Source organism: Sorex fumeus, unplaced genomic scaffold (assembly GCF_029834395.1).
Source record: "Sorex fumeus unplaced genomic scaffold, SorFum_2.1 ptg000047l, whole genome shotgun sequence".
Lineage (NCBI taxonomy): Eukaryota > Metazoa > Chordata > Mammalia > Eulipotyphla > Soricidae > Sorex > Sorex fumeus.
The window spans coordinates 34242046-34344924 of record NW_026606104.1 but is presented as its reverse complement, the minus strand read 5'-3'; the positions used below and the strand labels follow the sequence as shown (position 1 = coordinate 34344924).

Below are 102879 nucleotides of genomic sequence, written 5' to 3'. Positions count from 1 at the left end.
CTTTGGGGGATCAGAGAGATAGTTAAGAAATTAAGGTGATTGCTGCCCTTGCACTGGATCACCTGGGTTAGATTCACTGCAGGGCATATGGTTCCCCCAAGCACAGCCAGAAACCCTGAACACAGCCAGGTATGACCCAAAAACAAAATAAAAAATATCACTGAAGTTCAACTGACAGGGTTGGGAGGAGGCCCAGAGGTAGAGTACTTGCCTTGCATGTATGGCGTCCTGGCTTCCATCCCTGGCACCAAAGGAAAAAATGTTTAACTTTGAATGCTTTCAACTTGAACAAGCTATATGAACTTCCAAAAGATTTCTGTGTATGGTTAAAGTGATAGTACATCAGGTAGAGCACTTGCTTTGCACATGACCAACCCGGGTTTGATACCTGGAACCCCCCGATGGCCCTCAATACTCACTACAAGTGATACCTAAGTGCAGAGCCAAGAGTAAGTCCTGAGTATCACCAGGTGTGGCCCCCAAACAAAACAAAATAAAAAATTTAAAAGGACAAAATGATGATAATGTATAATACTCATATAGTTGTTGGGTCTGAGTGATAGTACACGGAGTACCATTAACTGACATGGGGCTTACTGGTGGGTTTTGTTTCTATTTTGTTTTTGTTTTTGGTGAACTCTGAGGACAGAACCAGGAGTAAGCCCTGAGAATCACCTGATGTGACCCCAAAAGAGAACAAAACAAAATAATGATATAGCTGCTTCAAAGGTGGGTAATAATGATTAAATGACTTATTAAACTTAGAATAGTTCTTGATGCATAGTAAATTCTAAGGGTTAGCTATTATTCGGGGGGATCTTGTATATCTTAGGTTTCATAATTGGAGGGAGAAATATAGCTCAGTGGCAGATCCTGGATTTGATCTGTGACATTTAAAAAATTATGCATACATAAAAAAAATTTTTCACATAATTTATCTCGAAAACAAAAAAAGTGGGAAAAACAAACACGGTGTTTTTATTCTCAACAACTATTTCAGTAGATTTCTTAGCATTAGGAATGTCATTAAATAGTATAGTACTTTGGGTCAGAGAAATAATATAGCATGTAGGGCTTTGCCTTGCATGTGTCTGACCCAGGGTCAATCCCGAGCACCCCATATGGTCCTCTGAGCCCCACCAAGAGTGAGCACAGAGCCAGGAGTAAGCCCTCAATACTGCTGAGTGTGTCCCAAAAAACAAACAAAAAAACGTAGAGTTGACTATGTAGGGGACAGAGTGACAATTCAGCAGGTAGGGGGTGCTTGCTTTGCATGTGACCGACCATATGGTTCCTTGAGCACTGCCAGAAGGAACTCCTTAGTGCAGAGCCAGGAGAAACCCCTGAGCATTGCCAAGTATGTCCTGAAAAACAAAATCAACAACAAAACATGTAACTGGTGCAGAGACAGCTCAAAGGTCTAGAGCGTATGATCTGCTTGCAGGAGCCCAACACAGTAAGTAAGATCTGAGTAATTCTGGGTGCGAACCCCAACAGCAAGCTGGGAGTAGCCTCTGAGAATCTACAGGGGATGTGGCCCAGAAGCAAACAAACAAAAAAAATTTCAAGTGACATGCTTACTAATTTTCTAAATTCACAATTTCCTGTCTCTTAAATATTGATCACCTCCCAGTCTGTCCATAGTCCACTGCTACCTACTTGCTTGTGGTGCAAACCACCCTTTGTACAATAAAGACTGCTTTGTTTCAGACAGGGCTGGAGCGATTATACAGTGGGCAGGGCAAGCGGCCCACCCAGATTCCATCCCTAGCACCCCATATGGTCCCATGAACTTGCTAGGAATGATCCTCCAGCACAGACCCAGAGTAAGTCCTGAGCATTGCTGGGTGTGGTTCCAAAAATTATTCTGACTGAGCCTTGGCAAAAACAAGGTGGAAGGGAACAAGGTGGAAGAGCTTGTTTACTCCTCCAAAATTTATTTCTTTTTCAGGCGGGATAGGGGGTAATGGCCACACCCTGCTGTGCTGAGAACTTACTCTTGACTGTGTCAGAGAGTGAATCCAGGCTGCAAGGCAAGTGCCCTCCTTCTGCACTCTCCAGCCCTACATTTACTTTTTTTTTTTGAGGGGGGGTTCACACCTGGCTCTGCACATTCCTGGCGGTGCTCAGAGGATTATATGGGATGCTGGGAATTGAACCCGGGTCAGCCACGTGCAAGGCAAAAGCCCTACCCGCTGTACTATCACTCCAGCCCCTACATTTACTTCTTGAATTTACTTGAATTTACTTCTTGAATTTACTTCTTGAATTTACTTCTTGAAGTGTAATTTTCATCGAGTCCCTGTATTTTCAAAGCTTTGTAATTATAATATATTGCCAGCAGAGGGAGCACGTCTCTTATAATTTGATTTTGTTTGGCAACGAGCCTTAACAAAAGAATTAATTTGGCATCCCTACGACTGAATTTTCTAGATCAGAAAGATCTTGTAGACCATTAGAGAACACTGCAAAATAAATGGCTTTTGGGGTCAGGGAGATGACTCAATGGGCTGAGCTCATGCTTTGCATACAGGAGATCCAAGTTTTATTCCTGGCACCACAGGGTCAGTGTCACATCACCAGGACTGACCACTGAACACAAAGCAGGAGTAGCCTCCACGCACCCCTGGGTGTGGCCCCCAAGAAACAAAATAAAGAAAAGAGAAAACAGCAAAGGAATAGACTTTGTTCCCTTAAATAGTCAATTCGGAGTCAGTCCTCAATAGACCGTTGGTGAATTGGGCAAGTCCTCTCTTGTGTAAAATGAGAGAATAGAATGAAGTAAATTCTAAAATTGAGGCAGTGATGGTAATATCTTACTCCTTGGAAAAAGCCCAAATAGTTGAAGAAATGGCATGTTTAAGTATTATTTTGGGGTCTTGCAGATTTTTTTTTTTTTTTTTTTTTTTTTGCTTTTTGGGTCACACCTGGCAACGCACAGGGGTTACTCCTGGCTCTGCACTCAGGAGTTACTCCTGGCAATGCTCAGGGGACCATATGGGATGCTGGGAATCGAACCCGGGTCTGCCGCCTGCAAGGCAAACTCCTTACCCGCTGTGCTATCTCTCCAGCCCTGGTCTTGCAGATCTTAAGATCCATAATGAGAGAGGTATAGCTCAGTGCTGGAGCACGCACACTTCGCATGTACCCCAATGAATCATTGACGGAGAACCTGAAGGGCCAACTTCTTTTTTCCTGTGAGCTGTTTGAGACACCAATCTTGTTTGGGGCTTAGAGACTTGCACTCGGGACTTCAGCACACCCTAGATTCTTTTTGTTGTTGTTGTTTTGGGGCTACCCCTGACAATCACGATCACGATCACATTCATCCTGTTGTTTGTGGATTGCCTCGAGCAGGCCCCAGTAACGTCTCCTTCTTCGTCCTAGCTCTGAGATTTTTTAAAAGTGCCATATATCAAGGCTCTTTCAGGGCTAGGAGAATGAGGCCCATCATTGTTACTGGTATTTGGCATATTGGGTATGCCACGAGGAGTTTCCAGACTCTGCCGTGTGGGCAGGTTACATTTAGTAGCCTGCCAGCAGAACTCTGGCAGCCGAAGACCTCCAGAACCAGTCACCACACCTGACAATGCTCAGGGCTTACACCTGATTCTACACAATGACCACTTCTTACCCAAGGACCACATCTGGCTAGATTTGGGGGGACCATATGGGGTGCTGAGATCAAACCCAGGTTGGCAGTATGCAAAGCAAGCACCTTAACTGCTGTACTATCACTCTGCCCCCATACCCTAGCTTCTTAAACTGGGGTGTGACCCCATAAATGTATTTAATTTTTTTTTTTGCCTTTTGGGTCACACCCAGTGATGCTCAGGGGTCACTCCTGGCTCTGCACTCACTTAGCGGTGCTTGGGGGACCATGTGGGATGCTGGGGATTGAACCCAGATAGCTGTGTGCAAGGCAAATGCCCTACCCGCTGTAGTATCACTCCAGTCCTAGGTATGTAACTTTGAAATTATTTTAAAATAATTTCTCTATGAATTAATACCAGTGAACGTTTGACATACCCAGGGTGGCATGAAAAAAGTTATTAAGCTAAGGGTCATAAAGTGAAAAAAGTTTAAAAAGCCCTATGAAGCACTACATAAATCACTCTGATATCTGATATCAGGTGGGGGAGATAGTACAGGGGTTAAGATGTTTCAATCCCCCGCAAACCCACAATTTATATGCCTTAGTTTTCCTATGGATTAACAAAAAAAGGGATAATGGTAATGACAGTGTATACTAATAGTATAGCTATTGGGCTGGAGTGATAGCACAGAGGACAAGGCCTTACACACACCTTATAATCCCCAGTACCATATATGATCCTTAAAGCACTGCCAGGACTGATCCCTGAGCACAGAGCCAGGAGTAAGTCCTGAGCACTGGTGGGTGAGGCCCCAAATCCAAAGATATTTTAATTTCTTTTTTTTTTTTTTGACATTTTAGCACAGCAGGTAGGGCGTTCGCCTTACAAGCGGCCAACATGGCCGACCCGAGTTCGATTCCTCCACCCCTCTCGGAGAGCCCGGCAAGCTACTGAGAGTATTCGATATGCCAGACACAGTAACAACAAAGTCTCCAATGGAGACGTTACTGGGCCCGCTCGAGCAAATCGACGATCAACGGGAGGGCCTTTACCTTTACCTTTACCTTATTTATTCCCATTACAGGACTGGAGCGATAGCACAGCGGTAGGGCGTTTGCCTTGCATGCAGCCAACATGGCCGACCCAGGTTCGATTCCTCCACTCCTTTTGGAGGGCCCGGCAAGCTACCGAGAGTATCTCGCCTGCACGGCAGAGCCTGGCAAGCTCCCCGTGACGTATTCGATATGCCAAACACAGTAACAACAAAGTCTCCAATGGAGACGTTACTGGGCCCGCTCGAGCAAATCGATGAACAACGGGAGGACAGTGACAGTCATTTATTCCCATTAGAGAGGTAACAACCACCCCTCATATCTGGGTCTCCTCTTTTGTCTCTTTGTCTCCACTTTTTATCTCAATCGGACATCACATCACAGAGAGATTGTTCTATAACACTATTTGCATCACGTATTCTGCCCATTTTCAAATCTCCATGAGCAATGGTAATGTCGAACATTCCTGATACTCTAGTTCATTTGCAAACTTGGCTCAATCTTAGCCCCTCCTATTTGTCAGGAGTACAATTTACAGCTTTCAAGAGTATAGACTCTGGTCCAGAGTAGTAATATAGCAGGTAAGCACTTGCTTTGCTTTTAGCTAATCATAGTTTGATCCCTGGCACCATAATTGGCCCTGTGAGCACCACCAGGAATAGTCTATGCACAGAGCCACAAGTAAACCCTGAGCACTGCTGGTATGACCCAACACCTACTATCTCTTCACCCAAAAGAAAAAAAGAACATTTGAGTTCAAATCCTGCTTATGACCAGGGGCTAGATACTTAATTCCTTTGTATCTGTTTTATTATCTATAAAATAAAGTATTGGGTACAAAATAAAGAATACAGGGGCTAGAGTGATAGTACAGTGGGTAGGGTACTTGGCTTGCATTTAGCTGACCTGGGTTTGATCCCTGGCATCCCATGTGGTGCCTGAGCCCTGCCAGGAGTGATCCCTGAGCTCAGGTCAAGTCTTAAGTAAGTCTTGAGCACCACTGGGTGTGATCCCCAAGAAAAAAAAATACATAACTGGGCTGGAGTGACATTATGGTGGATAAGGTGCTTGCCTTGCATGTGGCTGACCCAGGTTTGATACCTGGTGCAACATATAGCCCTGAGTACAGCCAGGTGGGATTTCTCCCTCTCCCCCCAAAAAATTAGTACATAATGTCAACTGTGGGCACAGAGAGACAGTAACAGCTGATATAGTGTTTGTCTTGGACACGACTGGCCTGTTTCGATCCCCAGAATCCCATATGGTTCCCTTAGCACCACCAGGACTAGTTCCTGAGTGAAGAGCCAGGAAACCCTCTGAGCATTGCCAGGCATGGCCCAAAAACAAAACAAAATAAACATCAACTGTAATTGTGATGAACAATTTTGCTTTAATAATAGCATATTTGTGCACATTAGCACTTACTATTTTATTTTATTTGTTTACAGGTCCTATCAGGTGGTACTTGGGAGACATTTCCAGCACAGTGCTTGAGAGTTCTTTCCAATGGTGCTCAGAAGACCGTGTGGTGCCAGGATCAAATCTGAGCTCCAGCATACAAAGCTTGTGCTGGGAACAATGGGTTAGGACAGTAAGAGGAGAGGGGCTGGAGGGATAGCACAGTGGGTAGGGCATTTGCCTTGCATGCAGCTGACCTGGGTTCGATTCCCAGCATCCCATATGGTCTCCTGAGCATCGCCAGGAGTGATTCCTGAGTGTAAAGCCAGGAGTAACCCCTGAGCATCACCGGGTGTGACCCAAAAAGAAAAAAAATAGATAGTAGGAGGAGAAAGGCAGAATGGGCAGAAAACAGGAACCTGATATCTGGAAAGCTGGTGCCAATGTGGAAAGCCACTGAGTCAAGGGTCCTGTGACTGCTCTGTCTCTGTTCTTTCTCCCAAGGGGGAACAATCCCTTGAGATAACCTCACTAGAAAGATGTCTGTCCCGATATACTTGAGGTCCTTAGATGTGTAAAAGTTTAGCCTGGATGGTTTGAATAATCAGGTCCCTGAAATAACATTTTTAATGAAACAACTTTAATTTTTTTTTCTGGGAGGAGACTTTGAGCCACACCCAGCGGTGCTCAGAGATTGAGCTTTGCACTAAGGGGTCCCTCCTGATGGGGCTCAGGAGATGATATGGGGTGCTGGGGATCGAACCCAGCTCCAGCTACATGCTTGCAGGCAAGGGCTGTGCTATCATTCCAGCCCCCAAATCTTGACAATTCTTAAATCTAGAGTACTTGCTCCTAATCTTCCTGAGGTACTTTCTCATTTAATGGGGAAAGCTGTTACTGTTTTTGTTTGTTTCTTTTCTAGTTTTTGGTTTGTTTGTTTTGAGACTACACCTGGCAGTGCTCAGGGCTGACTCCTGGCACTGCACTCAGGGATCATGTCTGGTGGGGCTTAGGGGGACCATATGGGGTATGAGGGATCAAACTTAAGCTGTTAGTGATTCCTGAGAGCAGAACCAGGTGCACCTGAGCACCGCTGGGCATGAAACCACTCCCCACTCCCCAAAAAAACAAAACAAAACAACAAAAATTAGGAGTTCTCAAGATTTTCTTACGTGTCACAGAATGTGTGATGCCATATGAGTCTCTCCGGGAACACACCAATCTGTCAGGCTCCAGTCTGTTGGTCTGCTCCTTCACCCAGTGTGTTGCTTTTCAGTCACGTAGGGAAGCTGCTCCCATAAAGCAGAGTTGACCGACACAGGCCCGCCCACAAGGCATCATGCAACCTAGGATGATGACAGACAACGAAGAATAATCTAGTATGAGGGGGCCAGCGGAGTAGTACAGGGGTTAAGGCACTTGCCTGGCATGTCACCAACTCTGTTCAACCCCAGCACCTCATATGGTCATCTGAGCAGTGCCAGGAATGATCTCTGAGCACAGAGCCGGGGTAAGCCCTGAGCACAATCATGTGTGGACTCAAACCAAAACAATCAAACAAAATCTACGGGGTCTGGGAGATAGTGCAAAAGGCATGCCAGAGCCCCAGATTTGATCCCCAGCACAGGTTGATTCCCTGACCACCTCCAGGAGCAACCCCCAAGTTCTGAGTTTGCGGTACCCCTGAGCACCACAAGTAGGATAGCACAAAATAAAAATCAATCTAATGCTTTTATTACAGGGCTGGTTCAAACCAGAGAGAACTTGGGCTCCAATTCAGTTCTAATGGCTAAAGAGATAGTACAGGGCTGGAGTGATAGTACAGCAGGTAGGGCGTTTGCCTTGCATGCGGCTGACCTGGGTTCAATTCCCTGCATCCCATATGGTCCCCTGAGCACCACCAAGATTAATTCCTGAGAGCAAAGCCAGAAGTAACCCCTGAGCATTGCCAGATGTGGCCCCAAAAATAATAAAAAAAAAACAAAGAAAAGGAAAAAGAGATAGTACAGCAGGCAGGGAGGTTGCCTTATATGTGGTGGACCTGGGTTTAATCTCCCACTTCCCACTTCCCCAAGCACCTCCAGGAGGGATTCCTGAGTGAAGAGCCAGGAGTAACCCCTGAGTATCACCAGGTGTGTTTCCCACCCCCCCAAAAAAGGCAACTAAATCATATACCCTAATGAATATCCAGGAGCTTCACTTAATTTTTAAATTTTATTTTGTAGAGGGTCTGGAGTGATAGCACAGCAGGTAGGGCGTTTGCCTTGCACATGGCTGACCCAGGTTTGATTCCCAGCATCCCATATGATCCCCTGAGTACCACCAGGAGTAACTCCTGAGTGCATGAGCCAGGAGTAATCCCTGTGCGTCACTGGGTGTGACCCAAAAAGAAAAAAAATATTCGGTGGAATGGGGTTATAACTGGCTCTATGCTCAGGAGTGAGCCCTGGTGATGCTTTGGGAACTATATGTTTTATCAGGGATTTCAACTGAGATCTTCAGAATCCAAGATGCAAGGCCAGGGCTTTAAGTCCTGTACTATTTCTCTGGCCCCCAGGAGGTCCACTTTATTCCAGGGTGGGCTCCTGACAGCTCAAGTGTGCTTCATATTTAAGAGAAGGAGTCAGAGAGATGATACTGGGATAAATACTTGCTTCAGATCCCAGTGATCCAACATATGGGTCTCTGGTCCCCACATATGGTCCCTGGAGCATAAAAGTTCTTTCCTGAGCACAGAGTCAGGCCAGAAAGACAGTATGGTGTCTGCTGCTTTTGATTGACACAGTTTTTTTAAAAACTTATTTTTTGGTTACACCTAGCAGTGCTCAGGGGTTACTCCTGGTTCTTTGCTCAGGGATCACTCACAGTGGGGCTCAGAGGGTGGGAGAGATCAAGCCCTTGTTTGCCAAGTGCAAGGCAAGCACCTTACCTGCTGTACTATCTATCTGGTCCCTCAAGTCAGCTTATATTGGTGACACCACATATGGTCCTTTAAGCAACAGCAGGAGTGAACCCTGAGCACAGCAGCTGGAGTAAATCCTGAGCACAGCCAGTTGTGGCCCCCAAACTAATCAACCAAACCATACAGCTTTAGGAACAAGAGATGAAGACTGAAGCTCTTAGGGCTTGCATCTCAGAAATTTCCTTACACTGTATTCTGTGAAAGGGGATCGAGGAGTCTCATCTTGTTAGCAGGTTACTCCCTTGGAAGGGAGATTTTTGCTATCACCCACCATTTGGCTAAAAGTTGGTAGTGATATTGGGACGCTCAGGAGCTTGGCCAGCCTATGACTTTAGTTCCTGCACTGCCCGCCTGGCCTCTCCTGCTTAGTTGTATGGCTCTGGATAAATGACTGAGGCTTCTCAGCACTTACCTTCTCATCTGACAAGGGAACTGGTAACAATTTGTCCAGTGGTGGCTGCAGGAAAGAGAGGCTTGGGAGAGGGATAGAGGGGTGTGTGTGTGTGTGTGTGTGTGTGTGTGTGTGTGAAACATTCTGCGATAGCATGTGGTATTGGCACTTTATATGCACAAAACTTTATTATTAACAGTATGTAAATTACATTCCCCCCCCCTTTTTTTTAAGAGGGAGAGAAGAGATGTGTCTGGCTGCAGAGAGAATATAGAGGAACTAAGGCAGTTGTCTTGCATGTCGTAAATTTGGGTTGATCCTGATTAGATCTGGGCACCATTACAAGGTCTCCTGAGCACCACTGGGTGTGTTCCAAACTCCTGCACCCCAAAAGAAAGGTTTCCCAGGACCAGGACCCTGCTATTCTTGCAGGAGATCTGGATTTAATTCTGGCATAACATGGTCATCCTAGAGTCAGGAGTGATAGTACAATATGTCGGGCGTTTGCCTTGCATGCAGCAGACCTGGGTTGGACCCTTGCATCCCATATGGTCCGTCTACACTGCCAGGAGTAGTTCCTGAATGCAGAGCCTTGAGCACAGTCGGTTGTGGCCCCCAAACTAAAACCAAAACCAAACCAACCAACAAAAAAATCATGGTCCTCATAGTTCCCAGCCAGGGATAGCCCCCTAGCACTACCACTCCAAAACAAAGAGATAGTCTTCACATGCAACGCTAGAGTACTGTTTCCTCCCTTTAACAGCTCAGAGCACTACTATCTACCACCTTTCACTCAAGAGCTCATAGATTTCCCAGGAGGTTTATGTGCCACAGATGAGATAATTCCAGGCCGAAAGTCCATGGTATTCTCTAGCCTTGGGGACGGCGTGGCGGGGGGGGGGGGGAGTGCCTGAGGCGGCAGTGCGGAGTAGCGTGAACGCACTACCAGAAAAGGCGCTAGGGACCCAAAGAACCAAACGTGTAGCCCCGAGCCGGGATCCAGCCTCACTCCCCTACACCGGCCCCCCCCCCAGCCCCGCGGAGGCGCAGCCGCGGCCACGCCCCTTCCTGGCGAGGCCCCGCCCCCGGCCCGGCCGCGTGACGCGTGTGCGCGCGCGGCGCCTGCGCGCTGGGCGCTGTCTTCCCCCGGCCCGAGCGGCGGCGGCGGCGGTGTTTGAGTGCGGGAAGATGGCGGCTCGGGGCGGCTCGGGGCTGCCCCGGCTCTGAGCGCCCCGAGTGCGGCGAGCGCGGCCGGAGGCGCGGCCAGGCTCCGCCGGCCCTGTCCGCGGCTCCGTCCCCGCCGAGCGAACCCGAGAGCGTGGCGCGGGCCGGGCCAGGTGAGGCCTCCCCCGCCCCGTCCCGGCGCCTCCTGCCCCTTTCTGCCCCCCAGACCCGCCGGTGGGGGGGGGGACAAGTGGGCGCCCGCGCTGCCCACCCCCCCACCGCGCCCCGGGGGCGGGCACGGGTCGCGGGCCGGCCCCGAGGTGGTGGGGGGCTTGCTGTCGTCACGCCCGGCCTCGCTGGTTTCGGCCGCGGAGGGGGAGCGCTCCTTCCCAGCCAGCCCCGGGCAGGGGTGGGGACCCCGGGGGTCCCTCTTGTCGCTCCCTCTTGCCCTGCCGAGCGGCTTCCCCGGGAGCGGGGGGGACACGGGGGGCCGCGGCCGGGGCGGCGGCGCTCGGCGTGCCAGCCAGCTCTGCACCCCGCCCCCGAGTCTGGACCGCCTTTGGAGAGGAGACGGAGTCGGGGGGCGCCCCGAGGCCGGGGGTCGCGGCGGAGCCGGTGGGCACCTGCGAGGCTGCGGCTGCAGAGCGGGGAGACCCGGGGCTGCGCCCAGCCGCACACTCCACGGAGCGCCTCGCGTGTGCCCACCGGCGAGTGGGCACTGCGGACCTCTGGGTGGAGACGACGGCACAGCCACGTTGGGACCGTGGGAAGGCGGTTGTCGGGGTGTGTTGGGGCGGGGGCGGGCGCGGGGGGCCCCCCGCGGGGAGGGTGGGGACCGGTTTGGAGGCGCAGGAGTGACCATTGTACGCTGCAGGTACAGTCTGCGGCGCTGCCCGGGTGCGCGTCATGCCCTCGCCGGGCAGAGCTTTGTGTTAGTAAGATTCGGAGTAGTCCATTGTTTCTGTCTGTCGGTTCAAAAATCGCCCGAGTTTCGTTGGGAAAATAAAAGCTTCATTTCTCAATAGCCAAAGCCTATGGACTTTTCTCTGTGCGGTGGAATTCTGATTTCTCGGGATTCAGGCTCGGTACCCGTTCTCACTTGTTGGCAGGAACCTTCTTGGACTGTTATTCTTTTTAAAGATCAACTTTTTTTTTTTTTTTTTTTGGTGTTCAGGTGCTAATTTGGAGACCTTGATTTAGGGAAGCTGATTTGAAGTTGGGGTTGTGATATGGGGAATTCATGTCAAAAAAAAATCTTAACGTGTGTTGGTTTTAGGTTAGGCACAAAATACCTTTTTTAATTTAGATTCCTATGTGCTTTAGAATGATGACATCATGGACTTAAAGGGACAAGGAGGATTTAAGAGGAAATGCTAGAGAGTTGACCATTTAAAATTAATTCTTTTACAGTTGAGTAGTGATGTTGTGTCAAATTCCTGAGTGTTTCCATGTGTACAATGTCATTGGCTATTCCTTCTAGTCATTTTATAACCGGTAACTGTTTCTAACAAGTCAAGAGATTATTCAGTCTACATTGACCATGGTTGTTTTGTTTACTTAAAAAATCATTAAAATGAAGCTGTTTGGTTCAATATCAGCTAATTCTTTGACTTTTTCTTCTTTCCCTAAAATGTTTTCTCTAAAGATTTATGAATTTTCCTAGTGTCTTTGCTAGGAATATAAACCTGAACCAACTTTTCTGTTATGGAAAATGGAGAACCACTCTATATACAGTTAGTTTGCTGATAAGGTAATGAAATTTATGAAACAATACATTCTGGTGGTGACTTTGGGATAATGCTTTTTGGTATAATGTGTTGTATTGTGCTAAATCATCATCAGGTCTTGATGCAGTTTCATGACACCCATGACATCATGCACACCAGCAATATTTGCAGTTCCTTCTCAGTGTCACAAAGAGAACAAATCAGGAAAAATCACTTAAGAGTATTTCTTAATACCTGATTTCTGGAAGAACCATTATTTAGCGCTGCCTTTTTTTTTTTCCCTCTCAGAAGAGTTTATTGGTTTTTGGGCCACACCTGGAGCTGCCAGGTACTCCTGGCTCTACACTCAGGGATCATTCCTGGCAGTGCTCAGGGGTCCATATGGGCTGCTGCATGCAAGCAAGTGCCGTACTGCTGTACTTCTCTCTGGTCCCTAAAACTGCTTTTTGTACTTAAAACCCTTCTGTAAAATTAGGTGTGTGATTTTTGCCTTTTTTGGCACGGAGGGGTTGTGGGGTGGAAGGAACCCACACCTAGCGATGGTCGGAGCTTACTCTGAGTTCCGCACTCAGAATGACTCCTTGGTGGTGCTTGGGGGACTATATCGGATGCCAGAATTGAGCCCGGGTCAGCTGCGTGCAGGACAAGGGCCCTGCCGCTCTCGCTCCATCCCCAATTTTGGCTTATTATGAAGAACAAACCCAGAAAATGCTAACAAAGCCTGGTCAAAGACGTTACCTCAAAGAGGAAGAAATGATAGATTATTTTTGTGGATTCAGGTTTTTTTTTTTTTAGCTTACTAAAATGAACAGGGTTTTATGTTTGTTTTTGTTCTGTTTTGGTGCTATACTCGCCACTGCCACTGAATGCTTGGGGTTGCTCCTGGTGGTGCTACGTGGGTTCAGGATAGAGGTGGGGTGGAAATGACTACAACATGCTAAACGGGGCCTTGAACTCAGGGCCTCCTGGATGCAGATCATGCATGCACTGTAGTCTTTGAGCTCATTCTCTGGGCCTGAATTAACAACACTTTATAAAATTTGAAGCCGTTTTGTTAAATAAGTCCCTTCCCACTTCACAAGATTATGTGCCTCAAAGGAGGTTGTGTTTGTAAAAGTGGTTTGCAATATAAAAGGCAAATGAGATTATTTAAAAATTAATTCTATGAAAACACCTTCTGATGGTCCCCTGTGTACTGGGCATTTTGGAAAGTAGGTACTAATTGTGAAATTACGTCTCTTTGTCTCGAAATTGTCCATAATCTAGTTGAGGAGTCAAGTCAGACAAGGAAATCAGTTAATTATCGTGTTTTGAAAGTAGTGCAATGAATCCAGCCAGGGAATGCTTCTCAGAGCAAGCGTGGCTTTCCCCAGCTATTGCTGTTCTGCACAAAAGTCTGCCTTTTGTGAGAGATTTTTGCTTTTATTTATTTATTGGGCATGGAGTGTGGCTTGGGCCACACCTGATAATGCCTCGGGCTTACTCCTGATTCTGCACTGAGGAATTACTTCTGGTGGGGCTCAGGGAGCCCGATGGGATGCCAGGGATCAAACCACCCTATCCACTATACTGTCACCTCAGCCCAGAGATTTGTTATTTTATAAAAACTTCCTTTTTTTTTTTTTTTTTTTTTTGCTTTTTGGGTCACACCTGGTGATGCACAGGGGTTACTCCTGGCTCTGCACTCAGGAATTACCTCTGGTGGTGCTCGGGGACCATATGGGATGCTGGGAATCGAACCCTGGTTGGCCGCTTGCAAGGCAAATGTCCTACCCGCTGTGCTATTGCTCCAGCCCCTATTTTATAAAAAACTTCTTGAAAATTATATCTTTGTTTTGGGGGGAGTGGCCACACCTGAGTGCTCAGGACTTGCTCCGGGCTCTGGACTTAGGGGATTTTATCTCGAGGGTCTGGAGAAGTGGCTCAAAGGGCTCTAATGTATGCTTTTTATGTGGGGACCTGGGTTCAATTCCTGATGTTACATGGTCCCCCCAACACTGCTGAGTGTGTTCCCCAAACCAACAAAAATTAAAAAAAATTATATCATGAGTTAATTTCCCCTTTTATTCATTCATTGCTATGACACTTCCCACACAGCAAGGCCCTGTTATGGTTTCTGCATTCTCAGAAATCCAGCAGTCTTGGAAGAACCTTTCTGAGAGTGAGTCATACAACACAGGCAGCAAATACAAACATTGTAGCTGCAATTAAAATATCTCAGATTACTAAGTGGTGACAACTTCAGAGTGGTGATGTTTTCTGTTTTTGTTTCATAAATTTGGCATAAGAAACACTGCATGGTTTAAATTTGATCATTTTTTGGTTATTGTTTAGTTGCCAGTACTTTAGACCCTTGTTGATTGCAGATTGTTTCTTACTACTCTGCCCTTTCTCCCAATAAATATATAAAATAAGAAGATTCTCTTTTTAGGTAAAGCCGACAGTTAAACTAGAGCCATACTAAACTATTTTACAAAAGCAAGGCCAGAGAGACAGCACAGTGGGTAAATGCCACCAATCCAGATTCGATCCCTGGCATCCTAGATGGTCCCTCTAGCGACTGCAGAGCCAGGAGTAACCCCCTGTGCATCACCAGGTGGGCGTCAAACCACACACACACACACACAAAAGCCACGTAGGTGACTGAGAAAACATAACAGCTTAGATGTTGAACTTTATATCCCGAGTTCTTCATCTTAGTGTTTGATTATTTTATAATTAATTGATTTGAGGGGCACTGGCGGTGCTTACTCCTGGATCTTCACTCAGGGATAACTCCTGGCAGAGATTGGAAGACAATATGGGATGCCAGGAATCCAAACTAGCACAGAGCAAGTGCTGTACTATCTCTCTAGCTCCTTGTTTATTTTGCCTGCATTGCAAACATTTTATGAATTTTGGCTTGAGTTGAATCTTTTTCTTTGGGGGGGGGGTTGGGCCACACATAATGATGCTCAGGGATTACTCCTGGCTCTGTACTCAGGAGTTAGTCCTGGCGGTGCTCTGGGGACCATTTGTGATGCGGGTGATTGAACCCGGTTTGGTCACATGCAAGACAAGCACCCTATCTGCTGTACTCTCTCCAGCCACCTGAATTGAGTCTTTTAAGTGGTGCTATATTATTTGAACCTGTACAGTCTTTATCTTAATTTTTAATGATTCAAAGTTGTGGTTGGTAGAAAAGTGAAGATATGTATCTATTCCTTTTCTGATAAGATAACAGTTGGTTACACACTGAAGAATATGGCTTGCAGTCATTTTGAAATTACCAGTACTGTAGGGCAAAGCTGGAGAACTGGAGCCCAGTGCTTTGCACACAAGAGTCCAGGCTTCTATTTCTAGCACTACCTGTTCCACACGCATTTCAAGAGCAACCCCTGAACACTGCTGGGTGTGGCACAAAGACCTAAATAAATAGTATATGGGCCAGAGATAGTGCAGGGTTAAGGAGATTCCCTTATGTGGCTGACTCTGGTTTGATTACTGACACTGTATGTAGTCCCCTGAGCACTGCTGGATGTGGCCCAACCCTTCCTCCAAAACAAAACAAAAAAATGACACAGTTCTCTTTGGAGATCACACTATGAAACCCAGTTTTCAGTTTCATTGTGGGTATTATTCAATAACCGGTTGCTTTTTGTTGTGTGGGTGTCAGGGATCAAATATAGGGCTGGGCACTCATCACTGATCTCTGATCTACAGTCTCACTTCTTCAGCTGTCATTTTTGGGGTTGGGGACTTGGGACCCTACCAATTGGTGTTCAGGACTTATTCCTGGTGAGATCCTTGGGGACCATATGTGGTGCCGAGTATCAACAGAGGTTGGCTGTGTGCAAGGTAAGCCCTCCTTAAATTTTCTGATCTTCATGAATAGCGTGCACTCCCAATACTTTCATCAGCAATTTCTCCAGTTACCTTATATTGTTTCTAGTAAAGCATTGAAACTGAGGCAAGGGATACTTCTCTCTCTCTTTCTCTCTCTCTTTCTCTCTCTCTCTCCCCCTCCCTCCCTCCCTCTCTCCCTTTTTTTGGGGGGGTCACACCTGAAGGTGCTCTGGGTTGCTCCTGGCTCTGCACTTGACAGTTATTCCTGGCAGTGCTTGGGGGAATATATGAAATGCTGGGGATCAGACCCAAGTCGGCTATGTGCAATGCAAGCGCCCTACCTGCTATACTATCTCTCTGGCCCCCTGGGAGTTTATTTTCTAGTTTTTTTTATAATGTGATTCTACAGGCATGTAGCAGAATACATGTTGACCTTTCCTTTGTTTCTCTTTCTGTCCTTTATTGGAGAACACAGCTTATTAATGGTTTTATTTGGCACCATCACCATGAAATCTCTTGAATCATTTTCAGATGTTCCCTCCCGCCCCCCCCCCCCCGACTTTTTGTTTTTGTTTTATTTTTGCTTTTAGGCCACACCTGGCAGTATTCCGCACTATCACATATGGCTTGGTGTTTGGGGCTTGCTCCTGCTCCTGGCAGTTCTTAGGGAACTTTGTTTGGGGGCCACAGTGGTGGTCCTCTGGGCTTATGCCTGGCTCTGTGCTTAGAGATCATTCCTGGTAGGGGCTCATTGGGTCATATGGAGTGCTGGGGATTGAACTCGGGTCAGCCGCGTGCAAGGCAAATGCCTTACCCTCTGTACCCTCCCTCTGGCCTGGGACTATTTGATGTGAAGGATCAAACTTGGGTCTCCCACATGCAAAATATACACTCTACCCCTAAAGCTTCACTTTGGCTCAATTGTGCTTTTTTTCTTACATGCTTTTTTGTTTTCTAAGGACTCTAAAAACTTAGTTGTCCAGGTTTTCACAGTGAGTTCATTATATTTCATTTCTGCCCCCGAGATGCATAAGTTTACCAGTCAGCTTCTCATTGTGTCCACTTCTAGAGGTAGTATAGTTTAATTCTGGTGTGAGGTGGAAATACATATTTTTTCATTACTCTTCTCCTGTATCATGCCACATAGTTCTGTATTCTCTTACCCAGTATCCCGTGGACTTCCCTGTTCCTAATCCTGTTTGCTGCCCTGACTTTAGACTGGACTTGCATGAGATGAAGGTCTATTGAATTGGTGCTGTAACTCTTGCTTGGTCTTACTGCCACGGCTCTGTCATTTGCGGGTTCTATGTTCTCAGTCTTCGGTATGGGAATTACAAATCCTATCCTTCAACGTGTGTAGAATACTTAGAACTTTCCTAACAAATGATAATAACTTAACAGCATCTCCCAGATTTTTTGTTTTTGAGGCACAACTAGCAGTGCTGAGGGCTTACTCCTGCTCTGTGTTTAGGGAGTACTTCTGGCAGGGCGCAGGAACCCCAGTGGTGCTGGGGATCAAACCTGGGTCAGCTGCATGCAAGGCAAGCACTTTACCCATTGTAATAGCTATTTGAGTTATTATTCTTGGTAATCTTTGGAAATGCTTTTTTGTTTCTTTTGTGTGTTTGTGTGTGCATGCGCGCATATGCGTGCGTGCATGCCCACCTGGCAGTGCTCAAGGCTTACTCGTGGCTGGACTCAGGGAACCATATGGGGTGCTGGGGATCAAACCTGGGTCAACCACGTGCAAAGCAAACACCCCCTTTTTAGTATCATTCCAGGCCCTTAACCTTAATGCTTAAGATTGAGATGATAGTATTATGACAGACCAATCTTTTAAAAATTTGGTTTTTTTGGTCTTGATTTTGGACCATACCGTGGATTGTTCAGAGGTCATTTTCTGACTAACTTCACTCAGCCTTGATATCCTCAAGTTCCATCCATGGTGTGGAAATTGCATGATTTTGTCTTTTCTTAGAGCTGCAGAGTATTCCACTGCTTTCCACAGTGGCTGAAGCAGATGACATCTCCACCAACAGTGGATGAAGGTTCCTTTCTCAACACAACCCTGTGGGCACTGGCTGTTTCCAGACTTTTATATATGTACTATTTTCCTTGGGGTGGGGTAATTTCCCACTATTGTTTTGATCTGCATTTTCCTAGTCATGAGTGATGATGAGCACTTTTATGACAGAACAATAATTTGAATGCTGCTTCTTTGAACTAGAAGTTGGGGTAAGGTGCTAGGTGCTAAGGTCACTGCCTAGCACCGTTACTTTTTGCGGGGGAGGGAGGCCTTCCTAGCAGTGCTTGGGAGTTGGGTGCCACTTCTGCTGATACTCAACTGAACTTTACATGTGGCTTAATACTGGGGCCCAGTGATATAGGCCTGGGGACTACCAGACTTGTACCCAGAGGTGCTGGAGGGGGCATATGATTCCTGGGATCAAACTGGCGTCCCGTGCATGCAAACATATGCCCTTGATACCTGTGCCGTCTCCTGGGCCTCCTCACACTCTTTTTTTAGTCTTTGAAATTCTCCATAATGCTCTTCATTGTAACTTTTTAGCCTATTCTCTATGACATATCATCTGGTAAACTTTCACTTCAGCTAATCTCACTTCCTCTTGCATATACCATTTTTATTTATACATCTGGGTCATTTCAGCTCTTTAGAGTATTGCCTGTATACATTTAACCATAGTTGCCCCTGCACAATTATGTTAAAGTATTAAGGGGGCTAGCGAGACAGTATAGAGGGTAGGATGCTTATTTTTGCATGCTTGAGCCCTACCAGGTAATCATTGAGCACAAGAGCATAGCTGGTGTGGCCTTCCACCTGCCCCCCACAAAAAAAGAGAAAATTACTGTGCTAAAAGTGAAAATTACTGTGCTAATTTCTGTCAGATAACTAAAAAAATATGTATCATGCAATGTAATTTTTTATATTTTAGTGCCTTCCAGGTGCATTTGCTGCTTACGTATTATGCACTTAAATATTCATTTAGTTTGTGCATTTTGTGTGTGTGTGAAGCAAAAATAGTTTTGTTTAAAGAAATTAGAGAAATGTGTGAGAGGTGTGGGCTTCACCAGAAGGGGCGTTTCAGTTTGAGGTACGGGCCAGTCGCCAAATTGGAGAATGAACCATGAAGTAAAAGGAAAGTATTACATGTACAGTCACTCTGGCTCCCCAAATCAGTTTTTTTAAGGCATCATGATTTACAAAATTATTCATAGTTGAATTTCAAGCAGACATTGTTCCAATACCAATTCCACGACCGGTGTCGGCTCCCTACCCCCACCCACACCCCCCAGTATCCCCAGGTTCCTGGCAGGGATGAGTCTCTCTGCTAGCCCTGTGCTCTGCTATTTGAGCTCTTTCCCTGACCCTCCAGTTGGTTCATGTGGGTGACAATAAGAAGCATCTTAGGGAGGGGGATAGCAAAGGGAAGGGCCTTTTGAAGAATGACTTCATGGGGACAGGTGATAGTTTGCATTCAGATCACCATGTAATGGAGGATGGTGTAGGGTTTTTTTTTTTTTTCTTTTTGAGTCACACCTCGTGATGCACAGGAGTTAACTCCTGGCTCTGCATTCAGGAATTACTCCTGGTGGTGCTCGGGGGACCATATGGGATGCTGGGGGTCGAACCCAGGTCGGCTGCATGCAAGGCAAACATCCTACCCGCTGTACTATAGCTCCAGTCCCAGTATAGCTTTTTTCAGAGTATGATTTTTTTTTTTTTTTTTTTTTTTTGCTTTTTGCTTTTTGGGTCACACCCGGCGATGCTCAGGGGTTACTCCTGGCTCATGCACTCAGGAATCACTCCTGGCGGTGCTTGGGGGACCATATGGGATGCTGGGAATCGAACCTGTGTTGGCCATGTTGGCTGTGTGCAAGGCAAATGCCCTACCCGCTGTGCTATCGCTCCAGCCTTAGAGTATGATTTTTAAGTTAACTTCAGCGACTAATTAATAATACTTCTTAAAATGGAGCAGTAGAATTGTATTCAAATTCTGGTTTCTCTTTTTACAAAGCTGGGTAATCGCGGACAAATTAATTTATCCAAGTCTCATTATTCTCATCTGTAAGACATTACTGATAATATATCGATCAGAATTGAGGTAAGGATTAAATGATGAAAGGCACCTGACACATGCTCTCAGTATCTATTGATTCCTTTCCCTTTATCAGCAAGTCTTTACACCAGCTGCATTTTTAATGGCTCCTTAAGATCTTGGTACTCAGAGTTCTTTGAGAGTATTGGAATCAGCAGGGTTAGAATGCAGAATGTCCGGCCGGACAGATAGTGCAGTGGGTAGGGTGCTACCTTGCATGTGGCTGGAACAGGTTTGATCTTTGGCACCCTGTATGGCACCCTGAGCCCGCCAGGAGTGATCCTTGACTACAGAGCCAGGGGTAACTAACTCCTGAGCACCATTGGGTGTGGCCCCAAAACAGCAGGATGTCAGGGCTGGAGAGATAGTAAAGGGGTTAAGGCACTTGCCTTGCATGCTGGCCTTTGTTCTATTTCTGGTACTGCATATGGTTCCTGGGCACTGCGGCTTGAAAAACAAAAGGCAGAATGTCAGATTCTACTCTAGATTACTGAACCTGTAGTGTTTTTGTTTTTGTTTTGGGTGGGGTCACATCCAGCATTGCTCAGGGGTTACTCCTGGCTCTGCACTCAGGAATTACTCCTGGCGGTGCTTGGAGAACCATGTGAGATGCCGGGTAATTGAACTTGGGTTGGCCGCGTTCAAAGCAAATGCCCTACCCGCTGTACTATTACTTCGGCCTCTGAATCTGTAGTTTAGTAAGATCCACATTATATTTTGAGAAGCACTGGAACTTTTGAACTTTTCAATAAGATTTCCTCCAAGTGATGATAATGATGATGATGATGATTTTTTATTTTTTTTTTGCCAGGGATGGGGCAGGATTTTGGGCCACATCTGGGTGGTGCTCAAGGCTTATATCCTGACTCTGTACTCAGGAATTCCTCCTAGTGGTGCTTGGGGTCCATATGGAATGCCAGGGATTGAACTTGGGCCGGCCTCGTGCATGGCTAGCACCTTACCCACTGTACTTTATTTATTTATTTATTTATTGAATCACTGTGGGAAAAGTTACAAAGCTTTCAGGTTTAAGTCTCGGTCATGCAAATATCAAACACATTTCCCTTTACCAATAATTATTTTTCACCACGAAGAACCCCAATAACCCCCCCAACCCTCCCAATGCATGTGAGGCAGATGAATTCTAGTTAACACTCTATCTACTTTGACTAGATTCATTGTTTCGACAAAAGATGCACCATTATTATTTAGAGTTCACACCCCCAAATCAGACATGCTGAAAAGGCAGTGTGAAATAATCTGTTTTCTACAGCTGGACACAAGAATCAAACAATGTCGCACGGCCGCAATAGCGGCCGCACGATTTTGGATTTCTGGTATTTTACTTATTAACCCTGGAAGAATTTCTGCTTAGAGTCAGATAGTTACGAGATTGGTTTCTGTGCTCTGGCGCAATGGCCGTGCCTGAGAGCCGCTCGTGGGGGGCAACTCGTGACCTCGGTAGGGTGTGAAGGACGAGCCAGGAATGCCCCCCTTCCCATGAGGTTTCAGTCGCCCCATCATGACCGGCTCATACCTGGCTTTCCACAAAGCTCCCAAGCGGCTGCCATCTTTCTTTCCAGAGGGAAAAAGGTGGAAGGGACCAACACCCTTTCCCCTCCGGGCAGGCATGGTGGTGACCCACTGTACTTTTAACCTTGCCCTGATTTTATTGTTCTCTTTGGCAAATAACCTGTACACTCCACTGGGGGGGGAAAATTTCTTTTTTTGTGGGGGGAGGGCCTTTTGGAGGACCACACGTGGTGGTCCTCAAGACTTGACTCTGTGCTCAGGAATCATTCCTGGTGAGGACTGGGGAGACCATATGTGGTGCAAGGTATCAAACCCAAGTTAACTGTGTATAAGACAAGTACCTCACCCACTGTACTGTCTCTCCAGTTCCTGAAATTATGGGTCAGAGAGATAGTTGAGGAGGTCAGTTGACCCCCATTCAAGTCTGGACATCACGTATAGTTCCTTGAGTACCACCAGGGGTCACCACTGAGCAGGACTAGGCATAACGCCTTAGTACCACTTGTGTAAATGCTGGGGTGGGGGGGGAGGGGGCAAACAGGATGCCAGGGACTGATCCCAGGCTGCCTACATGCAAGGCAAGCGCTCTACTCACTGTACTATCACTCCAGCCCCCTAGATTTAGTTTTTTTTTAATATTGTAAGGAATTAAGAAGAATGCATAATATATACAGCTTAAAGAATTGTGAGGTGGATGTGTAATCAGTGGAGCACTTGCAATGCATGTTTGGTTCTGGTACTATTTCAAAGTTATGGACTGGGAAGATAGCTCAAAGGGTTGCAGCCTGTGCTTAGAACACCTGCATACACACGTGTGGCCATGAGATTGAATCCCTGGTGTCCTATGTGCCATCATACCCACACTCCTAGCAGCTCAGGTATTTGGGTCTGGCTGCTCTGCTATCTTAGTCCCTGACACTGCAAATGCTATTTGGTCATATTGCAGCCTTGTGTGTGTAAGCACTGCAAAGGCGTGATGTAACCCCCATTGAGGACCAAAAGATATGCCAGTGCCGTGGCCTAGAAGTTTGAGCTCTGGTGAGCACAGCATGAGCAGTGATCCTTGGTGAAGCCCACTCTCAAAGCTTGTATGTCTCAGCTTACAGTGTAACTCAGGGCGAGCATATGTGCAGGCGCAACTTGACAAGGAGTTCCAGCCTGGGTGAAACATGGTCAAATGTGCAGCACCATGACCTGACACGTGATCTTAAAAATGTACCAGCCCCCGGCCAGAGTGGTAGGCCAGAGGAGAGCATACTTGCCTTTCTTGCGGCTTACAGACCTAGGTCTGATCCCTGGCACTCCATAGTGTCCCCTGAGTACTGCCAGGGGTCATCCCTGAGTGCAAAACCAAGAGTGACCTCTGAGCCCCTTGTGACCACAAAACAAAATGAAACAAAAAGGGTACCAGAACCATAGCCAAGTTTGTGTGGAACCTCGGGTCATTGCAAAAACAACTTCAGTGGGCCGGAAAGGTAGGTCAACAGGTGGGGAGCTCATGCTTTGCGTACCGGAAGCCCAGATTTGGTTCTGGACACCACATGATCCTTGAGCATTGCCAGAAATGAGCGCCGAGTACAGGGTTGGGAGTAGTCTATGACCAACATGGGTGTGATTCTAAAACAATAAACCAAAAGCCCTCACCAAAAACCAGCCTCAGCAGCAGTAAAGAGAATGGGAAATGAGATGAAAATAAAAATTTATAGCACCGCAGCACTGTCCTCCCGTTGTTCATCGATTTATCCAACCCCGGTCGGCCACGTGCAAGGCAAATGCCCAATCCGCTGTACTATTGTTCTAGCCCAAATAAAAATTTAAACAAACTTAAATAAAATTTAAAATAAAATTAACAAAACACCCGCAGTGGGTAGGGTGTTTACCTTGCATGTGGCCAACCTGGATTCAATTCCTGGCGTCTCATACCCAAGCACCACCAGGAATAATTTCTGAGCATCACCATAGGTATGGCCCCAAAACAACCAAAAATCAAAAACAAAAATTAAGAAAACTCAACTGCTTGTTGTAGCAGATCCGACTTGAAATTGAAAAGATTTCTTTTTACATACTGCCATAGGGAGTTATTTTCAAGTTTGGAGTAAAATTTTTCTGTGCTGCCAGATACATTCATTATCACATTTTAAGATGTCAGTGGCTTAAATCACTGTCACTGTCCTCCCGTTGTTCATTGATTTGCTCGAGCGGGCCCAGTAACATCTCCACTGTGGGACTTGTTACTGTGTTTGGCATATCCAGTACATCACGGGTAACTTGCCAGGCTTTGTTGTGTGGGCGAGATACTCTTGCTAGCTTGCTGGGCTCTCTGAGAGGAACAGAGCCATTGAATCTGGGTCGGTCAAGTTGGCCACGTGCAAGGCAAACACCCTACTGCTGTGCTGTTGCTCCAGCCCCGGTTTAAATATATATATATATATATATATATATATTTGAAGTAAAGCAGATTTTATTGTGAGGTTTTTCGAGGGAGGGAGAGGGAGAGGGAGAGAGAGAATGAGAGAGAAAGAGAGAGAGAGAGAGAGAGAGAGAGAGAGAGAGAGGTGCTCAAGAGAGAGGCTCGGGCTTCTCCGAGGGCGGAGAGCGCCCCTACACACATCCCAGCATTAGATATGGGAGCATGAAAGTACACATCTCAACAGTGAGATGCAGGTGACACGTGCTTGACCACATGGGCACAAGCAGCACATGGGCTCGGGCAGCATATGCACCTTTCCCTGCATGTTTTTTGAGGGTAGGGCTGGGCAGAGCTTGGGGGACCATATTGGATACTGGGGATCCAGATTAGCTGCCTGCAAGGCAAGCACCCTACCCTCTGTGCATCTCCAGCCCCATCTTGCAGAAATCTTTTGCCTGTATGCTTATATGGATACAGAAAACAGAATGAAACTCTACTCTGCCTTGAGGGGAAAGGACGAAGATAGAGAAATGCAGTATAGCAATGGCTAGTATGCAGTCAAGGACTTTTTATAACAGGAGTTTAGGGCAGAGGTCTGTGCTTTGAGCATTTTCTGTGTCCTGGTACAGTCAAATCTGAGTGTATACAGTTTCTACTGTTAATTGTATGGTTATTTGCCTCTTTGTATTCTAACTTTCCCAAATAACTATTTTTTTGGGGGGGGTCAACTTGGTGATTTTTAGGGGTGACTCCTGGCTCTGCACTCAGGAATTACTCCTGGCGGTGCTTGGAGGACCATATGGGATGCTGGGGATCAATCCCAGGTTAGCCGTGTGCAAGGCAAATGTCATTCATTTGTTTTGAATTTTTGGGGGGAGGGTCACACCTGGCAATGCACAGAGGACTCCTGGCTCTGCACTCAGGAATTACTTCTGGCGGTGCTCAAGGGACCAAATCGGATACTGGTAATTGAACCCGGGTCAGCTGCATGCAAGGCAAACGCCCTACCCACTGTGCCATCACTCCAGCCCCTGTTTTGAATTTTGAACCACACCCAGCAATGTTCTGGTCCTATTGGGGGTACATGTGGTATCGAGGAGGGAACACAGGCCAGGACTACCAAATGCAAAGCATGTGCTCCACCTTGGTGATTGATCTCTCTTGGCCTCAAAATAAAATGTGCCCTGTTTTGGAGGGAGGGGAGAGTCACACCTGGCTCATTCCTGGTGGTGCTCAGGGTGACCACATGGGGTGCTGGGGATGGAACCTGGGTTGGCCATATGCAGGGCAAGTGCCAGGTGCCTTCCCCACTGTACTATCTCTTCGGCCCTTCTCATGTTAGAATTTGGGACTCACATTCAGCCACAGGTGCTTGTTAAGTTTGAAGTTCTTCCCCATTTCAGCCCTTGCACATACGCTTTCCAGGGCCGGTCCTCTGAGTGGGACATGCATGTTATGTTTGTCGGAGCTCACCCACTTTGAACAGTGCTTCCACATGAACTTGCCAGTGGTTCGTTTCCTGGCCGTGGTGCTCCTGCGCCCTTAGCTATGGTTCTCATGGGGGCTGTTTTCCTTTGTGGGATACTCACATGCACCTGGCTGTGGGGGGGCCGGAAATCATCCTGGTTCGAGGGATCACAGATAGCAGAGCCGCCAAGACTGTGATTGGCACATGCAGAACACCTGGGATTTGAATTCAACTGTATACTTGGAACGCATGCTGTCGGAGCCACTGGGTCTCATTTCTGAAACCTTAAGGGGAATTAAGAAGTGGATAACACTTTGATGAGTTAGCTACTTTAAAGATTTACTGACAACTGCTGTTGTCATTAAATTTGGAATGCTTTATAGAAACAGCTCTCTGAATTTTCTTGTCAAAACAGCTAACAGTTTGCTAATAGCAACAATGGTTATGCCACATTTTTCTGTTTCTAGACTTTTTATCAAAACATCGACTGTCAGGAACTCAAGAGTCTCCAGACTATAGCCTCTGTTATTGTAGATAAGTTATTAAAGTACTATTTGATTGTGCTGCAAACCCATTGAGAAAAAAATGGTTCTTGCCCTTTTGTCCTACAAATACATTTGTGAGGAGCAAAGTATCAATTTAGAGTCTGGCAAAGTATCAATTTAGAGACTAGCAAAGTATCAATTTAGAGACTAGCAAAGTATCAATCTAGAAACTTTATTTTTGTATGAAGCGTCCACATCTGGAGGTGCTCAGGGTTTACTCTTGGTTTTGTGCTCAGAGATCATGCCTTACTGGGGTTCGAGGGATCATAGATGGTGGCAGGGATCAAGCCCAGTTTGAATGCGTTTGAATGCATGCAAAGCAAGCTAAACTATCACTCCAGCCAGACTTGAAAATTTCTTTTGCTTTCATGCCGCACTTGACAGTGCTCAGGGCTTACCCCTGGCTCTGTGCTCATGGATAACTTTTGGCTGGGTTGGGGGGTGGGAGATGCATAGGCATATAGTTTGCTAGGGAGCAAACCCGGATCTGCTGCCTTTAAGGCAAGCACCCTACCTGTTCTACTATCACTGTGGCCCCTGATTGAAGTTGTTAGCCAAGAGAATAAGCTTTCTTATATTTTATTCCTGAATTTATTAATCTACTCTGAATCGTGTGCTTGAGGATTAGGAGTAATCCTAATTAATCTACTCTGCCCATGGGACCAGGTGATACTGAGGATTGCACCTGGGCCTTCTGAATGCAAAATATGTGTTAAGCCCTCTGATCTATCTTTCCACCCAGCCTGCTTCTGTTTTAAATCTTCAGTTTATTTTTAGATCAGTGAAATGTATTCCAATAAAGTGACATTTATGCCAAGAGAATTGTCAGATAACCAGTTGCTAGAAGTTAAAGGCATTAGAGCTGGAATGATATAGTACAGCAAACAGGTAGGGAGCTTGCCTTGCATGCTGCTGGCCCAAGTTTGATCCCTGGCACCCCATGTAGTCCTCCGTGCACTGCCGGAAATAATTTCTGAGTTTAGAGCCAGAAATAATCCTTGAGCATTGCCAGGTATGGCCCAAAAGCCAAAAAAAAAAAAAAAAAAAAAAGAAGGAGAAGAAGAGAGAAATCAAAGGTAGTTACTCAGATATACTGAAGTTGGTGTTGCTGTTATGTAGATAACATAATTTCTGTGAATGGTTTTCTGTTTTCACAAGTGTAGCTCACTCTGCCAGGTAGTTCAGAAGAGTCTTTTACACAGGGGTGACTTGTGGCTCAGGTCAGTCTGACTCAGGTCAGTGGTGCTCAGGGGTCAGAAGGGCAGTTCAGGGACTGCCGTGTGTTAGAGGCCTTGTACATGCTAAGCTTGTGCTCTGTTGCTTGAACTATCTCTTTGGTCTGGCTTTCCTGTCTTATTCTGTAAGTTGCCCTGGGTCACAATTGCAGCTAGAAGCGGTAGTCTTATCTTAGTCTCAAAATCTTTTTCTTCCCCCCCCCCCCCCCCTTTTTGGATCATACCTGGCAATGCTCAGAGGTTACTCCTGGCTATGTACTCAGGAATTATTCCTGGCGGTGTTCTGGGAACCATATGAGATGCTGGGGATCGAACCTGGGTCAGCCGTGTGCAAGGCAAAAGCCCTACCCACTGTCCTTTCTCTTTGGCCCTGGTCTCAAAATCTTAACCTTGGTTTCTGTTGTGAAGGGCAGGGCTCCTGTGGATTCTAGAAATTTGATTTATATTTAGTTATAAATATAAAGAACAATATGTTTCCAAAAGCCAAAAATGCTGCTAAGACAAGAGTTTCATCAGTACCATCTCTCAGCTGAACCAGGCACCATTGGGTCTGGCCCGGGAGCCTGGTAACTCTAAGGTGGTAGTCAAAATTCAAGAACCAGAGAGTTAGATTAATTCTGAGAATGAAAGATCTTGGCAGGATCCAGTGACATGTGGTAGGGTCTACTATTTCCTGGATCTGCTAGTGATGTCATCTGTTATAAAATAACGTGATCTCAGCGCAATCCTGTTCTAAGTAGAAATGTCATTGCCCTCATTTGAATGTCAAGTGATGGGAAGAATTGGATGGCTATACAAGGCAAATAGTCTCTATTCATTAGGAGAGGGAGGAGCTCAGACTCAGCTTAGGGTTTCTCCCAAAGACTTGATAATTTTCAAGTAACACACAAATGCGATGAGGGTGGGGTGGGGGGAGACTTTTTGTTTTTGGTACCACTCCTGGCAAATTTAGGGCTTACTCCTTGATCTATACTCAGGGATCACTTCTGGAGGGGCTCAGGGGACCATCTGGGGTGTTGGGGTTGGTTGTGTGCAAGAGAAATGCCTGCCTGCTGTGCTACTGCTCTGGTCTGGGAAAGCTCCCCCCTATGCCCCCCTCCCCATTCCCCCCCTGAAGACTTTATGTGTGTGGTGCTGAGAATCAAACCCGGGGTGTTTGAAGCAAGTGCTCAAACACTAAACTATTCCTGGTGAGGAAGATTTCTTTTATTGTTTTGTTTTGGGGCCACACCTTGTGGTTCTCGTGGGTTATTCCTGGTTCTGCGCTCAGGAATCATTCCTGGCAGGCTTGGAGGAACCATCTGGGATGCTGAGGATCAAACCTGGGTTAGCCTTGTGCATTGCAAGCTGCCCTACACTCTGTGCTATTTCACTGGCTCCTGGTGAGCAGGATTTCTTAAAGCCTTTCATGAAAGCTCACATTTATTGTGTTAACATACTTACTGTGAAAAAAATTTTTATAGAATTTCTTTTGGCATAATAATACAAACTTTCAAAATGCCGATATTTTCTGGGATGATGAGTAGTGATTTCATTACTTAATCATGGAAGTGAAAATGAAGGGCTGCAAATTTGTTCTGTGCATGTAATTACAGAGAAATTGTTCTGTGCCCATCCCTCTGTGCTGCTGGCCAAGTTAACAGACTTCCCCTCAGGGGCATGGGACTTGAAATTTTGTAGACTACAAAATGGTTATATGGTGAGAATTGCTTAAAATTGGATATTTCAAAAGTGAGTGCCTTTATGGAGATTGCTAATTATACTTTGGGAAGATTTGAAAGGAAGTAACTAGTTGTTTTATTGGGCTAAATAGTTTGCTTGGGAGGGAAATAATATAATTAACCTTTCAGAGCCTTCATTGATTATGTTCTGAAGCTGACTCTAGGTTTATTATGGTCCATCAAGATGTTGTGTAAGGCTAGAGGGATAGTACTGCAGGCGGGACACTTGCCTTGCACACAGATAATCCAGGGCTCAGTCCTCAGCACTTTTATTCAAAGATTCAAGGAATCTATGGTGGAGAGAGATAGTATAGTGGGTAAGGCACTTGCCTTGCATGTGGCTGACCCAGGTTTAATCCCTGGCACCACCTTAGGGTTTGCGGAGCACTTCCAGGAGTGATTCCCAAGTGCAGAGCCAGGGGTAACCCCTGAGCATTTCCAGATGTGGCCCCAAAACAAACAAAATGTTTATTTAATTCTGGTGAATTGGGGTTAAAAACATGAGTAAATCAGTGAAGGTAGCCAATGGGAGGTGAAAAATGATAAACTTACTGGAGAGAGAATAAAAGATCATGGCAAGTTTTTTTTTTCAGTGGAGAAGGCACATTTTAATTTTTTTGGCTAGAAAAAAATGCAATCTTTGTTTCATGTTTTACATAAGTGCTGTTTGGTAAGAGTTAAAGAATGGAAATGAGAACACCTTCCTCTAACAAGTTAAGCACAGGGATAAATAGTTCCCTCTGGATAAGTGGGGCTGAGGGAGCTAACCCTATAGGGTCTTTTATCTAATACAGTTTTTAGCAAACCCGTTGCACTATTTCTGTTTGAGGGGTCATTAGGTTATCCCACTGCTTCCATTAGTCAGTAGTTGTTCACTCTCTGAGATTCTAGCAGCCACTCTTTTAGGATACACTCCAGTATCCTGAGCTAATTTTGTTTTGGTTTTCCCTTGGGCCACACCTGGGTGATGCTCAAGGGTTACTCCCTGCTCTGCCATATGGAATATCAGGGACCAAACTCAGGTCTTCTGCCTCATGCAAGAAATGCCCTGGTTGCTGTGCTTTCTCTTAGGCTCCCCATGAGATAGTTTGACTAATTTGGTTGATAAATTATCTCAGAAACAATGTCATTAGATTTTTTGGGTTTTTTTTTGTTTTGTTTTTGATTTTGTTTTGGGGGTCACACCCGGCGATGCACAGGGGTTACTCCTGGCTTTGCACTCAGGAATTACTCCTAGCGGTGCTCGGGGAACTATATGAGATGCTGGGAATCGAACCCGGGTCGGCTGCGTGCAAGGCAAACGCCCTACCCGCTGTGCTATCACTGCAGCCGCCAGTTTTTTTTTTTTTAAAGAAGGGATTAAACCCAGTGGTGCTCAGAAGGCATACTCATGGCTATGCTTGATGGGCTGTACGTGGTAGCACTGTAGCACTGTCCTTCTGTTCATTGATTTGTGCAAGCGGGTACCAGTAATATCTCCATTGTGAGACTTGTTACTGTTTTTGGTATATTCAATATGCCAGGAGGAGCTTGCCAGGCTCTGCCGTGCGGGCGGGATACTCTTGGTAGCTTGCTGGGCTCTCCGAGAGGGACAGAGGAATCGAACCTACCCAGGCTGCATGCAAGGCAAACACCTACCCGCTGTGCTGTCTAGCCCGGACTGTACGTGGTACCAGGAATAAAACCTGACTTGGATGCAGGAAAGGCTAGTGCTTTACGTGCTATACTCTCTCTCTGGCCCAATTTCATCAAGTTTTTGTTTTTTGTTTTAGATTTGGGTCTACACCTGGGGGTTCTCAGGGCTTATTCCTGGCTCTGTGCTTAGGGATAATTCTTGGCAGACTCAGGGATCATATATGGTGTCAGGGATTGGACCTGGGTCAGCCACATGCAAGACCAGCATTGTCTTGCCACATGCAAGACCAGCATTGTCTTGCATGCAGTGGACCTGGGTTCAGTCTCCCGCACCCAGTATGGTCCCCTGGAGACCCTGCCAGGAGTGATCCCTGAGGCACAGAATCAGAAGTCAGTCCTGGGCATAGCTGGGTGTGGTCTAAAAGGCAAAAAAAGGAAAAGAAAGGGGCTTAACCCCATACTGTTTCTCTCTGCCCCCATGCAAAGCATGTTCCCTTCCCACTGTACTATTGCTCAGGCCCTGCTTTCCTTTTCTTAATGCAAGTTCCTTTTTTTAAAAAAATTTTTATTTATTTTTAAATATTTATTTGTTTTTGCTTTTTTGGGTGCCTCACACCCGGTGATGCACAGGGATTACTCTTGGCTCTGCACTCAGGAATTACTCCTGGTGGTGCTCGGGGACCATATGGGATGCTGGGAATCAAACCTCCGTCAGCTGCGTGCAAGGCAAACGCCCTACCCGCTGTGCCGTTGCTCTAGCCCCAGCCACGAGTTCCTTTTTAAAGGTGTATAAAATCAGTATGAATACTAGAGTTGGGATGGTGTGAGCAGTTTCAGTTCTTGGCTCTCCTGCTCCCTCCCCTTTTGGAAACTGTTAGATCTGCTTCTCTCCTGTCCTCTCCTTTGTTGTGCCCAGGGCCTGCACACTTGGCTGTAGTGCTTTGAGGGTTACCCCTGTCGTGCAGGAATCATGCTTGGCATTTGGGGGGCAGTGATGGGAATCGCACTTGACCACTGAACCACATTTCCTGTACCCTAGATCTTCCTTTTGTGTGTGAGGAAGGCTCCACCTTTCTGCTTGGACCCAGGAGCCACTTGCCACTCCTGCTAATACTTGATTCGAGCCTGATGCTTTTTTCAGTGCTCACGCCCAGCAGTGCTGGGACTCACCAGGACCACACTTGGCGGTGCTGGGAAACGGGACACCCAGTGTCTGCCATCACCCCAGGGCCTTGCACATGTAGAACATGCTCCAGCCCTTTGAATATCTTTCTGCCTAGCTACAGCCCCCAATACCCCACTCCTGCCCCACATCTTTTTTTTCTCTCTTTGGCTTTTTTGGTCATGCCATTCGATACTCAGGGGTTATTCCTGGCTCTGCACTCAGGAATTACTCCTGGCAGTGTTTGTGGGACCATATGCCAGGGATGAAACCTGGGATGGCTGCATGCAAGGCAGATGCCCAGCCCGCTGTACTATCGCTTTGCCCCCCCACCCCCATCTTTCTTAAGATGTGCAGCTCAAGGCCTCTTTTCTCTTTCTGTTATTTCTAGTGTCATCAGTACTAAAGGTAATGTTATAAACTTGTAGGTAGCATAGGGAAAAGTCAGGATGGGTATGTATTGTCAAGGGGATAAATGCATCAGAAAAAGGAAATAAAATGAGTAGAAAGAGCTCAGAGGACTGGAGGATACGCTTGCATTGCGGAAACCCTGGCTGGATTCCCAGTGAAGAATGCTTCCCCACACACCGCTGAGAGTGGTCTGCCAACACCTCTGTGTATGGCCTGAAAACAAAACAAAATGAACTCTGAGGCCTCTTCAAGGAGGGACTCGCTGCTCACCTGTAAGAGTATTGCTAAAAATGTTAGTCCCTGAAGCTGGAGAGATGGTGCAGTCTGTAGAGTGCTTGCCTTGCATGCTACTGATGTGGGTTCGATACCTGTCACCCCATATGGTCCCCTGAGCACTGCCAGGATTCCTGAGTAAGGAGCCAGGAGTAAGCCCTGAGCATTGCCGGTTGTGCCTCCAAAACCAGAGTAAGATAAAGATGTTAGTCCCTTCAGCATCTGTCCCAATTTTAGAGCCAAGGTGATGTTCCTCTGGCTGAGCAGAGCACTGAGGTAAGAATCCCACCTTCTCACTCGGTACTAGCCTTCTAATGCCTGTCCTTCTGAGCTTTCTGTTGGACAGGCTGGGTCTGGTCTGCATCGCGGTCCAATGTTTCTTCCTTTCCTGCCCTCGTTCCTTCAACACTTACAAAAAGAGTTCTCCCTACTAAACCTTTCTTCCTCCTAAAGCTGGTTTGTTTTGGGGGGGATAGGAGGTCCATCTGTTGTTCCTCCAGAAACCACGTGAACTGAGTGCTAGGTATTAGACTGGTACCTCCAAATGCAAAGTGTTCTTTCCAGCCCTTTGAGCCATCTCCCTGCCCCCAGTGCTGTTTCAACTTTTGCTTCCTGGAGAATCTAACCTTTGACACACTTCTGACTTAAGTCACCCTATTTCCTTCATCTTACTGCTGTTTGCTTGAAATTTTGCATGAAACAGCAGGAATGGTGTGAATGAGTTTCATGTGCGTGTTTGGTTGTATGCCCATGTGTGTGTATGTGTGTGTGTGTGCCTGCGCGCGCGCACATGTGTGTATATGTCTGTGTACCTCTCTGTGTCTCAACTGTTGACTCTGCTGGGGAGTTGATGGGGCTCAGGGGACAGTGTGCTGGTTATTGAACTAGGTTTGGCTGTGTACAAGGCAACCAGCAGTGCTCAGGTAATGCTTCTGGCTCTGTTGCTCAGGGATCATTCCTAGCAGGTGTGAGGAAGCTTATAGGGTGCTGGAGTTTGAACCCGAGGAAGCTTATAGGGTGCTGGAGATTGAACCTGAGTCAGCTGCCTGCAAGGCAAGCCCCCTACCTGCTGTACTCTCTCTCCAGCCTCCTGGCTATAGAATTTGACAGTCATTCTGGTTTTCAGTGGACGGAAGTATGAGTATATCTTTAAGAATTTGTTAGACCTTTGGAATGAGCTTGGTCTTTGAGATGTACCTCTCAGTTTCCGGTCATTCACAACTCATATGGCAAAGTGCAAAAGAACTGATTTCCTATTGAGGGCATAACTGCTTCGGTGCTTGTGCTTGAGTTCCTGCAGGGCTTCTCACAGTACGTGCTGATATTTATTTCTTTCCCACTATAGCTAACGAGTGGAATGTCATGGCCAGCTCCTCAGACAGTGAAGATGACAGTTTCATGGCTGTGGACCAAGAAGAAGCAGTGCTGGAAGGGACAATGGAGCAAGATGAGGAGCCCCATCCAGTATTAGAGGTTGACGAGACCAGACATAATCGGGCCATGTCTGAGCTGCCTGAGGAGGTCTTAGAGTATATCCTGTCTTTTCTTTCACCATATCAAGAACACAAAACTGCAGCCCTTGTCTGCAAACAGTGGTATCGACTTATTAAAGGTACTGTGGAATGTAGAACAATTTATTAAAATTTGTTTGAATGGTTTACGTTATTTTGAGGTGCAGGGGATCAAGCTTAAGCCTTACACATACAAGACTGAATCACATTCTAGGCCTTAGGCCCTAAATGGCTTACTTGTTGTTGTTGTTTGTTTTGGGGACAAATCCAGTGATGCTCTCAGGACTTACTCCTGGCTCTGACTGAGCTCAGGAATCACTCTTTGTGGGATTCTGGGGATCATATAGAGTACTGGGAATTGAGCTGCCAATGCGTGATATACTCCTTGTTTTTGTCTCTTACCCCTTATTCTTCTGCCTTATACTTATTTCTCTGTTTCCCTGAATGGTTTGCTTCTTTTGGTTTGGTTTTTGTTTTTTTTTTGGACCACACCTGGAAGTACTTGGGGCTGAGTCCTGGCTTTGTGCTCAGAGATCATTCTGGGTGGGGCTCGGGGGATTGACTATATGTAGTGCTGGGGATCAAACTTGGGTTGGACATATGCAAGGCAAGTGCCCTGCTTGCTGTATTCTCTCTCCAGCGCCATGCATGGTTTACTTTTTTTTTTTCTTTTTTTGGCAATGCTCAGGTGTTACTCCTGGCTCTGCACTTAGGAATTACTCTTGGAGGACCATATGGGATGCCGGGGATTGAACCCTGGGTTGGCCACATGCAAGGCAGATGCCCTACCTGCTGTACTATCACTCTGGTCCCATGAATGGTTTACTTTTTTTTTTTTTGCCAGAGTTTGCTTTTTATTAGGCCCAAGGCCCACCCTTTTCATCAAGCTGGGGTGGCCTAAAAATATGGAATGCTTCATGAATTTGTGTGTCATCCTTGGCGCAGGGGCCATGCTAATCTTCTCTGTATTGTTCCAATTTTAGTATATGTGTTGCAGAAAGAAGCGAGCACATGAATGGTTTACTTTTAAGCTCCCAATTTTATTTTCTCTTTTCCTCCTTAACTCTCTGGTTCTAACGTTTAGGTTACTTTTCTTTCTTTCTTTCTTTCTTTCTTTCTTTCTTTATTTCTTTCTTTCTTTTTTCACTTTTATCCTAGTTGGATTTATGAATGTCTTGGACATTAGAGTATTTACTGAAGTTTAGTTTTAAAATTAGGATTCTGTTTCTGCATATTGTTTCTTAGGGTTGGAAATAGCACCCAGTGATGCTCAGGGCTTCTTTAGATTTGGTGCTCAGTGTTTACTCCCAGTGGTTCTCTGGGGACCGGTGGACAGGACTGAACCAGGGTTGGCCGCATGCAAGCACCTTCTCACTGTACCCTCTGATCTTGTGCCTGCATTCTCTTAGAGTTGGTATGCTAAATTGTATGATTTTGGGTAAGCAAAGGAGGCAAGGGTTAAAGGCTAGCGGTAATAGCTAGCAATATAGTGGGGTAGACGGATAGTATAGGGATGCCAGGTATCAAACCCACGTCAGCCATATGGAAGGCGTGTGTCCTACATCACTCTGATCCCATGCCCCTATTTCTGACTGAGGTTTCAGCTTTAGGGACTGGCATATGTCGTAGAGTACCTGCCTCACATACAGAAAGCCTTGGCTTTGATCCTCGATTCTACACAAATATCATATATACACATACTTTAGCCTTAGCTAAATGTTGAAGTTACTGTACTGTATGAAAAGATAGCAGCTGCTTAGCTCCATTTCATTTTTGGTAGTTTACTAATGTTTTTTGTGATCACATCTGGCAGTGCTCAGGGGAGCAGTGCTCATGGGAGCCATCTGAAGCTGGGTTCAAACCCAGCGGTCCTTCATGTAAAATTTGCACTTCAGCCCATCCAGCCTTTTCCTTGACCTTCTAGGTTCCTTTTCTTAAATGAAGAGGACCAGGCTAGTTGAATAATTTTGATTATTGGTTGATCAATAATAATTATCAGTGATTGGGGCTAGAGCAACAGCACAGTGGGTAGGGCGTTTGCCTTGCACGCGGCCTACCCAGGTTCAATTCCCAGCATCCAATATGGTCCCCTGAGCACTGCCAGGAGTAACCCCTGTGCATCACGGGGTGTGACCCAAAACACACACACACACAAAAAATTATCAGTGATTTCATTAGTCTGTTCTTTCCAAATGACTATAAGACAGACATATGTATATGAGAAAAACTTTTAGGTCTGAATTAGGTTTCAGGTTTCCTTGTTTCAGGGTGGTTCTCACTGGGTGGTGGGGGTGCTTGGTCAACTCCCCAAAGCCCAGACTGGAGGATAAGGGCCAACAGCATTGAAACTGTTTGCTGGATTATGCCCAGGCTCATTTGTTCATAACTGGTAAATCTAGTATGCCCAGCTGAACTTCTGTTTGCAGAGTTAATGGACCCTTCAGAAGAGACTGGCTTCCTGTAATGTGGATTTCATCTCTAAAATAGATGTTGAAGGGCTAGAGAAACAGTACAGTGGGTGGGGCACTTGCCTTGCTTGCGGCTGTCCCGGCTTCTATCCCTGGCGTCCCATACAGTCCCCCGAGCACTCCCAGGAGTGATTTCCTGAGTGCAGAACCAGGAGTGACTCCTGAGCACCATCAGGTGTGGCCCAAATAATAAGACAGAAAATTAAGTGGAAGAATCAACAGTAAAGAGTTGATTGCTGCATATAAAAATGTGTCAGGAGCCAAGGATATGGCTGAGCGCTAAAGCGCAGGCCTTGCATTCAGGACCCTGGGTTTAATCCCCGATACCACGAGGTCCCCTAAGCACTGTGGGAGTGACACTGACCACAGCTTCGTGTTTAAGATGAAAAATGTTCAGTTTCCCTGGTCCAGTCAGAGATGTTTACAGAACAGCTGTTACATTCCAGACATAATCATACTCTCTCTCACAGAGCTAAATTTCTCCTGCTTTGTTTGGTCCGAAGTAAATAATGTCAGTTTTTTTGTTGCCTCATGAAATGACAGGAAGGGGAGCAGTGTTGTGGTGTGGGCCAATTTTATTAACTTTGACAGACTTGATTAATTTTTCCTAAAACTTGGTAGATGAAAGAATAGGATCTGGCAGTTTGGAAATTACAGAATTTTTTCACTTTTTTGAGAGATGAAGGAAATTTGGAGTTCCTCAAAGAAATTTGCTTTATAAAAGTCCCGCCACACTTAATAGATGCAGCTTTAATAATTTGCTTTACCAGTGAAGTACCTAGGCTGAAGTGGTTCCTATTTCTGTCCTTAGGTGTGGCCCACCAGTGTTACCATGGCTTCATCAAAGCTGTTCAAGAAGGAAACATTCAGTGGGAGAGTCGGACTTACCCTTACCCTGGAACCCCTATCACTCAGCGGTTCTCACACAGTGAGTATTGACTGTGGAAGCAGGCCCCGCCCACCCGTGTTCATGCTTCCAAACCTGCTACAGAAGCATGTGTTTTATCTACCTTCTAAACGACAAGACTAGAAGTGACAGTTTAATATTATGCAATCAGAGATAGGGAGGAGAGTGAACTTAAATAATTGCAGGCATTTTGGTATTATTTATATTCTTCTTCCTGGGGATTATTTTTTTTCTGGATTATTTTTAAATTATGTTCCAGAGAAGTTTGTTTTGTGCTTCAGCAGTCTGAAACATGAGAGGAAAACAAAGGAAAGACATGCTTCAGGTATTTCTGATAACTACTTCAGTAGGAGTAGTCAGGGTTTAGCACTGAGTTTGATAATAACTGTTTTAGCATATATATTCAAATTCATTTGGGTGTGGGGGGGGTCACAGATATTTTTGCTTTTTGGATCATACCCGGCGATGCATAGGGGTTACTCCTGGCTCTGCACTCAGGAATTACCCCTGGCAGTGCTCAGGGGACCATATGGGATGCTCAGGGGACCATATGGGATGCTGGGAATCGAACCCGGGTCAATCGCGTGCAAGGCAAACGCCCTACCTGCTGTACTATCACTCCAGCCCCAATAGTTTATTTTCTTATACTCTGTTATTCTATTTCATTTACCAATGTACCTTGTAGGGAGGCCACCCTAAAGCATTGCCTGGGGGACCTGGGAGCCACTCCCAGCAATACTTGTCAAGCTCTATAGGCCGGAGCATTCAAGAATTAGACCCAGTGCTGCCACTAACGCTTCTGGGGCTAGCCTGGTGGTGGTCAGCAGAGTTTGAGATGCACGTTTTTGACCAGTAATGGAAATGGTGTTTAGACCAGTAATGGAAATGGTGTTTTGCAGAAAGAAAGATCATTATGGGAAAGGAAGGGCCTCTTAGAAAGTACTCCAGTACAAAGCCAGTAATGATTGGCTGGGGAATGTGGCTTTAGTGGCAAAAGCACGTCTTATATGTGGTTCTATTCCTGGCAACACACACACACACACACACACACACACACACACACACGCACGCGCGCGCACACACACGCATGAACACACACGCACAGAAGAACCTGAAAGATAGTTCAGTGGGTTTAGCACTTGCTTTACATTCTGGAGGCCTGATTTCCATCTCCACGTGATCGCCTGAGCACAAAGCCAGGAGCAAGGATCTGAGCGCTGTTGGTTGTGGCCCAAGACCTTCTTCACCCCTAAAAAAAAAAAAGGAAAGTTCTCATAATTTCTGCTATAATTGTATTATGTTCCCATTAAAAAACCTTCAGTATTTATCTATTGCCTACAAAATAACATCTAAACTTAGCCTTATATTCAGAACCTTCCATATTTGACCTGTGTCTAAATTTACTTCATCTCCCAACTTTTCCCGAGAGGTCTCTTCAAAAAAGTTGTCACTTAACCTTTGCCATACTATTTTCTTTCTCCCTGGAGCAGTTAGCAGAAACTCCCTCTTCTTGAAGACTTAGTTGAAGTTCTAGCTCTCATGAAACCTTTTCTCAACCTTTTAGTCCACAGAAAACATCCCTTTTCAGGCTTACCTAAATATTTATCTTGACTCTTAATTTGGCACTTAACTCACGTTGTGTTTTTATTTTTAGCATACATGTCTGTCTGTCTCACTTTCTCACCCAGGATGACTGGGTGAATGTACAACATCAAGGATTGACCTCAGGACCTCACACTTACCCTGCGTACTTTCTAAGTAACTGAGCCATTTTCCAGGCTTTTTCTTGCTGGGGATCCCAAAACCAGGACTGTCCTTATCACCATTTCAGCAACAGGGTTTGAACTCATGACCTTGTGCTTACCAGGCAAGCATCTTAAACTGTAGAGAAGGACCATCTGTTAGGTCTCTGTGTATCTTTAAACTGTATTTTCATCTCTGTTTTTGGTTGTTATTGTTGTTTGTTTTTTGTTCGGGATCTATACCCGGCAATGCTCAGGGGTTACGCCTAGCCCTTCACTCAGGAATTACTCGTGGAGGTGCTCAGGGGACCATATGGGATGCTGGGGATGGGATTGATTGATCCTTGACTGGCAATATATATTGCAAAGCCTACCGCTGTACTATTTCTACAGCCCCTATGTTTTGACCTCTCAAGAAAGAGACTATATTGGTTTTCATGCATAAAAATCACTTTACAACTCTAGCTCTAGCTTAAAACAACACATACTGTCTTACTGAGTTCTTGAGGGCTAGGAATTTGGGAGTGGTTTAGCTGGGAAAGTTTAGCTGGGAGGTTCTGCCTCAGGGTGTCTCCTGAGCTTGCAGTCAGCCAGGGCTATCATCATCATCTGAAGGTGGAACTGGATCAGGACCTCTGGGGGATTTGCTTCTAGGCTCATTCAAATGACGGTTAACTGGAGACTTAGACCTCATCACTTCTTCACTGTTTGGACCTTTCTGTCTAGCTGCTCACAGGCTATGGCTTAGATTCTGGCCTTCCACAAAATGGATGGATGATTTGAGAAACAGAGACAGATATAAAGACCCACTTGCCTCTCTTGCCTCCCTTCCCCTCCCATGCTCTGGCTCTGCACTCAGGAAGCACTCTTGGAGGTGCGTGTGGAACCATATGGGATGCTGGAGTCAAACCCTGGTCTGCCATGTACAAGTTAAGCATCCTACATACTGTACTATCATTTTGGGCCCTCCTTTTTTTATTTTTTCCTAAGGAGGGTGGTAGACGCAGGGCTTGGGGCACACCAGCCTTGCCCAGGGATCATTCCTATTGATGCTTTGGGGATCATATGTGGTGCTTGGAATTTGAACTGGTGTCAGCCTCATATAAGACAAGTGGCCCTTGCACTCTTTCTCCAGCCCGAGACACACCAAAACTAAAGCCATGACATCTTTTACAGCCTAATCTTTGACGCAAAAGCCATCTCATCTATTCCATTGGTTACACTTAATTGACCAACTGTGTAGATACAGGAAGTGAGGGTCACCGGAAGTTTGGCTACTGCAGACTAATATACTCTCTGTATTCCCATGCATTCGGAGGAGAGTTGATTGAATAATTAGGGCGCATTGTCATCTCTGAATTTTATCTAAATGGCTCCAGTTCAAAGGCACTCACCGAACAGTTGCTGTGTTTTCATTTCTTTCATGAAGCTATTTTTATTTGTGTTCGTGTAAACTCCTAGAGGAGTAGGTCTCAAGTGTGGTTCCTGGATCTCTGGTGGAGAGGGCAGGGCATCTGTGAGACCTTTTTGGAGGCTCTGAGAAGTTAGAACTGGTATGGTTTGTTTTAAATCGTGTGTGACCGAAAGGAACCTTGTTCCCTAGAGCATTTGAGTGTCCTTGACTCATGCCCGGGCTGCAGAAGTAGTCCCCCACATTGCTGTGCACTCGTGACACCTCAGTGGTGGGAGTGGTGGCAGCCCTAGCGTAGCAGTGGTGTGGTCGATATAAGGTAGGTAGTGGTGCCAGTGCCTGTGCGAGTAGTTATAGTGATGGAAGCAGTAATAGTATCATTGTTATGGAAATAGCTTTGAGAGACCGAAGTGATAATACAGAGCGTTGGGTGTTTGCCTTGTACTCGACTGACCGGGTTCAGTCGCTGGCACCCCAGAGGGCTTCCTGGGCCTGCCAGGAGTGATCCCTGAGCACAGAGCTAGTAGTAAGTCCTGAGCACTGCCAGGGGTGCTCCCCTGACCTCTCCAATATCTTTGAAAGGCTTTTGAGTGTTTTTCAGGCAAATCCAGAATTTGCTTTGATAACCTATGGTATAAATATTAAGGATGTTTAATGAAATTAATAGGAAAATCTGCATTGGATCCAGTATTTATTGTTGAATGGAAGGGATAGCTCTCACTACCTCTAGTTAACTGAAATGCCTCATTGTTGTTGAAAAACGATCGCAGAAACTATCTTTTAACCGAAACAGCATAAAATAAGAACAGATTCCCAATAATTCATAGTATTGGAGGGGATCCCCCCCCCATCATTATATAACCAAACAATATTGAGTGAAATGTTATTCATGGACTTTCTGTAGAACGTGGTGGCAGTGATGAAACCCGGGTAAATTGTGTGCAATGCACACATCCTATCTGTTAGGCTATCTCTCCAGACTCTCTTTTTCTTTTTTGGTTTTTTGGGCTATCCTTAGGGGCTACTCCTGTTTCTTGTGGGTTAGTCCCAGCAGTGCTCTAAGACCCCGCAGTGCCAGGGATTGAAGCCAAAGAACCTGGTGTGCAGAGCCTACACAGCAGATCTTTCAGCTCTCACCCCAGCCCAGGGTCCTTCCTTTAAACCTAGCTCAGGTTTGGGCAGATAGTGTAGGAGACATGGCACTTGCCTTGCATGCAGCTGTCTCCTGTTTGATTACCCCCATATATGAGTATATCCCAAGGTCACTACTGAGCACAAAGACAGAATAACCCCTTGGCATTGCTGATGTGACTCCAAAACCCCAAAATTTTTAAAAAGACCTACCTAGCTCAGAGACAAAGCCAGATGTCGTCTTTCTCATAGACTATTCTCAAATTCCCCACCATGAAGACTAAGGGCTTGTTTGTTTGTTTGATGGAAAGGTTTACTGGAAATTAAAAGGGAAAGAAAAACTCCACAGCTGGGGAAGAACTTAGTTTAGGACTAAGTTGAGGCTAAGTTCTTTTTACCTTCTTCTCTACTCCCTTAATACATTCTTCATACCTTCCCCTTATTGTTTTTTAATAATTATAATTATCTGTATAGGAGAGTCTGCATGCAAAAGAGCTTCGTATTTGGGAAGCAAGTTCCTTGGCTCTTCTAACCCACAATTTACTTATCTGTAAAGGGAGTATGGCAGATTCTATTTATACCACAGGGTTTCTGGAAAATTTAACCAGAATACTCTTGCAAAAAAAATTTTTTTTTCTTTTTGGGTCACACCCGGCGATGCACAGGGGTTACTCCTGGCTTTGCACTGAGGAATTACTCCTGGTGGTGCTCAGGGGACCATACAGGATGCTGGGAATTGAACCCAGGTTGGCCGCATGCAAGGCAAACGCCCTACCCACTATTGCTCCAGCCCCCAAAATTTGTTTTTAAAAGTGATAGGATGATGACAATGTCTCTTCCCAAAGATTATGTCTCCTTGAGGACTGATAGGTTCCATACCTTAGACTGTATCATGTCACTTTTCATGACATCTGTTTTATATCTGTGGAATTAAGTGTAACAAAGAGATAGAAATAGTGCAGCTTTCCTATGTAGAAGTGTAAGACAACAAAGGTCAGAGAATTAAAGCCAGTTCACCTAGAATTTTGCAGTGTTTACAAGACCAATCATGCAAGACTTGATTAATGTAGGAGGTGCTTTTCAGTTTGATACTGGGGTCTGTTGAATCCCTAGCATCATGCTTTGTAAAACATTATGCTATTTAGGCTCTGAATAGGGTCAGATCATTGCACACACATACTAATCCCTGTTCTTGCAGTAGCCAGCAGGCCCAGACTGGATAACTAACCTTGCTTGTTCCATCGTTATGTAATTAAAGGCCTTATCAAATATGTCCTAGCTTGTAGATGTGAGACATATGACAGCATAGTCTCTTTGAGCATGGGATAAAAGCCTCAGGACCTTTCCCTGGAGACAAGGAGGGAAACAAAAGAGTTAAACTTTGGAGAGTACAAAAATTAGAGCTCAGTAAACATTTATTGAGTGACTATCAGGTTTCGTGGAAAATATGAAACAACTGGAAGTTCTTGCCCTTGACGGGATTCTGATAGAATAGGAAAGGACTCAGAATGCTGACAAGTTTTCTTGCTACGTGTCTGATCATGAATACTTGAGTTGGCTGTTATAGGGAATCATTAGATATTAGTTAGATACTAGTCTCAGATATGTGTCTGGTTGTTGGTCATGGGACAGTCAAGTCAATTTGAGAACATTTGAAGAGATCTAGCAGTTGGAATAAACTCAGTGTTGTTTCTTAGGGGACTCCTAAAATATAGTAGGCTTTAGCTTTTGTAGAGTACGTTCCAGTGTTCTAGATATTCTGAAAGAAAAATGTTCTGGGGGCTGGAGAGGTAGGGTAGGTCTCCAACATCATATCTTGTCCTAGTGCCCTAAGCACAGCTGGGTGTGGTCCAAAAACAAAAAGGTAAAATGGTTGTTTTTAGAGTAGAGAATTTTGGTAAAAGGGGAATGACTACTTGAGCACTGGTATTTGCTCAGATTCTTAGTTTTTTCCTTAAAGACCTGTTGAGCTTGTCAGGCTTTCCTTATACTAACATGTAGTTTGTCTTAAATAAAAGTACACAATAAGGGGCCGAAGAGATGGTACAGGTTAAAGCTCATACCTCATATACATGCAACCCTGGTTGGATCTTTAATCACTAAATGGTACCCCAAACACTACCAGGGTCACTCAGATGATTCCTTGACCCAAGCAGCACTACACCCTTGGACCCTTGCATTGAACTCCTGGTTAACTGGCTTTCCTTAACATCATTGGGGAGCACCCCCTCCCCAAAATAGTTTTTTTTTTTTTTTAGTTTTATTGAATAACCGTGAGATAGTTACAAGCTTTCATGTTTGGGTTACAATTACAATGATCAAACACCCATCCCTCCACCAGTGCACATTCCCCACCACCAATATCCCTGGTATCGCTGTTTCAGCATGTCTGATTGTGGGGGGTGGGTCGTAAACTCTAAACAATAATTGTGCATCTTCTATCGAAATTATCTAGTCAAAGTAGATAGAGTATTAACTAGAACTCATCTGCCTCACAAGAATTGGGAGGGGTGGGAGGTGGGGGTCTATTGGGGTTCGGGGTTAAAAATGAGTATTGGTAAAGGAAAATGTGTTTGGTATCTACATGACTGAGACCTAAACCCGAAAGCTCTGTAACTTTTCCCACAGTGATTCAATAAATAAATAAATTATAAAAAAAAAATATCCCTGGTATACCCCCCTTTCCCATTCTCCCCCTGCCTTCATGGCAGACATGATTCCCCATAATCTCTCTCTACTTTTGGGCATTATGGTTTGCAATACAGACCCTGAGAGGTTATCATGTTTGGTCCTTTATCTACTTTCTGCACACATCTCCCATTCCGACTGATTCCTCCAGCCATCTTTTTCTTAGTGATCCCTTCTCTATTCCAGCTGCTTTCTCCCCTTTGTTCATGAGGCAGGCTTCCAGCTATGGAGCAATCTTTCTGTACTGTGTATCTACTATCCTTAGGTGTCAGCCTCATGGAGATCAAACAGAAGTTGGGTGCACGCAAAGCAAGTGCCTGAATCCCTGTACTATCTTTCTAGTTTAACCTACAGGACTTTTAATCAATCTATTCCTTGCCCCACTTGGGAATAGGCAATGTTTACAAAATATATTTATTTATTTATTTTTCTTTTTATTAGTGAAACACCATGAAGTACAGTTGTAGATTTACAATTTTTTGTGCTTGGGTTTCGATTATACAATGATCAAATACCCATCCCTCCATCAGTGCCCACTTTCCACCACCATGGATAATATCCCTCCCCCAAAATAGTTTAATAGAATGCTAAAATAATTGTGTGCATTTGGGAGGGGATTGGGGGGATGATGAGAGTCGTACCTGGCCAGGGCTTACACATGGCTTTGAGCTCAGGGATCACTCCTGGAGGGACTTGGGGTTAACCAAGTCCATATGGGGTTAACCATATGGGGTTAAACCTGGGATCAAACCTGGGTTCGCCATGTGCAAGGCAAGCACCAGACCAGCTGTATTCCAGCCCCTATTTGTGTGATGTTGATTTTTTTTCTTACTCCAGTATATCTGAGTTTTAAACAACTGCCTAAATACAGCTTTTTTAATGGATTGTGTGGACATTGGAATTACACTGTGTGGAACTTGACGTTTCAGTTCCATTAGATTTGTATAGTTAAGGGCCGTGCCTTGTCTTCCAGAAACTGTTGTTTGCTCAGAGCGAAGCAGGAAAAAGCTGCTTGCCTTATTTTTGTGTAGGATTCAAATGCATGTGGTAAGGACCCCATGGGGCACAGTTCTGGATGGATTTTCAGTCCAAGTAGAGCAGAGGAATGTTTACTGACTCTCTACTGTAAAGGCCCTAGCCTCTTTGCTGCATGAAGTAGCTGCCTGGAGGTAATCGTTGACGAATAGTGAGACACCACTGGGGCTTTACCTCTTTTAGTTGTAAATTCATGAATTTGTCTTACTAAATATTAATAATGGACTCTAAGGTTTCAGAAGTCATGGATTATCCAGAAGAAAAATAATACGTCTTTTTTTTTCCCCCTGGCACCAGTTGGTTTGGTTCAAAATTGCCTTATTTGTTGGAGTGGCTAATTCAAGAAAAGTATGAAAAAAACAGTATATTGTCTGAAAGTCAACTCCCTTAATGGAAATAAAATGTAGCTCAGTAATTCTCTTTTTATGTGATCTCATCTAACTTGAGCTTGCTTGCTTGCTTGCTTTCTTTCTTTCTTATTTTTTTTCTTTTTGAGTCACAGCCAGCGATGCACAAGGGTTACTCCTGGCTCTGCACTCAGGAATTACTCCTGGCGGTGCTCAGGGGACCATATGGGATGCCGGGAATCGAACCTGGGTCAGCCAAGACAAATGCCCTACCCTCTGTGCTATCCCTCCAGCCCCTCTTCAGCTTTCATTTTTTGCAGTTCTTAACAAAGCTGAAAACATGAGCATTGGGTTTTTGTTATTGTTGTTGTTAAGGTGTTTGTGGGTTGTTTTTTTTGTTTTGTTTTGTTTTGTTTTGCCATACCAAGCAATGTTCAGGGGCCACTACTCCTAGCTTTGCACTCAGGAATTACTCTTGACACTATTTGGGGGAACCATATGGGATTCCGGAAATTGAGCCCAGGTCAGCTGCATGCAAGGCAAATGCCTTTCCTGCTGTACCATCGCCCCAGCCCCAAGCAGTGGGATTTTATTGGATTTTTCTTCATAATAGACTTCCTTGTCTGTTAAGGATTGTGGTCATCTTTTCTAAAGGACAGAGACTAAGTGAGCTCTCTCGCAATGACAAGACTTAACCCTCTTGCTCCTTATCTATACTCTGGGGTATCGTTTCTCATAATCAGGCCACTTTTTGGAACTGTGCACCATCTTAAGGTACACATTGTAGTTTAAAAGCTCTTGGGGGATAAAAAGCACTCTTCGTTCAGAGCGATAGTACAATGGGTGGGGCTCTTGCCTTAAATCCTCTGAGCCCACCAGGAGTGATCCCTGAGCTCAGAGTCAGGAGTAAGCTCTTGGCACGGTCCCAAACCAAACAGTAAATAAGTAAATAAAAACAAAAACAAACGTTGGGCTCAAGAAATGGGACAGCAGGTAAGTCGCTTGCTTGCCTTGCTTATAGCCGGCCAGGGTTTGATCACTGGGCAGAGTCCACTGAGCCCCAGCAGCAGTGATCCCTGAGCACCTCCTGGTGTGGCCCAGATGCATAAAAGCTCTCTTCAGAAACTGCGGTGCTTTTTAAAACAGTTCGGCTCTTGGGGCAGAATAATAGTACAGTGGATTGGGCATTTGCCTTTCACACGGCTGACCCGGGTTCAATCTCTGGCACCCCATATTGTTCCCCTGAGCCCCATTAGGAGTGATCCCTGAGCATAGCCAGTTGTGGCCCAAAAACAAAAAAATAAAGTTCAGTTCTTTCTAAATTAATTTTTGTGGGGGTGTGGGGAGGAGGCCACAACCAGTTATGTTCAGTGACTGTTTCTGACCCTTAGTAGTGCTTTTGGGACCCTGGGCAGTGCTGGGGTTCAGACCGAACCAGCATCGGGAGAATACAAGGCCAGTAATCACCTTAACCCCTGTACTATCTCTCTGACCCTTAATTTAATTTATTATCTTTGTGTGTTTTTGCCACACCTGACTGTGCTCACTGCTTACTTCTATCTCTGTACTCAGGGATCACTCCTGGCAGTGCTCAGAGACCATTTGGAGTGCCAGGAATTGAACCCAGAAACACTGCATGCAGGGTTAAAATTCATTTCAGGGTTAATGAAATGAATACCTTACCCTCTATACTCTCTCTCTGGTCCCTATTTTAAATTTTGGTTTTTGCATCATAATGGCCGTGCTCAGGTCATACTTGTTCTGCACTCAGAGATTACTTCTATCTGGCTTGGAGAACTATATAGCGGGGTGCCCGGGATTGAACCTGAGTAGGCTGCCTGTGAGGCAAGTGCCCTCTACTATTGCTCTGGTCCCTAATTTAATTTTTTTTTAAATTTTTATCTTTTTGGGTCACACCCGGCAGTGCTCAGGGGTTACTCCTGGCTCATGCACTCAGGAATTAACTCCTGGCGGTGCTCGGGGGACTATATGGGATGCTGGGAATCGAACCTGTGTCGGCCATGTTGGCTGCGTGCAAGCAAACGCCCTACCTGCTGTGCTATCACTCCAGCCCCAATTTAATTTTTTAATATATTTAATTTTATTGTTGTGAGGACACCAAATAGTGTTTCTCAGAGACCATTAAGGTGACACGCAGTGGTTCCAGGAGGGGCATGTGATGCTGGGAATCAGATCTCTTGCCTCACACTTACAAAACCCGTGCTCTGCCACTTGAGCCCCCAGCCCCCATTTGTGCCTTTTAAACATTTCCTACTGCACTGATTTTCTATTCAGCACCCAACTGGGTAGCACCTGCTGAGGGGACTTTTGGATCCATTTAAAAGTTTAATAACGTCATGCTTTTTCTCTGTTGTTTTGCGACCACACTACTTCTGTGTTTCCAAAGCTAATCGGTCTTTTTGTATGTTTACTTTATGCCACTGATTAAAATTGTTTCCTGTCATTCTCTTTGCTGTAAAGATGTGTTTGTTGATTTGTGCTGTTGGTTTCATTTCAAAGCAAAACTGTTTAAGAGCAGGACTAAGAGGAGAAAAAAACGGGAGGCTAGCATGCATCTGTTAGCACTGACTAGCTTTGTCTACCCGAAAGGACAGTGGTGCAGATTTAGGTTAATCATGCAGCTGTGCTGAAATTTTATTCATTGAATGTCCTTAATCTAAATTCATGTGTGCTCGTGCTGGAGTTATGCTGTCTTATTTAATTACAGAGCCAATTTGTTGATGTGTTCAGAAGCAGTTTCCCTAGGTTCTCTGGCTCACGTTTAATTTTCTGTAGGAGAGCTGCCCCAGCAGTGCTGGGGTCCATCAGGACGACACCGGCAGTGCTCTGGGGGCCTTACCATTCCAGGAACTGAATCAGAGCCGTGCATGTCCAGCCCTCTGTGCTGTGTCCTGTCTGGGCCTTCGTTAACTGATTCATCAGTTGTTTTGGTTTACGGGCCTTGCCTGCTGGTGCTCAGGGTTTACTCCTGGCTCTGCACAGACAGGAATCTACTCTGGCACAACCATGTGCAAGGCTAGTGCCCTTCCTGACATCTCTGCTGTCCCTCTGACCTCTGGGCCTTATTTGATTTATTTTAGTTTTTTAAGAATTTATTAATTTTTTAAATGTAATTTGGTACGGGCATTCAGTATTGCAACACCAATCCTACCACCATTGCACCTTCCCTTCACCGTTGTTTTCAATTTCCCCAACCACCCCTTAAGCCTCAAAAATTTATTTGATACTGCTTATTCTCAATAATTTGCTAGCAGAATGATCAAAAATGCTTCCTTAGAAGAAAGTTAGTGAAGATTATTGTTTCTCACCTTGAAGCCATTAAGTCCTTATGTAAGAGATTACTAAGATGTTGTTACAGGTTGAGCGCTCTGTGTATATATTTGTTGGGCCTTATTTTAAATGTGTTACTGACTGGCATAAAGATTTGAAACTGAGCTGGAGCGATAGCACAGTGGGTAGGGCGTTTGCCTTGCATGCAGCTGACCCGGGTTCGATTGCCAGCATCCCATATGGTCCCTGAGCACCGCCAGGAGTAATTCCTGAGTGCAGAGCCAGGAGTGCATCGCTGCATCTGACTCAAAAAGCAAAAGAATAAAGATTTGAAACTGGTTATAGTTAGTTTCCTGGTTACTGTTTTTAAAGAGTCATCTTTGAAAGATTGGGACTTTTGGTGTGGTATTGGAAGGACTTCTAAGTTAGATGTTTTTATTATGTTTTCCCTTTCCAGGCGCATGCTACTATGATGCTAATCAGTCTATGTATGTGTTTGGAGGCTGCACCCAGAGTAGCTGCAATGCTGCCTTCAATGACCTATGGAGACTGGACCTGAATAGCAAAGAGTGGATCCGACCTTTGGCATCAGGTATGAGATAATATGCTGACCTCTGCCTTTTTAGGTGATAATTCTTTGTTATGTGGAATTCCTATTTGATGCTTCTTTGGTGTTGGACTCAAGAACAGATTCCTGGGACCCCCCAGTCTTTTTTCAAACATGCTGTATAAATGTTGAGTAATAATGCTACTGGAAAGTCTTTGAGCAGAAAAAAAAAATTGTATATGTATTAGGGATTCCTGCTTCAGAGACCCTCATCCTAGGTGCCTTCTTGCCCTTTTCTCTCCCTTCTGTCCTTTTAAATAGACTCTTCTGACTGCTGAGGGGATGAGGGACACCCACGCACACCCACACACACACACACGCACGAACGTATATGTAGTACTTTCTATTTAGTTTTGGTGCCCTTGCCAAAATTGCTACACTACTGTGTGAACTTACTTGCGTGGTTTTCTCAAGTACTTGTACAGGTGTGATAGGGTTTTTGGTCCCAAGTGAAGAAGAAACTTAAACACAGAGTCGTGAGAACTATCGGTTGACTGACAGAAGCTATTGTCCCAGGGCTAAGATCTCTGAGTATCTTTTGTTGTTTCCAGCTTAGATATTTGGGGAGTGTATAGAACATGCCTCTGCTAGTTACTTTTAATTCAGGAGTGTGGGAAGATTCCATGGTAGGTACATTCCTGTGCAGTTCCACTATGCCAAAACCGGCGGACAAAAACTAGATTATTCTTTCCCTTTTCACTGGTGTGATGGCGCAATTGAGTCCAACAAGTATAAAGTATTTTGCTAGATTTTGGGGGGGGCAGACTTTCCCCAAACATTCTTCATTTGACTTTTCAAGGTTGAAATTCACTCTCACACTAAGGAGACTTGTGTCTTTTGTGGGTAGATTCATTATTTATTTAGGTCTTGATTTACTACTCTGATTACTAAATAGAAGGCAACATGATATATTCAAAAGGGCACTGGGCGAAGGGTGAGGAAACAGGAGTTTCATTTCCTTGCATCATTACCTGTCCTCGGTGTAACTGAAAAAGTTACTACATTTCTCTGGGAGAAATAGGGATTAAAACTAGATACTGTTTTTAAATGGATTGGGAAGGCTAGTTTATGTTTTCTCCTATTCCTGTAACCACGGCTATGAATGTCTTATTCATATGAGAAGAAACTAAATTTTTGCTTCCCTAGTCTCTGACTCCCGGTTTCTTCCCCCTGTAGTAGGCAACCATAAGGCTTGTACTGACAGTGACTACTTACCGGTACTAGGTCATGTACCATGAATTTCTTTATTACAAATATTGGACAGATGATGAAATGTTAGTTTTTTTAAACTTTATTTAAAAAAATTTTTTTGAGGGTTTTTAGGTCTCAGAATTTTAGGACTTGAAGAGTTTCTTCTTTTGATCCTTTGTTCCAGGCTGTGCTTAATGCAATATTAATGTTTAGCATCCTGGATTCTAAACTGCAATCTGTTTTCTGGGTTTTAGAATGCAGTCCTGCTGTGCTTGGTATAAGCCCATTTTCAAGCAGTTTTCGATTGTTCCACTCACAAAGCACAGGTGCTGCCTCTCTCTGTCCTGGAACCACCATTTGTTTTGTTTTTGTTTTGGGGCCATACCTGGCAGTATTCAGGGCTTATCTGTATCTCTGCACTCAGAAATCACTCACTCCTGATGGGGCTGGACGGACCATATGGGATGCCAGGGACCAAACCTGGGTCAACTGTGGGCAAGGCAAGTGCGCTACCCACTGTGCTCTCTCTCCAGCCCTGTAACCAGTTATTACTCTTCGTTTGGAATGGCTCTGGTTCTTCCTTACAGAAATGGAATTTTGGTGTTTGGGACCTTTAAGACCTGTTGTCAACCTCTTTTCATGGTTTTGGGATTTTTGGGTTTGGTACCTCGTACCTCAGCCAGAGCCCATGAACTATTCCTGGGTCAGTGCTTAGGAGTCACTGCTGACTGCTTCGGGGACCAAAACCAGGTTGGCCGCATGGAAGACAAGTGCCTTCTCCTGTGTACTATCTTTCCAGCCCTGTTTTTATTGTCTTTAGTCATAAAGTTTAAAGACCTTTTTGAATCCCCCAGTGAAATAGAGAAATAAGTGGCTTGGAAATTAAGACTTACAGAAATTATTCTACAAAGTGCCTGAGTTTTCAAAAATACATTATTAATTTTTTTCCTTTTATGAAATAACAAATGAATGTTTAATTTCCTTACAAAGTGTCTCAAGAAATCAAGTTGCTGCTTCATCCTAATCCATAACTAACACTTAAGTTTTAGTGGAGGAAAACTGAGCCTTCTTAATGTGTCTTTTAAAAAATAAAAGTAAACAATCGTTTAATGGAGAATCCTGTGAGAGTCTCCTTTAGGCAGAAATCCCATGGGAAGATTGCCTGAGGAAACGTTTCTATATGCTGTCATGATCCCAACCAAAATTGCTTCCTAACTGAAACATCAGTGTGGTTTTCTGAATAGAACACAGTTGTTGATGTGTCTTGGTGCACCTGACTCACCCATTTTAGTCCATGGTGATGGGTAGGGAGGTTGGCCACGGGGACGGTGCTCTGTACTACCCATTCAGTGCCAGTTATGAGGTTTTCTTCCAGTGTTTGAGCCTCTGCAAGAGATGCTATTAGCTTTTAAGAGTTCTCAGTGTTTAAGTGTGATCCTTTGGAAAGCATGAAACAAACTGGACTAGTTAGGGGTGGGAATAGAGGATATCAGTCAAGAATGTCACTCCAGCATGCATCTTTTTAACTTATTTATTTGGATCTTCTCCCGATGAGTCTGGAACACTCAATTTGGTTGATGTCTTTATGAGATCATGCTGCCATGCCAAAGTACCATAGACGGAATTCTTTTTGTTTTTGGCTTTTTGGGTCACACCAGCTCGGGTTACTCCTGTCTCTGTACTCAGGAGTTACTCCCCCACTTCCTCTATTCCCCCCATATCCTCCGCCCACCCTAGAAAGAAGAGCATACTGTTCAGAGACTCAGTGGAAAGCTTCCAGAAAAGAGAAGCCTGTTTTTGGAGTGTTTTAGTACCTCCTTCATTTAAAGAATATCGTGAGTTTGAGGTTTCCTATGTTAGAAGTGTCGTGTGTTAAGGATTGTGCCATTAACCCGTACGTGAACGGAAGCCTGCTGCTCAAGTCACACGTGCTTGAGGCTTTGCTGCCGTCAGCTAACCGAATGGGAAACTTCTGCAAGTTAATTTTAGTTCATCTTGGAACAGTTCAGCTGACAGGGCCCAGAAGCTGCAGGAGTTTTCTTTGTGAAAATCTTTGTGAAAATTTCACAGGGCCTGAGCCAAGCCACGTTTGTCACTTGGGGGCTTGACCCTTCGTAATAGAGAACCTGAAAGCGAATTTCTTAGTGAATGTAGTAAGGAGTAGAGCGGCACTGATGAAGTTGAGGTAGAGACAGGAGCCAGCTCATTTACTCCTGGCTCTGGACTCAGGAATTACTCCTGGCAGTGCTGGGGGAACCATATGGGACGCTGGAGGTCCAACCCAGGTCGGTTGCATGCCGTGAAGCATTTTTTCCTAGGAGTCTCCCCAGGAGTGCTCCGGAGCCAGGGGGCCTCGAGGCGTTGCCAGTAACACTGTGGACTGTGGGCTTGGCGTCCTGCTGCCCTGCCCACTGGTGCTGGGGCACCACGTGGTGTCCAGGATCAGAGCGTGCACTCCAGCTCTTTGGACTCTCTCCCCCTTGCTGCCAGATCACATTTTAAATAACGTTTTATTGCTATAAGTCGAAGTAGACCCCCAGAATAAAACAGAATAGATAGTAGGTATCAAAGTAATATAAGTGAGTGAGAGACCAGTGGTGTGGGCTAGAGTCCTAGGAGTGGGGTGAAGAGTGATTTGAGTGATGAGCCTCTGCCCCTTTTTGTCTCCTAAGCTGCGCTGGGTTTGGAGTGAGGATGGTGCCAGTGGGCAATTCTTGGCACTTCTTGACCGCCTAAGAGTCTGTGACTCTGTGTAAGGGTCCAGCGGGGCCAGGGATGACCCAGGCCACCCTGATAGTGCTTGGGAGCCTCCAGGGATACACCCAGCAATGTTTGGGGAACATTCTGGTACCAAGGATCAAACTGGGTCTGACCATGTACAAGGTATGTGAGCTCCGGCCTCTGAGTAAATTTTATTTTAAAATATTGGGGCTGGGGGCTGGGGGCTGGAGCAATAGCACAGCAGGTAGGGCATTTGCCTGGCACACAGCCAACCCAGGTTCGATTCCCAGCATCCCATATGGTCCCCTGAGCAACCGCCAGGGGTGATTCCTGAGTGCAGAGCCAGGAGTAACCCCTCTGCATTGCCGGGTGTGACCCAAAAAGCAAAAAAAAAAAAAAGTTTGGACTGGAGAGTTAGTCCAGCAAGCAGATAGTCCAGCACGCAGGGCACTTTACTTGCATGCAGCCAACCCAGGTTCAGTCCCCAGCACTGCCAGGAGTAATTCCTGAGCTCAGAGCTAGGAGTAACCCCTGAGCATCACTGGGTATGGCCAAAGTAAACAAAACTAATGTATAGTATTTCTGATGAGTTGGATATTGAAGGCCAAGATTCATCCAAGGTGGACTTAGGTTTCAGGTTTGTACAGCCAGACACACAGCAGGGCAATTTGCTGAAACATGGAATCAGCTATTTGAAAGAACTTTAATTTTTCGTCTCTTTAGACATTTAAATGGTGATCTCATATATAATGAATCCTTGAGAGTTTGCTTTCAAAATAGACGGTTTCCCTTCTCTTACATGACAGCACAGGCCTTCCTTTTGTTCAGTTAAATTCCTCTTATACCCTGTATTTGTTCATGTTACAAATATTTATGAATTGCGTGTTCTGTATCTGGTATTGTTCTAGAGGGGAGGAATGTATGGATGGATAAAGTAGGTTAAAAATTCTACTTCTGATGGAGCTTAAATTCAAATGAAGGGAGACACATATTTAAACCGTCAGCTGTAGGGCCGAAGGACAGCACAGAGGTTAAGGTCCTTACTTGCCTTGCTTGCTTGTACCATCCCTTGTTCAGTCTCTGGAATTGCCTCTAGTCCCCTGAACACTGCCAGGTGTGGCCAAACACTCCCCTTCATCCCCTTCACCCCTCATCCCCACCCCCACCCCTGCCAAATGACAGATACAGTATGTTAGAAGGTGATTAAGACTATTGAAAGGATTGGAGAGAGAGTACAGTGGGTTGGGCACTTGCCTTGCACATGACTGACCTGGGTACAATCCCTGGCACCCCATATAGTCCTCCAAGCACTGCCAGGAGTGATCCCTGAGTGCAGAACCAGGAGTAACCCCTGAGCATTGCCAGGTGTGTCCCCAAACCAAAAACAAAGACTATAAAGCAAGACTATAGCATGATAAGATGACTCAGGAATAGGTGGGAGTAACTAGGAGTAGACCTCAAGAGAATGTGACCGCAGGCTCTTCAGTGAAGACCTGATGGCTGAGGAGGTGATAGCTAAGGAGAGAACATTTCAGAGAGAATAACCACTGCAAAGATCCAGAGATAGGGGTGTGCTTGGGACAGTCAAGAATAATGGGGAATTGAGTGGGACAGGAACAGAGTGAACAGGGAAAGGGACAGTGGAGGAGAAAGTTTTACATGTTTATGGTGTTTTAGCAGTTGTATGGACTTTGTCATCTTCTTTGACCGGTCTTTACTGGTTCTTTTCTGATTGCTTTATTACTCAGATAAAATAATTGAGGGTAGAACAGAAGCAGAGGCAATTCTGACCAGTAACAATGAATATGCAATTGTAAACATTGTTGTTTTGCTAGGAAGTGAAATGTTTCACCTTCTGGTATTACACTAAGGCAACAACTTGATTTTTTTTTTTTTAAGTGTGGTGGGGAGGTTGTTGTGGCATGCCTGACCATGCTCAGGGCTTACTCCTGCCTCTGTGCTTTCAGAAATCACTCCTGGGGACTGCTGCGTGCAAGTCCCACTGTGCTCTATCTGCCCTCCAGCAACAGCTTCATTCTTAATCAAATTCCTTTGATTCAGCCTGTGTTGAGTTCCCTAAACGTATAAAGCTCCTTGGGACCAAACAGTGAAGTGTAAACCACTGTTTCTAAAATGAATTACACTTTATTTAGGCTGAGGTTGATTTTAGCATCTGCTTAATATTTAATGTCATAAGAGGTCAGAGCTGTAGTACAGCGGGTACTTCCTTGTCTTACTCATGGCTGACCCAGATTTGATTCCCAGCACCACGTATTGTGTCCCATGCACTGCCTAAGCACAAAGCCAGGAGTAAGCCCTAAGCACCACCATGTGTGGCCCCAAAACGAAAAACTATATAAACAGAATTGGAGTGTTCTGACTTTTCAGAACTTCTTGATGATTAACCCAGCTCAGTTACAAAAGAAGCATAGTTTCTAGTTTTTAAACTTTGCACAAGAGAGTGTAAATGTTGGGAGTCCAGAAATGTTGGTAAAGTTTATTCAATTGAATTTATTTTTTGAGGTCTTCCTCCTAGTTTTTGGTTTCTTTTTTCTGTTTCTTTCTTGTGGGGGGAGGAGGGGCAGGTTCAGCAAGGAGAGCTCAGGGACCAGAGCTTAGATGCCCAGAGCGTAATTGAGGATCTCTCTGCTGTAAGGTGTGTGCTCTAGGGCCTTTCGGGCTGTCTGCATCCCCTCGGTAAAGATTTAGAGGCAGTTGACTTTTCCCACCCGCTTCTCCCTTGTGGGACTGAAGCACAAGCAGATAGGGTGCTTGCCTTGTGTACAGCTGACCCAGGTTTGATTCGCAGCACTGCGTATGGCCCCCCAAGCCTGTCAGGAGTAATTCCTGAGCACAGTCAGGATAACCCCTGAGCATTACTAGATGTGACCCAGTAACCTAAAAATAAATCAAAGAATTGAAAAAGAAGTCATGTTTTCCCCTTTCTAGCTTGCATCTCTGTGGAGAGCAAAAGACCAAACCACTATTCCTGAAAACCACATAAGAGATGACCTTTATCTGAATGTCTCAGAAGCTTACTTAGGTACAGGATTCTCCTTGTAGCACACCCACTCACCTAATCTCAAGGGATTGAGGAGAAGTTTGCGTTTTGGACAAATGTCCAGATGAGGGTGCCTAGTGTTCTACTATCCCTTGTAGTGCCAAAAGAAAATAACGCGTCTTGGTTTTAGAAAAGCTGCTGGTCTCGCACTCTTCGCTGCTTCTTTATGGCTGTAGCTACCCTTTACCCTTCTTAGTACAAGTAGCTCGTGTTCAGAGATTGCTGGTGGACCTTGAGAGGGTTTTAAGGACGGGCTGTTGTTTGTCCCATGTTCCTTATACATACTATCTCGCCTTCATACCAACCCAGTTAGGTTGGCACTACTCTTATGCCCATTTTACAGATGAGGAAACTGAAGTTCAGAGAATCACCTAGTAATTTACCTAAGATCATACAACCAGTAATGATAGAGCAGAGATTGAAACCTGAGATTTTGTCTGTAAAGTCTGTGTTCTTTCTACTATGTTTTGTGAGTAGTTTGACTTTTTCTGTAATTTATTTTACATTATCAATTAAAGAAAATGAAAATATACTTTAATGTTAGAACAGAATGGTTTTTAAACTTCATACCCAGTTTTCTATATCAACTCCTTGCGTTAGTGTAGTACAGTTTATGAGCCAGTATTGATATTAACTAAAGTCCCCACTTTATTCAGATTCCCCCCTTTTTGTTGAATCTAATAGCCTTCTATTCCAAGATCCCAACCAAGGTACATTATGTTTAGTCTTTAAGTCTCAAATTTCTTTCGACTGTGACAGCATCTGGCTTTCCTTGTTTGATGAGCTTGATGATTGTGTGTGTGTGCTTGCGCGCGTGCTTGCATGCACATGTGCGCAGTTTGTTTTTGTGTTGGAGTCACAGCCAGTGATGCTCAGGGGTTACTTCTGGCTCTGCACACAGGAATCATTCCCCGTGGTGCTCGGGGAACCATATGTTATGCTGGGGGTCAAACCTGAGTTAGCTGAGTGCACAGCAAGTGCTTTATCTGCTGAACTATCTTTCCGGCCCCCAGCTTGATGGTTTTGAAGAGTACTATCAAGTATTTTGTGGACTATATTCAGTTTAGATTTGCTGACATTTTTCTTATTTAAAAAAAATTAAGTTTTGTTTTTGGGTCACACCTGGTTATGCTTAGGGGTTACCCCTGGCTCTTCACTCTTCACTTCACTCAGTGGTCCATATGGGGTGTCAGGTATACAGCGAGGCCAGCTGTATGTAAGGCAAATACCCTCCCTACTCTCTCTCCGGCCCCCAAAGATGAGGTTTTATTTATTTTTTTAATGGATTTGTGTAGTTTTGATTTAGATTGCAGATTATATACAATTCTCAGGTGGTGCAGGAATGTAGAAATTAAGTTGACACCTGTATATATTGATGGTGTTCTGGAAGGAGTTGGGAATTATCTAAAGTGGTCTTAAGTTGTCCTTGAGTTCCCAAAACATGAAAAGTTACTGCACTTATTCCATTATTTATTCATTTTCTTGCCTCCATATATTTTATGTCCAGTGACTGTTGTTCTAGTTATTGCAGATACATGTATGAATAAGAATCAGGAAAGATGTGCTAAAAAATACAAAGAGTCTTAAGAAGTAAATAAATGGTGATGAAAGAAGTCTATAGGCCATTTTAAAAAGTTATGAAATGTGGGGCTGGAGCAATAGGGCATTTGAGTAGGGCATTTGCCTTGCACACGGCCGACCCGGGTTCGATTCCCAGCATCCCATATGGTCCCCTGAGCACCGCCAGGAGTAATTCCTGAGTGCATGAGCCAGGAGTAACCCTGTGCATTGCTGAATGTGACCCAAAAAGCAAAAAAAAAAAGATTGTGAAATGTATGGAAAAAGATTTATTTGAATGACTAGATTCTTTTTTTTAAGGAAATAAGTTCTTGTGGACAAAAGTAACAAGGAAATGAATTAAAATTCTTATGGAATTTGTTAAAATATGTAAGGCTGGTTGTTTGTTCTTCATTAAGATGAGGTGCTTTTCCCTTTTCTGGTTACCCTCAGCAGTGCTCAGGGTCTCACATATGCAAGGCATGTGCTCTTACCCCTCTGAGCTATCCCCTAGCACATGATGATGTGCTTTGATTAACATGACTGAAATATTTGAGTCTCCAGCTCCATATGGTGTTTTCCAGAAGATACCCAGTTCCAGATACTATTTGCATGTGGAAATCTCCGTAAGGATGGCAAAGATGTTACTTAAATGATGATTCCAAGTTACTTATTTCTTGATTTTTCAGCTACCCCTGATAGTGCTTAGGGTTTACTCCTGGCTGTCCATTCAGAAGACCATATGTGGTGCCACGAATCAAACTGGGTCGGCAATATATAGGGCAATCACTTAACCCCTACTCTATCCCTCCAGACAGACTGCTCTAAGATCTTTGTTGTATTAGCTCCTTTTCCAACCATGGGCCTTCCTGCCCTCAGCAATGCTCAGACCTTACTTCTCATCTGCCTTCAGGGATCACTCCTCGTGAGGCTCAGGGGACCATATGGGGTGCTGGGGATTTAAGCCCACTTGGCCTAGTGCAAGGCAAACACCCTACTGCTCTATTATCACTCCAGACCCCTTTTTGTTCATGCCTGTGTAGCTAATAAAATTCTCGTGCCCATTACAAAATTGTAGTTGTTTTGGATATTCTACAAGTGACCCAAGGAGTGAATTTTTTTCTTTTGTTTTTGGGCTGTATAGGATGTGCCTCATGGATATTCTTGCCTTGGTGCTCAGCACTGGCTCCCTGGTGGTGCTAGGGACACCATGCAGTGGCATTGCCAGGTTTCAAACCCCGGTCTCCCACAGTAAGTCAGGTGCTCCAGCCCTTTGAGCCATCTCCTGGCCAGAAGTGATGTTTTTAAAGATATGTGTATCATTGTAATGATGGGGAGGGGAGGGTGGGGGAAGTGCCTGAAACCCAGACCTATACAAGCTTTCTCTAATATTGTATCAGTGAATTGTTTGATGTCAACCAGTAACTTTATGGCCATGTTTGTTGGCAGCTAGCCAGTAAGTAAAAGAAAAGGAAAATTTGAGTGGGGGAAGGCTGAAAAACAAAAAAATACTTTTCTTCTTACCCTGACTGAAAGGTCCACAGATGCCACCAGTGTAGGTTGGGATTAACTGGTGCCAGATCCCATCCTATCTCGTGAAGGATCTGTAACTATCTGGCTTTTCTTTTTTCTTTTTTATTAATTTTTATTAGTGAAACACCATGAGGTACAGTTGTAGACTTACAAATTTTTGTGCTTGGGTTTCGATTATACAATGATCAAATACCCATCCCTCCACCAGTGCCCATTTTCCACTACCATGGATAATATCTCTCCCACCTCCATCCCCCCGATCCCACCCTACCTCTGTGGCAGGGCATTCCCTTTTGTTCTCTCTCTCGTTTTGGGTGTTGTGGTCTGCAAAAGAGGCATTGAGTGGCAAACATGTTCAGTCCATAGTCTACTTTCAATATGCATCTCCCATCCTGGGAGGATCCTCCAAACACCCTTTATTTGGTGCTCCCTTCTCTGTCTGAGCTGCCCTTTCCCCTAGAATGCCCGTCTGGCCTCTAAGCCATGGAGTAATCCTCCTGGTACTGATCTCGGCTATTCTTGGGTATTAATCTCCTATTTTGTTACTTTATGTCCCCCAGATGAATGCAATCTTTTTATGTCTATCCCTCTCTTTCTGACTCATTTCGCCTAGCATGATACTTTCCATGTAGTGCCACTTGTATGTAGATTTCATGACTTCATTTTTTCTAACAGCTACATAGTACTCCATTGTGTAGATGTACCAGAGTTTCTTTAACCAGTCATCTGTTCTTGGGCACTCAGGTTTTTTTCCAGATTCTGGCTATTGTAAAGAGTGCTGCAATGAACAAACAAGTGCAGACTATCTGGCTTTTCTGGTTGGATCTACAACCTTCTGACTTCCCTGCTTGGGTTCAGTTTAGTTCAGAGACGTGTGTACGTATGGTGTCCGAATTAAGTCCACTCTCATGCATGCGAGTCTTGTACTTTACCTCTGAGCCACATCTCTGGCTTATGAAATAGTTTTTCGCTAACATAGTGGGATCTGGGGCCAGAACAGTAATACAGTGGGTATGGTGCTTGTCTTGCATGCAACTGACCTAGGTTTGATCCCCCATATCCCTTAAGGTCCCCAGAGCACTGCCCGGAGTAGTTTTCTGATTGCAGGGCCAGGAGTAATCCTTGAGCATAGCTGGTGTGGACCAAAAACAAAAACGAAAACACATAGTAGAGTCTTAGAGGGAGCCTCGAGGATCATTTCTGCACCCTGTGCTCATTGCTTGGATTGAGGTGTATAAAAACTTACTCCCTTTCCTCCCCTTGGAGAGTCTTTTTTTTGGGGATCACACCCGGCAATGCACAGGGGTTGCTCCTGGCTTTGCATTCAGGAATTGCTCCTGGAGGTGCTCAGGGGACCATGTGTGATGCTGGGAACCGAACCCCGGTTGGCTGCGTGCAAGGCAAATGCCCTACCCGCTGTGCTATCGCGCCAGCCCCTCTCTTTGGAGAGTCTTGAACCCTGCAAGGGAAGGGACAATTCTGGCAGAGATGCTGAAGAAGGTCATGCCTATTTAGGCAAAAACATTTGTTCTAAACCAGTTCAATTCTCTTGTTTCAGACTAAGTTAAAGAGCATACTTAGCTGAAAACAAATCTTGGAAAGTGAGGATTTGGGAGTTTGTAATGACTTTGCTAAAGCTACTTTCTTTAAAATAAGCATTATTGGGGTCAGAGTGATACAGAGGGCAGGACATTTGCCTTGCAACCTGGGTTTCAATCCTGGCATCCCATATGATCCCCTGAGCTCCATCAGGAGTAATTCCTGAGTCCAGAGCCAGGAGTAACTCCTAAGCATCACCAGATGTGACCCAAAAAGACAAAAAAAAAAAAAAAGGTATTGTATTATATACCTTCTAGACATCCGCACTGTAGCACTGTCATCTCATTTTCTTGAGCAGGCACCAGTAACGTCTCCATTAGTCCCTGTCGTGTGCTAGTGTAGCCCAGTGATGTCTGCTCACTCCAGGAACATGAAGTGAGACTTGTTACTGTTTTTGACATATCAGTATGCCACAGGGAGCTTGTCAGGCTCTGCTGTGCAAGCGGGGTACTCTTGGAAGCTTATCGGGCTCTCCAAGAGGGACGGAGGAATCTGACCCGGGTTGGTCGCATGCAAAGCAAACACCCTACCCGCTGTGCTATTGCTCCAGCCCACTAGACATCTAGGTTTTAGAATTGCCTTCTGTAATTATTTGCCTTATTGATATTAAGGGGCTGGAGCGATAGCACAACGGGTAGGGCATTTGCCTTGCTTGCGGCCGACCCGGGTTCTATTCCTCCGCCCCGCATGGCAGAGCCTGGCAAGCTACCCGTGCTGTATTCGATATGCCAGACACAGTAACAACAAGTCTCACAATGGAGATGTAACTGGTCCTGCTCAAGCAAATCGATTGATATTAAGTTGAAGATACTTTCATTATTAGAAGAGTAATCACTCTGTTTCAAGTAGATTCCAAGTGATTACAGACTTTGGAGACCATTTTGGTGGAATTTTTGCCTAGTGCCAGGGTTGAACCCAGTACTTTATTCATGCAAATCAAGGGCTCTACTGCTGAAATGTATTCCCAGCTTCTCGAGGACATTTTGAATAATTATTTTTCTTTAAGATATTTACATCCCAGGACAGACTTTATACTCAAAAAGTCTGTATTCTTTTCAGATTTCCCTTTCACTCCCCAGTTTTAAAACCATAAAACTGTGAAACATGCTTTTCTTGTTCCTAATACAAAGTACCGTGTAGAAAATCAAAGCAGATCAAAGGAGTTAAATTTTAACTCCAGTGGTTTTTCTTTAAAGGGCCTCTGGTCTCCTGAGTTATAAGTGCCAGCCTGTCCTCTTTTGCTCTTAAGGTTTTCTGATTCAGATGTTAATGTCGTGTTCTGGGAAATGTCTCTCCAAATTATTCTTCTCCTGACCTCTGAACTCTTGCTATCAAGGTCAGTCACTTCACACACTGCCATAATGACAGCTCTATCCAGCCAAAGACTTGGTCAGTTTCCCAAGACCCAGCTTAGATCCTATCAGCAAAATTGCCTCTCTTGCCTCTGCCCCTCCCCCCTCCCTCCCCCACCACCACCAACTCAAAGCTCCTTACTATCGAGAAAGTACCCCATACAAAAGAAACTGAGGTGGGTTTGTGGGTCTCTGGTCTATCTGGTGGGATTTTGCCCTCAAGGCCAGTTTTGTGTGGGAAGGATATGCACATGTGCCTTCCATTGAGCTTACTTACCCTGAGAAAGTGCTGCCTGTGGGGTTGTTAATGGGGAATAGAATGTCTTGAAACCTCTGTGCCTTTATTCATTCTTCAATGCCCCCTTTGGCATCATAACTACAAAATAGGATAATTTGAAAGCATCTAGGGGAAAAGTTTTGACTAGTTTATTGCCAGTGAAGCAATTTAGACCATGCCCCTTTAAAAAGCAAATCATACACCAAAACATGGAATTCCATGAGCTAAGTAGAGTTTGTCAAATGCTTTTCAGCTGGATTCATTGGCATGCTAGTAATTACCATGGCTAAATTTTAAATGCTCATAGTTTTCTTGTTTTTTTTTTTTTTTTCACTTACTTTGGGAGGAGGGTAGGTTGTTGCATAGTACACTCAGCTGTGCTCAGGATTTACTCCTGATTTACTCCTGGACTCAGGGATTATTCCTGGCAGGGCTTGGAGGACCACATAGGGTGCCAGGAATCAAACCCAGATTGACTGTGTGCAAGGCAGGTGCCCTCCTCACTTTACTATCTCCAGCTCCCTAAATTTTACCACTTTCAAATTACTACTTACTAGTCTTAGATTTCTCTTAATTTTTAGTCATGAGAACGGTTTGCAAACCACTTGAGTTCCTGTTAAATCTTTCTGTTAATTTTTTTTCTGTTGTGCCTGGAATTGTACTTGGGGCTGCACACAAACAAGATAAATTCTTGGCTACTGAGCTGTATCCCCAGCTCCATTGTTATATTTCTTAAAGTGATTTTTTCCAAAGTCCAGAAAGTGGAACAACTTTTTTTCTTTTATTTATTTTTCAGCATGTGGGTTCCACGGCCTGTGTAGGTGAGAATAACTTGGGCATTGTTTGTATGTGCAAAATACTGAGTAGTACTTTTCAGGTCCTTGATTGAAGCATTGTCAAGGAAAACCCACTCTGAACCCTTGTTCTATCAGTAAAGGTTACAAATAGTCTTATAGGGGCTGGAAAGATAGTACAGTGGTTAACATGTTTGCCTTGCATGCAACTGACCCAGTTGGATTTGCAGAGTAACATGGCCCCCTGAGCACTACCGAAGTGAACCTTGAGCACAGAGCGAGAAATAAACTCTGAACCCTGCTGGGTGTGGCCTACTCCCAAAAAACTGAAAATAAAACAAATCACAAATAATCTTATACATAATCATACATAATCTTATACATCTCTTATACCAGAAATATAGTACAGTGAATAGGGAGGTTGCCTTGTACATGGCCAACCTGGGTTCAATCCCCAGTACCCGAGACGGTCCCCTGAACATCACTGGGTGTGGGCCCCCCAAAAAAAAAACAACAAGTTTTATACAGAATGTATGTATGCACAGGAAAAAGTCTGAATAGGGTTAGTGTTAAGAAAAATAAACTTGGAAATAAGAGTGACCAATGGCTGCATACCCTTTTGATGTCATATTGGAACATGCCCAACAGGATTGCTCAAAGATTTATTCCTTAGCTTTCTACAACATAGTTCTCAGAATCTAGTTCCCAAACCTCAGGTTCACCTGAAAACTTGTTAGAAATGCAACTTCTCAGAAATTACCCTTGTCCAGTAACTTGGAAACCACTTGTGTTGCTATTAAGTCTTTCTGTTAAATTTTTCCTGTTGTGGGGCTGGAGCGATAGCACAGCGGGTAGGGCATTTACCTTGCACGCGGCCGACCCGGGTTCGATTCCCAGCATCCCATATGGTCCCCTGAGCACTGCCAGGAGTAACTCCTGAGTGCAGAGCCAGGAGTATCCCCTGTGCATTGCCGGGTGTGACCCAAAAAGCAAAAAAATAAATTTCTCCTGTTGTTTGAATTGGAGCCTTGCATTGTGTTGTGACAAGTTCTCCAGCACCTGAGTTTGAGAACTACAGCTCTAGGAGAATAGTAGTAGTTGTTTGTGACACCTTACTAATGAATTAATAATACTCATTGCTACTGGTGACACTATGGCAATGTAAAAATAATTTTTACTCATACATAAAATACAGGCATTCCCCCTTAAAACAGGTGCTTGTTTTCTCTTCAATTAGTTGAGTTGCTCTTCTTGTCCTGGGTTCTGTGTGAATGGAAACTACAGTTGTGCGAATGGCATAAAAACAAACCAGAATTTGGAATTGCTTCACTCTTGTATCATTTATCTTCTTTGCAAAAACAAGATTGCCTTGTAATTCTGTCACTGTCTTTCACATGTGAAATTTGTAATTTCATAGAGACCTTGGGAAACATCTGAACCAGTTAGCAACGTTAGGGAATGTTAGTTCTGTGTGTAGGGTCCCTGTCTGATTATCCAGTTCCCCACAGCTGTCTTTTTGGCTTGTGCCTTGTTTTGAAATTTGCTCCATTGATCATATCTATTATATGATTAGGTGGCCTTTGATGTATTAGGGGAATGACTATATGATGATAGCGATTGAGTCTGGGAAATAGGCTTGAGGACTGTGTCCATATAATTGATTATTTTGGGAGAGAGAGAGAAAGAGAGTACAGTGGGTGCTTTCTTTGCACGTGGCCCACCCAGGTTTGATCCCTCGCATCCCATATGGTTCTCCAAGCACCGCCAGGAGTGATTCCTGAATGAAAGGCCAGGAGTAAGTCCAGAGCACCTCTGATTATGGCCCCAACACAACAACAGCATGATAGTTTTATCTGTTGGTTCTGTGGTGATTAATGAGAACTTAGATATGAGCATATTCTTTCTTCTTCCACCTTTGTGATTTAATGAAAAATAGATATTTTTAGAGATCCAGTGTGCCTCATTATTTTGAAGACAGGCAAAGAAATGTCCTCGTGTACATAAAATCTTCTCTTGTAAGTTTTCTTGAAGAAAAGGATATTTAGGGGGCTGGAGTGATAGCACAGCGGGTAGGGTATTTGCCTTGCACACGGCTGACCCGGGTTCGATTCCCAGCATTCCATATGGTCCGCTGAGCACCACCAGGAGTAATTCCTGAGTGCAGGACCAGGAGTAACCCCTGTGCATAGCCGGGTGTGACCCAAAAAGAAAAAAAAAAAAAAGGAAAAAAAAAAGAAAGAAAAGGATATTTAATTCCGTAGCATGTCACTGTGTACCTTTTAACTGTGGAGAATCTGCTGGTTCAGAGTGTACCAGCGTGCTAGAGTTCCCACGAATTGGACCTAATGTGGTAGGAGTTTTTAATAAAGATTTGATAAACTGTGTGAGGTCATTATAGTTACTGTATGGAATTCATTACATGTACCTAGTTGTGGTTCTTCAAATTTAGGATCCGACATTTTATCCATCACGAGTTTACATAGAATTTATTTTTTATAAAGGAACTTATATTCTGAGTCAGAGAGCTAGCTTACATGGCTGGAACACATGTTTTGCATGCAGGAGGCCCAGGTTTGACCCCCAGTACTGCATGGGCAGAGCGGGAAGAAGCCCCAGAGCAATGCCAAGGGCGGCTCAAAAACAAAAAAGGTAAAAGGCTGTTTCCCTAGTTAGTGGATAGTCATGGTTTAGCTGTTTCTTTTTTCTGTCCTCTCTAGTAATGTTTCTGGGTTTTTTTTTTCTTTTTTGCATGAGAAGCAGGATTTATAGGGGTGAGAAAGGAAGGGGAGCAAGGACTCAGAGGGACAGCCCCTGGGGTCCTGGGATTGTGAAAGCCACCATTTGTCCTGGCAGAGCTGAATCACTATGCCATATTCCCCGCCCATATTGATTCCTGAAGTAATAAAATATGTCCAAGTTGTAAAGCACAGTGCAAACATTTTATATAGGGGTCATAGAAAATTCAGTACCCAAGTATCATGACTTGTCATTGCTGAACTGGGTAGAAGTGATATGGAGAATTCTTTTGTTGTTGGTTTCTTTTGTGGGTGACGCATTTCGCCGTGCTCTGGGCTTACTCCTGGCTCTGTGCTCGGGGGGGCCAGATATTTAACTTGGTTCATGCACATTCAAGGCAGGTACTGTGCCTGCTGTACTCTCAGTCATACCCCATATGTCAAAATTCTGTACCTTTTTTTCCCTGCGTATAAATTGTCTTTTTAAATTTTTTTTCTCATCCTCTTAAAAGCCCTTGCTCTGCTTAAGTAATATAGCCCTCCTAAATGGAGAGGGAGATTTCTTATTTTTATTTTGTAAGAAGTGGGAAAAAAAGGTGGGCTGGAAAGATAGTACAGCAGGTAGGTTGCTTGCCTTGCACATAGCTGACTCAGATAGACCCCCGACATCCTATATGATCCCCCAAGAGAAAAGAAGTAGAAATAAAGTTGATTGAAAAGGACTGATCCCTAAGAGGGAGATTTCTGTGTCTTGCCAGTGCTTATAAATTTTTCTTTTTTACACTTTGCTTATAAATTAATGGAGGAGCACAATTAAGTTAACTTGTAGTGTAACACTATTATTTATCAAGAGAGTTAAATAAGGGACTGAAGTTGACATTTTCATTTGTGACTTAAACAACATTGGAATGTTATACAAAGGATTACTCTCATCCCCTCCCTCCCCCCCTTTTTTGGGTCACACCCGACAATGCACAGGGGTTATTCCTGACTCATGCACTCAGGAATTACTCCTGGAGGTGGTCGGGGGACCATATGGGATACTGGGAATCAAACCCAGGTTGGGTGCAAACTCCCTACCCACTGTGCTATCGCTCCAGCCCCAGTTACTCTCATTTCTTGGGATTACAAGTTAGAGGGAAAGATTTTGGCTTTCTAAATGGCCAACCTGTTTGAGAAGTCATTTCAGAAATCCCCTACCTAAAATAATCCTTCAGAATTAACGTAGCATTGTCACTGGTCCCAGTTTACCTTAGTTAGACCAGAGAGCCAGTAGTAATGGGTTGTGAATTTGGGATAATGTGTGACCCAGAGCCTTGTGGAAAGAAAGAGGGCCTAAGAATAGCCTTCTGTTCAATTTGCTTCTCTCTCTGTTTACTCCAGGTCTGTAGTTTACATCATTAAATTTTAGAAAGATTTAAATCTGGCACTCTCCGCACACATGAAGGTACTGGCAGAGGGACAAAGCCACACGGGTTCCGGGGCCGAGATCTCCAAGCCTACTCGGACTGGAGTCGAGCATCTGGGCCAGAGAGAGAACTTAATGATATGGCACGTGCTTTGCATGCAGGAGGCCTATGTTTTAATGCCGGACACCACACGATGATCACAAAACACAGATCCAGGACTAAGCCCTGAGCATCACACACACACACACACACACACACACACTACAGTTAATCTTCATTTTTTAAACACCGGAATTTTTTGCAGGGGGAGGTGGGGCAGGAGGTCATGCCCAGTAATGCTCAGGGCCTACTCCTGGATCTGTCCTCAGGGGTCACTCCTGGTAGTGCCATGGGACCATACGGGGTGCTGAGGATCACAGTAGGTTGGGCTTCATGCAAGGCAAGAGCCTACCCTCTGTACTCTTTCTCTTGCCCCTGCACCTCATTCTGTGTAGCCGTTTTTTTGTTTTGTTTTGTTTACAAATTATGTTCAATGTAATTGATTACCTTTTGGGGGCTTAGAGTGGCTTCCTTTTTTATAGAGATAGCTGTCAATCATATAAAAATAATATTTTTATAGTGTGACTTTTTGATGTTTTCTGTTGGGGTCACCCCTCGCAGTGCTCATTGCTTACTCCTGGCTCTGTAGTCAGGGATTGCTTCTGGCAGGGCTCCAGTGACAAATCATATGATTCGATTCTTTATAATTCTTAGAACTACTTTTTGAAGGCAAGCACTATTGTTATTTTATGTTACAGATAGGGAAGCTGAGGCAGGAGAGATGTGGTAAGTGGCCTGAGTTTTACTTGTTGTTTGGGAGGACTGGAATCTGACCCTTTGCAGATTGACTTCAAAGCCTGCAGTCTGTTTTGAGGGTGGGCAGAGGGGTGGCTCCTTTTGGTAGTACCTGGCTAAACTGGGGGAATGAAGTGAGAGGCTACTTCCAGCTCTGTGCTCAGGGCAGTGCTTAGGGACAGGTGGTGCCAGGCATCCATCAAGGGACTCCCAACAAAGCCTGTTGGGCTCTCTCGCTGGACCTGTTCAAGGTTTTTGAAGCTGGACATAACCTTTGGTAGAAAGGGGAGGCAACACAAAACTGAAACGGTTCATCGGGCTGGAGAGATAATAAAGCAGGTAGGACACTTGCTTTGCACACAGCCAACCCAGGTTTGATCCCAAGCCCAACAGCAGTGATCCCTAAGGATAGAGTCAGGAGTAAGTCCTGGACGCTGCTAGGTGTGGTCCAGAAAAAAAGAATAACTGGAGTAGTTCAACTGCTGTAGGTTATATATAGTATTCTTCGGGTTTCTTCTGCATAAGATTTTCTTTGAGAAATGGTATCCTGCAGCTTTAATAACAACAACAACAAATATTTCAGGGTCTGGAGCCACAGCGGGTAGGGCACTTGCCTTGCACATGCTTGACCTGGGTTTGTTCCCCAGCTCCCCATATGGTCCCCTGAGCTTGCCAGGAATGATCCCTGAGCAGAGATCCACGAATAAATCCTGAGCACCTCTAGGTGTGACCCCAAAACCAAAATACTAACTGTAATATTCCAGTGCTTACTGATGCCTAGATATTGAAACAGATTATTCTGGTCTTGAGAAAACTAAATGTAGCATATGGAATTAGGGATTGGAAGCAAATAACAATTGCTATTTCAGAGACAAAGCAGCTGTGAAGTATCATGTTCCCATGAGATATTTGTGATTCTATCTTTTTTTGTTGTTTCAAAATTTGGTCAACACAGCCCAAGGTCCCAACTGGGCGATTCTAGTTGTCACTCTTGGTATAAGGCCCTTGGTTTCATTGAAATGCCTTTGTATTGAGCCTTCAGAACCAAACAGATGCACTCATCTTATGCTAGAGAGGCCCATAGTTAGTGCCCAGAGACTACTAAGTTAACGTCTGAATCACAGAGCAAACAAAAATAGCATCTGCTTCCTTTTCACTTACGTTTGGCAATAGCTGTGTAAGTTGTGTCCAGGTGTTCAGCCCTTTTGAATCCCTAAATCCCTTATATTCTGTTCTCTGTCCTTTCTATTAAGCTTATGAAAGGGGTGGTCATGAGAGCCAGCATTCATGAAGCATCTGCTGTGTTGGGCTAGATTCTTGAAGTCATTATTTAATACTCACACTAGCTATAGGAGATAAGTACTGATTGTTAATTCCAGAGGAGCAAAGTAAGCCTGAGAGAGATTAAATAACTTTAACTCAGGTTTCTCTGTTGTAATTATAATAGAAGTATAAGTTGATGTGTTGGTCTCCCCCGCCCCCTCAGATATCAAACCGAGGTTACTTTTTTTCTCCTCCTTTCCTGTATCCTTTGTAGTATTGGTTTTGTGACTCTGGGAGGGAAAATTGATTTCTAGACTGCCTTCCTTATGGTGTGATGAGACCCTGAGTCCTAACCATTCTATTCATGACTCCTCTCAGGGTCCTATCCTTCCCCCAAAGCTGGAGCAACTCTGGTCGTATACAAGGACTTGCTGGTGCTGTTTGGTGGCTGGACGCGGCCAAGCCCATATCCCCTGCACCAACCAGAGAGATTCTTTGATGAAATACATACTTACTCTCCCTCGAAAAACTGGTAAGACATAAAGATAAGTTTCTTTACATTGGAAATAAAATTCATTGTATTTATTTTATTTGGGGTAGGTGGGGGCTTTAAGCGGTGCTCAGGAGGCCTGAGCCAGAGCCAGAGGCTGTGATGCTGCTCAGATCACTCCCAGAGGGACTTGGGGCCTCCAGGGCTGGGGCATAGACCCTGGGCTATGGGGAACCAGACCCACATGGCTAGACTATCACCTGGCCCCTGACGTGTTTTAAATGGATGGACTCGTTATTTTCTCTGTGTGTCCAGAAATCTCCGACAATTTGATTGATGAGAACTATGAACTTTTTTTCCCTAAGGAGAAATAATTACATATGCGCAGATTTTTACGTAGTGGTGTTTTTTTCCCCCCCTCTTTGGATCACACCCAGAGATGCACAGGGATTACTTCTGACTCATGAACTCAGGAATTACTCCTGGCAGTGCTCGGGGGCCATATGAATCAAACCTGGGTCAGCAGTGTGTAAGGCAAACGCCCTACCCGCTGTGCTATCGCTCTATCCCCTTTTGCCTACTTTTAAAGTGTTAGCTGGTGCAGTACCCTCAGAACCAGAAATTACCCTTAGTTTGAAGAAGACATTTTCATCTCTTCCTTGAAAAATGAGCGATCCAGATGAAGAACAAGGTTCTCTTTAGTTTGGCTTCTAATACCCCAGTTGTAAATTATCATGATTCCTTCCTTCCTACTGTTGTCCTTAACACTGCATATTTTTCAAACCCGTCATTTGTTTGCTAATCATTTTTTGATTGACACCAATGCTTGGACTAAATTGGGACTTTGAGCTGTACTAATCAGGATCATAGAAAAAAAGTGGAGGTGGTATGCCTTTAGCAAGCAAGGCCAGAGCCCACAGCAGCCACGATAGAAACCCTTTTTCGTCTTCTCAGCTCTCCACTCTACCTCCGCGCCAACACATACTTTGAGAATTTGCAAGCGAATGTGGCCTTTCTGTTGGTTAGTTTGTTTTGTAGTTTTGGGCCATACCTCACCCATTGTTCTGGAGGCTGCTGCGGCTCTCTGCTCTGAGGTCACCCCCTGTGGTGCATGGGAACGTATGATGCCAGAGATCCAACCAGGGTTGCCCGCATGGAGCACGAGTGCTTTCACCCCCGTACTATCTCTCTGGCCCTGGAAGTGAGTGTAGCTTGATCAGGATAATAGAAAAGTCGTGAATACCTTAAGTTGTCTCCCCCACCACTGCTTTTGAGCCTTACTGGAATGTGCTCAAGATTTATTTCTCTTCACTCAGGAATCATTCTTGGTTGGGGCATAGGAGACCATAAAAAGTTCTGGGAATAAAACCGGGGTTACAGCATGCAAGGCAAGAATCTTACTCGTGGTACCATTTCTCTCGCCCTTACCCTTCCTTTCCTAACCTGTCCTGTTATTAGCAGTTTGTCTGTATGGAAGATGATAAGATTATCACTTCAGATGGGTGCCTGGGCTGGAGAGAAAATAAGTAGTAAGGTGATAGTTTGCATGAGGCCAACACAGGTTTGAGCCTGAGTACAGAACCATGGGTAAGCTGCCCCAAATTTGAAGGAAAAAAACAAAAAATGGATACCTATTTTAGTTTTTCCACTTGAATATATAAATGGACCAGAGAGAGAGAGTACAATAGGTAAGACATTTGCCTTTTATGCAGTTGACCCCAATTTGACCTCCAAAGCTGCATATTGTCAGTACTGCCAGGAGTGATCCCTGAGTAAGCCAAGAGTAAGCCCTGAGAGTTGTCAGGTGTGACGTGTGTGTGTGTGTGTGTGTGTGTGTGTGTGTGTGTGTGTGTATTTTATTTGTGTATAAGTTGCTGACTTCTTGGCTTCCCCTTTTCTTTCAGGTGGAACTGTATTGTGACCACCCATGGGCCACCTCCCATGGCCGGCCATTCCTCCTGTGTGATCGATGATAAAATGATTGTCTTTGGAGGCTCCTTAGGATCTCGGCAAATGTAAGCAGATTTGGTTTACTCTGTCTGTGTCACCTTGAAGGTCGATATTTCTGAGAATAACAGATCATAAAATTGAGTGAGGGGTGGGGAGATAGCTCAAGGTACCTGGAGTTCAGTTCCTATTACTGCGTAGCCCCTGAGTATTGCCAAGTAATGGCCCTGGTGGCCCCCAGGTACCACCAGGCCTGAGCAGCACCGAGCCTCTGGACCTGAGCACCAAACCACCAGGCCTGAATTGCCGGGAATGGCCCTACTCACCCCCAACTCTGTTGGGTATGACTCTTCTCTATAATAATAATAATAATAATGAAAATAATCATTTTTAGGGTAGAGAGATAGCATACAGGACTCGAGTAGTTGCTGCATATGGGAGGCTGGGGCTGGCACCACATTGCTCTCCAAGCACTGCTATGTGAGAGCCCACTCTGCCAGGGTGGCCCTGGGACCCGAGGAGCAGTGCATCCTCAGGCCCCAGCGTTGAACCACTGGCCCAGTAGTCAAAGAGTTCCCAGGAGTGGTCCCCAGGCCCTAGTTCCTTGAGCACAGCTTGGGGCACCAGCTAAACAATGACCAAAAAAAAAAAAAAGTGGACTGGAGGATTGTACAGCAGGTAGGATGCTTGCCTGCCTGGGTTCAGCCACCATGCAACCCATGTGATCCTCTGAGCCCTCTGGGAATGATCCCTGAGCACAGAGCCAGAAGTAGGCTCTTTCTTAAGCACAGCCTAGTGTGCCCCTCACTTAAAAAAAAAAAGAAGAAGAAGAAAAAAGATGCTGAAGAGATAGGTAGTACAGAAGATTGGGCACTTTCCTTGCCTGCAATCACTTTAACAGTGGCCCTGATTCAATCCCTGGCACCGCACTTTGGTCCCCTGAACACCTTCAGGCATCACTCCTGACTACAGTGCCATGGGATATGCTCTAACTTCCTGCCCAACCTCCCCCCCCCACACTCCCCCCTCCCCTCCAAAAAAAAACTAAAAAAATGTAGCTATTTTTGAACATACTTTTTCTTTTTTTTTGTTTTTGGGGTCACACCCGGCGATGCTCAGGGGTTACTCCTGGCTCTGCACTCAGGAATTACTCCTGGCGGTGCTCGGGGGACCATGGGATGCCGGGGATTGAACCCAGGTTAGCCTCATGCAAGGCAAATGCCCTACCCACTGTGCTATCCTGAACATACTTTTAATTAATCCAGTTACCTCATCCTTGCATTCCATTTTCTGATCACCTAGAAAATTAAGCTGAAAGACTTTCTCCACAAAATTAGGACTGTGTGGAGAATCTTTTGGTCCCTGATTTTCAGTGGGATCAAATTCTGGTGGCACTTCCTATTTCTCCCTGAGTTTAAAAAGGCCACATTCTTTTTTTTCTTTCTTTTTTTTTTATTAGTGAAACACCATGAGGTACAGTTGTAGACTTACAAACTTTCGTGCTTGGGTTTCAGTTATACAATGATCAAGTACCCATCCCTCTACCAGTGTCCATTCTCCACCACCAATGATCCCAGTATCCCTCCCACCCCCCCACCCCCATCTCCCCCATCCCACCCCGCCTCTGTGGCAAGGCATTCCCATTTGTTCTCTCTCTCTTTTTGGGTGCTGTGGTTTAGAAAAGAGGCATTGAGTGGCAGTCATGTTCGGTCTACAGTACTTTCGGCATGCATCTCCCATCCTGGGAGGATCCTCCCAACAGCCTTTACTTGGTGCTCCCCTTCTCTGTCTGAGCTGCCTTTTTCCCTAGCATGTGTGGCTGGTCTTCAAGGCATGGAGTAAGCCTCCTGGTACTTATCTCACTATTCTTGGGTGTTAGTCTCCTATTTTGTTACTTTATATTCCCCAGATGAATTCACTCTTTCTATGTCTGTCCCTCTCTTTCTGACTCATTTCACTTAGCATGATACTTCCTATGTAGTACCACTCGTATGTAAATTTCATGACTTCATCTAAAAAGGCCACATGATCCAGTATGTGACCTTTGTCTTTTTCTTTTTGTTTTTGTTTTTGGGCCACACCCAGCAGTCTCAGGAATCACTCCTGGCGATGCTCAGGCGACCCTAGGGGATGCCAAAGATCAAACCCAGCTTGGCCGTGTGCAAGGCAAGCTCCCTCCCTGCTGTACTATCACCTCATCCCTCCAGCTTGTGCCCTTTAGAACTTTAGAGAAGGAGAGGGGTAAATTGACAGGATAAGGCCTATGGTTTACTCTCCAAGTGGGTTGAGGTGGGGGAATGAGCACTACACTGTCCTCCCGTTGTTCATCGATTTGCTCGAGCGGGCGCCAGTAGCATTTCACAACAAATTGTGAGACTTGTTACTGTTTTGGTCTTACTCAAACGTCACGGGGAGCTTGCCAGGCTTTACCGTGTGGGCGAGATACTCTCGGTAGTTTGCTGGGCTCTCGGAGAGGGACAGAGGAATCAAACCCGGGTCGGCCATATCAGCCGCGTGCAAGGCAAATGCCTTACCCACTGTGCTATCGCTCAAAGAGGTAATATATGTAAAAGAATTTTGAAAGCAACACTAAAAATTATTATGAATACTATTAAAATGATCATTTTAGATCGATATCGAAAGCTAAGTCAGGTATTATAGTCAAATCAATATGCAATGATTGCATCTTACTGTTTGTTGAACTTCTTGCAAAGCTCTTAACAACAAAACTGAAAGTATGCTCTTTGCCCCAAATCAAGTGTTCAGTGTTCTCAGTGCTTTTCATTTTTATAGTAAATATATCAGAAAATATTGAGAAAGCTTAACCTTTGCTTCTGCCTTTGTTACAAATATTTACTAGGGCAGAATTTCATCATAATAATATCTTTGCAGAAGATTTTTTTTAAAGTTTGAGGGTCTTAGTGTTTTATTTTTGGCATTTTTATTTTTGGGCCACACCCAGTAGTATTCAGAAGCAGTAGTATCCAGTAGTATTCAGAATGAGAAAAAGCAAAAATCCTGTTCTAATATGCTTCTGTGAGGGTTTTCTTCCATCCTCTGGCCACAGTTGACTAGATCGACCACAGTCCAGTGCCAGAGCAATTCTGTGAATGTCTGTCTCTTAGACTCAGTAAGAGTGGCCATGTCCTTGCAGTCTGAAGAAACCACTCACGGCCCAAATCCGTTTTCCTTTTTTCACTCTCCACCTGTCTCTTTGTACACTTTGTGGATAATCTCTTGAGTCATCCTCTATATGATAGGGTTTGGGATTTAAGGTGCTTGATGTGTGAATAAATGACCTTCAGGAGGTGACCCTGAAATAAGAGAAACTGCAATCTGGGGTCATCTTTGCTCTGCAGCTCCTAAAAAGGCTGAAAATGTCAATTTGTCCTTGATAAAACTATAGCTTTCATTAGCCTGATGAAATTACTTTCTGTGGCCAGAATTTTTATGTCCTGGATAATGCTAGAGGGTTTGTTTCTTTTTGGCTTTTTTTTTGGGAGGGGGGGATAATTTCCTCCCCACCCCCATAGTTTTTGCTCTTGAAAGACTTGATCTGCACCTATAGTCATTTCCTGCTGTCACCAATGACTTTTTTGTTTCTTTTTGAGGAGGGGGCATAGCCAATTGTGCTCAGGGACTGTCCTGCCTCTGTGCTCTGGGATGATCCCTGATATCCTGTAGTTTGGTACCATGGATTTAAACTTGGGATGGCAGCTTGCAATGCCTTATCTTCTGTACTATCTCTCTGTTTTTGTTGTTGTTGGTTTGGTTTTGGGGCCACACCCTGGCAGTGCTCAGGGGTCACTCCTGGAGGCCTTGTGGGACCATATGGAATGCTGGAGATTGAACCTGGGTTGGCTGCATGCAAGGCAAATGCCCAACCCATTGTACTGTTGCTGCAGCCCCCAAATGTAATTCGTTTGTTTTAGCTCTTAAGGTTTAAGTGGTGCTCCTAGCTTCATCCTAGCATCTTTGTCTTACAGGAGCAATGATGTCTGGGTTCTTGACCTTGAGCAGTGGGCCTGGTCCAAGCCGAACATTTCCGGCCCCAGTCCTCATCCTCGGGGCGGCCAATCTCAGGTGTGCAGTCATTAAGATAACTGTTCAGTACTCTGTAGCATCTCTCTGTTAGGACCTGAGAGGGAAGAGGGAGTCAGGTAAGATGCCATCATGCATAAATAAACCAGAGAATTTATTGTTCTTTTGTGCTGGTATTTCTTTTTCAACCTCTACTGGATTGTATTTACCTATAGTATATTTTATTATGCCTCTCCCAAAGCACTGCTGTTTCACTTCTCAGGAGAGCTCTGACCGGTGTGCATGTTGATAATTTGATGAACAAAAATCGCATCTGTTCAGGTGCATCAGTAATTCGTTCACAAGGCTCTGAATTGGCCTGGTTTGGGAGAATGGAGAGCGTGGGGTTACTTAAGTGCTCTCATTTGGGAGTTGGGCAGATTAGGCTATTTTCACATACCACTGGGGGCCGGGAGGTCAGGTACCTGTGTTTCTGTCAGCTTATTTTCTATTTCTTTCTCTCTCCAGATCGTCATAGATGATACAACTATTTTAATCCTCGGAGGTTGCGGCGGCCCCAATGCTGTGAGTAGGGGTGGCATACAGCCCCCTGCATGTGCTGATTACCGTTTTTACAAGACCATTTTTGTGATATTTCATTTAGAGAGTGCACTTCCCACCTTGGCGAAGATGTAGGGCAGTGGTTTGTTCTGAGTTCTTATTTTTACAGAGTTTGCTTTAAATCTGAGACATTTGTCTCTTAGTCTTTGTTCTTCTCCTACTCTCTTGATTTGCTGCCATTTCTCTTCTTTTTTCTTTCTTTCTTCCCTCCCTCCCTCCCTCCCTCACTCTCTCTTTCTTTTTTCTTTCTGCCTTCCTTCCTTCCTTCCTTCCTTCCTTCCTTCCTTCCTTCCTTCCTTCCTTCCTTCCTTCCTTCCTTCCCTGTCTTTCTTTCCCAAGGAGGGGTAAGGCTAAAAAAAGCAGTGCTACCTGCCAGAGTTCACCTGGAATTTTAAAATGCAGGATCAGAAAGTTACAGACACATATCATCTGCCCTCCTCTCCTCTTCCAATTGAGGCATGCCCCGCACACACACACCACAGGCAGAACTCAGAACCACTTAAAATTTGGAACCACTTGATTCTTGTCTCTCTCTCACACATACACATAGCACAGTTTCATGTGTCAGGCCATTGGCAATATATGAATAAATGAAGACATGAACAAATAAGCAAAGATTTTGCTTTTCTTTCTCAAAAGTCTGTAGACTCACCATCAGACAGCACAGCTTTGAGAGTTCAGGTCTTTGTGTGTCTTCTCACCTTCCTGACTTGTTACTGGTCCTTCTCTACAGCTGTTCAAGGATGCCTGGTTGCTGCACATGCATTCAGGTCCCTGGGCCTGGCAGCCTCTCAAGGTCGAAAATGAAGATCACGGGGCTCCAGAGCTCTGGTGCCACCCTGCTTGTCGGGTAAGCGGCCAGCGAAAGGCAGCAGGAGAGGTCCTGAAGGCCAGATCGGCTTAGATTTCTGATACAGCAAGTGTGTGTGGAAGTAGAAAATACTGCGGTATTTTTAGAAGTAGAAATTATCCCAAAAGAAGTCGACATTAAGGTTAAAGAGATAGAACAGCGGGGTTGGGCACTTGCCTTGCACGTGGCCGACCCAAGTTTGATCCCCAGCACCCCATATGTGTCTCTAGCCTGCCAGGTGCAAGCCCTGAGCGCTGAGCCAGCAACAGGCCTTGAGCACCATCAGTTGTGGGCCCCATTTCAAAAAAAAAAGAAAAATTGAACATTAACTGTAGCTTTTAGACTTCGCCCTTTCTCTTTATTGTGATACTGGGGTTGTGTGTGCCCACCTGTGTCACTAGCACATTTTTGGTTGTGGTGCCTCTGTATGTGCTCTCAGGGCCATGCTCTTAGTTGAGACTCTCAAGGTGGCTGTGTGTTCCTGGAAGGGGGGTCACTGTGGTGTTCACACAAGTGTGTACACAGCCGGGCCGTGCTGCTCATCGAGAGTCACACCCCTTTTTGTGATGTTTCTGTATGCCTGGCTACAGGGCAGCTGGAAATCACTTGCAGTGCCACATGAGGGAACCACAGACAGCTGAGCTGCCAGGGTCGTGCTCGGCACAGGTGGAACCCCAGGGACTTGAACTCAGGACCATAGGCTTGAAATGCAGGCTTTCCAACCTCTGATTCCTGTATGCCCTGACCATCATTTCTCACGTGTTTCCCGCTAGATAAGAAGACTTAACTTGGGCCAAACAAAAACTAGCTCCTTTCTCCACTGTAAGTGATAGCACGTATCACGTTACAGCAACTGATTGTTTCTGTGTATGCCCTGCTCCCAACCTACTGGCCAGAATATATTATGTCCATCTTCCTGTCTCAGTTACCCTCAAAATGCCTGGCACATCCAGACAGATGCTCATTATAAAATGTTTGAGGACTCGCGAGACAGTATGGGGGTTTCAAAGCTTTCCTCGCTCATGGCTGAGCTTGGTTAAATCCCCGGCACCCCATAGAGACCCCCTGAGCACTTCCAGGAGTGATCCCTGAGCACGGTCAGGAGTCAGCCCTGAGCACTGCCCGGTGAGGCCCCAAACACCTGGGTGTGGGTTCCCCCCCACCCCTAAGTAAATAAACAAAGTGCTCGGATGAGTGGTCAGAACTGAGCCCAGAACATTCTCTCTTCCAGGTGGGGCAGTGTGTTGTGGTCTTCAGCCAGGCTCCTAGTGGGAGAGCCCCACTCAGCCCAAGTTTGAACTCTCGCCCGTCACCCATCAGTGCCACTCCTCCGGCCCTGGTTCCTGAAACCCGAGAGTACCGCTCTCAGTCTCCAGTCCGGAGCCTGGAGGAAGCCCCCTGTGTTAACGGCCGCTGGGGAACGCTGCGGCCCAGGGCTCAGAGGCAGACCCCCTCGAGTTCCCGGGAAGGGAGTCTGTCCCCGGCCAGAGGCGACGGCTCCCCCGTCCTCAACGGTGGGAGTTTGTCTCCAGGAACAGCGGCTGTCGGTGGCTCTTCTCTGGACAGTCCTGTGCAGGCCATCTCTCCCAGCACCCCGTCTGCCACCGACGGCTATGAGCTGAAGATCGGCCTCTCTCTGGGCCCCCGGCGTGGCTCACTGCCAGATCAGAAAGATCTGAGGCTAGGCTCCATTGATCTGAATTGGGATCTGAAACCCACCTCCAGTAGCAATCACACGGACAGCGTGGACAGCAGGACAGGCGGGGGGAGTGTGAGACACCCTCCCGAGCAGACGAATGGTGTGCATACCCCGCCGCATGTGGCCAGCGCCCTGGCTGGAGCCGTCTCCCCAGGGGCCCTGCGCCGAAGCCTGGAAGCCATCAAGGCGATGCCCGCCAAAGGCCCCTCGGCCTCTGCGGCTCTCAGTCCTCCACTGGGGTCTTCTCCGGGCTCCCCCGGGAGCCAGAACCTGAGCAGTGGAGAGACCGTGCCCATTCCTCGCCCGGGGCCTGCCCAAGGAGATGGACATTCCTTACCTCCCATTGCCCGCCGCCTGGGCCACCACCCACCACAGTCGCTAAACGTTGGTAAACCCTTGTACCAGAGTATGAACTGCAAGCCCATGCAGATGTACGTGCTGGACATTAAAGATACTAAGGAAAAGGGGAGGGTCAAATGGAAAGTATTTAATAGCAGCTCTGTGGTCGGGCCGCCTGAAACCAGCCTGCACACAGTGGTACAAGGCAGGGGCGAGCTCATCATATTCGGAGGACTCATGGACAAGAAACAGAATGTGAAGTACTATCCAAAAACAAACGCCTTGTACTTTGTGCGAGCAAAGAGATAATGTGCTCTGAACCTGTTTCCCTTTTTTGTGGCTTTTAATTTGAAGTTTCCAGTGCATAAGCATTTGGACTGAGAATTGGGAAAAATGAAAGGACAGAATTACTCTCCCATAAACCAAAACCCCAATTCCCAGCTCACTCACTCTAGGCTGGGATCAAATCTCCATTAAGAAAGAAATTATATATAAATATATAAATATATATTATATAGCCAACTCTGTTTACAAAGAGGGAGAGATCTCCGTCCTGGTTCAGATAAAGGAAAAAAAATGTTGCTGTGTTTTAGCAGAGGCTGTGCTGCCTTTTTCTACTTTGCTGGTAACTAGACCAAGACTTTTCGGGAACAGATCGCTATCCGAACTTTCCTCAGTAAACTGAAGAGCCCTCTGTAAATCTCTGTGTGGCCTTCTCAGAGTTAGGAGAAGGAAAGGGCCTGAGTGTGTAGAGTGCACAAGTGGAGGATTCCGATTTCACAAGCTTTAGGTGCTGGCAGGGTAAAAGTCACTTTTAGGAAACTGTCCTTCCCTTTCTCTGCAAACTAGAGGACCTCTTTGCGGCCGTGCCCTCACCTGGCCCCGTTCTGCCGTTCCTGTCTGAGGAGCGACACACAGCTAGGGAGAGTGTCTGTGCCAGGATCATCGTGACACCTTGTTTCTGTAGCAGTGCCTGTCCACCTCATGTCTCTTGGTCTTTGGAATGCTCCCTCCATATGTCAGAAAATATTTTGTTGTCTACGTGTGGAATTTTTCTGAAAACTCTATTTTGGTTGCAAGTTGCCAAAATCCACATTTGTTTTCTTTTTTACTTCCTTTCAAACTTGAGTCTCAGAGGCTTTTTTCCATGTATTTCTTCCTTCCCCTTCTTTCCTGTCCCCTCCCCTCCTTAAAACCTTTCTCATTTCTTTTTTCTTTCACAGAATGCAGGTGCCCAGAGAAATCTCTTGGAAATACCTCTGGAACCCTTTTTCTAGTGTTACTATGGTGAGAAATCCTTGAAGCATCTAAAGATACTCTGCGGGCTGCTTTATACTTGGAAACGCGTTGGGCACATTCATTATGTTAGTAGAACGTAGAAATTGACCCAGAAAAAAAATTCCATCAACATTTCCTTCAGGAAATTATTTTTCTCCTTGTGACATCCATTTTTTGGGGAACCTGGCCCTTGACTGGTGATTGGGGTGAGAATTTTGTGTGCAGCCTCTTGGCTCCGAGGCTGCCCTCAGAAGCTGCACTTCCCCGTGTGTCTCCCAAACAAGGCTTGGGTTGTCGACTTTCACAACCTGTCAGAGAATTTCATGAGTCGATAGAGCGAGTAACAAGTTAACCAGCCTCTAAATCATGGCCCGGGCATAGGAGACCTCGAAAGAAGTCAAATGGTATCCCTCAAATGTGGATTTTGGCGATTACTCCTAAGTAGAAAGAGGTGGTGGTTTTCAGTTTTGATTTTGCCTCATGGATCTGAAGTTTAAAACATCAGTTTCCATCCCCATCTTCCTCTTTTTCCTGCTCGCCTTTCCCAAGCACAAGCTGGATGCAGCTGGCCCTGAGTCCTGGCCCTCGGCCAGCTCTTTGCCGGCTGTCTGATAAGCGTGTTTTCTCTTGTTACATCATGTTGAATCCTTTCCCCGAGTCGGTAGCTTTTCACAGTGCGGTCTTGGTGGGAAAGCCCCCCTGGTGCCAAGCACAGGAAAGGGCCGGCTCCCGGGGAGGGATCCGTGTTCCATAAGCGATTGTACGTGCTCCCTCAGCGGAGGAAACTGCCGCGTGCCTCTTCACGATCGTGTCCAGCCGCTTGTAGTTGAGCGCTGCGCTTTCCCGGTCCCTGTTCTGGGGGCCGTTGTGAGTCCTTTGGCAAAGACTGTTAGCTCACGTGGGGTCCGTTTTTATAAAGAGAAAGCTAGCCCAGAAGATTAGCGAAGTGGACCTCGCTGCTAACGCCGAACCCTGTTTGTGACGTTGCATTTGTGCATGGACCGTGCCTCCAAACTCACTTCCTGTTTGACTATAAAGTATTTGGAAGCCTGAGGAATCAGATGCGTAACTTCGTCTTGCCCTTTGCCCCGTGGTCTTCGTAAGCCAGCTGTTCCCTCGTGGATCCCTTCTGCTTTCCTCAAGGAGGCAGGCCAGAGAGATGCTGGTCCTCCTGGCAAGTTCCCAGCCGAGGCCTCAGAACCCCAGTATTGCCCACCCCTCTCAGAGACAGACTGTCCGTTGACAGCCTTGGAGGAAACTCTGCCCTGTGTGCAGCTGGCGGTGTCCGTCTTGGTGGCTCCCGGGGGCTATGGCCATGGCTCTTGGGAGCGCAGCAGACCACAATCCAGGTGACTGTTTCCTCAGCAGCCTCGGTTTGTCTTCTGAGGCGAGCGTTCCCCGGCAGAGCAGACTGCGCCCTGACTCCCGTTTTGACACGATGCCAATTTTGTCTTAAAATTCACTGGGGGGAAGAATTAGACAAAATGTTATTTTAAGCCCTCAGGAGCTCCTAAAGCAAATATATATATCAGTATTTAAGTATTCCGAATGCATTTTGTTTCTACTTGAAGCTTTAACCCCTTCCATTAGCCCCTGCAAGTGTGCCTTTGAGAGCCCCCCCATGTCATCCCGACCTCACCAGCCGCCTCGCTGACCTCCTGTGAGAACTGTAACCTCTCTCCCCTCCTCACTAGCACCTCTTGTTTCACTCCTTTTGCAGGCTGTGCAGCAGAAGGTTCGATGTTTCCCGTTTGTATTCTTTCCCTTCTACAGTTAGGTGGGGTGGGGCGCCTCTGCCACCCTCCCCCCACACTAAGCATTTAAGCGAGCTTAAACTTACATGTAAGGCAATATTGGACTTAACTCTTCCCAGTCCTCTGCGGATTGACATTGAGTTTTATATCGAGCGCTGAAATCGTGGCCTATCCTAGGAACCGTGTTGGGACTCTTAAGATATGAAAGAAGAAGAAAGGAAACCAGCTTTAGAAGTCTGGACTTTGGAAGACAGAAAGTCACCCACTGATGGAGAACAAAGGGACGCTTCCCTTTCCTTTCACTTGATCTTTCCGGATTTCCTTCTGCCTTGCTTCTTTCCTCCCCCTTCCCCCCCTCCCCCAAAAGTGATTGCTCCTGTTTGTTTTGTCTGTCAGTCCTTGTCCTTGTGGTGATCCTGGCATGGTGAAAACGCTCTGCTTTGCATTATCTGTGGTCTGGTACCAGTGCACAAGTCAGTGAGGGAGGATCTGGACATACCCAGGGGCAAGGACATGGAGTTCCAAGGCCTCCGTCCCCTGCAGCCTCCCCGGAACACCACAGAAGGCATGTTCTGCATGCTATCCTGGAAGTGGCTCATCTCCCCTCGATCATGGTCTGACAAGACTCGCCCTTAGGTGTTGGTTCCGTCTCTCCTCTCTCCTCACTCTCCCCTCCCGCCAACCAGGGGTCCTGTCAGCGCACGCCGTGTGCCCTGGCAAAGCTGGTGCTGTGAGTGATGTCCCCTCAACAACTCAGGAGTCCCGGGAGACGTACCCTGAGATGATCATTTTAGGCACATAACAGTGTAGGAATGAAAAGTGGATTTCACTGATATTTAAATCTGTTGGTTTTTTTTTTTTTTTGGTTAATGTTTTCCCCTCATGACTTTTTAGCAATTTAACAATAAAACAAAATGGACAGACTTGTCTGAGTTGTCTGATTAGTTGAAAAGAAAGCAAGCCGTGATAGCAGTTGGAATTGGAGGGGGCAAGGTAGTTGGGGAGGACTGGAGTGATAGGACAGCCCGTAGGACACTGTCTTTGCCTGTGGCAAACTCAAAACCAGGGTGTGAGTCTCTGAGACCCCACAGGGTCCCCCAGGCCCACCAGGAGTGGTCCCTGAGCACAGACAGAGCCAGGAATAAGCCCGGACTGCAGCCGGCTATGACCCCCAAATGAAAAAACAGTATTTGGGAAGAGAATCCTTCCTGTCTAGGAAGGCTGTGATTCCTGGTAGGGGCGTGGCAACTGCCCTTCCCAGCCACCAGTGCCATTCACTAGTGAAGATGCGCGAAGAACTGGGTGTTTCAGAACCTCAGCGCCACCTGCTGTGTAGACACGAGAGACACAAGGGACTTAGAGCAGAGGCCCCAGGGTCAGGATGACACCCATGCTCAGTGGACACGGCCCAGCATCTCGAAAGGACAGTCGCACGTGGCGGTTGGCAGCAGACCTGATGCCACAGAGAACCAGAACCATGCGTCTAACACTGCTTCTTCTGCATAGTACTTACCTTCGGGGGGCTGGGGAGATTGTTCAGCTGGTCAAGTGATTGCCTTGCCCTTGACCGACCTGGGTCCAGTCACAGGCATTGCATATGGTCCACCACCAGTAATCCCTGAGCTGGGTGTAGCCCCTCAGACAAAAAACCCAAAAACACCTAGTGCATATATTCTGCCTGGATTCAAGGGCAGCTTTAGTCTTTAGACTTCCAATCTGGGAGGGTCATTCGCAAATGGAGCTCATGAGTCTGCCTACCCTCCCACCCCCTCACCCCTCACCCCCGACATAAGAACCAGACTTCCCAGAGCCGGGGCGGGGGGGGGGGGGGGGTTGTTCCAGCCCTCAGTCCACTTTCTGAGTATCTTGCCAGTTTCCTATGCCCTGGTTATGTGTGTTCTGTCCCATTAACATATTTTCTATTAAGCCCCACTGAACCCCCCTACCCTGTTGCAGGCTCAGGTGCTGTGGACCTGCAGAATCGCATCTGCAAATTTGTATTCCCCAAGCTGCAGGGTGAAATGCAAGTGAAATTTACCGGTAAAATGCTATCTCATTTCAATAGCTTGCAGTTCCTTTGAGGTGCTTAATAGAGTGTGGTCTGAGAAAGGGTCTTGGGTACAAAGCTCCCCCTTGCCCTTCCCTTCCCCCACCCTGCCGCTGGCAACTATTGAGTTGTGACATTAGGGAAAAGATGATTTCCATTGGACTTGCTCCTTATGGGGCTGGACCAGGCCCCAAGGGCAGAAGCTTCAGGGAAGGGACCTCAGGGTCACAGGGAAGGACTTTGTCATGGTGAGAGCTGGAACAGTGGAGCCAGTTGAGCGACCCTGGAGGAATTCAGGCATTGCCTGGACAGATCCTCTCTGGGATAAGAACCAGTACCATGCAGTGGGGGTTGGGCGGTCCTGCGTGAGATCTTGGCATGTGGAGGAAGACCACAGGCTTTAGGGAGGCTGAGACCTGTGGGGCGCCCCACCCCCAGCATCCTGACAGGACACTGATGGGCATGTTGCTGCCCTGGGGGGCATGTTGTGAAGCGGGGGAGCCTGCCCCAGGTCCCAGATGTGTGGGAGTGGAGATTGGAGGTTACCACCGGGAGAAGCCTTAATGTCAGGGAGAAGCTCAGGGAAGAGCCATGACTCACCTCAGGCCTTGCTGCAGCTGGCAGCCTAGCACGGGCCTCCCAGCCAACCGCCCTTGGGACTGTGGCGCCAGAGGCACGTGCACCTGGACAGGGGAAGGATAACTGGTCTTTCTCCTCCCCAGCACCGGGCAGCTGTCAGCTGTCTCGGTGGAGGGCAGTGCAGGACTCACTGACTTGGTGGAGGAAACCAGGGCCACTACCCTGACCAGCTCTTCATTCCGGTCCTCGGTCTTACCTCAGTCTGCCTCCAGCAAACCAGGCCAAAAGCTAGACTTGGAGCAGACTCAGGTCTAGGCAATAAGTGGGCATTGCCCTGAAATCCTGCAGACGGGTCTGCTGAACAGATGACCCGTGACACAGTCCCATCCTGGTTTCTCGGCCCTCTACCGCCCCAGCTAAGGTCTGCCCCCTGCTGCACGGTCACCGGCAGAGGCAGTTCAGCATGACTGCAGAGGTTTGTGAGGTAATGATTTCGCCATTGCTGGAAGCATTCAAGTGGAGACGGACAGTCTGCGAGAGAGACAATGCCAGGGCTGATCTGTGCATCAGATCAAGAGTGGGCCAAGGTAGCCTTACATCCTCTTTCAGCACTTTTCTTTTTTTGTTTTTGTTTCCAGGCCACACCTGGCCTGGGAGTGGAGGGCTACTCCCTACTCTGTGCTCAGCTATCAGTCGTGCCCTTGGCCTATTGAACAATCTCTCTGGCCCCACCTCGTTGTTTTTGGGGGCACGGTCAGGAGTACTTGGTGGGGGGTTATTCCTGGGAAAGGACCACAGGGTTACTCCCAGACATGATAGGCTTAGAACAGAGCTCCAGGGCTCAGGATGACACCCACACCAATGCTGGGTTCCTGAGCAAAGAGGACACAGGCCCAGGATCTTGAAAGGACTGTCGCACATGGCAGTTGGCAACAGACCTGACGCCCTTTGAACCATTTCCCTGACCCGCCTTTTAACTTTTTTTATTTTTAATTACACCCTGTGGTGCTCAGGGGCTATTTCAGGTTCTATTTAGGACTGATCCATTGGCAATGCTTAGGGGATGATTTATAGTGGTAGACATTTTTCTTTTCTGTTTTGTTTTTCATTTGGGGGGATATAGTGGTGCTCAAGGCTTACTCCTGGCTCTGCAGAACTCAGGGGTCGCTCCTGGTGGGCTCGAGGAACCATACGGGGTGCCAGGGATAGAATCCGGATCAACTGTGTGCGAGGCGAGTGCTTTCCCTGCTATACTGCCCCACCTTTTAACTCTTTGCGGTAGCTTCTGTGAACTTCTAGAGAGGCTGAAGGATTGGGGTAGAGGCACACTCATCTGAACAGAAAGAACATTGGTTCAAAAACTGATTGTTCAGGCTGGAGCAATAGCACAGCGGGTAGGGCGTTTGCCTTGCACGTGGCCAACCCGGGTTCAATTCCCAGCATCCCATATGGTCTCCCCTGAGCACCACCAGGGGTAATTCCTAAATGCAGAGTCAGGAGTAACCCCTGTGCATCAATCACCAGGTGTGACCCAAAAAGCCAAAAAAAAAAAAAACAACTCATTTGAATGGGGCAGTTTCTCCCTGGACGTGATGGCTAAAATTGCCATGACATTGCAGTTGAGGTGGATTTTTCATCTACGGAATGGCTGTGATTCCCCAAGCCAACCACCTGGGGGCACCCGTCGAAAGGCTTTGAGACCTGGGCATTCTCAGCGGCTTCCAGGAGGAAGCCGGAGGGCTGGAGGGGGGATAATTCCCATTTCTATCCCCCTGTGTTGCTTAAGCCCCTTTCTCAGACTTCTCCCATGCTACTAAACTAAGCACCATCCCCAGGCTGGCCACCTGCCTCCTCTACCCCAGCCCCCAGCTGTGGGAAAGCCAGTGTTTTCTCCATGGGTCTGGGCTTCGGGCCCAGGCCCTGTCAGCCTGCACAAAGCTGAGTAATGTTTTAAGTAAATGCCTAAGAGGCCTGGCAGAGTGTGCCAGCCCCCCACCAAGTGGAGCCTGTCTGCCTCCCCGTGCAGGAAAGAGGAGGTCTCGGGACTGGGCTTTCCCAGAAGCCTGAGGGGAGAACGAGAGCTGCTGCCAGGACCTTGGCTGTAGCCCACCATCAGCAAGACCAGGAGCCTGCCCTGGGGAATGTCTATCCTCCGCACATGGTGCTGAGCAGACACTGAATCCTGTGGCACTGGGACATAATGACTCGAAGAAAGAGGTCCGCCCCGAAGGAGCGGTTATGGGGGGATCACTTTAGGTGCAGCAAAGATGGCAAATCCTGGGTCAGAGAGACAGTACAGTGGACAAGACACTTGCTTTCCGTGTAGCCGGCTTGGGTTCGATCCCCAGCACCATATAGTGTCCCCTGAATGCTGCCAGGAGTGGTCGCTGAGCAAAGAGCTGGGAGTAAGCCCTGAGCCAGGTATGGCCCAAGTATAAGATGGCAAATCCTGACTTTCTGAGACTAAAAGGCTGTTCAGGTTTTGTTATGGGGTTTTGGCCTGACTGGACTGGGAAAAACCAAACGCTCACTCACAGAGTCTTAGAAGTAGGATTTATTTCACTCGGGGACCCAGATGGAGCTCATGCTGTTCTTTGTCCAGGCCCAGAACAAAGGGAAGAGCTCAGTTTTGAAGAATATCTGAGGGGATGGGGGTGGGGCATTTGCAGGTAGTGAGGAGGGGAGAGTACAGACAAATTCCTTAGCCTGTTACTTAGCACAGTCAGCATCGTCTCAAGGACACCCTATGTCCATTCAGTGGTCATAGGGCAGAGCGTTATCTCGCGGCCAGGCCACCCACCCCATTGTAGCAGTTTGTTTCTGACAGACTTTCATTTCTCTGGCTGCTAGGTTGTTCATGATGGAGGCAGGGGGATAGGGCCTCGTTCCCTCATCCTTGGGGGAACAGGGGTCTATTTTCCTCATCAGTATCACACTCAAAAAGGAGAAAGAGGAGCTGGAGCGATAGCGCAGAAGGTAAGGTGTTTGCCTTGTATGCAGCCCACCGGGGTCCAATCCCTGGCAGCCCATATGGTCCCTGGAGCACTGCCATCTCTGAGTGCAGAACCTGAAGTAACTCCTGAGCACTATCTGGTGTGGCCCAAAACCCTTCCCTAAAAAAGAAAAAAAAGGCTAAAGAGATCTAGTTGGTAGAACTAGAACCAATACACTAACCCCAGCACAGCCATCCAGAAAGAGAGAGAGAGAGAGAGAGAGAGAGAGAGAGAGAGAGAGAGAGAGAGAGAGAGAGGTTATCGAAAAAACCCCAAACCTAAGAAGCAGATCTCTGTGGCCTGACCTCATCCTACTAGGCTGAAACAGAGGGTAAAGGAGGAGAGAGCTTTCTGGGGGCACAGCAGATGGGTTCCAAGCCGGGGAGCTGGCAACCAGTCATGCAGGACACAGATAGGCCTGCGGGCCTCTGGTTGACCGCCATGCTCCAGGAAGGTTGCAAAGGCCTGGCACATTCAGTGTGGCCTGTGTGGGTTGATGACTGAAGTTGTCCTTCAGATACAGCAAGGAGAGAAGCTTCTGAGCCAAATCTACAGGGAGAGGAGAGAACCCCGGCAGAGGCCAGCTCTGATGGGCCAGGCACAGGCAGCCTGTCTCTCTGGAGCCTGAGTCGACTGCCCGGGCCAAGGAAAAAGACGCCCAGAGAGCTGGTGCCCCTCCCCTGTTTGTTTTCTCACCCACACCCACAGTTCTTTGTCTGAGGGGCTACTCCAGGCTCAGTGCTTGGGAATCAGCTCTCAGGGATGCTCAAGAGACTGCGCTCTGCTGGGAATTGAACTCAGAGCTTCTGTATGCAAAGCAGGCGGGCGCCAGCCCTTTGAATCATCTCTCCAGTCGTCTCCCGACTTTCTGAACAGGCGCCCCAGGGCCAGAAGAGAGAGAGGTAGAAAGAACCAGCCTTCAAGAGATTTGAGGGTTTAAGCTCAAGAGAAAGCAAAATTGCTGAGTTTAAATTTACCAGGAAATTATTGGATTAAATGTCTGCATGGCAGAGACAGATTAAATTGAGTCAGAGGAAACAAAGCGCTATTTCTCAAACCTGAGTCAGTGAAAGTGCAAATTTGTCCTCGCTTCAATTAGAAGGAAAGAGCTCAAATGAAGTGCTGGGAACCAAGGAGCTGGGGATGAGAGGGAAATGGCAAGAACCGAAAGAAGAAAGGAAAAGGGATGTTTCAGATCTTTGAGCTGGGGTTACAACTCAAAGCATGCAGGCACCACTGATTGGATCACCACCAGGCACCACACCACACCACACACCCCCCTCGAACTTCTGGGAGTGACCCCAGAATACGGTATGCCTTTACAAAGGCCCAGGCATCTGAATAGGTCTGGCCCTTACAGGACCTCGAGAAGCTCAATGTGACTGGAGTGGACAGAACAGAGATGGAGAAGGCATGGGAAGTGACTAGACGCAGGATCCAGAGGGGAGCTGGACTGAGACTGGGGCAATGCAGAGAGGGCAGAGGAGAAGGAGGAGGAAGGATTGGCCAGGGATAAAAACCCAAGTCTTTACACATGCAAGACAAGTACTTTATTGCTGAACTGCATTCCCGACTCTGGATTAAACAATACAAATGATCCTACTCTGTGCCAGACACTGTCCCTGCCTTTTGCAGCCTATATGACTGTGGGATGGGAGAGAAGGAACAGACAGATGTATAAACAACTCCTTAAGATTATTCTAGGGCCTGGAGTGATAGCACAGTGGGTAGGGCATTTGTCTTGCACGTGGCCAACCCAGGTTCGATTTCCAGCATCCCAAGTGGTCTCCTGAGCACTGCCAGAGGTAATTTCTGAGTTGCAGAACCATGAGCATCCCCTGTGCATAGCCAGGTGTGACCCAAAAAGAAAAAAATAAAAGATTAGTCTAGATGAAGATAATTCCTGAAGAAAATTGAAATGGGCAGCTGGAATGTAGTACAGGGGTTGTGGCATTTGTCTTGCATGCTGCCAACAACAGTTCAATCTTTAGCACCACATTAGCACCACATATGGCATCTCAGCATTGCCAGGAGTAATCCCTAAGCACGGAGCCAAGAGTAAGCTCCACCAGAACCACCAGGTACGGCCCAAACTCCCCATCACCACCACCTACTCCACCACCAAAAAACCTGAATTTCGGGGCTGGAGTGATAGCATAGCGGGTAGGGCATTTGCCTTGCACACAGCCGATCCGGGTTCGATACCCAGCATCCCATATGCCCCCCCCACCCCGAGCATCGCCAGGAGTAATTCCTGAGTGCAGATCCAGGAGTAACCCCTGAGCATCACCGGGTGTGACTCAAAAAGCAAAACAAAAAACAAACAAACAAAAAAAATCTGAATTTCCCAGGGTCCGGAGTGCTAGTATAATGGATTCAATCCCCAGCATCCTATATGGTCCCTAAGAACCATCAGGAGTAATTTCTGAGTATAGAGCCAGGAGTAACCCCTGACATTGCCAGGTGTGATAAAAAAAAAAAGACAAAATAAAATAACAAATTTTCTGGTGGGACCAGAGAGTAGGCTCAAAGGGCTAGTAGCTAGTACACAGACTTCACATACAGGGGCTCAGGGTTTGATCTCCAGCACCGTAGGGGGCCACTTCTAGGAAACATGCATGCAGGGAGAAGACCTTAAGCATCCCCAGGTGTGGCCCCCAAACCAAAATGAATCCCCTGGATGTAATTGGCAGTTCCAGTCTCTATTCTCTATTTAAATGGGACTGTAAGTCATTCCTCTGGCCTACTGCCCTGATCATCAGTGCCACATTAATGGGATTTTAATGGACCAGTTCTGTATCTCTTTCACTACTGTCTTCCCAAGTGTCGCTAGGCTCAGGGAGTGCTCATTAATATTTGAGAAGTCCCTGTCCTCGTCGGCTGCTGGATCCTTGTTGTTTCTTCCAGGCCTCGAATCAAGCTGTAGCCCACAATTGGTCAGTCCACACATTGCACTGTGTGTGACCCCAGGTTAGCTATATTCTAGGGAGCAGGGATTATGATGGGATGAATTCTCTTTCTCCTCATCCTAAAACAGATTCTCATGCAAGGAAGGCCTAAAACCCAGAACCTCAGAATGTCTCATATTTGGAAATAGGGTCTTTATGGGGGTGAGTACATTGAAATGAGGTCTTGAGGGTGGGCTCAGGCTAATCACAATGGTATTATTATGAGAAGATGGAGCTAGGGAGGAAGAAGATGGCTTCCTCTGAGCCAAGGAAAGAGACCTGGAGCAGAGTGTCCCCTTGTGGTCATCAAAAGAAAACAGTCATGGGGCTGGAATGCTAGTATAGGGGTTTGGGTGCTTGCTTGGCACACTGCCAACCCAGGTTTGATCCCTTGGCATCCCATATGGTCCCTGAGCACCACCAACAGTAATTCCTGAGTGCAGAGCTAGGAATAACCCCTGAGCAGCACCAGGAGTAATTCCTGAGTGCAGAGCTGGGAGTAACCCCTGAGCACCACCAGGTGTGGTCCAAAAAGAAAGAAGGAGGAGGAGGAAGCAGCAGTCAGGCCTGCTGTTCTAACCTGTTCTAACCTCTGGTGCCTGAGCTCCAGAACTGAAAAAAAAACATGGTTGTTGTTTAAGCCATGCCACCAGCTTAAGTCACAGAGACTGACCTAGGGAAATGACAGCAAAAAGACAAGGCCTGGAGCCAGAGAGATAGTACAGTCACTAAGGTACTTGCCTAGCACCTAGCAGCTGCCGAGTCCAGGCAAGAGGCAGAAACACAGATGGACCTGATGACCCGGGTTCAGTTCCCGGCACTGCATATGGTCCCCCAACACCCCCAGGAAGATCCCTGATCTCAGAGCCAGGAGTAAGCTCCGAGCTGGGTGTGGCCACCAAACAAAAGACAAGGCCACTGTCCTCAAGGAGCTCATGTCCTAGGTGAGGCAGACAAACCTGTCTGAAAATGATAGAATCAAAACAGGATGGGGCAGGAGAAACAGAACAGAGGTTAACTCCGGTAAGTGGCTAATCCCGGATCGATCTCTGACATCACATATGGCCTCCTGAGCCCCACCAGGGGTGATCCCTGAGCACAGAGCCGGGAGTAAGCCCTCCACAATGCCAGGTGTAGACCAACATAGCCCCCCAACCCCCCAAGCTTAGTAGAAGGCAGAAAGCCTCATTGCAGGTGACATTTATCCCAAGACCGGGTAAAGGGAAGTAGTCACTGTGTGAGATGCTGGGGGTGGTCCCAGTGATCGGCAGTGCACAGGCCCTCAGAGGGGCACAGGAAAGGGTCCCAGGAAGCAGAAGAACTTCAAGGAGAAGAGGGGGACTGTTAAAAGGCAGTCAGGGGCCAGCCAGTCACAGAAGGCCTTGAAGGCATGGCACTGGGGTTTTTCCTGAGCATTGAACACAATTGGAAGACTATAATCATGGGTGCGCAATTACAGGATTTAACGTTGCAGAAAACCCCACTCTGGTGCCTGGGTGGCGTCCCAGAGGACAAGCAGGGAAACCCAGCAGGAAGCAGCTGCCAAGTCCAGGCAAGAGGCGGAAACACAGATGGACTCTGTGCGCCTCTGCTCTCCCTTCCAAGGACTACCACTCCCCTCGGCCCACACAGCTGTGTGTGGCTGTCCACCTACTCCTGGAGGCTTGGCTGTCCCACCTCGATAAATCCTCTCACTGTCCCACCTTGATAAATCCTCTCAAGACCTCTCAATCAATCTGTTGCACCCCCCGCCCCCCGCCGCAGCAGCATCTGTCTTTTTTTTTCTTCTTCCTTCTTTCCTTCCTTTTTCTTTTTCTTTTTTTTTGGGGGGGGCGGGGGGCACAACCAGTTGTGCTCACTTACTCCTGGCTCTGTGTGTGCAGGGATCACTCCTGGTAGTGCTCAGGGGACCATCTGGAATGCTCAGGGGACCATCTGGATTGAACTTGGGTCGGGTTGTGTATAAGGCAAGCACCTTACCCTCTGCTGTACTATGGCTCTGGCCCATACAGTGGTTTTCTTTTTTTTTCCTTTTTTTTTTTCTCTTCAAGCAGTGGTTTTCTAAGTGGAGTCTGTGGACTCATTTAAGGCTTGAGTCACATTCTCTCAAGTTTTCTTTTGTTGAGTCCATAAAGTGATTAAGATTAGATGAAGGGAAAAATCAATCCAATAGGGCTGGTTTCCTTGTTATAGCCCGGAAAGACAGAACAGAGGTTAAGCATTTGACCTTGCACGCAGTCAACCCAATCTCCTCATGATTCCCAGCACTGCCGGGAGTTAGCCCTGGGCACTGTTATGGCCAAGACACTGTGTAAAGGACCCTGGGGGGCATAGTAGTTTATCTACATCATTGAAGAGAAATATGATGATTGCGTTGGAGCTACAGTATAGCGGGGAGGGCTCTTGCCTTGCATACAGTCGACCCGGGTTCGATCCCGGGCACACCATATGGTCCACTGCACCCTGCCAGAAGTGATCCCTGAGCACAGAGCCAGGAGTAAGCCCTGAGCATCGCCGGGTGTGGCCCCCAAAAAAAAGTAAAAGAAAAGAGATATGTGAGTCCAGGAAGGTTCCTGAAAAGCTGGGAAGTTGGTCACGTTTTGAGGGAAAAACGGGGAGTCACGGGCACTTTGCACTCCACAGGCGGAGGCGGTCTCCCGGGCGCACCGAGGCCGGAAGACACGCCCACCCCGTCCCGGTCCCCACCCAGCATCCCGGCGCCGCTCCCGGCGTCTCCAAGGCAACAGCGTCCGCACATGCGCCCGGCGCGGGGAAGCCGGACGCAGGCCGGGCGGAAGCGAGCGGGGCGGGCTGAGCGGCGGGAAGGCAAGGCGGGCTTTTAAAGGGACGGTCCCCGGCTCAGCGCTGGGGAGCACCCGGCAGTCGGGCTCGAAGAGGTAGAGGAGAAGCGGGGCTGTGTTACTACTCTTACCCAGACACACAGACAGGGTGACCCGGGAGGAAGGGCGGTGGCGATGCCTTCCGGGGCATTAGTAGAATGACTGCTCGGGTAGAATGAGAAGTATGCGGTTGGGGCTACTACGAAATTGAATCATCCGGATAAGGAGAGAGAGAGAGAGAGAGAACGAGATGGGGTGTTAACCCTACCGGGCTCCAAATAATGCTCATCGGTTTATAAGAAGGATAGGGTGTTTTGACTGACCCCCGCTCTCCCGCCAGGAGGGAGCTGGACTGCGTGGGTGAGTCTCCAGGGACGGTAAGAGGGATCTCAGGTCCAACTTGGGACAGTCACCCTCTGTTCATTCTGTCTTCTCCCTTAGCCCGTCAGGGTCCCCAGCCATGGCCAGGCCACCCGTTCCAGGCTCCGTAATTGTCCCAGACTGGCACGAGAGCGCCGAAGGCAAGGAATACTTGTCCTGCATCCTGCGAAAGAACCGGCGGCGGGTGTTTGGTGAGTGCAGCGACCCCCCACCCCCAAAACCCAAACCTGAATCCCGAGACTCCCAGGGGAGGACTGTCACCCCACGCATCCTGGGGCCAAATAGATGAGGGGGTGGAAGGAATGAAGGTCCACTTCACTCCACTCCTCTGCCTGGGGAGTCCTCTGGAAACTCTATCCTTGACGCCCCCACCCCCAAACGGCCTTAGTGCTTATTCCATCATCAGAGCCAGGGACATGGAAACACCCAAAACCACGCCAGGAGCCACTGTCAGCTGAGATGTCGCTGACTGTGCCTCTGTCCTTGACGTGCTCTCTGCTGAGTACTTCGCACAATTAACATTTTTAACCCAAATGCACACCTTGGACCTAACCCCATACTTTCAGCCTGATCACACACTCTTTTTGGTTTGTTTTGAAGCGACACCTGGCAGTGCTTAGGGGTTAATCCTGGCTCTGCACACAAGGATCACTCCTGGTGGGCTTCGAGCATTGTATGGGACGCCCGTGATTGAACCAGGTCGGCCATGTGCAAGGCAAGCGCCTTACCCATTTACTATTGTTCTGGCCCCTGATTGCAAACTTCCGACCTAAATGTATACCTTCAGCCTGACACACACCTTCCAGACTCATCTACCCCAGCTCTGGAAAGGAGAAGCAAGCCTCTTCCATATTCTTCTGTCTTCAAGATAAGACATTTCTGTATTTCCCAATAAAACCAACCACCTCAGCAGGGTCAGCGGGGGCCTGGGCAGGTACCTGGGCAGACAGATCTGGTCAGACTGAAAAAGTACAACTCTGGCAGGAGAAACAAATGCACAGGTTTAGGGCCAGAAAAGGGAAACTTTCAGGTACTAAGCATATAGATATACCACCATTTACACTGTTCTTGTATGTGTTATACATTTATATTCTTAAAGATTTGGGGACCAGGGAGCTATCTCAGAGGTCGGGGTGCCTGCCTTGCAGACATAGGAACCAAATTTGATAACAAGCTCCACTGGGTACACACCCGGAGGCCCCCAAGAGCCACACAGTATGGTCCCTATGGGCCCCAGCACTACTTAGGAGGGGTCCCTCTAAAAAATTATTTTGATACATGAGCTTTAGGGTTTGATTTGTAGTACTTGGGAATAATAATTTGTGTGGCGAGGAGCACACAGGAGTGTCAGGGATTACTCTTGACTCTGTATTCAAGGATCACTCCTAGTGGTGCTCGGGGAACAATGGGGTGTTGGGGATTGAGCCAGGATCGCTGCGGTCACATGCTAAGCAAGCGCTTCAATGTTTGCTTTTACTTTTTTTTTTCAATGGTTTTTGGGCCAGTATTCAGGAGTTATTCTGGTTCTCTGCTCAGGAGTCACTCCTGGTGGGGCTCAGGGGACCCTATGGGATTCCAGGAATGAAACCCAGATTGCCATGTGCAAGGCAAGTGCCCTACCCTCTGTAGTATCTCTCAGACTGGACTTCAATGTTTGTATTCTCTTCAGCCCCTTTTGAATTTTTCTGTAAATATTTTTTTCTATTAAGGAAAGAGGACTGGAGCACTAGCATAGCAGGTAGTGCGTTTGCCTCGCACGCGGCCAACCCAGGTTTGATTCCTCCGTCCCTCTCAGAGAGCCCGACAAGCTACCAAGAGTATTCTGCCCGCATGGCAGAGCCTGGCAAGCTCCCTGTGGCGTATTCGATATGCCAAAAACAGTAACTAAAGTCTCACGATGGAGACATTACTGGTACCTGCTTGAGCTACTCGTTGAACAACGGGATGGGAGGACAGTTCTATAGTGCCATTAAGGAAAGAATTATGAAAAGCCTTGCCTTTACATGTGGGAAAACTAAAACGTGTAAAATAGCAAAAACCTCACAGGGACCAGAAAGAGAGTCCAGAAGCTAAAGTGCTTGCCTCAGTCCTGAGCAGAGCCAGAAATAGCACCTGAACACTCTAGGGTGTGGCCACACACACACACACACACACACACACACACACACTCACACACACACAATCTCATATTGACTAGGTGACTAGGGAAGCCCTGGGTTCTGTTTCCAAGGATCAGACAACACTGGGTGTGTCCCCAGCAACAATTAAAAATAAGTTAAGAATTAAACAAAACTCACGTGTCAAAAAAGAAAAAAGGGCTGTAGTGATAGTACAGCGGTTAAGGGGTATGTCTTGCCTATGCTGACTCCACTTCAATCCCAGCACCTCATGGGCCCACAAACAGTGCCAGGAGTGATCCCCAAACCCAACCAGGTAAGGCTCAAAACCAAATAAGAACAAATAAAAAAAAAAACCAAGTAAATAATAATCAATTATTTAATGAACCAGAGAAATGACTCAGTAGAAAGCATACTTCACATGTGTGAGATACTGGGTCTTGCCACCACATTTAAAATAATAATGAGGGGCCAGAGTGATAGTATAGTCTGTAGGGCGTTTGCTTTGCACGCGGCCGACCCGGGTTCGATCCCTGGCATCCTATATGGTCTCCCAAGCACCACCACGAGTAATTCCTGAGTGCAGAGCCAGGAGTAACCCCTGAGCATTGCTGGATGTGACCTAAAAAGAAAAAATAAAATAAATAAAATAATAATGGGGGGGCCGGGAGATAATACACTGGGCAGGAGCTTATATTGCATGCAGCTGACCTGGGTTAATCCCCAACATGCTCCTGAGAACTAGCAGGAGTAAGTCCTGCGCACAGAGCCAGGAGTAACTCCTGAATCTCGCTGGGTGTGACCAAAAAACTAAAACATAGAGAAATAAATAATAAGAAGTCAAAGAGATAGTATAGCAGGCATGGCATTTGCCTTGCACACAGCTGACCTGGGTTCAATCCCCAGCACCTCATATCATCCCCCAAGCACTGCCAAGGGTGATTCATGAGCACAGAGCCAGAAAACTTCACAGGGACCAGAAAGATAGTACAGAAGCTAAAGTGTTTGCCTCAGTCCTGAGCAAAGCCAGAAATAGCCCCTGAGCACTGTAGGGTGTGGTCTGAGACACCGGAATAAGCCCTGAGCATTGCTGAGTATAGTCCCAAAACCAAAATAATAATAATAATAATAATAATAATAATAATGAAGACCAGAGAGATAGTATGGGGTAAGTTACTTTCTTTGCATGCAGCCAACCCTAGTTTGATGCCCTGAGTAACCCCTGAGCATTGCTGGATGTGACCTAAAAAGAAAAAATAAATAAAATAATAATGCGGGAGATAGTACACTGGGCAGGAGCTTATATTGCATGCAGTTGACCTGTGTTAATCCCCAGCATACTCCTGAGAACTACCAGGAGTGATCCTTGAGCACAAAGCCAGGAATCGTCCCTGCACACAGCCCATGTGGCCCCAAGACCAAAATAACAATAACAGTAACAACTGCACTGCACTGCACTGCACTGTCCTCCCGTTGTTCATCGATTTTGCTCCAGCGGGCTCAGTAACGTCTCCATTGTGAGACTTGTTACTGTGTTTGGCATATCGAATACGTCACGGGGAGCTTGCCAGGCTTTGCCGTGCGTTAGCTTGCCAGGCTCTCCGAGGGGGGCGGAGGAATCAAACCTGGCTCGGCCGGCCAGCTAGCCGGCCGGCCGCATGCAAAGCAAACACCCTACCACTGTGCTATCGCTCCAGCCCAACAATAACAACAACAACACCAATTCACTATTGGAGCGAGCCTGCTTCAGATCACAGAGCAGTGCTTCATCAGGAGATCCTGCTTGTCCCAGGCCTTTGTACTGAGTATCAAGCACCATAGCTAGTTAGCTCTGAATAGCCCTTAGCGGTGAAGCGGCCCACTCAGGTCTAAGGGTCAAGTATAGGCATCCGCCAAACTACCTGATTACCTCCTTGTCTCAGGGCTGCTCGAGAGGCCAGTGCTGCCTCCGTCCGTGGCTGTTGACATGGCCAGCTACAAGATCTTTGTGTCCGGGAAGAGTGGCGTGGGCAAGACAGCACTGGTGGCCAAGCTGGCCGGCCTGGAGGTGCCCGTGGTGCATCATGAGACCACTGGTAAGAGGATCCCCATCTTTGTGGGTCTTCCCAGGGGTGGGAAAAAGATTCTGGCCCTGCAGATGGGCATTTTTAAGCAGCTCCACTGTTAACTTTGCACCTTAGACAGTCACTTCACCACTCTGTTTCCCCTTTAGCTCCTTTGTTCACCAGGAATAATAGTACCAAGCTGTTGGGTCGGTGTTAGGGACGGTGGTGGTAATGTACCTGAGCATGGGACAAAGTCCATGCTCAGAAAACACTGAATCTTCTGTTCTTTTTTTTCTTTTGCTTTTTGGGTCACACCGGACGATACACGGGTTACTCCTGGCTCTGCGCTCAGGAATTACTCCTGGCGGTGCTGGGGGACCATATGGGATGCTGGGACTCAAACCCGGGTTGGCCGTGTGCAAGGCAAACATCCTACCCGCTGTGCTATCGCTCTAGCCCATATTTTCTGTTCTTTGCCCGGGGCACAGGGCATGTGGCTTGGGTTTTGCTCCTGATGATGTGCAGGAACCTGTGATACAGGGGATAGAGCTCGGGTCACCAGCATGCAAAGTGTAGACCTTTGACTATCTCCCTGACCCTAATCTTCCTGGATGTAGGGAATATCGTGTCTTGGACCTCTAGTGCCCTCAGTACCACCAAGTGGAACTACTTTGCCAGGTCCAGGTCTGGGCTGAGTTTCCCTTGTAGACTGGGGGCATCCCAGTCAGTTATAGTGACTCATCCCATGAAGCATTCTCCCAGCACACCAGCCACTCGGCAGAGCATGCTGCTCTCCTCTCTGACCCCCTCTGTCCCCCTCTTCCTCCCCAGGCATCCAGACCACTGTGGTATTCTGGCCAGCCAAGCTGAAGGCCAGCGACCGTGTCCTCATGTTCCGCTTTGAATTCTGGGACTGTGGAGAGTCTGCACTCAAAAAGTTTGATCACATGCTGCCGGTGAGTGGGCCCGGGGCCTGGGCTGGTGTCTGAGCAACAGGGGCTGGAGTGGGTCCCCAAGGGACCGTGGCCATTGTATTGACGGTGGGGACTGCACCCCAGCCCAAGCTCTGCTCTGGGACTAGCCACACCCTCCCTAGTCCTCAGTTTCCAGGAAGGAGGAGGCGGTGCTGAGACTTCTCAGGCCCTGTGGCTGACACCCAGGTTCTCGCCCTGTTGGTTAGGGCCTCACAGCTGCCCTCCATCCCCAGGCTTGCAAGGAGAACGCCGACGCCTTCCTCTTCCTCTTTTCCTTCACCGACCGTGCCTCTTTCGAAGACCTGCCTGGACAGCTGGCCCGTGTGGCGGGCGAGGCCCCTGCTGTGGTTAGGATGGTCATTGGCTCTAAGTATCCTTAGGGTGATCTCAAAAACACAGAGGTCCCACTTGCAAGGCACTGAGCGGGGAGGTCGGAGACGCTGCCTCTGGCACACTAAGGGTTCCAGACGTCTTGTGGGAATGACCAAGGCTGCAAGCAGGGACCCCAGAGCCAGGGGCGGGGAGGCACTGTTGGGAGGTAGAAGGCTGGTTCTTTTCTATTTTTTTGTTGGTTTTTGGTTTTTGGGTCACACCCGGCGATGCACAGGGGTTACTCCTGGCTCTGCACTCAGGAGTTACTACTGGCAGTGCTCAGGGGACCATATGGGATGTTGGGAATCGAACCCGGGTCGGCTGCGTGCAAGGCAAATGCTCTACCTGCTGTGCTATTTCTCCAGCCCCGGTTCTTTTCTATTTTTGAGGGGAGTATTCTGGACTTAGTCTTGGCTCTGTGCTCGGGGATCACTCCTGGCAGGGCCCTGGGGACCATATGTGGTGCTAGGGATGGAACCTGGGTTGGCCAAGTGCAAGGCTGCAAGGCAACCGCCTTCGCAGCTGTGCTGTCTCTTGGGCCCAGAAGGCTGGCTGTGATGGGGTGCTGAGCAGCGGTGCTCCACAGGCTCCTTGACCCTCCCCCAGATTTGACCAGTACATGCACACAGACGTACCAGAGCGGGACCTCACCACCTTCCGCCAAGCCTGGGACCTGCCCCTCCTGCGGGTGAAGAGCGTGCCAGGGCGGCGGCTGGCCGACGGACACACCCTGGATGGGCGGGCTGGGCTGGCTGACGCTGCCCATGTGCTCAATGGCCTCGCAGAGCAGCTGTGGCATCAGGACCAGGTGGCAGCTGGCCTTCTCCCCAGTCCCCCGGAGAATACCCCTGGCTGAGGGGTGGTGCTCCCATGAACAGGCACCTGTGATCTCTACACCTGCCCCTCAACGAGACCCACCGCAGAGCGCAGGCGGCAGGACCAAAGGCTGAGGCAGGAGCAGTGACTTCACCCTGAGGCCTGGCCCAGGAGGGTGGCAGAATGGAAAGGCCCCACCCCCGAGGCACACTCCTGACAGGAGTCATGGGTGTGAGGTAGGGACTCTGGTTCTGCAGCAGAGAACCGAGAGCATCTAAGTGTCCTCTGGACTTTTCCCTTTGTCCTGCATCAGCCAGGTTTCTAGAACTTGAAAATCTCTGTGGGCAGGGCCCCAGGGCTCAAATGTGTCCCCAGCTCCCTTCTCCAACTCCATGGAACAACTCAGGGAGAAGGGGACACCTCTTCTGGACCTTTAGTCTCATGTGATGTTCTCTAGGAGCCTGTGTATTGTTTAAGATCACACCATCTGCTGTTCCAAATAAATCCTGAATTCTCCATGGCTAACCTCCAAGGGTTTTGTTGTGTGTGTTTTCTATTTATTTATCCATTTACTTTTGCTTTTTGGGTCACATCTAGTGATGCTAAGGGGTTACTCCTGGTTCTGTGCTCAGAAATTACTCCTGGCAGTGCTTAGTGCTTAGGGGACCATATGAGATGCCAGGGATTGAACCTGGGTCGGCCGCGTGCAAGGCAAATGCCCTTCCTGCTGTACTATTGCTCCAGCCCCTGTGTGTGTTTTCTGAAACAGCTAGGTGAAGAGAAAGTGGGTGGAGACACTACGATTGCTCCAAGAACTCATTCAGAAACGTGGAGACCATCACCAGGGACTTTTCCACATTGCGTTGGCCAGCGCTTAGTTACGTGGTCACAGGGTGCTGTGGGTGAGGCTGGGAAATGGAGTCCACCTACGTATTCTGTAGGAGGGAGCCCCTCGTTCTCTAGTGTCTTGCTTGGAGCTGTCAGGCCAAGCTCAGGACAGGGGCCCTATCACCTTAGGGAGTTGGACAGCAGCACTTGAGCAGGCCAGGGTGTGGGGCTCAGAGCTGGGAGTGAAGCTGCTTCTTGGGTCTCATCCCTGTCCCATCGTGAGAGACACTAGTGAGTGAGTTCAGCTGCAGCAGCAAGAGTTGGGTGCTGACAGCATGGCCTCTATTTTACTTTATTTTACTTCCTCTGCCTTCCTGAAGGCTGGAGCGATAGCACAGCGGGTAGGGCGTTTGCCTTGCAAGCGGCCAACATGGCCGACCTGAGTTCGATTCCTCCCGCCCCTCTTGGAGAGCCCAGCAAGCTACCGAGAGTATCTCGCCCGCACATCAAAGCCTGGCAAGCTACCTGTGACGTATTCGATATGCCAAACACAGTAACAAGTGTCACTATGGAGACGTAACTGGGCCCGCTTGAGCAAATCGATGAACAACGAGAGGACAGTGACAGTAACAGTGCCCTCCTGGCCCCAGAAGAGGAGGCGTAGGCTGAGGCTGCGTCTGAGTCTGAGTCTGACCCAGGTGGAAGGACTCTGAAAGCCCAAGTCCAGTAACCCCCCCCGCCCCCCGAAGCCAGCCATTCTGAGACTCCTCTTCAGAAGTTGTACCTACAGCTCTTTTTGTTTTTTGTTTTGGGGCCACACCTGGTTTCTTCTGTCTCTGCACTCAGGAATC

The 102879-nt window shown here is 46.6% G+C and overlaps 2 protein-coding genes and 1 non-coding gene across 3 annotated transcripts; 2 read left to right on the top strand and 1 right to left on the bottom strand.

Moving 5' to 3' along the window:
- The first annotated feature begins 10535 nt into the window (after positions 1-10535).
- FBXO42 (F-box protein 42) lies at positions 10536-80905 on the top strand. Its single transcript, XM_056122851.1, has 10 exons — positions 10536-10736; positions 33972-34238; positions 37417-37533; positions 49615-49749; positions 70469-70622; positions 72485-72595; positions 76514-76610; positions 77076-77132; positions 77902-78018; positions 79250-80905. Exons 2-10 carry the CDS (start codon positions 33989-33991, stop codon positions 80363-80365), a joined length of 2154 nt encoding a protein of 717 aa, XP_055978826.1. The 5' UTR covers positions 10536-10736; positions 33972-33988; the 3' UTR covers positions 80366-80905.
- On the bottom strand, positions 35037-35148 carry LOC130032170 (U6 spliceosomal RNA). Its single transcript, XR_008793734.1, has one exon. It is a non-coding gene; the product is annotated as a U6 spliceosomal RNA (small nuclear RNA).
- Positions 80906-94432: 13527 nt separating the features above from the next.
- CPLANE2 (ciliogenesis and planar polarity effector complex subunit 2) lies at positions 94433-101473 on the top strand. The gene is made up of 6 exons (XM_056123517.1): positions 94433-94552; positions 94937-95067; positions 98916-99068; positions 99870-99994; positions 100246-100382; positions 100991-101473. The coding sequence occupies exons 2-6, from the start codon at positions 94956-94958 to the stop codon at positions 101238-101240; spliced, it is 777 nt and encodes a 258-aa protein (XP_055979492.1). The 5' UTR covers positions 94433-94552; positions 94937-94955; the 3' UTR covers positions 101241-101473.
- Positions 101474-102879: the final 1406 nt, after the last annotated feature.

Bases quoted from the DNA above. Each gene is read 5' to 3' on its own strand.
- FBXO42 (XM_056122851.1), top strand. From the start codon at position 33,989: ATGGCCAGCTCCTCAGACAGTGAAGATGACAGTTTCATGGCTGTGGAC. The intron at 76,611-77,075 runs GTGTGCAGTCAT...TTCTCTCTCCAG, and splicing joins CTCGGGGCGGCCAATCTCAG to ATCGTCATAGATGATACAAC. The intron at 78,019-79,249 runs GTAAGCGGCCAG...TCTCTCTTCCAG, and splicing joins GGTGCCACCCTGCTTGTCGG to GTGGGGCAGTGTGTTGTGGT.
- CPLANE2 (XM_056123517.1), top strand. From the start codon at position 94,956: ATGGCCAGGCCACCCGTTCCAGGCTCCGTAATTGTCCCAGACTGGCAC. The intron at 95,068-98,915 runs GTGAGTGCAGCG...TCCTTGTCTCAG, and splicing joins GAACCGGCGGCGGGTGTTTG to GGCTGCTCGAGAGGCCAGTG. The intron at 100,383-100,990 runs GTATCCTTAGGG...ACCCTCCCCCAG, and splicing joins AGGATGGTCATTGGCTCTAA to ATTTGACCAGTACATGCACA.